The sequence below is a fragment of the Durio zibethinus genome, chromosome 18 (assembly GCF_047325235.1).
Source record: "Durio zibethinus cultivar Kanyao isolate XHJ-2024 chromosome 18, ASM4732523v1, whole genome shotgun sequence".
Classification (NCBI taxonomy): Eukaryota; Viridiplantae; Streptophyta; class Magnoliopsida; order Malvales; family Malvaceae; genus Durio; species Durio zibethinus.
Window position 1 is genome coordinate 6,487,816 of NC_143179.1, and position 143,679 is coordinate 6,631,494.

Sequence of the window (143,679 nt, forward strand, 5' to 3'; positions counted from 1 at the left end):
AATTATAACGAAAAATTGAAGCTTTTGGTAGGCAAAAAGTAAATCAAATTTTAGTAACATGGCCTAACGAATAAATTAGCCACAAAGTTTTTCAAAAACTAAAAGCAATTAAGAACTACCATTAGTCAATTAAATATCGAAAGAGACTGAAAGTTTTTAATTAAAAGAACCAGAAAAAAGAAGACAAATAAAATATTTTTATTTACTTAAACAACCAGTTATCGAAAAGAAACTTATCATCATTTTGAATATAATATGATGATAAATATAAAATATTATAAAAATATAAAAAATATATTTTACAATTTTAATAAATAAAAATATATTTTATATTTAATATGTGACATAAATTATATATATTTAAATAAAATAAATAAATATAAATTCACAAATTATTATAACAAATTCGAATGACAGGCGGATAAATTAATATTTTTGTCGGGTTTGGTGTTTGAGGCAGCTGGCATGTGTTTTTTTTGTTAGTGGGAGGAAGCTTTTAGTTAAGGTTATCTTAAAATCTGGAGGCTTCTAATTGCGCTGTCACATGTTTTACCACGTGATGGCAGCCTCGTTATTATTAGAGTTCAGGAAGGACAGAATCGGAGGTAAGAAACATTTGTGGTTAGAGCCGTTAACGAGGCTTTGAATGCATTACGAAACTGGGGAAACTTTTTAAGGTGGTCCTGTCCCCCATGCACGTTGAATGAAAGCAGGGCTTTAGCCCTCTAGGATGGTGCCTCTTATTTCAATTTACAGCCTGTAAATAAATTTCAACTCTTTTTGGTGCATGAAATATTACTTTATCTTTTTCTGTTTTATGCAGTAAAAAATTTAAAATATTATTTTGGGACATGTAAAATATTAAAAAGTTAATGCTGCTTTCTTGAACTTTGGAGCACTGTAGTAAAATTAAAAGTGAAAAAAGAAAGGCAACTCAATAGAAATCTTTCTAGGCCTTTGTTATTTAGAATAGAGAAAATGTATAAATTTATCATTATATTTATATTAAAGGTTCAAATTTATCATTAATATTTTAATTGATATAATTTTTTATCATATTTTTAATTTCAAAGAAAATTTATCATCATAATTTTAATTTTAGAGTAAATTTAGAATTACACTTCAAATTTTAAAATAATTGAAAATATTCAGTAAAAAATTATGTTAAAAATCATTTTACAATTCAAAATATAGTTTTGAAAATGCTATGGTAGGAGAAAAACAACCATGAAGCTAAAATCTGAAGATGTTTTTATTTTATTTATTTCCTCCTTTCATCATAGTATTTTTTTATTAAATATAATGCTATATAATTCAAAATTTTTCTTTTTATTTTTTTATTTCATCCTGATATTTTCTATTGCATATAATATCATATCATACTTTTCAATTGGTCTTGATATTTTTCCTCTCATATTTTTTTCAAATTTTTTTGAATTATAAAAGAATTTCTAACAAAATTTTTTTACCAAATATTCTTTAATTGCTCCAAAATTTGAAGTATGGTGATAATTTGCTCTAAGGTTATATTTGATATATAAGATTATGATATGATAAGATAAGATAATATTATGAATTGAATTGGATTAAATAATGTTATCTTATTTTATATTTAATATATGCAACGATTAGAATATGATAATTTATTTATTTGTCAAAATTATCCTTTCTCAAATTTTATACAATTTAAATTATTAATATAATTTTTAAGGGTATAATTAGATATGTAAGTTTAATCTTATGTATTAAAAATAATCTTCTTCACTTGAAAATAATTGAATAATCCTATGCCAAGAAGATATTAATCTTCCTTACAATCTCTATTTTTTTTTTAGATATAAATCAAACATGATATAAGATAATTATCATCCTATCCTATTAATAATCATGTACATCAAACATTACCTAAAATTAAAAATATAGTAATAAAATTGTTACAATTTTATAATTAATAATAAATTTAAACCACTTATATAAATAGTGATAAATTTGTACCATATCTCTTTAAAATACCATGAACCGATTTCTTATGGAAGTTTGTTCTTAAATATAATCTTAATTTTCAAATAAATGCAAAAGGATGTAATTTTATTTCGTTTACTATAAAGTATTGTGATGTTAGCTATTAGCATTATAATTTAGAATTTTCAACTTGAAAGTCTTTAGATACTAATTTTGAAGAAATACAGATGAGGTTTATATATTTAAATAAAAAAAAATACTAATCTTACACTCCATGCAAGCATTGGTTGAAATTAATTATGGATGAAGAGCTAGTCATACTATACCAATACATAGAGCTTACAAACCTGTCACGAACTCTGAAAAACTCTTTTGAATTGCCTAAACCTAACTTGATTTGATAAAATAAATACTTAAATATCTTTAGTTTGAATAAAAAATAATTCAATTAAAAAACTTGAACGATTAATTATAAATAATTTAAATTGATTTGATTTTAAAATTATTTTGTTCAAATTTAAAATGATTTAATATTAAATAATTCAAATATCAAATTTAAAATAATTTAAATTCAAAACTCGTTTCAAATCCAATTTGAATGGTTTCCATTGTCATCTCAATAAACGTAACTAAATCAATCGTGAGTAGTTATGCAAAGCAAATTTTTGCTGTGGCTCTTGATTATTGGCCCATCACCTTATCAAATCTTGTCTCAGTTTGCTTTTCCGAAGGCATTGATTTAAGCGTAGAAGGTTTGTGCCGGTTGTGATAACGAACCATACGTGAAAGTCGCCATTTTACAGATTTGTGAGAGAAAGCTCTTTTGAAAAAAGGTCCCTTGTGGGGTTAAGTCACAGTTAAGTACCGCATGGCGTCATTACTGCATAATTTGAACATGAAGTTTCACTTGAGACAATATCGTACTTTAACTGCAAAGTAGAACAAATTCTAGTAATAGTAAATGATCATTTAGTTTCTTAATATGATAGTTTATGTATTTGTATTTATTTTATATTAAATATATATAAAATATAAAAATTATCATATCATAATTTATATTAATATAAAATTTATAAAATATAATTTTTTAATTTTTGTCAAATTTAAACTTTATTACTTTTATTTTTTCTTATATTATTAATGTGTCATACGAATTTATTATATCTAACATTATTGGATTTAATTTTTTTCATGTAGGGTTGCTTTTGATCTGTTGCTTAATTAATTGTTAGATATTGCTCTGTTAGTGGTACCTAACAATAACACTTTATTTACTTACTAATTACTAATTTCGACTGGCATTCAATGACGTTTGGTAGACCTATATCTAAATCAAAAAGGGTACATGCATGCACTAGTACTGGTCCGGTTGCAGCCAGACCTCAACCTGGTAATGTTTTGCTGACAAGCTTTGAAAAGGTTCACGGAATTGTCCACATGTTCAGATAGAAATTAACCAGAAAACATTCACTGAGGAACTTCACTCTATATTTATATATATTCATCAGCAGCCAAAAACAAAATTTCGGAGTAGTATATTACTGATGGAGTCAAAAAAGGCCCACCGTTGGCAATGGCAGGGCCAAGAAGGCTACTGTGGGCATTGTCTGTTTTTAAGAAACGACCTCTTTCAGCCTCAAGGTTTTGTTATGGAGTGTGTGCTTAGTTTGTGCCAAAAAGAAGAGCAGAAGAAAACAATATATATATATATATATATATATACCAGAAAATCCGCAGATTACTTGGCAAAAAGAAGAAGATGGTTTTTACAACTCAGCGTCACAGTTTTGTATAATTTTGCGCACGTGTTTCTAACCTTGAATGGAATGGGGATAGGTTAAGGTTTTTCTACAGGTGTCATTAGTCATCAATTCGGTTACTGTCAGTTCTTTTTCTTTTTTTTTTAAATGGTTTCTTTCTCAAACGAAAACAAAAGGAAAATTCCTTTTTTTTTTCCTCATAATTTTTCTGAAGTAAATTATGACTCATTTCATCTAACTTTCTGCTGACTGTTGTTCTTTAGATATAGTTTTGGACCTTGAAAACTTTGTTTGCTTTGTCCTGTACTCCCTTTCTTTGAAATTCACAAGGTGATAATGTGAGATTTGGAAAAGAGTATTTTTGATCTCAAGTTAAGGTTACGATTAGTAAATGAAGTTCAAATCTTAACACGATTAATCTTCTTTTTTTTTTAAATCTTAAATTACAATTTTTTAATTAAAAAAAATTATAACCATTTTACTGCATGTGAGAATTTCGGAACACAGAAATATACATTTTCAGGAATGAAATGAGATAACGATAATCCTATAACCATGTTCGACGTTAGTACTTAGTTGATAATCTAATTGAAACAACACACCTAAGCCTTTAATAATGCATCGAATAGTTAAGATTATAATAATGCAAGTCATATATAACTTTTCTCATTCTTTTCTGTTTCTATTTACACAGTTGTAGATTGGTTGGCGGCACGTCTCGGTCTTACCAGTAAATGAATGAGACAGAAATCAGTTTTCGATACCCAACTTCATTTTCGATCAGGAATAAATTAATGCTGACAATTGAAGGTTTTTTTCTCTTCTAAAATATACGGCTCATTAACTGCTATATATCATAAAAGACTAGGAATTATTCTTTTACTTTTGGTTTTGGAGAATAACTGATTTAGCTATAGCTTAAGTCACAACCATGAAAAGGATGGAATCCAAGTCAGAAAGACTATGGATTGAAAATTTTCTTTTTCATATTTGAGTCCACGTATATATCGGTTCGGTTTAATTTTATAATTGCTAATTTTTGTTATTTAATCTTCCGTTTGATTGTTGTAATTAATTTTAGTTGTATACCTAATCTCATTAATTATAAAAAAATCAAGGTGTTTTCATTAACATTTTTAAGATATAGATATGCTTTGCTTTGGATTTTCAAAAGTCAAAATATTCTCTGTTGATCTATTTGTAATTATTGCGAAAGTTTTATGTATAAAAGCATGACCTATGATTTCATATATATATATATATATATATAATATACTAAACTATTTTGATATTCTTGGACATGAATTATATAATGTATATTGTAGACATCATTTTATGTATTTATTTATTTATTTTTCTTTTTTTGGTAACTTTTCTGCGCGATTGCCAGCGGCTCTGACAATCGCTTGCAAGCCGTCCTGGCTTTGGCAGCCACCGATAGCCGTTCTGACAGCTGATGGCTACCATAATCGTAAGCAATTAAAATCTTAAATTTTTTGAGATTTTGATCTTCATTTTGCTCTATAAATAGAGCTGCAAAAACATCAACGAAAAAAAGGCCCAAAAGCTTTGCTAAAAAAATAAAAAACAGATCAAAAGATACTTACTGTCAGATTAAAAAAAAAAGGTTTCCTGTGGAAAAAAAAGAAGAACCAAAATACAAGCAAACCAACAGTCCCTGGAACGAGAACCACAGCGCCAATCTGCAGAAAACAAAAAAAAAAACCACAGAAACAAGAAAAGCTAGTTTGACTGAAACCTTTCAGGCCAGATCCCTGCTGTTTGGAGCTCTTTTTTTGTAAAATTAGGCTCGGATCTGGACTCAGAAGGCTGAAAACATTTATTTTGGAGATTTTAAATTTTTTCGATGACCGACAGACGGTGATCAACAACTACCGATGGCGGTCGACGCGACGGAGCAATCGTCGGATTCTAGGTTTTAGAGAGAGAAGGGGAGCAGTCTAAGAGAAAAATAGAGAAAGAAGAAGAAGATTGAAAAAAAGTTGATTTGGCCTTTAAATGGCCTTCAAAATGACGCCATTTAGGAAGATAGCAAAACGACGTGGTTTCGACCCTAGAGGATCCGCGCGTCGACTTGCAATCTGACCTAGGATTCGTGTACCTGACTCGACGACCCGTTCTCCTTTTTGCCTCTCAATTGATCCAGTTAAGCAAGCCCAGACCGGACCAAACCGGCATCAAACCGCTGAACCCGAATCAATTGAATCAGATCGAATCGAACCGCCAAACTAGCCCAGACCGCGTTGACCGAACCGTTGACAAGTCTGATTTAAGTAAAAAAATTTTTTTTTAATATTATTATTTTTTGTTATTTTAAATTTTATTATTAATATTTATGCATATAAAAATGTTTAAATTTACCAAAATAAATTTTTATTGTTTTATAATAATAATTAATAAAAATAAATAATAAAATTTATAATAAAAGTTTTTGATAAGTATAATTAAATAAAAATAATACAAAATTAATAAAAAAATAAGAAAAAAATTTTTTTATCTGACTATGAAATTTAAAGGTACTCCAAGTAGTGATATCTACAAAATCTCTAGGTGAAATTTTTTTTTTTAAAATACTATCATTGTATTGGAGTATTTATAAAAAATTTTCTTTTCTTTAATAAAATAATATAAATTAATTAATAAATTAAGAATAAGTAATAAAAAATAAAAAAGAAAAAAGAAAAAGTTATCCAATGATGGGTTTCTAAAAGTATTTCGAGTAAAGATGCTTTAAGAATTCCCTAGGTGAGAAGATATTTTTTAAATATTATCAGTGTATTAAAATATTTATAAAAAATCTTCAATATAATAAAAATTCCTCTTTTCTTCATTTTTTTAAACAAAAAATTAATAAAAATTTTTAAAGAGTAAAATAAAATATGTGCATCAATATGTTAGCATTTGCATTGCATGCATGACATAATTTTTATGAAAAGTAAATTCGAACCTCCGAAGATGAGATTCTAAGGTATTCTGAGAAGCGATGCCTAATAAATCTCTAGGTGAGAAAGAGTTATTCTAATGTTACCAACATACTTGAACATTTTACGAATTATTTCAATAAAGGGTTTCTAATTTATTTGTTCTCGAATAAAATTCAAGCACTATAAAAACCAATTCCTAATAAATGAAAAAATCAAGAAAATTATTTTTTAAACATCGAAAATAAGACTATTTTTTTTATCAAAATCAAAGGATAACATGTAGTTAATTGGTACTATTTTAAATAGGTGTTGTGGGGGTACTAATCCTTCCTCACACGTAATTGACTCTTAAACCCAAACTGTTGCGTAGACCCTAAAATTATCCTTTTAATAAATTTTAATAAATTTTAAGATTTCATTAAAAAGGATATGTTTTAATAGGTGGCCAATCGCACCTAGCCAAAAAAGATTGGTGAAGACTCCGTTATTTTTTATTTTATTTTCAAATTCGTCGGACGAACACAAAACCGTTACGACAGCTTCGCGACTCCACTAGGGATGCCACTTGTTTTCGAGAGTCAAGCTAAAATTAACTATATGTTATCCTTAAATTTTGATTTAAACAGTCTAATCGATTTCTTAGATTTTTATTTTTAAATTTCAATAAAAAAAAGGTAAAAAACAAAACAAATCGAAAATGAAAAATTCACATACATTTCACACATTTCTTTTACTATGTCTTCTATGCTTTAGTTTTCTTATATATATTACTCTTGATAAATTAAGAAACATATACACACACAATGATACGATGCATCTCATGCATGAGCTCTATACCTGGGCTCCATCTCTTATAGAGAAAATAAAGTACCTATGTCATCATGAGGTGATAACCTCCGTAATGGCAAGCGAAATACTTTCACTCGAATTGAACCCTTTTCGTTCGTAGCCTGTAATGGGTGAAAATTGAGGTGCCTTACTAGTCCAATGTGAACGACAGTAAGGAACAATTTGAGAACCTTTAGACATATGTCAACCTAAACCCAGCATGTAATAAATAGTGAGAAGCCAACCTTAGGTAGAGTTTCGCCCACTTTTTTTAGAGATTACCAAAATATGTAGGAATAAAAGTTGTGTGTAATACAAAACAAAACTAAACTAAAAAATCTCAAAACTAAAGTTTTTTTTTTTCTAAACCACATCGTTACACTAACTCTATTTTATTTTATTTTTCTCTTTTATATAAATCATATCATATAGTTTCGCATCGAGATATTTGCTTTAGGATAGCTTTCTCTTAAGGAGTCTTCATGGATCTCATAGAACTATAGATTTATTCATCCTCAGTCAGTATCCTATATGAACAGTATAATAAAGAATATGATTAGTCAAAAGAAGCCTAACAAAAGAGTAGAGATTGCTTGCCTATAGGTTATGTGTCTGAGTTACTTAAAAATGTACATTTAGACCTCACATAAAATGATTTAGAAGACTTAGCCATTATCTGGGGTCAGTTAAACGAATAAAAAAAAGAAAACTTTTGTAAAAAGTATGGATAGATTGCATCTCTCATTTTAGTAGTGATTGATGAACAGTTGGTCAGGGTAACTATACAGTTTTAGGATCCATCCTATAGATGCTTCACTTTTAATTAAGAGAATTTGGTGTCAACTATTGAGGAGTATTCAGTTTTACTTGGGATAGAACTACAGTGTCTGGATAAAGTGTTTACCCAAAAAATAAAATCAAGTTATCATAAAAAGTAGGCCAAGCTTATGGGGGTAAAAGTAAAAACCATAGATTCTTTCACGAAGCCTAAAGGTGAACATCTCGGTATCCATTGAGACTTTCTTCAATATTTTATTCAAGGGCATTTGAATGATGATCAAGGCTTAACTGTGTTTGCTCTAGCATTGTATGACATGGTAATCTTTTCGAAGACTTTGGGTTACATTGAGATAACTATGGTAGACTTTTTTGAGCAAATTGAAACTCAAGCAATTAATCTCGCACCAGTTGTCCTAGCCGAAACCATCAGGTCATTGAATTTCTATCGATGAAATAGAAAATGACAGTTCATAAGGTGTGCATCTCTATTATATGTGTGGGCTAAAAAATCATTTCAAGTGTGAAAATAGTGCATTTTTAAAATTGTATATTCGAAATAAGGCACCAATCGAAGAGTTTTACAAAAACCAAAGGCCGACATTGAAGACCAATGGAGAATGGGTTTTATTCTTACGAAGGCTTATTGGGGATAAAATTGAATGGATGGCACCTTGGATGCCTCAGGTGCCCTTGTTGTATTATGGAGGAAATGAGCCATGGACACCTTTGTTAGGGCTATAGGGCATTGTAAGTTATGCTCCGTTAATGGTGCTTAGGCAATTTGGTGCAAAGCAATTTATTTTTGTCACTCATAGCCTGGCCTAAGTAGAATTCATTTACAGGAAGTCGAGTCCACTAAGAACCTCAAAGCAGTTGATCCAAGTATGGAAAAAATATGAAAAATGAGATTGGAGCCTCTCATTAATAAAGTCACCCTCAATTATCAAATTTGAAAAACAAAGCGACCTAGAGATATAATACTTTCTCTTGATGATAGCTCACATCGATCAGTTAAGCTTTTAGAAAAAGTGTAATTATCAGAAATTAAACTTGTGAAGAAAGAATTAGAAGCTAAAAAAGAAAAAATAACAAAAGAAAATTTAAAACTTTACGAGAAGGTGAGACAATTAAAATATGAAGCAGAGATACAATGGAGTAGATTGAAAAAAATTATAAAAGAATGGGATGTGGCCAATAATGATTTGAAAGATCTGCACCAGGAAAATAAAAGGTTATGAGTCCAATTCAAGATTGAAAAGGTCACTAAGTCTTACCTTAGTCGACAACGCGAAGTGGATGAGTTTTGAAAAAAAATGAATAATTGAAGGGTAAAGCTCAAGAAAAGCAAAAGGAGCCCACTAGAATCTCTCAAGAATGTCAGAATTGGAAAGGATTGTATAATACGACTTCAACAAGGTTGGTGGAATGTCAGAAAGAAAAGGAAAGACTAAAGGCCATAATCATGAAAAAGAGAAGAAAGCACTTAGAAGTACTGAATGAGAAAGAATCACTTCACCAGATGATCCAAGGGTTAGAGCTACAACTGCAAGACCACAAGAATTATATTTTAGCAATAATCGATGAGTGGCAAAGAAAGAAAAAAGATTGAATCTTCACATATGATTCAGAAAGAAATGCTCCCATGATATGAAAAGTAAAAAGTTTATGAAGGTAATAGTACATAGAACACATAACCAATCAAGTTTATAAGATAGTAAAAAAGGCATAGAAGATGGTTGAAATGGTAAAAGCGTTAAGATAAAAAGTCAATCCCATAAGAAAATATGGACAGCACCTAGTAAACTTTCTAGATGAGGCGAAAGACCATTATGAGCAAATCAAACGCTTCTATGGATATAATTCTAGGATGATAAATCTCATATTATCAAAGTTATATGAAATCAATGAAAATTTTTAGTGTTGAAATTTGTCTAAGAGCAAATATCTCTCACTTGCATTTATACATCATCTGCACCATTTTTATTCTCTTTCAAAAAATAAAATTTTTGATATATGGTATTCTGATTTTTTTAATTTTAAAAAATTTTTGATATATGGTATTCTGATTTTTTTAATTTTTAAAAAGGTTCAAGAATAGCTCATCCTTCAAAAATTTTGACTCAATCCATTCACCATTCATACAACATCAGGACTCAGATAAGAATTATGAAACAAAAACAGGCCAGTCGATTTGAGAGAATTGAAAAAGTTTAAGAAGAACTAAGAGGAGATCTCAGTACAATAATAGATATGCTCAGAAAACTTGATAAGAAAAAAACAGTGAAAGAAAATCTTAGCCTCCAAGAACAATTGCTAGATATAGCAGATCCTATATACCTTTCAGGATTCGAGCTACAGATAACCCAACCTTTTCAAGGAATCAGAGTATAAATTTTTACTCCTGGTGGATATTTCAATCTTTATCCAGGAATGATATCCACACCTACTCTAGGACAATTTCAAAATTTTGTTAATCCTGTTATGATAAAAAAATCACCCGAGCCAATCTTGGTTCCTGATTTGGATAATCTCAAATAAAGAGAAAAGCTAAGGATAAAGATACCTAAAAAAATAGAAGATACTAGTGCTCAGGAAAAAATGAAGTTATTGGAAGAAAGGCTTAAGGCCATAGAAAAAATGAATTTTTATGGCTCCACAGATGCAATTGAGCTTTGTTTGGTATTTGACGTGGTCATTTCGTTTAATAAGGTCCTTGAATTTAAAAAATATGATGGCACGAAATGCCCAATGACTCACATCATCATGTATTATCGTAAGATGACAGCACATACTCGTGATGAAAAGTTATTAATACATATATTTTAGGATAGTCTTAAGAGATCTACAGTAAGATGATATGTTCAACTAGACATGACTCGTATTCATTCTTGGTAAAAGCTCACAATATCAACATGTCAAAGATCTAGCTTTAGATAATCTATCTTTAGAAAGTATGGAAAAAAAAGTAATTGAGAGCTTAAAAAAATATGCACAAAGATGAAGAGATATGGTCGCACAAGTACAATCTCCCCTCATTGAGAAAAAATAACTGTCTTGTTTGTAAACACCCTGAAAGAATCATACTATAAGAGATTGATAGGTAATGCAACAAAGAACTTTACAGATATGGTAATATCATGAGAGATTATCGAAAATGCTATAAAGAATGGCAAGCTCGATGTAGGAGAGACAAGTGGAGCAAAGAAAGGTGAAGTTTCCAAAAAAAAAAAGATAACAAAGCTCAAGCGATAAACTATGCGAGGCAACAGTTTAGAGGTTTTATGCCCTACCCTACACCAGTCTACCAAACCTATTACCCTCTCATAAACAATGTTATATCCATCCTTTATCCATATCAACCATATCAGCCACTACAAACACTAGCTTATCCACCTTATTTTTAGCCATTTTTTAGACACCTACTTACAATCGTTCTGCTACACCCACAAGACCAGAATAGAGACCTAGTCCTAATAGTGGTCCGAGAGCTTTAAGAACTACCCAAGAAAAAATCACTTTTGACCTTATTCCTATGATAATACTAATTTGTACCTTTAACTTATCGAAAAACATTTACTAGCCCCTGTTATTGTTGAACCTTTGAAACCTTTATTTTCTAAATGGTATGACCCTAATGCACATTGTGATTATCATTATGGAAACCCAAGCCATTCTACTGAGAATTGTACTATTTTAAAGCATAAAGTGTAAGGATTAATCAATGAAGGGGTATTAAATTTTGAGACCAACCAACGAGGAACTCCAAATGTTAATGAAAACCCTCTACTGAACCATATTAGACCATCAATAAATGCTTTAATTGATTGACAAGCAAGCTATGTGAAGAAAGGGATAGAGAAAGTCAAAACTTTGATGGCTAAGGTGTTTGAAGCCTTAGTTAAAGCGTATATATTAAAACCAATAGAGCTTCAAGATCACTCAAAAATGGTTAATTCAATTGAAAAGTGCAACTACCATAAAGGTACTTTGGGACACTCTATCGAGAATTATGACCAATTTCATCAAGAAGTACAGAAGATGATGGATATGGATCAGATATAGTTTTTTTTTTAAAAAAAAATTGATGAAAGTTAAAGTGTCTACCATTGATTCAAAAAATAAGTTTATACGTAGATCAATAACTATTTATTATGATGAGCAGCCAAAACTGAAGCTAAAAAAGCCTATCTTTCGATTAGTAGTGATAATTAAAGTTTCTGATCTATTTTTATATCAGAATGATAAAGCAGTACCTAAAAGTATTATTATGATATCGTAGTCAACCTAAATACTATGAACATAATGGACGTAAGAGGTATGACTCGAAATGGGAGGTGTTATACCCCAGAGGCTCTAGAAAAAGCTAGAAAGGAGAAAGCAAATGAAAGAAAAAAAAGTCAGAGTAATCTTATTATAGCCCCAGAAAAAGAATGTCAAAAGCTAGTCTTTGAGCATGAAGCTTATAAATTCTTAAAGCTAATAAAACATAGTGAGTATAGCATGGTAGAATAGCTGAACAAGATGTCAGCTAGGATTTCGCTATTGTCATTATTGCTTAGCTCAGAGTCGCATTGTAATGCTTTGTTGAAGGTGCTAAATCAAGCATATGTGTCTCAGAATGCTTCTGTTGAATATGTGGAACAACTTGTTGGCAATTTGATAATTTCAAACTATATTTCTTTTAGTGATGAAGAAATTTCTCTCGAATGTCATGGAAGTACCAGGGCTCTCTACATTACTGTCAAATATAAAAGTCATATAATGGCTAAGTTTTTATTGCTAATGGCTCATCCATCAATGTTATGCCTGTGATTACTCTAGTGAAACTTTTTGTTGATGGATCTTATATGAAGCCTAGTTATATGATAGTGAGAGCCTTTGATGGAACTCGAAGAGAGGTGCTGAGAGACATAAAATTATAATTACAGATTGGCTCATGCACTTTTAACATGAAATTTCAAGCATGGACATCTCTCCTTCATACAACTGCTTATTGGGTAGGCCATGGATCCATATGACAGGTGCTGTTTCATCTTTATTACATCAAAAAGTTAAATTCATTATTGAAAGAAAGCTAACATGTGTGACAAGAGAAGAAGATTTATTGGTAACTTAATCGATAAATACTCCTTATGCTAATCAGTAGATGAAGCATTAGAATGCTCTTATAAATTTTTCAAGATTGTCAATGCAACATATATGACTGAAAGATCTAAATTGTATTTGTCATACTTATCTACGACAACTAAAATGATTGTTAAATAGCTTACCAAGATGGGATGGTGACATAAAGCCAGACTTGGAAAGAATTTGTAAGAAATCACTAAGTCATCAATCGTATATGAAAAGAGAGACAGATTCAACTTGGGATATAAGCCAACAAAAGGGGACAAAATGAAAATGATAAACGAAAAAAAAGATAAGAAGATAGCTAATCTTAGGGGATATGAGTTGGAGTCAGAACCTATGGCCATTTCATACCTCTACAATTTTTTTCGTTCGGGAGAATATATTTACCCAGATTTGCCTAAAGCCCTAAGTGCATGATTCATGGAAGAATTTTTAAAGTTAGCCATTCAAATGGTGGATGATGGAGAAAAGAAAAGTCGAAATGAAGAGCTGTTCGTGTACCCTTATCTTTCAGATTTTGAGCTAGATAATTGAAAAGTTATAGAGCTGTCTGTTATCTTTAAAACTTTGAAAAAGTAATGTACTATGGAACTTGAAATCCTTAATTATTTTTTATGAGCATTAAGAGATCTTTTGTGACGTGTTTATGTTTGTCATTTTAATAAAATGCTTGAAAAATGCGTCTACATTTCTCTTATTCACATTCATTTTTATTCATTCGAATCATTTTTCTTTTTGCCTTAATCATTTTCTTGCCATTTCATTTTTTTGTGCTAATGTTATCTTCATTTTACCCTTTGCAGGGTCTCAAATAATGAACACGAGGATAATCATGAAACAATCTCGGATTCAATTTTGAAAACTTAATTCATGTTGACAAACTTGATAATAAAAAAGATTCGGATAATTACACACTACCTCTTGATTTGTTAAAATTAATAGAACATAAAGATAAGTCAATTGAACCCCACCAGAAAATTATCAAATTAGTGAATTTAGCGGTTGATAAAAATAAAAGAGAGGTCAAAGTTGATACATCCCTTTTACCAGCTGAAAGGCAGAAATTAGAAGAGTTACTCTGAGAATATGTGAATATGTTTACGTGATCTTACTAAGGTATGTCAGGACTCAGCACTAATATTGTATAACATAAGTTACCTTTGAAACTATAATGTAAGCCAGTATAGCAAAGTTAAGATGCATGAAACCGGAGATGCTACTGAAAATTAAGAAGAAAGTGAAAAAATAATTTAATGCAAGATTTTTAGAGGTGACAAAATATACTGAATGGGTAGCCAACATAGTGTCAGTTCTAAAAAAAGATAGAAAGTGAAAATGTGTGTCGACTATCGAGATCTAAATAGGGTAAGTCCTAAGGATAAATTTTTTCTGCCCCATATCGATACTCTAGTGGATAATACTACTAGGCACTCCATATTTTTCTTTATGGATGGCTACTCAGGCTATAATCAGATCAAGATAGCTCAGGATGATATGGAGAAAACCATATTTGTGACTATGTAAGGGACATTCTGTTACAAAGCCATGCCTTTTGGGTTGAAAAATACTAGTGCCACTTATCAAAGAGCAATGGTAACTTTCTTTCATAACATGATGCACAAAGCAATAGAAGTGTATGTGGATGATATGATCATAAAATCTCATGAAAGAGAGGATCATGTAGTCAATCTTAAAAAGTTATTTGATAGGTTGAGAGGATTTCAGTTGAAATTGAATTTTACCAAATAAGCTAAATCAAAAAAATTATTAGGCTTTATGGTCAGTAAAAAAAGAATCGAAGTTGATCTATATAAGATACAAGCTATTCAGAATTTATCCCCTCTCTGTACCCTGAAAGAGATGCGAGGCTTTATGGGAAGATTGAATTATATCGCTTGCTTCATCTCTTAACTCACTTACAAGTGCGATCTCATTTTCAAGCTTCTTAGAAAACATGATCCAAAAAAATGGAATGACAAATGTCAAAAAGCTTTTGACAAAATCAAAGAATATTTATCGAATTCGCCCATGTTGGTGCCGCCCGTTCTAGGGAAACCTTTGATTTTATACTTAATAGTGCATGAAAATTCAATGGGATGTGTGTTGGGGTAAAAAAAAAGAATAAGTAATCTACTACTTAAGCAAAAAATTCACTGATTATGAGTCCAAGTATTCACCATTAGAGAAGATGTGTTGTGCATTGGCCTGGACAGCTCGGAGGCTCCGACAATATATGTTTTATCATACCACTTGGCTCATAACAAAGTTGGATCCTATTAAGTATATCTTCAAGAAGCATTCATTGACAGAGAGAATAGCATGGTGGCAAGTTATGCTTTTAGAGTATGCTATTGTTTATGTGACTCAAAAGGCTATTAAAGGGAGTGCAATAGTCAAATTCATTGCTGATCATGCAGTCGAAGATTATGAGCCAATAAAATTAGATTTTTTTGATGAAGATGTGATGGCCATTGAAGAAAATAAACTTGTTATAAAGTCTTGGAGAATGTATTTTGATGGAGCTGTTAACACTTTAGGCCATGGTATTGGGGTAAATTTCATAGCCAAGTTAAATTTCAATTGCACAAAAATATGGCCGAATATGAGGCTTATGTTATGGGTCTGTAAGCAACAATTAAAAAAAAGATTAAAGTGTTATATGTGTTTGAAGATTCGACTTTAGTCATTTATCAGTTACGAGGTGAATGAGAGATGAAAGATTTCAAGTTGATCCGATATCATAAATACATCTTTGAGTTAGTCAAGCAATTTAAAGAAATTTAATTTGAGCATCTGTTCGGAGAGGAAAACCAAATTACTGATGCACTGGCTACTCTAGCTGCAATGATAAAAATATATCCAAATACTGAGATCCAACCCATCAAGTTAGGTGTGAAAGATGGACCAGCACATTACTCAGGTGTCGAAGAAGAAGTTAATGGGAGATCATGGTATCATGATATTATGTAATATATTATAAGTCAGCAATACCCGGAGCATGTGATAAAAAAATGATAAAAGGACTATCAGAAGGTTAGCTATGAGTTTTTTCTTGGATGAAGATGTCCTCTATAAAAAAAATCGAGATCAAGTACTCTTAAGATGTGTAAATGTAGCTGAAGCAAAGAGAATTATTGAAAAAGTACATGATGAAGTCTGTAAGATACATGCAAATGGTCATATGATGGCTAGATAAATCATGAGAGTTGGCTATTATTGGTTGACAATAGAGGGTGATTGTATTAATTATGCTAGGAGATGCCATAAGTGTCAGATTTATGCTGACAAGATTCATGCTCTACAATCACCCCAAAAGCTTCGAATGGATATAGATTCATCTTTGTAATGATTGATTACTTCACCATATGGGTAGAAGCCACATCGTATGCTAATATGACTCGATCTGTACTATGTAAATTCTTAAAAAGGGAGATAATATACATATATGGGCTTTCAGAGACAATTATTTTTTATAATGCCAAAAATTTAAATAGTAAAATGATGAATGAAGTATGCATTCAGTTTAAGATCTGTCATCATAATTCTGCACCATATCGTCCGAAAATGAATGACGCTGTGGAGGCTACGAAGAAGAATATCAAAAAAATCTTAGAGAAAATGACTGATACTTACAAAGATTGGCATGAAAAATTACCTTTTACTTTGCATGCTTATAGAACATCAGTCTGAACATCTACTGGGGCCATCCCATTCTTTTTGGTATATGGAATGGAAGCTGTGTTACTGGTCGAAGTAAAAATTTTCTCATTAAGAGTCCTGATGGAGTTAGAGTTAGAAGAAGCAGAATGAGTTCGAAATCACTACAAACAATTGAACTTTATTGAAGAGAAAAGACTTACAGCACTTTGTCATGGTCAATTATATCAAAAGAGGATGATGAGAGCACATGATAAGAAAATCCACCCTCGTTGCTTTAAAGAAAGAGACTTAGTGTTGAAAAGGATCCTTCCAAATCAACATGACAATAAAAAAAAATGGACACCAAATTGGTAGGGCCCGTACATGGTGAAAATGGCTTTTTCTGGTAAGGCATTGATTTTAGCAAAAATAGAACGAAGTAATTTACCTACTCCGATAAATTCATATGCTGTAAAAAAAGATTTTTCTTGAAAAAAAACATTGAAAAAAATAAATGAAAAAATGATGGCTTATTTAAGCTGAAAGCCTGAAAAGACAGCTTAGATGTGAATGGGAAGCATCATCGAGAGATGACCTTGCAAAAAGGGCAAGTGTAGTTTGATGAGTTCTAAAGAATCAAGAAAGTCATCTGATTTAGTTTTAGAAAAAGAATCTGAGAATATTTTGTTCATGATTATCTTGTGATCATTACTTGGGTACTTTTATTTCAACTTGAACACTTTTGTTTCCATACACTTATTATCAGTCTAATGAAATATGCCAGTTTTCTTTTGAAAATAATGCCTATCCATTCTATTACCTCATTTGATATCTTTGTTCACTTTACAAATGAATGAGAGAAATGTGTGATTGTATTTTGTTTGTCTTGCACTTAAAATGATGAAAAAACAAACACGAAAGATCTCAGTTGACAAAGGCAAATGAAAAAAGATGAGAAAAATATTGATGTTACAGACTTTTGAAGAAAAAATATTTTTGGAGAATGATACAATGGACAGCTGTTAAGAATGGATTGGTTATAAAGCAATTGTTGAGAAGTTTGATAAAAAAAAGAGGGGGCAAAAAGCAAGAGATGTCAAAAACCTTTTTACTATAATAAATAATTCGATTGCATTACATGCATTGCATTTAGAGCACTCACTACATGCATCCATGACCAGTTATAATAAAGACTGAAACTTTTCATTTCTTAATGAAAAATAAAATTTTGATATTCGGATGAAGACAATGATCTAATAAGAGATGTCAAAAGAGAGAAATTTGCTTGTTTAAATATGAAAAATCAGTTTCAAGAAAAGATGAAATTTTTAAAGTTGTTGAGTATCTGCTAAGATGAGCATTTTTAAAAAGTTTAAAGTTGTTGAGCCTCTGCTTAGAGGAGTTTTTTTTCAAGATGAATTTTAAAGTTATTAAGCCTATGCTTAGAAGAACCTTTGTTAAGGTGAATTTTAAAGTTGTTAAGCCTCTACTTATAGAAGCTTTTTCGAAGATTTTAAAGTTATTCAACCAGATTAGAAAAGCTTTTTAAATTTTTAATTTTTTTTAAAAAAAGAGGTTTTATGTTTAATTTTTCTTCTTTTCGAATAAAATGGTGGTCTGTTTGTCCTTGTCTTATTTTCGATTCTCAAGAATAGGCAAAGAGGGGTAGCTATAGTACCATTTTATGTATTTATTTATTTATTTTTCTTTTTTTTTATATATTTTCTTCTTCCTTTTTTTTTCTTTTTCTAGCAACTTTTCTGCCAGCTGCTGGCAGTCTTTTTGTCTGTCTACCAGTGGTTCTAATAGCCACTTGCAAGCCACCCCAGCTCTGACAGCCACCGACAACCATTTTGACAGCCAATGGCTGCCCTAATTGTAGGCAATTAAAATATCAGATTTTTTAGGATTTTGATCTTTTTTTTACTCTATAAATAGAGCTATAAAAACACAAACGAAAAAAAGCCCAGAAGCTCTGCAAAAAAATCAAAAATAGATCAAAAGACACTCACTACCAGATTAAAAAAAAAAGGTTTCCTATGAAAAAGAAGAAAAACCAAAATACCAGCAAACAAACAGTCCCTAGAACGGGAACCACAATGTCAGTCTACAAAAAACAAAAAAAAAATCATAGAAACAAGAGAAGCCAGTTTGGCCAAAACCTTTCAGGCCAAATCCCCGCTATTCGGAGCTCTTTTTAGTAAAACTAGGCTTGGATCGAGACTCAAGAGGCTGAGAATAATCATTTAAGAGATTTTGGATATTTTCAACATTCGATAGACAGCGACTGACGAGCACCGACGATGGTCGACGTAACGAAGCAGTCGTCGGATTCTGGGTTTTAGAGAGAGAGAGGGGGAGCTGTCTGAGAGGAAGAGAGAAAAAAAAAAGAAGACTGAAAAAAAAGCTGATTTGGCATTTAAATAGGCCTTCAAAATGATGTCATTTAAAAAGATAGTAAAACGACGTCATTTCTACCCCAGAGGATTCGCGCGTTAACCTGCAACCCGACCCGACGACCCGTTCTCCCTTTTGCCTCTCGATCGGTCCAGTTGAGCCGATCTAGATATGACCAAACTGACATCCAACCGCTGAACCCGAACTAACCGGATCAGACGGGATCGAACCGCCAAACCGACCCAAATTGCATTGATTGAACCGTTGATCGATTCGATTCAGGTAAAAAAAAATTTTTTTTAATTTTTTTTTAATATTATTTTTTTGTTATTTTAAATTTTATTATTAATATTTATACATATAAAAATGTTTAAATTTACCAAAATAAATTTTTATTATTTTATAATAATAATTAATAAAAATAAATAATAAAATTTATAATAAAAGTTTTTGATAAGTATAATTAAATAAAAATAATACAAAATTAATAAAAAATAAGAAAAAAAAATTATATCCGATGATGAGATTCAAAGTACTTCGAGTAGTAATACTTACGAAATCTCAGGTTAAAAGATTTTTTTTTTAAATACTACTATTGTATTTGTGTATTTATAAAAAGTTTTTAATACAATAAAATTTTTTTTTTTGAATAAAATAATAAAAATTAATTAATAAATTAAGAATAAGTAATAAAAAGTGAAAAAAAAAAAGAAAATTTATCTAATGATGAGATTCTAAAAGTATTTTGAGTATAGATGCTTTAAGAACTCTCAAGATGAAAATATATTTTTTAAATATTACCAGTGTATTGAAATATTTATAGAAAATCTTCAATATAATAAAAATTCTTCTTTTCTTCATTTTTTTAAACAAAAAATTAATAAAATTTTCTAAAGAGTAAAATAAAATGTGTGCATCAATATGTTAGCATTTGCATTGCATGCATAACATAATTTTTATGAAAAATAAATTTGAACCTCCGAAAATGAGATTTTAAGGTATTTCGAGAAGCGATGTCTAAGAAATCTCTATGTGAGAAAGAGTTCTTCTAATGTTGCCAATGTACTGAAACATTTTAAGTATTATTTCGATAAAATGGGTTCTAATTTATTTTTTCTCGAATAAAATTCAAGCACTATAAAAACCAATTCCCAATAAATGAAAAAATCAAGAAAATTATTTTTCAAACACCGAAAATAAGACTATTTTTTTATCAAAATAAAAAAATAACACGTAGTTAATTGGTACCATTTTAAACGGGCGTAGTGGGGGTGCTAATCTTTTCCCACACGTAATCGACCCCTAAACTCAGACTGTTGCGTAGACCCTAAAATTATTATTTTAATAAATTTTAAGATTTCATTAAAAGGATATGTTTTAATAGATGATCAATTGCATCTAGTCAAAAAAGATTGGTGATAACTTTGTTATTTTTTATTTCATTTTCAAATTCGTCGAGCGGAGACAAAACCGTTATGACATATATACATATATACTCATGTAAAAATGAATAAGATTTGAATGGATCAAATCAAATGATTACGAGACACAACCTTTAAATCAAAGATAAAGATTAAATTCAAGCAAAATTTTAAAATATCCTTTATGGTATTATATTATAAAAAATATATATTATATATGGATTATTTGGAGGTTCACTTATGTCATAAGATTCGCAGCATATAAATAACCAACAACCGAATTATCAAAAAGGATTTGATGCTTAAAAAATTACCACACCACCATTTGCAAATGCCAACAACTTCCCATTCTCAAAATCAAAGCATAAGATACTCCTTATTCATTTTTGCATATTTTTAAATTAACCAAAGGAGGTGAATAAGTTAGTCCAAACGTTGTTGGTGCAACAAACCTCTGGTGTTCACCCTTCTGCTATTAATAATATTCCCCTATATATTGGCTAATAATTACAATTCTAAAATTCCTTTCATCCATAGAATCTGATGCCACTAATTTATACGCAAGTTTGTTAAAGCGAATATATTGATGACTATAAGCTAGCATAAGTGAGATCAGAACTTGAACCATGCATTAAATTAAAATTAAAAAGAGTTTAAGCTTAAATTATAATTCAGTTGGTTTATATAATCATTTTTAAAAAATAACATATGATAAGTTTAGGATTTAAATTTCAATATCTATAATCTCACAATCATGGTGGATGTAAATGGATTGGTGGGGTGTTCATTGATAAAAAAAAAACAAGAAAATCCTTGGACATCTTTAAAATTGAAAAATTAAAAATTTCAAGAAAAATCTCCTTGGACATCTTCAAAATTTTCTTTTGGATACTTTTTTCATTGATAAAATTAATAAATTTATCAATAATATTTTATATATATTATAAGTGGATACCTCCAAAAAAATTTTTGGATCCGCCATTGCCTGTAGCCTCCTTTGTATAAAAAAAAATTAAAAAGAGATTATCATGTGTTATTTGCAAAATGATTAATGTTATAAATGACATCTAAACTATAATAAAATGTTTAATGTGATATTTGAATTTTAAAAACTTTTAATGTAATACTTGAACTATAAATATATTAACTAATGAAGTATTTTGATGGTTATTTATCTACATGTCATTGTTTAAAGTCAGCTACATTAGAAGTGCGTATCATATTAGTTAAAAATTCATGATTCAAGTATCATATTAAAATTTTTTAAAATTCAAATATCATTTTTAAATTTTGTAAATTCAAATACCATATTAAAAATTTTATTATAATTTAAAAGTAATTCATAACATTAATCTTTTGTAAAAATATGTCTGCATGTACAACATGAATTGGTGAAATATATAATATATAGTTTTTATACTCTTACATCTTAATTTTATGTGTTTACAATGAGAGAATATTATACAATATATAGTATAAAAATTAGGTTATGATTGCATTAACTGAAACAGTTGATAGTTCCAAAATTTTGTGGTGCACAAAAATAGTGACAGATTGAAGCTCACAACTACTTTTGCCTTATCCCATTGAATCATTCATTTTCCTTTAGTTTATCCTACTAACCATGGGACATTGTCATCTGCAAAATCGGCAACAAAATATTAGTTGATGCAATATAATCTGGGTGCCAATATTTATTTGCCAACTGCAGATGGGCTGTTCTTTTCAAATTTTTTGTTTTTATGATACTTTAAAGGTGCATTTGAAAGCCGGAAAGGTTTCCACTATGCTGGAATGCTAAAATAATATTGGATTCCATATGAGTCTACATCTCCATTGTAGTGTGTTCATGAACATCTTAAAAATTTTTTAAAAAAAAATTCTGAATAATCTTAAAATTTCTTATAAACATTCCAAAATTTGCAAAATAAAAAATCTTAAAATTTTTTTTCTCTAAATACTTTTAAATATTTTTCATATACATTCTTTTATCAACGATAAATTTATCAATAATTTTTTATTTATATTATAAATAAACACTAAAATTTTTTTTGAATATACTGCCCTTCTAATGTCAAATTGCACTGCTGTTTCAAATGAAACCTAATTAGTAAGATGTAGGCCGTGGATAACCCAAAATAACTCCTACCAATCTGTTAATAAAAACATTGATGGAGAATTGGAGATTGGAGAGATAAATTTTGGAGTGTTAATACAAGCTCACAAATATTCAAAGATAGCAAAATGATAAAATCTCCAGCAATTTAAATATTCGTAAAATTATTATTTTTGAGTAACATTTTTGTAAATAGTGGTCGAACAGAAAAAAAGTTGGATAAAATAGTATTACTTGTAAAAATAAAATAGATTGAGGCTATTCCCATATATAGATACATTAATTTTTTTTTTCCTTTATTGTAGTAAAAGACAATATTGACACTCAAATATCATTATCATGTGTTCTTGAGAAAGTCTTATTAATTGATTCATACATACATATCTTTTTTGATTGAGACCACATGTGAAGATAATATTTATACATACCTATTATCATAATTTGATAAAGTAATATTTCCATTTATTCATAAGAAAAAGGAACAAATTAATCTTATAATCACTTAAAATCAAATGAAGAACCTATATTTATATATATATATATATATATATAAAGGGTCTTCAAGACTAAAAGAATACATTTGCCATTTGCTGCATTCACTTCAATGTCATGTCCACACGACATGATAACAATATATATGCAAATAGTGTTTGAAAAATGACTTGATTTTACATTTGAACGAAATAAGCTTGATATCTTATGGGAAAGGTTCTTAGTATACCATGGGTCACAGCTTTCTTAATTTAATTCTTTCTTTAAAAAAAAAAAGAAAGATATCTGCAAAATTTTCCTATGGTGCATTGGTTAAATTTGCTATCATATACCTAATGAATTAATTTATTGTATTGACTTTGTGGTTTTGACAATCAATACTAAATAGTCAATGTGGTACAAGGGGAGGTTTACTTGGTGGTTTGTAACTTGGCCCTCTGGTTTGCTTAAGAGGTCAAGATGTATTTTTTTGGTTAAAATAATAAAAAAATTCATAATTTTTATGATTTTATTTAAACAAAATTTTATATTTTTATTACGTCCAAATAACTTTTTTATTTCTAGTTTGCATTCAAATGAAATTTTTAACATTTAATTTATATTTAAATAAATCATTAATTTTTAACTTAATCAATCTTTCATTTGAAATAATGATTTATTTAAATATAAATTAAAAGATAAAAATTTATTTATTTTTTAAGTTTTTAATTTACTTTTAAATCTTCTTCTCTACTACTTATTGAAAAATAAAATTATGCATATAAACTCTCTTAAACCCACGACCTCTAACAATATGCCAATTGATTCAAAAATCAATGGACAAGATGAAGGTTTATTCAGATAAAATAATAACTGCTTATTTTAAAAAAGTTTTTTTTAATATTTTAACTTTTTTTTTCCTTTTTAGTTCCTTTTGGTTCAAGGGTGGTTTGCTTTTCTTGGGTTTGGGCTTGCTATACGGGTCTGAATGTGTCTTTATTTTGCAGGTTATTTTAGTTGCTTTTATTTTTTATCCCTAGTTTTTTTTTTTTTTTTGAAATCTTTTAATATCTAATAATCATTTTAAATCTTAATTAATTCAAAATCAAATCAAATCAAATTTTATAAAAACATATTATTTTTTTATTTATAAGATTCGAAACCTAATTGTTTCTTGATCCCTAGTTGTTTTAGCTTTATGCTCACTTTAGCAATTTTGAGTTATATGTATCTCATTCGGCCTCTCCTTATCCTTTGGGTTTATGCTCCCATTTTTTCTATTAATAAAGTTGTCTTTTGCCTAAAAAAGTAAAAGATCAATCCACGCCTTTACACGTAGAGGTTTCTATAGGTTGGACTTCTAAATGTGTCCATCCATATCTATGCATTTAAATACATTTTATATAACAAATAGGAAAAATTACTCCAAGGGTCCTTAAATTTTCAGATAAATATTGTTTTAATCCATAAACTATAAAAAGTGATATATTGGTCCATATATTTCTATGATCATAATAAAACGATCTCAAAAAAACAGTTAATGCAGCCAGTAAATGTCAGTTGTCAACTTATTATTAAATTAAAGATAAAATTATAAAAAAAATGATAAAAAATTTTTACTTAATACTAGTAATTTTGATAATTGTATAAAAATAAAATTATTTTTTACCCTTAATTTTGTTAGTAAATATTTTTTGGTTCAGTTTTAAAATAGAAAAAAAAAGTCTGTATCTTGAAAATGAAAGTTATCTTTTTTTTTTAAATTTATTTGTTGTTTGTTTAAACATACAATTAGATTAAATATCATCATAAAATATTTCATCATGTATTTGTCATTTATTTTATAATATTTTATCATAATAAAATATTATTTCAAAAACCAGTTTTTTTAGTTATAAAACATTAGTATAAAATTTTTAATGAAATATTATAAATTTCACACTATCACTTATTAATACAAAATGACAAATTTCATTATTTAGATTGCAACTATAGATTTTTATAAACTGAGTCAAACTTAAATGATACTTTTAAAGTCTCGCTCAAGGTCCTGCTTGACTCGTCCATTAAAAACATGAATAGACCCATTTTACTATTAAAAATTTAAATATTTAAAATATGTATATATTTATATTTTGAAAATAAATTAAATAAAAATATTTTATTTATAAAATTTGATCAAATTGAATTTAGACCTTAAAATTCATGTTTAAAACTCAATTTGAATTGAATCTACCTTATAAATCTGGTTGACAGCTCAATTAATGAGTAAGTCTATTCCAACTTAACAATTCTTTTCATGAAAAAGTAAAAAATATTAATTGATTTAGAAATTAGAATTATAAAAATAACAATAAAAATATATAAAATTTAATATCCATGGAAATAAATTAAGAAAATAAATTTGATCAAACTTTTATTTTTTTATAATTATCTTTATCTCTTAGTCTTAACCTTAACTTTATAATATTATCAATCCAATGTCTTACTTTGTAATTTTTTTTTTTTACCTTTTCATTTAGTGTTTAACTAATGCTTTGCTTGGTTGAAATGATAGAAAAGATGCGAGAATATAAAATTTATTAATCTAATGATTAAATTATAAAATAAAAAAGTATTAAATTAACAAATTTTTTATCCATATTTATTTTCATCATTTTTATCGAGCAATGTCTAAATGGGTTGACTGACAAAAAGATCTATAATCAAAATAAGGGGACTATTATGTTATTGTTTTAAAGGCTATGAATCAAAATGATAGTTACCTTAAAATTTAGGGATCATGAAAGTAATTTATCCTTAAAAATATATTTTTAAAGAATATATTAATAATATTATTAAAATATTGAATAAAATAGTTTCCAAACGTCTCTCAATGTTATCCAACCAACAACCCTACATAATCTATGATTTCTTGGGCTACCATCTATCATGCAAATCAAAAGCAATCAGTTAAACAATATTTCATTTTATGGATAGCACATATTGAAGATAGACATTGACAGTCTACCAAAAAGAACTTAGAATTATTTAATCTATCGTAAATTACTCGATTCTTATTTTCAGCTATCAAATTTCAATATCTAACAATCTTAAATATTAAAAGAGTAGACACTAACAATATCAATTTTGAATGCTTGGCATGTCAAAATGGCCGATGTAATACATGATAATCATGATCTAATAACCATTGTCATAATCATAACTGTTACCTACGTTTTTTTTTTGACAAAAAATTGGATGAAAAGAGTACCAAGAAATTGGTTTTATGGATAAAGTTGACAATGATCCTGTATTCATATAAAAATGGCTTTTTTTTTAATAAAATTAATATTATGAATGATTTTTAAATTATAATAAAATATTAAATATAATATTTAAATTTTAAAAATATAAAATATTTAATATGATACTTTATTATAAATTTATTAATTAATATGATATTTATTTTTAATATAATTAATTTTAAATAATAACATATGATAAATATATAATATTTTAAATAACATAAAAATTAAAATAATATATTAAAAATTTAAAAATTTAAAAATTATATTAAATATTTTATTATAATTTAAGAATCATTTAGGCCACTTACCAACTTTTGTATATTCTAAAGTAATGTTGGATATCATTATTCGGTGTGATGAGGGGAGGATGGGGACGTCTATACTTGATTTTAAGTGATTCAGGAGCTGACCACTTTCATTACGGCCGTATTTTTGCGGACAAGCCTTTGCCACCAGGTAATTCGGCAACGTTGCATCGGAAAGGTCGTAGGCTCCTACATCATATGACTGTCAGACTAGTAGGCTTATCCTATGGGCTGTCTTATTCATGTCGAGAGGCCACCTACAGCCCCAATGACAATCATTAGCCATATCCAAAAACCTGTCACAACTTTGTGGATATCTTTTCTTGGGCCAAATTGAGAATCTTTGAAACCTGAGACCATAAAAACGATGAAATTAAATTATTATTTTTTATTTAAAATTATTGAAATTAAAAATTCAATATTTTACCATTCCATTACAATATAATTTGTCAAGTGTTTTTTTTAGTACTTTAAGAAAGGGGACAAGCACGAGAAAATAAGCCAACTAGTGTATATATGTGTGTGTTCATGTTTTTTCAATTTTATTTGTCGCGTAAACATGTTTTTCAACATGTTCTGATTCTCCACTTAGGTGATAATGTATAAATAATTGCAGTTATGGTAGAAAAAGATATAGTATTTGCAGATACATAAAGAGAAGAAGGTTTCTTACTTTAAATCTGAACTAAAGGTTACATTAATTGATAAACGATACCAATTTTAGGAGATGTTTACTTTCATGATTCCATAATTGAAATGAGCTGTCAAATGGTTCTATGCTTAAATTTATAGTTTGCATCTGAGTTTTAATTTTTTTTCACCCCCACTAAAAATTCGGTGAATAATATGAATTTTGAAATCAATATCTAAATTTTAGCACTTATCAGTTCAAGATTTCATTAATAAAAAGATTCACGTCGCAGCGAATGATGTATTTTATGACTAAATTTATGTTTAATTATAAAAATTATCACCATTTGATGAGATGAAGCTTTCTAATCAGAATCTCAAATGGAATCCAAATTAGTAAAAGGAAACTAAAAATGTAAACAAATTATTAAAGGGAAATTTATTTCAGAACTTGATATGATGAAAAACTAGTTGTTTTCTGCATTCTAATCTCTATTACACCCATTCTCTCTCGCACAAGTTGAAACCGGGCTGGCTTGATCAATTGGCTGCTGTTCTTCAGCTTGTTTATAATCTAAACAAGTGCAAAGGCCATTTATGCAACGGTATGACCCTTTACAGTATAGCTTGCACTGGAAGTCATAGGTGCAAAGAACTAGCATCGTTCTTGAAGCTTCAACTACCATCAGTTTTTGAAGGGTCATACCTGCAAACTAATTAATTATTCACACCCTTTGCAAGTAAAAGTGATGGCAACAGTTGATTTTGCTGGAAGCAAGGGAATTTTTTCATTTGAAATAATTTTGATTATTGAAATTAAAAATCAACGTTCCATTGAAATATCACATGATTATTGTCAGAAGAAGAGAAATTTGACTTAACAAGATGTGATGGCCAAGACCCAAACCAAAACAGTAAGCTTTCTCGAAACCACATCCATGTCTTGTAAACTGAGTTTGAAGCAGAGAAAATATGGTTCTGTCAATAAAGCGGTTTGAGAGGTTATGGCATTGACATATTTTAAAGTGAGGAAGAACATACTTAAAATTAATAAACTTGGAAAGATGCTTACTACTTTATTAATTATGGGTTTAAATTTAAGAAGACATTTATGAGGTACAACCAAATATGTTCTTATCCTTTATTAACTTTTAATTTGTATCCAAATATGTTTTAAACCCTTAATTTATACTTAAATTAGTCTTTTATATAAATCAAAGTTTTTTTTTTTTTTTGCAATAAAGGTTTATTTGGATATAAATAAAAGAATAATATTTTTTTTAGATATAATAAAAATATAAAAACTTAGTTAAAAAAATAAAATAATTCAAAAACTTTTTTAGTATTTTAGCCAAACATGTTTTTGCTTTATCCTTAATCTCAACCGTTTTCTTGTGTATATATAATTTTTGGATTAAAAATTCTAAAAGAAGTAAAGAAGCAAAATATTCAATGATCAATTCATAAAAAATTTGAATTTTGATTTATGTTTATTTATTAAGTTTAATAAAAAAATTATGAATAATATTTTAAGTTTCGTTAATTAAATGAACATATCATAAACTTTACAAACTCTGTACATATTCATTTCGTTTACACTAGAGGTTGAAAACAAATAAAATATTCAACGAATAGTTTGGTTTTTATTTATTTATTAAATTTAACAAACGATAATGAATAATGTTAATTTTATGATTAGTCAACTAAATGAATTGATCACAAATATAGTAAATTTTGTTCATATTCTATTTATTCACATCCTAAAATTTCTCATACTCTATTTGGATGGTATTTATTAAAAAAGAAATAATATTACAAATAGTTCCTATACTATTATGAAAAGTTTAATGTAATATTTAAACTTTAAAATTTTTATATGGTACTTGAATTATGATTTTTTTAACAAATATGATACTTTAAGAGTTGTTTGTCTGTCATGTGTCATCATTTGAAATTATTCATGTTACCAATAAGTGATATATTAATTAACATATTCATAGTTTAACTATTACATTAAAGATTATTAAAATTCAGATATGACGTTAAATATTTCAATAAAATTCAAAACCATTTGTAACATTAATCCATTAAAAAAAGAGTAGTTCAATTTTTAAACAAATTTACTTTGTGTTAGTTGAGAGTTAGGTTAAATTATACCAAAAATCTTTATACTTTGTGAAAATATAAAATTTAGTCTCTGTACTATGGACATCAATTTGTCCAGGAAAAAATATGAAATACATATAAATATAAAATACGAAATACATATAAATATAAAATACGAAATACAATAAAAAATATAAAAAATAATACAAAATATAAAACAAAATACAAAAAAAAAACAGAACAGAACAGAAAAATCGATGATGGCAGTGGTGCCTTCCCCAGCACCACTGCCACCAGACCCTACACCCCACCCTTCTGATTACTATACCCTACCCTCTACCCCTCTAATTACTCTTTCCGTTGATAAACTATCAAATAAGACAGAAACGAATAAAAGAGGCATGGGGCTCGTGCTTACACCCCATGCCGAGCCCCATGCCCTTCCCCTCAAACACACATGGTTAGAGCTCTATAAATAGAGCTCCTAACGAAGCCAAGAGAGAGAGAATGAAAAAAAGAAGAAGGAGATGCTGTAAAAATAAAAGAAAAAAAAAACACAAACAAAAATACACAGTCTTCTATATGGAGGAACCCAGGCTGAGATTTTTGCACAAAAAAAAATGGGGTCAATTTAAAAAAAAGGGTCAGAATACAAAAAAAAAAATTTTCTCATTGAAACTTTGAAAACATATCTGGGGAAGTGGGGATTCTTTTTGGTGAAAAGGACCTTAAACTCAAGAGGTCGCAAGGAACATTTTGATGTTTTTGAGAATTTTTCAACCATCGACGACGACAGCCCGTGACCGGCAAAAGGCGACGGAGATGGCGGGAGGAACGATCGGTCGGCCATCTGTGTTTGGTCAAAAAAGAAAGAGAGAAAAGAAAGGATTTTTGTCTGTGAAAAGGAGGAAATGAGTGAAAATTTTTTTTTTTTGACTTTTATATAAGCTGTTAATAGACAAAGTGACGTCGTTTCAATAAACGCCCAAAACGACGTCGTTTTAAGCACCCAGGATCCGTGCGTCAACCCGCGACCCGACCCGACGATCCGTTTTTTCATCAGCCTCTAACCGATCTGACTGGATCAGAATTGAACCAAACCGTCCAGACCGAACTGAATCGGTACTAAACCGTTCAAATCGAGTCGAACCGTCAAATCGAACCGCTCTTTTATCGGATCGTTGATCAGTCTGGTTCAGGTAAAAAAAATTTTTTTTAATTTTTCTTATTTTTTATGTATTATTTTATTAATATTTATGCATATTTAAATATTTATATTTGTTAGATTAAATGATGAAATATGTGGTTAAATTTTTTTTATAATTTTGTTAATTTTTAAAATAAACTTTAAAAAACAAAATAATATAAAAATAAATTTAATAATAATACTAAACTAATAAAAAATGTAGGAAAAAAAATTTTTATCCGACGTTGAGATTCAAAGGTATTTCGAGTAGTGATGTCTAAGAAATCTCTAGGTGAAAATATTTTTTTAAAAATATTATCAGTGTATTGGAGTTTTTATACAAAAATTTTCAATAAAAATAAAAATTTTCCTTTTTTTGGTTATAAAATAATAATAAATAAGAACTAATTAATGTATTAAAAATATAAGTGATAAAAATGAGAAGAAAAAAAATTTTATCCGATGATGGGATTCTAAAAGTATTTCGAGTAGAGATGCTTTAAGAAATCTCTAGATGAGAAGATTTTTTGTAAAATATTACCAATGTATTGAAATATTTATAAAAAATTTTCGATATAATGAAAATTTCATTTTTCTTCAAAATTTTAAATAAGAATATTAATAAAATAATTAATAAAATTTCTAACAAAGGAGAGTAAAATGTGTGCATAAACATGGTAACATTTTGCATTGCATGCATGATATTTTTTACGAAAAGTAAATTTAAACCTCTGAGGATGAGATTCTAAGGTATTCTGAGAATCGATACCTAAAAAATTTTTAGGTGAGAAAAAGTTCTTATAATATTACCAACGTACTGGAACATTTTAAGAATTATTTCAATAAAAAGGTTTTAATTTATTTTTCTTGAGAATAATTTTTTTAATAAATACAAAATCAAGGAAATTATTTTTCGAACATAAAAAATTGGATTATTTTTATCAAAATCAAAGGATAACACGTTGTTAATTGATACCGTTTTTAACGGGCGTTGTGGAGGTGCTAATCCTTCCCCACACTAACCGACTCTCGAACCCAAACCGTTTCGCAGACTGTAAAATTATCTTTTTAATAAATTTTAATTAATTTTAAATTTTTATTAAAAAGATATGTTTTAGTAGGTGGCCAATCGCACCTAGCCAAAAAAGATTGGTGACGACTTCGTTATTTTTATTTTCGTTTCCAACTTCGTTGGGCGGACACAAAACCGTTACGACAGCTTGGCGACTCCACTGGAGACCGTTTTTATTTTTTAGAGTCAGGCCAAAATTAACTACTTGTTATCATCAAATTTTGATTTAAATAGTCTTAATCAATTTCTTAAATTTTTATTTTTCATTTTTAGTAAAAAAAACAAAACAAAACAAATCAAAAATAAAAAGCAAAAAAAATTTACACACATTTCTTTTACTATGCCTCTTATGTTTTATTTTTTTGTATATATTGCTCTCAATAAATTAGGATATATTTGCACACAATGGCACGATGCATCTCATACATGAGCTCTATACCCAGACTTCATCCTTTATAGGAGGAAGTAAAATACCTATGCTCTCGTGAGATGATAACCTCCGCAATGGCAAGTGAAATACTTCCACTTAAATTGAACTCTTTTTTGTTCGTAGCCTGTAACGAGTGAGGATCAGGGTACCTTACTAGTCCAATATGGACGACAGTGAGAAATAATTTGGGAATTTTTAGACCCTGTCAATCCAAACCCAACATATAATAAGCCTAGAAAACCATCCTTATGTAGAGCCTCGTCCATCTTCTTGTAAAAAATACCTAAGAATAAAAGTTGTGTATAATACTAAAAACAAAAAAAACACTAAAAAAAAATAAAAAATTATTTTTTTTCTTAAACCACATCCTCACATTAACTCAATTTTGTTTCTTTTTCTTTTTCTTTTTGTATTAATCATATCATACAATTTTGCATCGAGATATTTGCTCTAGGATATATTTCTCCTAAAAAGTTTTCATGGATCCCATAGAACTATAGATTTGTTCATCCTCAGTCAGTGTGCCATGTGAGTCGTATAATGAAGTACATGTTTGGTTGAAAGTCATGCTCGTAAAAAAAAGAAAAAAATACTTCGAAGTACTGAATGAAAAAGAATCATTTCACCAGGTGATCCAAAGGTTAGAGATACAACTACAAGACCACAAGAGCCTTATTTCAACAATAATATATGAGTGGCATAAAAGGGAAAAAGATTGGATCTTCACATGTGATTCAGAAAGGGATGCTCACATGAGATGAAAGGCAGAAAGCTTAGGGAGGCAACAGTACATAGAGCACTTGACTAATCAAGTTTATAAGGCAGTGAAGAAAGTATGAAAGATGGTTAAAAAGGTAGAAACATTAAGAAGAGAAGTCAATCCCATAGGGAAATATGAATAGCGCCTAGTGAACTTTCTAGATGAGGCGAAAGACCATTATGAGCAAGTTAAATGCTTCTATGGATATAACTCTAGGATGGTAAATCCTATGTAATAAAAGTTGTATGAGATCAATAAAAATTTTTAATGTTGAAATTTATCCAAAAACAAATATCTCCCACTTGCATTCATGCATCATATACATCATTTTTCATAAAATAAAATTTTTAACACATAGCATAAAAACTTTGTGGTAATAAAGGTTTAAGAATAGCTCGTCCATCAAAAATTTTAATCCAACCTACTCGTCATCCATACAATACCAAGATTCAGACAAGAATCATGGAGCAAGAACAGGCTAGTCGATTTGAAAGAATTAAGAAAGCTCAAGAAAAACTAAGAAGAGATCTCAGTAAAATAATGGATATGCTCAAGAAACTTGACAAAGAAAAAATAGTAGAAGAAAATTCTAGCTTTCAAGAGCAATCGTCAGATATGGTAGATCCTATTTACCCTCCAGGGTTTGAGCCACGACCAATCCAACCTTTTCAAGAAACTAGAGTACTAATTCCTACTCCTAGTGGATATCCCAATCTTTATCCAGGTATGATATCCACACTTGTTCCAGGATAATTTTAAAATTTTGTTAATTTCGTTATGATGGAAAAATCACCTGAGCCAATATTAGTTTCTGATTTGAATGATCCCAAGGAAAGAGAAAAGTTAAGGATACAGACACCTAAAAAAGTAAAAGTACCAGTACCCGGGAGAAGATGAAGTTATTAGAAGAAAGACTTAGGGCTGTAGAGGGAATACATTTTTATGGCTCCATAGATGCGATTGACCTTTGTTTAGTTCTAGATGTGGTCATTTTACCTAAATTCAAGGTCTCTGATTTTAAAAAATATGATGACACAAAATGCCCGATGACCCATATCACCATGTATTGTCGAAAGATGACAGCACATACTCGTAATGAAAAGTTGTTAATGCACATATTTCAAGATAGTCTTATGGATTCTGTAGTTAGATGGTATGTTCAATTAGATAAAACTCGTATTCGTTCTTGGCAAGAGCTTACAAAAGCATTCCTTACATAATATCGACATGTCACGGATCTGGTTTTAGACCGTTTATCTCTCTACAAAGTATGAAAAAAAAATAACTGAAAACTTTAAAGAGTATGCACAAAGATGAAAAGACGTGGCTGTACAAGTTCAACCTCTTTTCACTGAAAAAAAATAACTGTTTTATTTATGAACACCCTGAAAGTATCGTACTATGAGAGATTGATAGGCAATGCAATCAAAAACTTTACAGATATGGTAATATCAGGTGAAATCATTGAAAATATCATAAAGAATGATAAGCTCGATGCAGGAGAGACAAGTGGAGCAAGAAAAGGTGAAGCTCTTAAAAGAAAAGAGAATGAAACTCAAACAGTAAACTATATGGGATAACAATTTAAAAGTTTCACATCTTATCCTACACCAGTCTACCAAACCCATTATCCTTTTGTAAACCATGTTACATCTATCCCTCATTCATATCAACCATACCAATCATTACCACAATCAACTTATCCACCCTATTTTCAGCCATCCTTTCAGACACGTACATACAATCATCCTACTATACCTATTAGATTAGAATGGAGATCCAATCCTAACAGTGATTTGAGAGCCCCGAGAAATACCCAAGAAAAAATTACTTTCGATCCCATTCTCATGACATACACAGATTTGTATTCTCGACTTGTTAAGAAATATCTGCTTGCTCATGTTATCATTAAACCCTTGAAACCTTCATTTCCCAAGTGGTATGAATCCAATGCACATTGTGACTATCACTATGGAAATCCAGGACATTTCACTGAGAACTGTACTGCTTTGAAGGGTAAAGTGTAAGGGTTAATCAATGAAAAAATATTAAATTTTGATACCAACCAACAAGGGACTCCAAATGTCAATGGGAACTCTTTACCAAATCATACCAGACCATCAATAAATGCTTTAATTGATGGGCAAAGAAGCCACGTAAAGGAAAATATAAATGAAGTTAAGACTTCGATGGTTAAGGTGTTTGAAGTATTGGTCAAAGCTGACATGTTGAAACTAATAGAACCTTAAAATTATTTTAAAGTAGTTAACTTAATTGAAAGCTGTAATTATCATAGAGGTATTCTGGGGTATTCTATCAAATATTATCACCAATTCTGTCAAGAGGTTCAAAAATTGATGGATGAGGGATGAATAGAGTTTTACCAAGAGAGAAAATAGTCGGTGAAAGTGTCTACCATTGATTCAAAGAATAAGTTTATACGTAGATCGGTAACTATCTATTATGATGAGAAGCCAACATCGAAGCTAAAAAAGCCCGTCTCTCTACCAGTGGTGATAATTAAAGTTCCTGGCCTTTTTTCATATCAGAATGATAAAATAGTATCTTAAAAGTATGATTATGATGTCATAGTCAACCTAGATACTGCCAACATAACGGGTGTAGGAGGCATAATTCAAAGTGAGAGGTGTTATACCCCAGAGGCTCTAAAAAAAGTTAAAAAAGAGAAAGCTAAGGTAGGAAAAGAAAATGAAAGTTAGAGTGATCTTCACGTAGCCTTAAAAAAAGAATATCAGAAGTCAGTATTTGAGAGTGAAGCATGTGAATTTTTAAAGTTAATAAATATAACGAGTATAGGTGGTAGAATAGCTTAACAAAATGCCAGCTAAAATTTTACTATTGTCATTATTGCTCAGTTCAGAGTCACATCGTAATGCTTTACTGAAGGTGCTAAATCAAGCATATGTGTTTCACAATGCTTCTGTTGAATATATGAAATAGCTTGTTGGCAATCTGACGATTTTAAACTATATCTCTTTCAGTGATGAAGAGATTTTTTCTGAAGGTAGATGAAGTACCAAGGCTCTTCACGTTACTATGAAATGTAAAGGTCATATAATGATTAAAGTTTTGATTGATAATGGCTCATCCATCAATGTTATACCTGTGACTACTCTGGTAAAACTCTCTGTTGATGGATCTTATATGAAACCTAATCATATGATAGTGAGAGCCTTTGATGAAACCAGAAGAGAGGTGCTGAGAGATATAAAAGTGCCATTACAGATTAGCCCATGCACTTTCAATGTGAAATTCTAGGTTATGGATATTTTTCCTTCATATAGTTACTTATTGGATAGACCATATATCCATATAGCAGGTGCTATTTCATCATCATTACATCAGAAAGTTAAATTCATTATTGATGAGAAATTGATATGTGTAGTAGGAAAAAAAGATTTATTGGTCACCAAACCAGTAAATACTCCTTATGTAGAAGTAACAGATGAAGCCTTAGAATGTTCATATAGATCTTTTGAGATTGCTAACGCAGCATATGTAGCTGAAAGATTTAAACTGTATTCGTCACACTTGTCTATGACAATTGAAATGGTTGTCAAACAGCTTACCATGATGGGATGGTGACTTGGAGCTGGACTTGAGAAGAACCTATAAGGAATCACGAAGCCATCGATCATACATGACAAGAAAGATAGATTTAGCTTAGGGTATAAGCCAACAAGAGGAGATAAAGTGAGAATGGTGAATGAAAAGAAAAATAAGAGGATGGCTAATCTTGGAGGATATGAGTCAGAGTTAGAGCCTATGATCATTCCATACCTCTATAATTCTTTTCATTCGAGAGGATACATTTACCCAGATCTACCTACAACCATAAGTGCATGATTCGTGAAAAATTTTTTAGAGCTGACCATTTAAATGATGGATGATAGAGAAAGAAGAGTCAAAGTGAAGAGCTGTTTGTGTAACTTTATTTTTTAGATTTTGAGCTGGATAGTTGAAAAGTTATAGAGCTGCCTGTTATCGTTAAAACTTTGAAAAAATAATATACTGTGAAGCTTTAAATCCTTAATTACTTTCTATGAGTATTAGGAGATCTTTTATGGTGTGTTTATGTTTGTCGTTTTAATAAAAGACTTAGAAGATGCATCCGTATTTTTTTATTATTTTTATCTTCATTTTACTTGTCATTTTTTTTCTTCTATCATTTCTCACCATTCCATTTTTATGTGCCAATATTCTCTTCATTTTACCCTTTATAGGGTCCCAAACAATGAACACGAAGATAATCATGGCAATAATCTCAGATTTGATTTTGAAAACTTAATTCATGTTGATACTTGATAATGAAAAAGATTTAGATAACTACACACTACCTCTTGATTTGTTAAAATTAATAAAACATGAAGATAAGCCAATTGAACCCCATAAAAAAATTACTGAATTAGTGAATTTGAGAGATGATGAAAACAAAAAAGAGGTTAAAATTGGTATATCTCTTTTACTAACTGAAAGACAGAAGCTAAAAGAGTTACTCCGAGAATATATAGATGTGTTCACATGGACTTACCAGGATATACCAGGACTCAGCACTGATATTATAGAGCACAAGTTATCTTTAAAACCAAGATGTAAGTCGATGCAGCAAAAGCTAAGGCACATGAAATCGAAGATGCTACTGAAAATTAAAAAAAAGTGAAGAAACAATTCGATGCTGGATTTTTAGAAGTGGTAAAATATCCTGAATGAGTAATCAATATAGTACCAGTTCTTAAGAAGGATGGAAAAGTGAGAATGTGTGTCGATTATCGAGATTTAAATAGAGCAAGCCCTAAGGATAACTTTTCTTTACCTCACATCGATACTCTAGTGGATCATACTACTAGACATTTCATATTTTCTTTTATGGATGATTTTTCAAGCTATAATCAGATCAAGATGGCTCGAGATGATATAGAAGAAACTACATTTATGACCATGTGAGGGATGTTCTATTACAAAGTCATACTTTTTGGGTTAAAAAATGCTAGTGCCACTTATCAAAGAGCAATGGTAACTTTTTTTCATGATATGATGCATAACAAAATAGAGATATATGCAGATGATATGATTACGAAATCTCGTGAAAGAAAAGATCATATAGTCAATCTCAAAAAGTTGTTTGACAGGTTGAGAAGATTTCAACTGAAGTTGAATCTCGCTAAATGTACATTTGGTGTCAAGTCAAGAAAATTATTAAGCTTTGTGGTCAATGAAAGAGGAATCGAAGTGGACCCAGATAAGATACAAGTAATTCAGAACTTATCTCCTCCTCGTACCCTAAAAGAAGTGCGAGGTTTCATAAGGAGACTGAATTATATTACTCGTTTCATCTCTCAACTCACCTATAAGTGCGATCTTATTTTCAAGCTTTTCAGAAAATATGATTCAGAAGAATGGAATGATGAATGCCAAGAAACTTTTGATAAGATCAAAGAATACTTGTCAAATTCACCTGTGTTGATGTCGTCAATCTAAAAAAAACCTTTGATCTTGTACTTAATAGTATATGAAAATTCAATAAGATGTGTGCTAGGGTAAAGAGATGAAACTGACAGAAAAGAACGAGCAATATACTACTTGAGTAAAAAATTCACTGATTATGAGTCTAAGTATTCACCATTAGAAAATGTATGTTGTGCATTAGCTTGGACAGCTCGAAAGCTCTGACAATATGTGCTTTATCATACCACTTGGCTCATAGCAAAGCTAGATCCTATTAAGTATATCTTTGAAAAGCCCTTATTGACATGAAGGATAGCGCGATGGCAAGTTATGCTTTCAGAATATGATATCATTTATGTGACCCAAAAAGCTATAAAAGAAAGTATCGTAGCCAAGTTTCTTGCTGATCGTGCTGTCAAAAATTATGAACCAATGAGCCTGGAGTTCCCTGATGAAGATGTGATGGCCATTGAAGAAAATGAACCTGTTGAAGAGTCTTGAAAGATGTATTTTGATTGAGCTACTAATGCTTTGGGTCATGGTATTGGGATAATTTTAATATCTCTTGATGAGGACTATTATCCCATTATAGTCAGGTAAAATTTTAATTGCACAAATAATATGACTGAGTATGAAGTCTTTGTTATGGGTCTGTAAGTAGCAATTAAAAAAAAATCAAAGTATTAGATGTGTTTGGAGATTCAGCTTTAGTCATCTATCAGTTACGAAGAGAATGAAAAATAACAGATTTCAAGTTGATGCGATACTATAAGTACATTTCTCAGTTGGTTAAACAATTTGAAGAAGTTCAATTTGAGCATTTGCCTAGAGAGAAAAACCAAATTACTGATGCACTAGCTACTTTAGCTGTAATGATTAAAATAAATGTAAATACTGAAATTCAACCTATCAAGCTGGATATGAAGAATGAACTAGCACATTTTTCAGGTGTTGAAAAAAAAATTGATGCGAAACCATGGTATCATGACATCATGTAATACATTAAAGGCCAGCAATACCTAGAACATGTAACAAAAAATGATAAGAGAACTATTAGAAAGTTGGCTATGAGTTTCTTCTTTGATGAAGACGTCCTCTATAAAAAGGGTCGAGATCAAGTACTCTTAAGGTGTGTGAATGTAGCTGAAGCGAAGAGGATTATTGAAGAAATGCATGATGGAGTTTATGGGGCACATGCAAATAGTCATATGATGGCTAGAAAAATTATGAGGGCTGAATATTTTGGTTGACAATAGAGAATGATTGTATTGATTATGCCAAAAAATATCATAAATATCAAATCTATGCTGATAAGATCCACATTCTTCCAATAGCGTTGCATATTTTAGCTCTTTCATGACCATTCTCTATGTGAGGTATGGATGTCATCGATCCCATCACTCCAAAAGCTTCAAATGGACATAGATCCATCTTTGTGATGATTGATTATTTTACAAAATGGGTAGAAGCCATATCATACGTTATTGTGACCCGATATATGGTATGTAAATTCATAAAAAAAGAGATAATATGCGATATGGGTTTTCAGAGATAATTATTTTTGATAATGCCAAAAATTTGAACAACAAGATGATGAATGAAGTTTACACTTAGTTCAAGATTCGTCACCGTAATTCGATACCATATCGTCCAAAGATGAATGAAGCAGTAGAAGCTGCAAATAAAAATATCAAAAAAATCTTGAAAAAAATGACTGATACTTATAAAGATTAGCATGATAAGTTACCATTTGCTTTGCATACTTATAGAACATCAATCCGAACATCTACTGGAGCCATTTCGTTCTCTTTGGTATATGGAATGGAAGCTATGCTACCGATCGAAGTGAAAATTCCCTCGCTGAGAGTCCTGATGGAGGTAAAATTAGAGGAAACAAAATAGTTTCGAAATCGCTATGAGCAGTTGAACCTCATTAAAGAGAAAAGACTTATAGCACTTTATCATGGTCAATTATATCAAAAGAGAATGATGAGAGCACATGACAAGAAAATCCATCCCTGTTGCTTTAGGGAATGAGATTTAGTGCTGAAAAAGATCCTTTCAAATCAACATGATAATCGAAGAAAATGGACACCAAATTGAGAGGGCCCGTATGTGGTGAAAAAGGTCTTTTTTGATGGGGCATTGATTTTGACAGAAATGGATGGAAGTGATTTACCTGCTCCGATAAATTCAGATGCTGTGAAAAAATATTTTGCTTAAAAAAAAAAAGAAAAAAAAAGTAAAAAAATAAAAAAATAATGACTCATCTAAGCTGAAAACCTGAAAAAAAAGTGGCTTGGATGCGAAGAAAAAGCATCATTCTACAATTCAGAGGTAAGTGTAGTTTGATGAACTCTGAAAGATCAAAAAAGTCATTTAATTTAGTTTTAGAAAAAGAATCTGAGAATATTTTGTTCATGATTATCTTATGATCATCATTTGGACACCTTTATTTTAACTCAAATACTTTGCCATGCACTTGTTACCAGTCTAATATAATATGCTATCTTTTTTTTAGAAATGACACCTATCCATTCTTTTATTCTCATTTTTGTCCGTCATATGAATAAAAGAAATGTGTGATTGCATTTTATTGGTCTTGGATTTAAAATGATGAAAAAAAAAAAAAACATGAAAGATCTTAGCATTACTTTTTAAAAGTTGACAAAGGCAAATGAAAAAGGATGAAAAAAGTATGACAAGACATTGATGTTGCAGACTTTTAAAGAAGAAAAATATTATGGTCAGATATTAAGAACAGATTGGTCGTATAAGAATTCTGATAAAAGAAGCCAAAAGTGAGAGATTTCGAAAACCTTTTTACTACAATGAATAATTTTTTATTGCATTACATGCACTGCATTTAGAGCACTCAGTATATGCATCTATGAGCAGTTTTAATAAAGACAGAGACTTTTCATTTTTTGATCAAACAAAAGATTTCAAAAGAGAAAAATTTACTTGTTAAAAGAAAAGAACTCAGTTTTGAGAAAAGATGAGATTTTAAAGTTGTTGAACCTCTGCTGAGAGGAGCCCTTTTTAAGATAAATTTTAAAGTCATTGAGCCTCTGCTGAGAGGAGCCTTTTTCAAGACTTTAAAGTTGTTGAGCCTCTATTGAGAGGAGCTTTTCTAAATGAGATTTTAAAGTCGTTGAGCCTCTACTGAGAGGAGTTTTTCTAAATGAGATTTTAATTAAAGTTGTTGAGCCTCTGCTGAGATGACCTTTTTTAAATGAGATTTTAAAGTTGTTGAGCCTCTGTTGAAAGGAGCTTTTCCAAATGAGATTTTAAAGTTGTTGAGCCTCTGCTGAGATGAACTTTTCCAAATGAGATTTTTAAAGTTGTTGAGTCTCTGCTGAGAGGAGCTTTTTTTAAAATTTTAAAGTTGTTGAACCTCTACTGAGAGGAGCTTTTTGAAATGAGATTTTCAAAGTTGTTGAGCTTCTGCTGAGAGGAATCTTTTTTAGATTTTAAATTCCCAAAAGTTGTTGAGCCTCTGTTAAGAGGAACTTTTTAAGATGAAATTTTTAAAGTTGTTGTGCCTCTGCTGAGAGGAGTCTTTTTCAGATTTTAAATTTTCAAAAGTTGTCGAGCCTCAAGTGAGAGGAGCATTTTCGATTAAGAAAAAAAAATCGTTTGGATTTCGGACAAAATTGTTATCTTTGTCTTTGCCCTATGTGTTAAGAGGGACAGCTGTGGACATCAATTTGTCCAAAAAAAATATAAAATACATATAAATATAAAATACAAAATACATATAAATATAAAATACAAAATACAATAAAAAAATACCAAAAATAATATAAAATACAAAAAAAAATAAAACAGAAAAATCGAGGATGGTAGTGGTGCCTTCCCCAGTACCACTACCATCAGACCCTACACCTCACCATTCTGATCACTATACCTTATCCTCCATTCTTTTAATTACTCATTTTGTTGATAAACTATCAAATAAGACAGAAATGAATAAAATAGGCATGGGGCTCGTACTTACACCCCATGCCAAGTCTCATGCCTTGTTTCCTAAACACGCATGGCTAGAGCTCTATAAATAAAGCTCCTAGTGAAGCCAAGAAAGAGAGAATGAAAAGAAGGAAGGAGACGCTGCAAAAACAAAAGAAAAAAAAACACAAACAAAAATACACAATTCTCCCGTAGGGAGGAACCCAGCGTCGAGCTTCCTGTATGAAAAAAAAATGAGGTCAGTTTAAAAAAAAAAAGGGTTAGAATACAAAAAAAAAATTTTTTCATCGAAACTTTGAAAGCAAATCTGGAGAAGTAAAGATTCTTTTTGATGAAAAGGACCTCAGATCTGAACTCAAGAGGTCGAAAGGAACATTTTGATGTTTTTAAGAATTTTTTAACCACTGACGACGGCAGCCCGTGATCGATAAAAAATGGTAGAGACGGTGGAGGAACGGTCGACTGGCCATCTGTGTTTGGCTGAAAAAAAAAGAAAGAAAAGAAAGGATTTTTGTATGAGAAACGGAGGAAATGAGTGAAATTTTTTTTTTTTTTACTTTTATATAAGCTGTTAATAGCCAAAACGATGTTTTTTAATAAACGCCCAAAACAACGTCATTTTAAGCACCCAAGATCCGTGCGTCAACCCGTGACCTGATTCGGGACCCGTGCGTCCGACCCGATGACCCGTTTTTTCATCAACCTCTGATCGGTCTGATTGGACAGAATCGAACTAAACCGCCCAGATCGAATCGAATCGGTACTGAACAGCCCAGACCGAATCGAACCGCTCGTTGATCAAACTGTTGACCGATCCGATTCAGGTAAAAAAAATTTTTTAAAATTTTTTTTTGAATTTTTATATATTATTTTATTAATATTTATGCATATTTAAATATTTATATTTGTTAGATTAAATGATGAAATATGTGGTTAAATTTTTTTTATAATTTTGTTAATTTTTAAAATAAACTTTAAAAACAAAATAATATAAAAATAAATTTAATAATAATACTAAACTAATAAAAAATGTAGGAAAAGAAAAATTTTATCCGACGATGAGATTCAAAGGTATTTCGAGTAGTGATGTCTAAGAAATCTCTTGGTGAAAAGATTTTTTTTAAATATTACCAATGTATTGGAGTATTTATAAAAAAAATTTTCAATAAAAATAAAAATTTTCCTTTTTTGGTTATAAAAATATAATAAATAAGAACTAATTAATGTATTAAAAATATAAATGATAAAAATGAGAAGAAAAAAAATTTTATCCGATGATGAGATTCTAAAAGTATTCCGAGTAAAGATGCTTTAAGAAATCTCTAGGTGAGAAGATTTTTTGTAAAATATTACTAGTGTATTGAAATATTTATAAAAAATCTTCGATATAATGAAAATTTTATTTTTCTTCAAAATTTTAAATAAAAATATTAATAAAATAATTAATAAAATTTCTAACAAAGGAGAGTAAAATGTGTGCATAAATATGGTAACATTTTACATTGCATGCATGACATTTTTTATGAAAAGTAAATTTGAACCTCCGAGGATGAGATTCTAAGGTATTCCGAGAAGCGATATCTAAAAAATCTCTAGGTAAGAAAAAGTTCTTCTACTGTTACCAACGTACTGAAACATTTTAAGAATTATTTCAATAAAAAAGTTTTAATTTATTTTTCTTGAGAACAATTTTTTTTAATAAATAAAAAATCAGGAAAATTATTTTTCGAACAACAAAAATTGGACTATTTTTATCAAAATCAAAGGATAACACGTTGTTAATTGGTACCGTTTTTAACGAGCACTGTGGGGGTGCTAATCCTTCTCCACACGTAATTGACTCCCGAACCCAGACCGTTTCACAGACCGTAAAATTATCTTTTTAATAAATTTTAATTAATTTTAAAATTTTATTAAAATGATATATTTTAGTAGGTGACCAATCGCATCTAGCCAAAAAAGATTGGTAACGACTCTATTATTTTTATTTTTGTTTTTAAATTCGTCGGACAAACACAAAATCGTTACGACATGTACTCTAATATATACAAATTTAATTGTTATATTATTTTAATTTGATAAATTTAGCATAATCACTAACTTCATCAATCTTTTACTTTTAAAAATACTGATGTAGTCGTTGACTTGATGATATGGGCATTGACTTTATTGATATACCATTGACTATATTAATGTGACAATGATTTATTGACGTGATAATTAAGATTGATAAAATCAATTATTAAATTATGTAAATAATCTCTATATTCATACGAAATTTGAAATTTAGTTACTTGAATGAAATTTGAAATTTAATCTTTTTACTTATATGAAATTTAAAATTTAATCTCTTTAATGCAAAAAATATTTTGAATTAAAAAAATTTTTCTAATCTTTTAAAAATATTAAAATTTAAAATTGCTACAATATTCTGTCATAATATTTCATCACAATATTAAAAAATCTATCACAATTTTTATATATTGTCATTAAATTTATTACAATGAAAAAAATCTTGCAGAAATCTATTAAACATCTATCATAATTTTTTTAATATATGATACAAATCTGTCACCATCTAATTTTAATAAAATTATTATTTTTATTAATTTATTAAATAAATTAGAATTCTAATTCTAATATATAAGGGTAAAATTATCTATCAAACAATGTTTCTATTTATTTAAATTAAATCCTATTTAAATGAAATTTTATAGTCAAATTTAGGTTTAAGATTCTACTACATTAAAGTAATTTACTAAATTTAATGTGTATTGGTTTTAGAATTAACCTTATTATTTAATTTGACATAATTATTTAGATAAATTTTTTTTTTTTGTGAAAACTTAAAAAGTTTGAAAATTTTAATTATAATACACAATATTGATATTTCGATTTATCAAATAAATCACTTCCTCATTTCATCTTGTTAGGATTTAAAATTTGTCCTTCAAACAAATAGGAGTTTATCATACTTAAGAATTTAAGTTTGAATCTCCTATTTTGTTTGATTGGATACAATGATCATTTCATTTATGGTATATTTTAGATTCAGTACAAATATAACTGTATTCAATAGTTTGGTTTATTATAAATTTTGTTATATAATATATTTAAATTAATTAAAACAATAATAAAATTGATATATTATTTAAAATATTAATATTATAATTAATTAATGTAAATGATAATAATATTATTAATATGATATTATTAATAATTAATTATATATAATAAAAATAATATATTTCTAAAAATATTTTTTATATTGGATGGATTAAAATATTTTAAAAGTTAATATATTTAAAAAACAAAAAAGTTTTTAAAAATTTAAAATATTTTTAAATTAGAAGGACTAAATTTTAAATTTTATAAAGTAGAAAGTCTAAATTTTAATTTTTTTACGAGTACAATGATTAAAATTTAAAATTTATATAAATACTGAGATCATTTATATAATTTAATAATTGATTTCATTCATCCAATCATGTTAACAGGTTAACCTCGTGTTAAAAGTTTTAATAATAAAAAATTAATAGAGTTACTGATTGAATTAAAATATTAAAAATAAATAAATTTATATCAATTAATGTAGGAACTAAAATCTAAATTTTCGTAAAATATAAAAGTCACCGAAGAGTTAAATAATGTACTTAATTAATTGTCCAACATTGACTAATAGCTGTAGGTTTTAGTTTTGAAGAAGAGAATTATGCTTTGAGAAAAAGTTAGCACGAAGTGCAAATTATTATGTTAATAAGTTCGTCATATTCCTCTCTGAAAAAACAAACAATGAACCTTCCACCACCATACTCGGTAGCACAAAGAACAAAGCCTTCAAATTTCTAGCATATATTCCACAAAATCATAGCATATATATAACTTTTTTTTATTTTTTTTTATTTTTCTTATTCTCTTTTTTTTATTATTATTTTTTTCATGATCCTTTTCCTTTGGTTGAATTATTCTTTTAAAACATTTATACTATCCAAATTACTAATATTTTTATCCAAAATCCATTTAAATTTCAATTCTATCAGGCATTTATAAATATTTGTCAACATTAATTAAAATTCCATTTTAAAAAATATTTGTTCATTTAATACATTATACTCGCAAGTTTAACAAATAGATGATAGATTGATTCTTTTTACATTTATTTTTCTTCAAAAAATTAAACATACTATAATATTTTGTAACCAATGACAAAAAATGCTACCTACAATAAGTCGATAACATTAATGATAATAAAAAATCTAAAATTTAGTGTATTTATAAAGTAAAATTTTAATTTTAAAAAAAGTAGAAAAAATGAGGTTATCTGCAACGTAAAAAATTATACAAAAAATTTGTGATAAACAAGCTATTCACTCAAAGAAAAAAAAAAAAAAAAAAAGGAAAAAACGGTGAGAATCAGAGGAGGGTATCATTAGAGTAAGGCCCGTTTGGATTTCGGAAAGAAAGGGGGAAATGTACAAGAAAACAAGCTGAAAAACGTCAAAATAAGTAATTTGATTTTTCTTCTCGCTTTGTACTTTCCAAAATCTTAAGTTGAACGAAGTCTTCTGGCCTTTTTTTTTTTTTTCTCTTTCACCAAGCAGTTGATGGTCAAGTGGCAAAAACCAAATAAATACTGTAAGTTTTTTTTTTTTTTTTAGTGAAAAAGAACTAAAAAAGAAAAAAGAAAGAATGTATAAACGTAATTTTTTTTTTCAATCTTGGAGCAGATTGATTACCTTTTCTTCTGTAATATAAAAAAGTTTTTGGTTTTTTTATTTTTAAGTTCTTAATTCCCTGTTGCTTTTAAGTTAAAAATTCTAGTACATGTGAGCTGTTGCCTGTTGTTTGGATGCTGAGGAAACTGGGAAAAGAGAAAGATGAGTATTTGAATCAATACGTGCAAAAAGTTTTGAACTTGAGCTCATTCTTGAGTTAAAGTTTTGTTTTCTTGAGTCCCAGGGAAATTGGAAACGTGTTTGGTTCCTGGGAAAAATGAAGAAAGAGAACCCAAAAAACATGCATTCCTCTTTTTTTTTTTTTTTTAACAATAGTTAAAATTCTCTAGTCTTTGTAGCAGTTTCGTCCAAGCTAAGGATCAAACTATTATTTTACATTTTAGTTACTGAGAATTTCGAGGAAAGGTAGAAAAAGATGTGTAATTTGTCTTTTTTATTTAATATTTTTTGCTGTGAATAGAAATTCTTGTTTGGGAGCATAAGTTCTCTTCTTATAGAAGTATATATGCAACAGAACCGAGGACTGACTTTTGTTGGTTTCCTGATGATATCAGAAGAATCCATTTGACAGATGATAAGATCGGGGGAAAAATAAGAAAAATTGATCAAAAGCTTTCACTTATGTTGCTTCTCTTGTCCTACTTAAAAAACCAAGGAAAAAAAACCTTTAACAAATGGAGCAGCCACCTGTGATCCTCCATGAAAAAAATGATCATGTTCTTGATGTTCCAAATGATGGTCAATATGGGAATAATGTTGTATCAAGGAATTCTCAAGAACCTGTGATTCAGCCTACTGCTCCTGGTGGATCAAGTCATGGGAGTTCTATATCATCTTTTTGCTTTTGGATTTACGTTAGACTAGTTTTCAATATAAGTCAGATTGTTGCATCAATAGCTGTTCTAATAGTTTCAAGGAATGAGAAGTCGCGAGCTCCATTGTCCACTTGGATTGCTGGTTATGCAGCGGGGTGTGCTGCTAGTATTCCCTTCCTTTTCCAGCATTGTTTTCTTCCGTATCCCAAGTAAGCGTTTACCTTTTCTCAATGCTAAATCCTTAATACTTGATGCGCATAATTACTCTGTATATTCTTTAAGATGGTTTCTCAGTGTTCTGTTCTTGGTGTGGAATTATTTGCCTGAATTATTTATGCTTCATTTACTTTGCCATGGTTTGGGGGGGGGGGGGGGGGGGGGAAGGAAGGATGGCTACTCCATTCTCCCAATATTCCATGCTGAATTGACATAATAACTACCTTAGAAGAATGGAAATTGAGAGGTTTGAAAATTTTTCCCTGTCCTAAAAGAAGTTATCAAGTCTGACCAAATTGTTTAACTTGTCCTTGCTATCAGAGACTCAGGTATCTTCATACTGGAAGGTTCTTCAACTAACAGTAGTTGGCTTCATGTTGCATGATCTCCTATGCATGTCTTAGTTTCTGAACTTTTTGACTTCAATTTGAAGTTTGATTCTTGTTCTTGAAACCAGTCATGTTTTCCTGCAGAAACTGCAGGACTGGTATTCGTGTGTGTTAGAGTATTTTGTATCAGAAATTTTGCATTTGGCTGCAGAGGAAGAAAATATTGATTCACTTCTAGATTTATATGAAATATTTTCATCTTTTATGTTTTACATTGTATATTTTCAATGACAGAAGTGCTCTTTTCTGCATGTGTAATAGTTTATTTGGATAATTTTCATAGCTACTATTACTGTAACTAAAAATACAATAAACATTAAAAAATCCTTTTATTGCTGTGTTTATTTTTAAAAAAGATTTGGACATGTAGTTCAGAAGTAAATTGAAGCCTCAGACAGTTTGCATATATTAGAGTCCATTTACTAGTTCTTTTCTCGCTGGTCCTAACGTTGACTTTTCGCTTTTCTGAGCTTTTTGTGCATGCCTTTCATCAATAATATGTGCAACTGCTGATGCATTTTTCATGATAACTTGGCAGGCTTAGCAGATTATTGGAGTGCTTTAAATGGATGCTAAAAGCATACTTTTTAATCTGGTTTCTTCTTGGCAATTTTTGGCTATTTAGATACTCTTCTTCTGGGGCACCAAATTTGCATAGGTATAAACACTGGTCATATATGTATTATGCTATGTTCTGGCCATTCTCTGTCTGGAAACCAACCAGTTTCTTTGTCTTCGTTTTAGGTTATGTGTAATGTTTCTTGTCTTTAGCTATCTTGAGTTTACTATGCCCTTCATCCTGTGTGCTGTTTTAGCATGCTGCTGTGGGAACCTAGGTCTAATTAAAGGAGCCACTTCAGAATGCATCAATTCTCTGCCAACCTACACTTTCAAGTTACAGAAAGATGGTAGTGGCAGCATAAGGAAAATCAATTCAGACGTTAAAGGAGGGGTTGATGCAGCAGGAGCAGAAAAGGACACTGCTATTTCAGGGGATGATGCAGTAAGTTCTGGAATGCCTCAGTCATGCAACTAATGCTTCGTTTAATGCTTAAGGAAGTATTATTATTACATTGTTTCGCTTTCAATTGAAACAGTCTTTCAGCTTAGGTTATATGGCCGTTATACAGGTTTGTTGCATTTGTTTGGCAAGTTATGCCGATAATGATGTGCTGAAGGAGCTCCCTTGCTCTCATTTCTTCCATACCACCTGTATAGATAAATGGCTAAAGATGAACGCGCTCTGTCCGCTTTGCAAATGCACAATTTTGTCGAAGCAATGAGGGATTGCGTTTATCTTAGTAGTCACCCTTCTAAGTGCATTCCTCTCCCAGTCACCTTCTGCTACTTACACAGGTCAGCAATTGTAGAAGACTAGCAAAATGGGAAAGACAAAAAAAAAAAAAAAAATCTAAACTGCAAAGATTGTACACACCGATGACAATATCTATCATATACTTAAATACAGTCCTGTTGATATCATCCGCTTTATCTTTTTCATTCACTTTTAATAAACATAAGAGTTAAACTTCCAGCCAGCTGCTTCTTACTTTTGTGAAGCTGAATCCAATGATGTTCTTATAATAAGCTCAACTTTGTATTTTTGTTTTTTCTTTTTAGTAATTAAACTCCATTAACATTTATTAGTCTGTCTTTTCCCTTGTATCCATCCTAAGAATAACCTGGTTTATGTAAATTTAATATACAAATTATTTTCTCCAGCATGCAATTACCGACAAAACATAGTATCTCCTTGTCTTTCATCTTTTGATGTTTTTTGGTTGTAGTTGGTGTGTAGTATGGAAAATAGTCCAATTATTTCCGGGGCTGATTGTGTACTGTTGCAGATGAAGAACCTTTGAATTAAATGAGGATGTCATTGGGAATGGCAAAACTCAATAAATTTGAATTGAATCTTTCATTGGAATATGGGATATAACATTTCTCAAGGCATTCCATAAATAAAACGATACCTTTCCATTACAATCAATTTCAGTTTCTTTATCGTCTGCTGATATTATTACAGATAAAAGCTTAGAAAAAACAAGTGCAAAGACAACTCTATGTAGACCTAAGGAATCCCAGTCCAAAAACAAAAGAAAAAACCAAAAAATAAAAAAAAGAGGGAGGGGGAATTACTCTCCAATTGCCTAAAAGCAGAAAACAAAAAACACGCACAAAATTAAGAGTAGATATTAATCATTTTAGGCAAAGATCGATGGGGTTAAACAGAAAGATAGTGGTATTTTGCATTGTGGTGGCGACATTGGCCTTGGCATCAATGGCAACAATGGAGGATGATGAGAAGGAATGTGCAGAGCAGCTTGCAAATCTTGCGGTTGCATTCCCTTTGTGAGTGGAACTGCAAAGAAGCCAATACCAGAGTGTTGCCAAGATACACAGAAAGTGAAGGGCAGCAAGCGTAAGTGCTTGTGCATTATCATCAAAGAGAGCACTGACCCTTCCTTGGGCCTTTCTGTCAATACCACTTCGGCTCTTCAAATGCCATCTGCTTGCAACATTGATGCTAAAGTGACTGATTGCCCTACTATGTCCAGTAATACAAAGGGAAAAAAAATGAGAACATTGTTTAATTGAATTTTAAGTTTCCATTATTCTAAAACGTACCTTAGATTGATTATGTTAGTCGTCTATGGCTTGAACCATTTATGATTAATTGATATAACAAATAAAGTTAATTGTTGTTTTTGATGATATTTGTAGCTATTCTGAACCTCCCACCAGATTCACTAGATGCAAAGATCTTTAGAGAAGCTGATCAAGGTTCCACCACTACTTCAACAAGAAGTTCCCCACCAACTTCTGGATCAACTTCATCTGGGCCCCTATCTTCTTCATCAGCTGGGACAAGGTCAAACTCGGTATCATAGGCAAAACCAAGCAGCAACAATAGAGCCGAAGTGAAGGTATTTCTGGGAGGAAATTGCCTAGTGTTGATGGGTTCAATTGCATGGATTTTCATATGACACAACACCAGCTAGCTAATTACTATAACAATGTCTTATTTGTTGTGGAACAAATTTAAGGGGTTATGCAGGGAAGTAAACGTCGCTTGGTACTGGCTAGTATGTTTTCTTTCTAATTTCATAGTAACAAAAATACTTCCAGAATATCTTCCTTTCCATGAAATGAGGTCAATTTGTGCAGCTAAATTATTAAGCAATCCCATGGTGAAAATTTGACTTGTTACATTAATTATATGAAAAGCAATAAGATTCATATAGACTAAAGGTTATCAAGTCATGAAATTAATTTTATGAGGCAAAACAATTGGTGACATTCGAAGATCAACGGAGCACAAACAGGAAAATCAGCACATATAATACAACTTCAACATTAAAAATTGCTTTAATGATCTCACAGACCGATTTTTCAATTTACAATCATCAGGATTTTTCTTTACAAGGGAAAATGAATACTTTCCTCTCTTCAACAAATATATTCTTTTCACTGGGAAAATTGCAACCACCACCTTGGCTATCTTATCTAACCTTGGTGAGAGAGTGGGTAAAAGAAGGGGGATGAACAAAAATTAACTATAAACTGAGCTGTACAAATGTGTCATGTATAATTCTTCACTGAGTACTCGTTCATGGCTGTGAAAATAGCTTTTTAATCCTTGCACTATGAAAGCTGATCCTTACTTCCATTTGAATCAGACACCGTTGAAGGAGGTATTCTTGCTGCCGGTGCAGTTGTGGCGGAGCTGTGAGGGCATAGGTGAGTCTAGATGGGGAATTCTCAATTAGACCAGCAACTCAGGCAGCAGCAGATTGGGCATTGAAGGAAGGAAAAGATCGTGTTTCTGATCTTTATAAGCACTCCAAACCTGCAAAATGCACACCATAACCACTAGAGATGGGATGCATAGTATGAATGCATAATTGCGAAAATGAATGCATCAAATTCAGGTTGGAGGAACAATATGAAAAACACATTGAAACTGTCAATAAAATGTTAGTATTAGAGGTTCATAAAAACATGAATCTATAGAAAGCGTGTCTGAGGACTTACATTAGATGCGTTCAATATATCACGCACTTTAATACAATGAGCCCCTTCTGTGGCAAATGCATGCAAAACCTGTATTAACAAATTTAAAACATAATTTCAGATAACTCAAATTATTATAAAGAAAGGAATAAAAAATGGCTGCAAGAGATAAGGAAATGAAATCTCATGCAGTGATACTTTAATAAGATTACTCCTTGAAATTTTACCTAGAATTATACACTTTAAACAACTAATCACAAAAAGACATAGAACTAGACAAATAACAATGATGGTGTACTAGACTCCCGTCAAAGGTGAAAGTTCCCAGAGAATGATTGCAATCTAACCTCAATTGCAAGCACCCTGCCAATAGATGTTTCCGATTCATTCCATTTCATCTGAGAGCAAAGTCCAATCCTTCCCCCAGCTCTCCGATCAAGAAGTCCCAGCAGTACTTCAACCAGACCAACCCTGCATTATTTACAGATTTTGTTTCCACATCAGAAACTATAGAACAGAGTTCAAATAAAAAACCCAATATGAAACTCTTACATCAGAGAAAATCTATTAGGCATCGGGTACATAATATTAATAGATGAACCAAATATAGAACTCATCATCAAAGCTTCTCAGTAAAATGCCATAATTCTTGGAAAATATTTCTTTACTAAGAAAGAAAGAGAGAGATTATGCATCTTTATATGCATGTCACTTTTGCATTTATTCATATTAGTTAATGCCTACAAAAATTATTTACTTAAGTCCTTGGGCAACAAGTGCATCCCTAGCTCGATTTCCGGCACCCACAACATGTTTTAGTGTTTCTAGAGCTAGAATGCTTCCACCTTGCCATCCTATAGCTTTCATTAGAAGTGGAACAACCTGTAATAATATTTTCTTGGGTAAATAAGAGGATAAAATATTCAAGGGCAGAGCTTTAAATTGACCAAAAGTATCTACACAAGCTAAACAACCCAACCTTCTTAACCTTTAAAAGATTTTCAAAGAAGATTAAAAAAACAGAAAAAGCCATAGCACTGTGCGAAATGAAGAATGCATGAAAGGAGTTGAGTGGCAAGAAAAACAGCAGGAACATAACAGATAAGGCAGTTGCTAGAACACATACCTGCGGTGTTCCGACACTGGTTGCTGCCATGGCTTCAGCACATATTGTACTGGCAGCAAGTTGATGCAGAACCCGCAAGCAACTAAGGCGCACAAGTTCTTGTGGAGTTTGTGCTAGCTGCTCATCAGAATCATATGTTCTCTCTGCCATATTATTGCCGTCTTTCATCTCCCCTGATGACATTCTTTCTCGCCTTCCCTCATAAGCCACAGCAGCAACAAGTTTGGGCACATACCCAAGATAACTGACATGATCTGCAAGTGCAGGGTGCACTCGCAATAATGAAACCAAAGCAGCAGAAAGAAGTAAAGGAAGCTCAGGGTCAATAGATCGTGACTCATAATGTGTGGCAGCAATAGATAACAAGTACTGATCCAGTAGCCCTTCCAGGAATCTCTTGGGATTTCTAAGAGGAAATTTCGGATCTTTTAGGAATAGATTGACATAGATTCCACCAACCTGCATGATTTTGAACTTATTAGTTCCCCAGAGAACAACAAATAGAAAATTTAAATAAAGAATATAACAAGTAATACCTGAGGCTCATCTCTCATTTCCTGCTGTGCAGAAGCTGGCTCAGGTAAATCCCAGTCAATGACACGGCCTTTCATCTGTTCACAGTACAGGTCTGATACCATAGCATCAATTTGTGCAGACAAAGAAGCAGCCATGGCTGGTGTCCATACAAGTTCTGGTGTTTCTGTATTCTGTTCAAGGGCAGAAACAACAGCTTCACCAGGCCCATCCCTTATGACAGATACTAGACCATCTGGAAAAAACCTTGCTAATGTTATAGCAACTCTAGGTCCATGCATTGGCTGCGCAACAAGCTTACCCAATAAAGAGGCTACTGCTGCTCTTTGCTGCAAGGGAACTTCTTCTGCAAATAGCCATTTCTAAGATCAATAAGATCATCTTCTAAATAAAAAAGGAATGAAAAACCAGAAACACACGATTACCATGTAAAGGCAAGAAAAGTTCAAGAATGTACACAACACCACCATGCTTGGCAACTGCCCAGGCAAGCTCAGGTGTGCTTGCCAAAGCATAGAGAACATGAAGTGCCCCTTCTCGGCAAGCGGGGGCAGAGTGGAGCATTTGCAACAAAAGAAGACTAGATCCATCTGCAACCATGGCCTCCAAGCAAGGAGCATATTTAGTCGGGAGAGATAGAACATTCAGGCAAAGTTGAGGAATGTTGCTTTCCGATTCAACAGGCACAGAAAAGCATTTAAAAAGTGGCAATAACTTCTCTTTAATGGAAAATATGGATGCCAAATTTGGATATGTTTTAAGCGAGATCTGCAAAAGGAGAAAAACTTGCATATTCAATTCTTTATGACCTAGTATGCACAAGAAAGTAAATTACCTGAAGTGAGGTAAATCCAAATTGAAGGTTTTTAATCAGCACATTTTCTTCCTTATCTTTCAATTTTTTATCAGATACAGCCAGAGACTCATCAGGAACTTGCTCCTCATTTACTGATTCACCAGTTGAGTCACTTAGATGCTCATCAGACTTAAGGGATGAGTTGCTGATATTTAGTTTTTCCTGAACATCAGAATCCACATAGCACTGATTGTGCACTAGAGAAGCTATAAAATCAATTAAAGCCATACAGAATGCTTCTGGTTCACTGATCTCAAAGTCTGGTTGATCATTATAAACCCTCAAAAAAACATTGCCAACAAAAAGTTCCTTTGACAGTGCTTCATAGGCAAAGATATGAGAATCTTTCAGGTCGTATGAACCATCTGAGCCCTGGCTAGCACGTTGCTGATCCACAAATTTCAGCAGCTCCGCTCGATTTGAAGAGTTCCAGATGATCTATGATAAAGAATAATTGAAACTTAAAACAATATCAATGTAACTAAAACAAGAAAACAAAAAAGCACATTGTTTACCTCTGTTGACTCCAAGTCTGTGTTCAACTTGGACAGCAGGTCTTTTGGTACTTGGTCTCTCAACATACTGGCAAGTTTTGGAGTTAGCAAAGCTCTGAGTGCATTGACAACAGGTGCGTTATAAGGTGTTGAGCTCTCGTCACTGCACAACCCCCTAAGCCTAGATAGAGCCTGGGATGCTCGTATGGCATGCATGTTTTTTGCAATTTGAACACTAGCACCAACTCCATGGGACTCTGCAGTATCAGATTCTTCAGCAGTTGAGTCGTACTGAAGCAACAATGGCAAAAGGTACCTAAACAAACCATATTAACAAACGAAAACAAGTTAATCAAGTAATAAAGGATTATAGACTTAAATACATACGATTTCCAAAAAACTTATCCAGATATCAATCTAAAACCTGTTAACAAACAAGTAGAAACATAAAGAATAACAGCTTCAGCAGCAAGAAAGCAAAACTGATAATGGTACAAACAGTTACCTGAAACTCAGTCTCTTGTGTTGGATCCATAATGTCATTTTCATGCATGGCTAGTAGAAAATGTAAGGAACAGTTTTTACATGAACCAGAAAAAAGAAAACAAAATCCTTATAATTTTATAATAGAAAAACATAGCAAATTAATGACACTAAACAGACTTGAATAAACCACCCATTTATTAAATGTTCATCTGTGAAAAACAAAGAGCCAACTATTTAGTCTCTAATTGAAGAGGATGTTCCTTGGTAATTTATGAGTACTTGACTTCGAGTGATAGGAAGATAATAGTCCCAAAAGGCGGATATATGTATGTATATTTATATAAACAATGGGAAGTAGTTATGTCAATTTTACCCATATCCGACGGGGAACCCAAGTTTTTATGTGAATGGTGACAGTTATGGGTATCAAATTTCGGGAATGGGATGGGGATAGGTATGATTTTGAAATAACCATCAGGTACAGGGACATGTAATATAGAATCCACCTAGTACTCATACCCGATATAAATATAAAATATATATTTGTTATGTTATGTTAATCAATATATATAAGTTTTTACTTATTTTAAATTGTTGTTTAAACTTGTTTTAATGTGTCTATTGTTTATAAGTTTTATTTATTTTAATAAAAAGTGGCTATTTTAATATTTATTTTTAATATTTTTAAAAAACCAAGGTTACAAGCATTTCCCGTACCAGTTTAATCCCCAAGGGGATGATGATGGATATAAATTTTTACCCAATAACAGGTGCAGGTATGGGGATGGGAAATGCTCCATACGCCCTATACCCACCCCATTGACATCCCTAATGGGGATACTGAATGCAGTTTGACAAAAGATGCAAAGAAAAAATTGTGAATAGTGTAACTATGAAAGAGACTAAGAAGAGATTAAGTATTACTAGACTAAAATATAGCAACAGATATATTATTTAATAATGTTGCCAACATGCATGCAACTCATGGTACAAACATGGCTTAAATACAGAAAGATGAGACAATTTACCATAGCACTCCAGCCTTTATCAAAGCAGCTTGCAAATCAGAAGACATGGAAACATGAGCAATAGTCTGGAGGGCAGTATCAACAGCTGCAGGCAAAAGCTCAAGTTCACCGCAGTGCACTATGTCCTCAACAAGTCCAGAAAGCTCAAGCATCTCAATCCTGGCAGTCTCAAACTGACTCAGAACAGAAAAGGTTTGCATTACATTTGTAACAATGATAGCAGACAGTTCATTTGCAGGAGTAGTTGGTTGAACTACATACATGCAATGAGAGAGAAGTGTTGCAAGAAGTTGTATCCCACCATCTCTACCAAGTTCTTCACCATTCAATGAGGAAGATACACACCTAAAATTAAAAAAAAAAAAAAAAAAAAAAAAACAACAATGACGAAATGAAATCTCCAAGTCAAGTTTAACTAGGAAAACCAAAGTTACTAAAGTATATATTGGTAAGAGGGGGATTTACATAAGCCAAACAAGTTCTGAAGCTGCAACAAGAAGAGGTGCTCTATCTGAGGAAAGAAAATTGTTGTCTTCCTTGTCAACAGTTACTGCATTGAATAACATGGGATATCCAGCATATTTAAATGGTTCCAACACATCTCCATATCGTCTATACAAGATGCATTGTCCTTTCAATAAAAGCAACAGCCTCCAAGGCTGAGGGCCTTGTAAACCTTGCATTGTAGCCTATATAAAGAGAACAATTAGGTAAATTGTTTAGCAAATTAAAAGAATATGATTAATTAAGGATAAATAATAAATTATTCAAAACATCTACATTCATTAATTTTATTTCAAGCAAGTTAGAATGCACTAAGCTCAGGAGCAAACATCAATCTGGAGTTGTTCATAAGCCTTTTGCACAGCAAGAAATTTCTCCCTACCTTCAGGATTTTTGTCAGGATGGTATTTCATCGCAAGTTTCCTATATTGTCGCTTAAGCTTTTCTTCATCAATGTTCTCAATTTGCTTGGATATACTAGATATCCCTCCAGTCACCTCGCGAGAATACCTCTGATCAGTATCATAACAGGGTACATCGTCCAAGGTAATCTCTAATATTTTGCAAGCTTCTTCCTCAGAAAGATCCATTGGTTTCCGAGTCAACTCTTCTCGCCACATTACTAGCAAGGACTGTAGAAACTCTACGTGCTCAACAATTGGCCAATTTGGAAAACGGATCTCATCACATAGATTTCGAAGATAATAATGGTGACACCACATTTCATCTCTGAGCTCCGGATAAGTCACTGGTGGCATAGGGGCATACTTGTATAAAGAATGACAGTGCTGTGACAATTTCTGGGGGAAATCACCAAGATGCTACAAAACCTTTGGAAAGGAATAAACAATGTATCAGATGCAGCTTTACCAACTAGAATTAGTAACTAGAATAACTAGAATTGCAACCTTTATCCTTTATAATTGGCCTCAAGGGATATTATTCTTCTAGCTATAGTTTGGCTAAGTAGTTTCCACTCATCTATTTACTTTTTTCTGAACACAATTAGGTTTGTGCATTCAGAAAACAATAAATTGCAAAGGAAAAATGAGGGAACAACTTCTTTGGAAAAAAGAAAAGGAGAAAAAAAAGGATATCTGTCTCACACGCAGAAACGGACAGTTGCAGAAAGAATTTGAGGAAAAGAGAAAAAAAGTATTGCCATTATATTATTTCTTCTAGTCTTTTACATGCTTCAATTTCTAATCTTATATTACAGAAATTAGCTTATCTATTTTTCTTCAGAAGCCTAATCATCTATTTGTTAATAAATGATAAATTTGCCAATGTAATTTCTTTAATATCATAAACCACTGATGAGAGAATTGATTGAATAAGAAATCAAGCTACTTTATATTACATCAGTATTTATGAGACTACAAATAAATTTCATATGGGCCTCCAAAGGAAAATCCTAGTTCTGCCCTTGCCAATATCCTTTCTGCATGTGCAAGTGCAAAGCAAAGACCTTAACATAATACACTATAGCAGAGTAAAAATATGATTCACCTGACGAATCAGATTTTCTGCTCGCATTTTATGTGTCCAGGTGATCTCTGGGGTATCAGAGTCAGAAACCATTGCTGCAGCAAATGCAAGAGGGCCACTACGCTGCAGCATGTACAGCAAAGATTCAGGGCGAAGCCCACCCAATGCGCTACGTTTAGCAAGGGGTAATGAAGATGAAACTGCAGCTTCTTCGCCACCATGAAAAGCTTGATGTACATGAGTTACCGAGAAGAGTTGTGCAATCAAAAGCAGGTAGGATCCAGGGTATGCCAGGGCAATATAAAATGCACCTGTGCTGTATAGACGCATCATGGCCCTGGGATTTCTGGTAACAATAGCCTTCATCAATGCAGCAGCAGCCTCTACAATACTTGGCTCTCCAGAAAGCATAGCCTTTTAAGGAAAATAAAGAAATAGATGCAACTGCATGAGTAAAACACATAAGAGATAGATTATACTATTTATCAACACAAGCATATCTTACAAATCTTTCCTGAAAAACTAAACAGTTATTGTACAACTTCCTATTTGCAATATCAGGAAGGCATGACTAAATTATCAATCAAAATAATACCTGTGCAATATGTGGAAGGTAACGAGGGCTTGACAAAATCCGTTTTACCCTTGGAGTTGGGGTAACTATCTCGCCAGCATCATCCAAGTCTGAATGTGCAGAAACCATGCTATGTAACACAGACAATGCAGCCTCTCCTAACTGTGAACAGAATTATAAATAAGAAGCATCAAGAAAAAGGTACAGGGTAAGAAGAAAGTATAAAGAGATGTCTATTATTATAGAGTAATAGCCAAAGCAACCTCTGTGCATCAACCAATTTGTGCTTAATTACAATATCTGTATCTCAAATATGTACGATCATGCATCTTCAATGTTCCCAAACATTAAATTGGGCTCAAAGAAACATCACTTAAGAAACTAAAATGCAAGCAATAGATCAGTAATGCCCATTTAACAGTTCCTTATGTGAGACTAATACAACTTTCAAAAGCTAAGTTCCATAAAGTAGAGATGAAGAAATCAAACATGATTGAAAATATTGAATTACACACAGTATCTCCAAAAAAAAGGAATAAAAAACTCAACAGATTATCACTCATATAAAGAAATTCGAATGAGCAGAAATTGAATAATAAGTGTCCAACCAATTAATAAACCAAAGTTATCACTGTTGAAGTAACACTGCAAACCACTTTCAAGATCCAAAAGCACTTCTGCAAGCAGTATAACGCAAATCAGCATGAGGCTGACATTACCTGAGATGGTGTAAGGACAGGAACCCACACAGATAGTGCCCAATGAAGCTCACGAATATCTCGTAATCTCTTCCAGTCCAGCATCCCCGAAGCCCAGTACCTTGTTGTCCAATCAATAGCTTTTTTTGACCAAAGCCTTCTGATAGCATCCTTCTCTAAAGGTCCAACCTGTTCACCATCTTCGTTGGTATACATCCATTCCTTACGTGGCTCCATAAAAGCAGTAGCAGCTATCAAATTTGATTGTAAAGGGATAGTGGTCCTCTCTGAAGCTTCATGAACCACTGTTAGTAAATCAACAGCTAGCACACACCCTCCCACCAAAACACAAGATTCCACATTTGCTAAAACCTTCATCAAAACCTGCACATACACACAGAGTTACTATTACTTTCAAAATGATCATGACTAGAAATCAAAATCAATTTTAAGCTACAGATCAAGCTGACTCTATCTCTTGGCTCCATTGTAAATCTTACACAGAAACTCCTACAGTCTAAAATATTTAATGCACCTAAAATATTTAAGTAAAGGTACCTTCAAAAGAAGTAGACGGTGTCTCAAAGCTCTATCATCTGTCCTGTCCAAGAGGACGGTAATATGTGCAGTCCCTTCAAAAGGGCCTATTGTATTGCAATGTTTTCATACAAAATTGCCATTGCCCTTGCACAAAGCTCCCTAACTGAAGAGCCTCCACCTCCTCCAAAGCCATCTATTCTTCCCATATCACACCAATCATCAGATGAACCCATTTCATCCGAAACAGCACCATCTACAGTAAGGCCTATGTCAGCATCACATAAAAACTGGTGATAGAGTGCTCTGAGAAAGCAACAGGATCACGAAGTGGAAAATCCTGTGCCCTGCCACTACCACCACTCTCAAGCAACAAGCGCAGATAATATTGACCAACACAAACCTCCTTGGACAAACTAGGATAACCAACATAGAACTCAGAATAGTTCCAAGAGATCCTTGGAACACTATCTTGGCCACTCATACTCTCTACTATAGCACCTCCAGGAACAATATCTTCAGTGCACTCCTTCTCGACATCCAATTTATGAACCTCAGCTTGCAAAGCTTCCCTCAACTCTTGCCTAGTACGCTCATTCCAGATCAAATCCGCACGGTTATGATCAAGGCCAAAAGCATGCCAGAATTCAGGCCAATTACAAAGTAGGCGACTAGAACCAACAGGTTTGTTCTCTGCAACAACCTGAGCAGGTGCTGGAATACCTGTGTTATGTGACCCAACTAAATTGCCATCAGAATCAACTGAATTTGAAGCATTTGTTTCTGATGTTCCATGCACATTTTCTGATGCCGTATCAGTAGAAGCCACCATAGTAGAATGGACATTTTGTGAAATTCCCGTGGAATATGCATCACTGGTCACACTTTCCACAGTGTGAGCAGCAGAAGATTGGTTTGAAACTTGACTGGAATTAGGGTTAGGGTCTACAGTAGAATTTTGATGGTTATCTGCCACTCTATGAAAACCAGTATTCTATCTGCCTCACTGCATCACCTGCCTCAAAACTATAAACAGAAGGAAAGGATTGCTCTTGTGATGTAATCCCATGCCCTGTACGACCTCTCCTCTTCTGAAGTAAACGCATATGCCTTTTACTGATCGACGATCCTTCTTGAATAGAATCTTCAGGTACTCCATCAGAACGTGTGTGTAAATAAGCAACAAGTCCTGGAGGCAAAACTCTAGACAATAAGTCTAGAGCTGGTTGGTAGGAATCTGCCCATAAAGCAACAAGCTGACAACTAACCTCCTGCCGCTCACCAGCAGGAAGGAAAAATGCATGTAATAAATGCCTCAACAAAGCACCATCACGTAAAGCAGCATCCCTCATTGACTCGGCAGCAATTGCATCTTCTTCGGCGATAGAACGCATTATCACAGCAACTGTTTCCCTAACACTCTCTGCAGGATGGCCAAACAAAGCAAGTAAACGGTGCCGCAAACCAGCTACTTGGCGCAACAGCTCAACAAAAACTGTGTGTTGGGTAGTTTCACCATGTGGATCACATATCATAGCCTCCAGAACTTCAACAATAGCCATGGACAATAACGGTGATACAGACAGGTTTCAATCTGTTGACAAGGATAATGACATAACCTTGCCGAGAGAACAATACAGACTTAGTATGCATAATTGTGGCATGTTGCTCGCCTTTAGAATCTGTTAGCAGATTTGTATCCCCAGGACCACCTCCAATGAGGGCGGCAACAAGCCATGTGGCTTCAGCAGCTACACCCTCAGATCCATTTCTAAGTAAGCCCATTATTCTTCCAACAGCAGCAGGGAAAGACATAACATGAGAAGCAGCACTTTTGGAAGCTAACAATCTACATAAACATGCAACAAAGCCCATCACAGTTGCCGCTGCTTTAGGTGAAGGAGTTGGCAAGGGAGGGGACTCCGGAGGAAGATTTGGTGTTGCTGGAAGCATTGTTATCAAGGCCATCAAAGTCACCTCGGGTACTTCAATATTAGGAGGTACTCCACTACATGAATTGCATGCATTGAACTTCATTATTCTACACCATAGCTTAGCTCTTGAACCAGGAATAGAACCACCTTCAGCAACAGCATCTTTGGCAGCAGCAGCTAAGTGTTTCAAATGCATGGATGCACTTTCCACATCAGCAAGAGGGTGTTGTTGCCCAAATTGCAAAGTAACTCTCCCGCAAGGTGGATCAATGCGATGACCAGGCATTGTCAGCCTTGGCAATACAGGTACTGGGCACCAACCCTGGAAAAGCAGATAGTCAAACCAAACCACATTAACTATTTAATTTATCTAGCACAAATAGAACATACAGGTACAGACAAAAGTACCAAATATGATGATGTAGAGAAAAGAAACCATGTTCATATGCTAGATAGAACACATAAACTTACTTCTGTTTGCAACACATCACAAATTGCTGCCAGTAAGCTATCTCGCGAGGTGCTTGCATAGACCCGTAAGCCGTGGAATAAACGTTAGTTGCATAACGTAACACATATTAAGCTTTCAAAATAAAGAACTAATTCTCACATGGATAGGGCATCCATCATTGTATTCAATTGCAAACATCTGGGGCTCCTCTGCAAATCGAACAAGCGAGCTCACTGTAGATAAAGGACGAACAATGACAGCCTGCACATATCTAAGGAAAATTCTTAGCATTTGATTAATTCGACTTCAAAAATTCCTTAAAAAAGATTAAGCATGTAATATTAGCTATCTGCATTATGCAACATGTAACACTTCCCTCTATATGTTGAACTAACACTATCACACTTTTATTGGTTATGATATGAAATATAAGTAATAAACTGTCAATGCACTCTACCTCATTCAAAGATGTATCCTTTAATGCTTTGTAGAACCATAAATAGACCCGTGCATTTCTCAATTTTGAATCTCTTAAAAGAAGTACTTTGCCAGCAACAATTTTCCCCCATAAAGAACTTGAATGATTGTTAAAATGATTCACGGGTAGTCACCATAGTCTGCCTTTGGCTTAACAATGCAAAGATGGTCATATCTAGCATTCAGCCAGCCCCAATTCAAGAGCAATTCCTAATTATAATTCCAATCAGATCAATGGTTGAAGTCAATTAAGTGTAACCCAAATGGACTCCTGAGGCAAGTTATGCAACCACCATACAGCATTATACTAATTCTAATTTTTTATCAATGGATGAAGGTAGTTAGCTTACTTCATAGTTATCTAGCCGCCTTTCAACAAGGGAGGCTTTTGTGAGGATCAGCTAATGAGAGACAGCATCCCCGTGCTCTCCAAGTCCTCCTTTTGGGCCAACACTGAAACTCAATCCTGGAACAATTAAAGTTCCATGAGCAGCAGAACGCAATCTAGTTACAGACCAACCTCCACAAGGGGTTTCTTCTACTCCAACTGCCTCTTTGGCTGTGTTTTACATATGTTTTCCATATTAATGAAAGAAACACCAGAAGAATTATATCCAAGAAAGTGAAGAGGCAAAAAAGAGGATGAAGAGGAAGTTAAGGACAGAAAACAGAAGGAAGTTCTTTTTAGAAAATTACCTCTTTGCTTTATATACTCTGTTGCAGTGAGAAACTGTGAATTGTCTACAGTAAGTGACACTCCAACCATGGATTTTGCAGTTTTAGTCTACACAAATATATTTAATAATTACTTATCAACATAAAATATAAAGTAAAAGAATAATATGACCTAGAGGGATACTTCACTATCCAAGATGGAGCAACTTCATTAGATTGGAAGAATTTCAAGATAAATGGAAACATGAATTTTTGGACAAATGGATTTGGATTCAGTTTCTTACACAAATAGCGAAGGATGGAAGTAAATATTATCTAAAAACTAATTAAAACTCAATACACCGATGTATTTGAGAGGATATAAGTAGATGAGCTTGACATTTCCCAAACTATTAAGGTATTTCAAATCCACAATTTAATAGAGATCTAGCAAATCCCTTATTTGAAAATAATCAAGAAAGTCATGTTTTCATGAGTTCTATCACAAAAATTAGTCCTTATTCAGAATCCGAATCCCTTCTTTCAAATTTAAGTTCCCATATGCAACCAAGTAGAAAAAAATTTTTGAAAGTAAATTAAAGACATTATCAATACCAGACTAGAAATGATAGCAGAATTTGTGGTCCCTGAAGCAGCTTGAAAGGCTTTAGATTTCCTTCCATATAAAGGGCAAAGAATGAAACCACTGTGATCAACATTTTTCTTCCCATAAGCTTCTGCAAGTAGAAAAATGGCTGGCGAAGACATATCTCTAAAATCTAAGCACCAGCGAGGATCTCCAGATTCTAAGTCTATAAGTTCAACCCCAACATACGTGACCTTCAATTTCTGAACAGACAATCAGTTGTTAAAAGCTTGAACGGGCAAATTCAATACATAAATTCAAAGTAACCAGTAGTAAATAGAGACAATAAACAGTTATAAACTACCTCTGCTATTTAGATATGCAATTGATCTAGAAGCAGTTAATTTCAAGCAAATTCTCAGAAACAATCTGATCTCAATTACCAAAATCTAAATAGTCAAATCTTAAATCTTATTATCTCCAATTATCAAAATCTCATCACTAAAAATGTCACTAACTCAAGTCTCAATAATTCCTAATACTCCAACCCATGAAATAACCACAAAATACTAAATATAACCCAAAAAAGAGCCCTAAAAACTAGAAATCATAATAAAAACTTAAGAAGATTTCATCAAACAAAATCCTAACTAATTCTCATTCTTTAATCAGCTTCTTTATATCTTTGCATCATTCTCCCTTCATCAGAGAAAATTTGTTATCTGAGTTCTACAATGCCGAAATAGAAGTTAATAGGACTTCAATTACATTTGAATAAACAGCAGTTGAAGAATAATCCAAAGCCAATAGCCAAATTCAGTCAACTTAGAAGCTAATTTCATTAGAATTCAAAATTTAGCACTTTACAAAGTCAATCAACAAATGCAAGAGCAAAACCAAATCCAGCAAAAACTTACAAAAGGGCCCCACTCGGCACGACGTCTCAGTAGATGCAACACCGGGAACTATAGTTCCCAACTGATTCCACCTAATCCTGTGCAATTCCGTTAAAATACTCGCCCGATACCTCGACGAAAACTTAATCGCCTTAAATTTCCCTTTTCCATCGGTCCTCACGTACATATTAAACTCGGTAGAATTCTCATCCCTACCGATAATCGGCGTGGTGGCTTCGAAATCTGTCGAGACATCGTACGAATTAGTTACTGACAACGTCGAGGGATCGAGCGTGACGATCGCAACGTTAGAAATGCAAAGGATTCACTTGTAACGGCCGCGCCACAAGTGCTTGATGACGAAGTAACGGGCAAGGTACTCGGGTTCTTCTTGGGGAGGAGATATGGTTGACGGTTGGTGGTGGTCCATGGAGGAAGTGGGTCGGGGATCGGGTGGGTTCGGAGGCAAGGGGCGGGTTGTTATAGAGTCGAGGTAGTGGAGAGTGTGGAGAGGAGGAGCATTGTTAGGGCGGAGGAAGTACCAGAGTCTCACACGTGTGACGGGGGTGTACGGTGCGACTGTAACTGATTGGCCCCCAGTTTCTAACCCCTATCTACGAAATCTGCCATTCTGGCCAGTTTCTTCATTCCTTTTCCCATCAATTTTAAATGCCTACAAAAAGAATAACCCCATATTCGCATCAGAAAAACGAGATCGGATTCTCAGTGTCTCCGATTTGAGCTTCAAAAATTTTCTTGATTAAGAAATGTTAATGACAAATTATTAAGGATTAATCGAAAGGATAATCAAAAGAGAGAAAGGGAATAGAATAGAAGAGAAGAGAGAGAATGGACAACTCGGAGAAGAAACGAGGGAGTCGCTTGCTTCGTTGTTGTGAGCAACCTTCATCACTGTCAAAACAAGTCTATTGCGGTTGGCGACAACGTTACGGTTTGGTGATTCACGGCCGGGCTCTTTTTTTTTTTTTTTTTTTCGCATATAATAATAAGAACGTAAAAACTGTGGCTACATGTGTTAAGTCTGTAAAATTGTGTATTCTTTGCCATAAAACCCTTCTTTCAATGGAGGGTTTTTCAGTTTGGGACGAGCATTGACTGAAAATGTAAGGCTAAGTTCCTAGTCTAGTGGTTTTACATCAAGGGCTTTCACCTATGACCTCCAAACATGAGCTGCCATAGCATCAAAGGTTGAGCTAGAGAATTTAGTTGCGCTTTGAACTGACGGCTAACCTAGTAACACTTTTGAACAGGCTTGGCTTTCCATAGACTCATTGTTAAACTTGAACCTTCATCAACGACAATTCTCATAAATTCAGGATGTGGATATTTTACCACTAGTGGATCTCGAGGCTGGAAAAAATTCCCTGTCCCAACGGGGCTCAGGATTTGTTACCAATGTACCTGTTTTTGCTGTGGCAGCCATGCACCAAAAAACTGCATAGCATCAAGGCCACCACAGATGCAATGGCAAAGTCTCAGGCCAAGGCTAAAGCCACCAAACCCAAAAGGGGTTACCTGAGATATAACTAATGGCATGTCAAGAATTTTGTATGGCCCTTCATTGAGGAACCTATAGATTAATGGCGCCCACGCTGGGTTTGGAACTGCAAGTTCTCTTAATTCGGCTAAAACCATAACAGAGTGTGCCTCTACCGCAAGTGCACCCTGTTCTCGTCCAAAAAAAACTTCTATTTTCCCATTTTGGGTCTCTCAGGGCCTACCAGATAAAGGATAGTAAGGAAACAATACTCCGGCTAGTGCATCGCACAATGTTTTTATGACTGGATCTCTATTAGAACTCGAGTCTTTTGATCTATTAAAATACACGGTGTGAAAGCACGTGCCCCGACCATATCATCAAGGTTTGACAAGTAAAAGCTGCTGCTAGGGACAATCGGAACAGGATGCACAACAGGCATCATTCTATCAATGGTTACAAGGATGTGCAGGTGAGAGAAATGAAGCTCTTGAACCCAAGAAGCCATGAGAAAGGTCATGCCAAGAAATTGCGCTTGTGGAAGATTGATTTTATTGTTATTGACCCAAAAGATGCTTCCATTACATTAGGAGATTTTCAAGGGACCTCAGCTTGTGTCATGCTGGCCTATATTTATTTGTTACCAACTGTAAAAACATTCTCTTTTATGGGATAATTTATATTCAACCATGAATTTAAGATCAGGAAAGATTAGATTCATGAAGAAGGCATGAAAATGAAAGTCTATGATAACAACCCCTGCCATTGTGCAAAAAACCTATATGCAGACGAAAAAAAATGCAACTTGGAAAGGAGACATTCGAGTAGAGAAAGGCTATTGGTTGGAGGAAACCCACCATAATTTGGAGCAACATTCCAACCCTCAACTCCAGAACAATCCTTTACTCCTCCAATCTTCACACTCCATTACCACCATTGTATTTCATTTTCTTTCATTTTTTCAACCAATATCATTCTATACACACCTATCATCACCGTCTATATCTATCAGGACTTGCTCATGAACTGCAAATCTAGCACAAATGTGATTTGATCATAAGAGGAATCCTAGAGACTACTGTTGTAAAAAGTATCCCATATCTTCAAGTATGGGATATAATACACCAAACAGCTGCAGTATTTATGACAGAACTTGCCTTTCAAGCATACCAAGCTCTTCAGTCAGAATATTAATACAAGTTCCTAGTAAATTGCTAAAGAAAACTATCTGCGACAAGGTGTACCCTATAAAATATTACTACTAATTTGAATTTCCACCAACATCCAGGAGAAAGAAGAAACACCAAGACTAAATGTACTGAATTTTTTTTTCTCAGAAAGTCGAAATAGCAAAAACCATTTACTGATGTTTATTTTCCATTAACAAAACGAACTGGAGTGGGGTACAGATTCATATGTAACAAGTTAAAATGAAAAGCAAAATCCAAATCTCTTGACATTTTACCGCACAGGCTGCTGATTGTAGTGATTCTTCTCCTTTTTCTTTGCAGCAGCAGCAAGCCTTGCACTCCTTGCAGCAACCTCATTGGCAGCAGCTCGTGCAGCAGCATCCATCTCTTTACTTGATTTTTTCTTCTTTGTAGAAACTACTTTTTTCAGCCGCTCTTTCACATCAACAGCAGATGTCTCTTCTGGCTTCTTAGTTTCACCAGTTTCTTCAGCGTTCTTTCCGGTACCAATGCCTTCAGACTGGCCCTGTGATGATTCTTTCACCTCCTTTGATGATTTATCCTTCTTTTTCTTCTTTTTGACACTTTTGCTCTCTGTAGGAGCATTCACTTTCTTTTCCGTTTCTGCAAAGCTCTCTGTATTTTCCCCCTGTCCAATGCCTGCAATCAGGGGAAAAAATATCATTTTGAGGAAGAAAAACTGCTAAGTAATCAATCAAGAAAGCAAGAATCAGTGGAATAGTTTACACCAAATAAACAATGCAATAGTAAAACGAACCACCACTTGAAGTAAAGTCTCAGTTCCAAGCTGTAAGGGGCATGGCATGGACGTCCAACTTCAGCCTTTAGAAGGATATAATTTCAATCCATTAAATTCTCAGATAAATATTCAAGAGCATAATAGCGATGAGTTGCTATCTCTGTCTTGTATTACAGCTAATAGGTGATATCATTGGAAAAATGTGGAAAGCAAACCACTTTAGAACAAGAGACATACAAACATTACAGGTAAACAGAGTTCCAGTTCACCGGAAGAAGCTTAACTAGATACACAACAGACAAATGAAGAAACATAATGACTTTAAAAGAGAGAACTTCCAGAATTCTTTATTTTTAAAGTGGGAAAGCATTCAATCTCTGAAAGGTAATTAAACACTTCCAATTTTCATAAGTGGCTACATGTTTTATTTTACCTATTTCAGCATTAAAACTATGTCCCCTTGCAAAGAAATCAGACTAAACATTCATTTGAGAACGAGGAGAGAGTAGGAGGCACATGTGCAATAAGCTAAATTACCATGGGAGTCATTGGGGCTACTCTTATCCTGTTTGGTGTATCCTAACTCAGCAAGAATAGCATCGAGTTCCTCAAGCCCCTTCTTCTTCAGTTCCTTCTTTGAAAGCTGTTTTTCTGTCTCTTTAGTGACAATAGAGGCTTCAGGAGACTTGTTAACAACTGGCTGCACTTCTACCTGGGCCTCAACTTCATTTTCATGTTCTTCTTCAACAACATCATCAACTTCATCAAGACCTTCTTCCTCACTTTCACTTTCCTGGAATGGAAAATAAAAAAAAGATAACAACTACCTGATAAAAACCAAGTAATAATGGCATTCAGAAGACATTTAGGCATTAAAACCCAGGTCTATGATACCCTTATCACATATTTAGAGTTTTTTTTACCTCAAATGGGAATATAGTTTACAAAATACTTGAGACAACATTCACAACATCAAGTTAAAGACCGGAAGGGAAACCGGCACACTCCCCCTGCCCCATTCCATCCTCTCTTTTCTATAAACTATAGTTTGATGTTACTCAGTGACATTCGTCATTGAGATTCTAACCACTGCTCTGCCGTTTTGCCAACTGGCATCATTTAATCACTACTGACTTGATGAAGACAGTCTAGAATGCAACCAACAAAAAGTTTCTCCCTCTACACATGCTGAATTAGTACTAATGTATTGAATCTAACAAGCTAAATGACAACATTTCATACACCTGTACGTAACAGCAAAAGAACAAACTAATCTCAAATGTTCAATGTAGCAACAATCAAATTACTTGATATATCTGACCATAATCAAAAAGACCAAAAATGAGTAAATACATGTGCAAACAAAATTAATTGGTACCCAACCTGCAAAAACAGGACATTAAACATTTGTTCAATTTAAGAATCAATTTTAGTTTTGTATAACTGATCAGAATTAGACGAATGACCGAAAATCTATATCCAAAGTTAAATGTGAACTCAACCAAATACACACACACACGCACACACAGAGATACATATAAAAGAGTCAAAAACCACCAAAATGGTGATTGAGTATGTATGTACACCAGGTAGAGTGGAACCTCAAACACATGACATCATACACACGTTAGCTTCGAGAAATCGAGTTTAATTTCATGAAACTAAAAAAAAAACCAGAAGAATAATGAAAGCAAGAGAACCATTCACCAGCATCCTATGGATCTGGAGGCAAAAAAATCTAAAACTTGCCAACTACAGCATGTATATTATCAACATCATTAATTCATTAAACATATAAAGCAAGAGATATAAACAATTCCTTTTAAAAGAGAATATCCTTCTTTGGCAAAAAAGAAAGGAAGAAACTGATTGCTTTTGACAAAAAAAAACCAAAAAAGCATAGCAGGAACGAATATGGATCCTCCATACAGATTTCATCATGATGTTCATAAATCCACAAGCATTCTTGCATACACATTACAAGATTCATTTCCTAGTATATAGCACAACAAAGATAAACCAACTAAAAGAAATTTTGGTCAAAAGCACATATAATTAAAACATTTTTCCAGCACAAACAAATTCCCTTAAAAGGAAGCATAATCATCATCCATCATACTCTAACTTTAAAAATCGACATTTAATACAATAAGAAATTTTATATCTTATGGAAAAAAAAACGGTCCATATTCATGAACAAATAATCCACTTCATCACCAAAATTCATACTTCACGATGATCTTTATAAAACAAAATACCACCAAAACTTTATATGTGACATTATGGTCATACATTACATCATATCCATTATCATCAACATCAGCAACACAATACCAAATATTATGATTATTTGGATAATCCAAATACCAAAAAAATATATCAAAAACAAAAATTCACCATCAGCTAATCATAAAAACAATATATTCAAACTAAAAACGAAGTCCTGACCTCTAAAGCAGGTTCAGGGTCTTTATGAGTGCCCCAAGCAGAGCCAGGAGGAGCCATGGTGGCATAATAATCATCATCATCTTCTTCATCAACGTCAGCCCAAGACTTCACCTTGAGAGGTGATGGGGCCCAGAACACCTCTTTCTTCTCTGCTTCCTTCTCTCCTCCCTTCTTCCCTTTGTTCTTAGAAGAAGAACCCTTATGTTCCTTTTCACTTCCCTTCTTTTTCTTCTTCTTCAAACTCCCAAGCGCCGCAAAAACATTGGTGCTGTTAATCACCAACGAATCCTCCCTCCTGCTATTCCCCCCTCCCACCATTCTTCCCCTTATCCAATCCCGGAATACAATATCCCCACTCCCGTCACCAAACACACCCAAAAAAATTTTTGGCACCTCTGAATTCTAAATACAACAGTAGGTTATCAAAGAAACGATTTTTAAATAATGAAAAATTCTGGGGTTGTAAAAAAAATCGTTTTTGATTCAAAAAAAACGGAAAATTTGAAATTTTTATTGAAATATAGTGAAATAAACGAGAAACTGAACAAAAGGTTAGATTTGCTGTTTTTTGGGTTTCCCAGATGATCTGAGAAATGCTTGAACGGATTATGATGAACCGAAACTCTACGTTTTGCTTATGGAAATGGAGAAAACGAGTACAAAGAAGAAGAAAAAGGCAAGTTTAAGGAGGCAAGGTCTTCTTCAAATGTAGGCTAAGTGTTTTCAACTTTCTAATACAAATAGAAAGAAAGAAATACCAAAAATGAAGAAAGGAAACCCTTCTTTCTGCTATTCTTCTCTTTGGATTTTTTTTTTGTTATAAAAACGTGCCATGTGAAGTGAGAACTTAGTGTAATTGGGTGAATATGAACCGTCAGATCGATGATGATTGTGATTGAGATAAAGTGGGGCCCAAATCCCATGTATCTTTTGGCTTTTTCTTCTAAAAAGAAAAATAATTGTTACGTGTGAAGCAGATGGTTTATCGCATCTTTGCTTTCTTTTGCTCCATTTGGATCACGGTAAGATTAAATACGAAAAATTTAAAAATAATAATAAAACTATTATAATTATAATTTAAAAAATTTTAATAAAAAATTTATATTAAATATATTTTATTAAAATTAATATTTAAATTTAATTAATAATACGATAAATTCAATCGACTCACATTAAATATGTGATTGAATCCAATAAAACACTTAGTGATATTAAAATAAAAACTACCTCTTAATAATAATGAAAATTTGAAAGTATTTTTTAAATTTTAAAATTTATAATATGATAATATAAATGATTTAATTAATATGTTTTTTTTTAGTATAAATAATTTTAAATGATAATATGTGATATATAAATAAATTTTTAAATATTATGTTAATTAATAAATTTATAATTTAAATATTATATTAAAAAATTTTAAATTTATATATCACATTAAATATTTTACTATAATTTAAAAATTAATCATAATATTATGTTTTTCTCTTAAAAAATTAGATAATTATTTGTCTCTCTAATCTAAATATGGCTATAATTGATCTATTCTTTTGTTTTAAAACAAAGGGTTTTGGCTTTGATAAAAAAAAATAAAAAAATAATAAAACAAACTTTATTTAAAGAAAAATTTTTTGGATGATATTTTGATGATAAATTAATTAACATCAACAAATTAGAGAGCTTCTGTTTTGTTTACAAAGTAGTGGCATCTAAGAGTTACAAAGAATTATAAAGTTTACATTTGGAAGCAACGGGCGCCAATCCAATTGTCAGAAGGTGTAAAAACCAAAGCATGAAGGGTATAAATCAAACTTAACGTCTTTCATTTGAATAAAAACATTAAAATACAAGTTTTTTAACTTTTGTTGGAGTCAATGAAGAACAGATTTTATTTGGTAGAAAGAATAAAAGATAAATAAAATAAAAATAAAAAATTTATTAATTTAATAATTAAAATTTTAAAATTATATTTTTTTTCATATTTTTATCAAATAAAATTTTTTAATAAAGATAATAACAAGTCAGATAAGGTGAATTTTTGTTGTCTTAAAATTCAATATAATTTTATAAATTTAATACTCAAATCTGACATTAAAATATTATTTTTATATTTAAATTTGATTTAATTTGTATATATTTAAATTTATAATCAATCAACTTGACCTAAATTAATAAAGTATTAATTTTTTAATATAAAATATTTTTAATATAAAATATTATTTAATATTATTTTTAATATAAAATATTTTTTAAAATAAAATATAAAATTAAATAACTTTTGATCTTGATTTTTTTTAAATTATTTGACTCAAATTTTGATTTTATATACTACCGACCTTAATTAAGGAGAAAGAGAGTATGACTTTTGTCGGTAGTCATTTTCTTTTTATCATGCCTCTTTTATGCTTATTATAAAACATCCGTTAGATGTAGTTGATTTAGAAAAAAAATAAAAAAACTTGTTGCACCTTTTTTTAATTAAAATTTCCCCTTTCTTATCTAGGTGTTATGGGAAATGCATTTTTTGTACTTCAAAAATATTACTACTGCCACTATCTTTAATTTTTTTTTAGGAAAAAGTTTAAAAGAAAAAAAGCAAAGGATTATAATATGGTGCAAACTGACACTATTTTGAAATAGAAATCCACTTTCTCAAAAAATGAAATATTAAGCTAAACTAAAGCAAGATACTTAGGGTTGTTTCATTTAATCAATTCAATTAATTTTAAATAAAGTTATCTTATATTGAAGTAATTGAGTTAGTTTATTTTATTTTCATTAACCAATTTAAATTTTTTAATTTCAAAAGTTAATCAATCGAATTTAATTCAATCAATTTAATTAATTTTTTGATTAATTAAATAATAAATTATATTTAAATTATATTATATTTTAAATTCTTAATATTTCATATTTAATACAAATAAATAAATTATCTAACAAAATATTCAAATATCAAAATATTAAGTTAAAAATTTTAATAATTTATAAAATAAAATGATTTATTTAATGTTTTTTTAGTTTTATATAAATCTTTGTTATATTTCAATTAATTCGATTATCAAATTAAATTAAATGAAAACTAAAGTAGTATTTAGTTTTAGAAAATAAAGTTATTTTTTATTTTTATTTTATTGAAAAATAAAAAACATAAGTAAAATATGTTTGGTAATTGGAAATAAAAACACATTTTTAAAAAATGAAAATAAAAATGAATTAAAATATAAAAACAAAAAATATTTTTAATTATGAAAATAAGAAATATACATTACTTTTTTTAATATATATTTTATAAGTTATCATAATTGAATACTTTTCAATGTCATTAATTAATAAATCTATATTATATATAATTAGATAACATTAATAATATTAGTATTAAATACTTTATTTACTTTCTTATTTTTATTTTTTAAAAAATAATTTTTATTTTCATTTGCTAAAAATATTTTTTATAAAACAAAAACTAGAAAATAAAAACTATTTTCTAAAAAATAAAAATAAAGAAAATATTTTCTAAAACCAAGCAGAATCTAAATTTTCTCTAAATCATTTTTATAATTAATCAAAATTAATTAAATAACCAATTGATTAACCAACGAATTAACGTCAATTAATTCAGTTTTAAATTAATTATGAACATATCTAAAAAATAATAGCCACCAATCACGTCCCCGTTAAAATATTAAATTTTTAGTTTACGTGATACTGACAATTTCAAGTAAAAAAGCAAAATGCCCAGTTTGCGGACTTGAGGCTAAGTTTCGGTGTGGGAATAGGGGTAAGGCTCGAAACATAGGCAAAGGTCGAGGGTTTCGGTCAAATTCTGCTGCTGGTTGGGACGCAAAACGCATTTGAAAAGGTTAAACCTTTCAAATCCTTTAGCTCTATTCGAGATAAAATCCAGAGAAGGTTTTAAAACAACTAAAAATGAATTCTGATACGCCAAAACGATGCTTTCTGTATTAGTTAGGAGCAAAAAAAGGTAGACCAATAATCATGGTGAAGAAAGATGCGAGGAATTGTCAAAAGTGGTTCCCACATGCTGAATGACAAAGTGGTTCCTCTTCAATTTCTCAACCTTGTCTACCAATGGCTCATCCCCGCTTGAAACCGCTCGGTCTAACCAATCATTGACCCGTTTCAACTGTGATAAAACTGCTGCAATGGAGCCACAGTCCAAAAGTAATGCTTTGCTACCACCAGAAGCACACTCTCCGAGCACCTGGAAACCGGCATCCAGGGACTCCTCAATCAAGCGGAGAAACCACATTTGCATCTCAGACTTCAAGTTCATTGCAAAATGTACTGTCTCTTTCATTCCTTGACCTCTAGTCCACATTGCAGCAGTAGGTTCCAGCTCTGGCTTTGAGTTGGTTTTTGGGTGACGCATGATGAGATTGCCCTTTTGACAAACTTCTCTTCACAGCTGATGGAGACTCATTGTTCTGGGGGGTTAGAAGTGAGACTATCTCAAGATCAGCAGCCAGTGCAGCTTCAACCCATAGAGAAGAGGATTTTGAGTGCTTCGTGGAGGCATTTCCAGTATCGGAATTGTGGCTAGCAGCAAATGTCTCAGCAATCCCAGTATACTTCACAACATCATCATAAATCGATAAAAATCGGTCTATGGTAGGCAAAGGATTCCCAGCCTTGGATTTGGGAAGAGAGTTCTGAAAACATGCTCGAAAATATAGGGGCATAAAAGTAGGCAGAGTTTTGCTGACAAAATATGATGCTTTGTCTAATTTGTGCATAGAGAATTTATTTCCTCAAACTAAATGCATAAATAAATAATACCAAATAAATTAAGGTGATAATTCCGACCATTCGATACAGAAGAAACTTAAAAGACTATTGCATCAAGATACTGTTACGTATTTATTTAACATTGCAACACCTAATATGATAGGCAGGAGTTGCATGCATATATGCACATGAGAATGGATCCAAACCTTAAATTCCAGACAAGAGACTCGGTAGCAATGGCCTCCTTCAATGCCTCTGCTGCAGCTTTAGATGCAAGAACTCTCTTTTGCATAGCCTCCTGCATTCAGAAAAGGTTTTCAAAATCCAAATTCAGTCTTTAAAAATATAGCAACATTTTAGGTGTACATATCTCTTGGCTCAATGTCAGCTACATTCCAAATCAATATTTCAGGCAACAGAATATTCTGTTTTCATAACATTTCTGTAATAACTTGGAATAATCCATTTAGATTTGTTTATCATTAAAGTATGTTCAGGATATCATCATTCCTCCACACCCTATTGATCCCTATTGATCAAAGGCATAAGCAGGAACTTTAGCATTAAAAAGATCCCAGGATTATGTTCTCAATCCAAATCAAACAAACAAATGCAGAATCCATGACTAGAGTCTGTTGTTTATGGACAAAATTCTAGTGTTACAGTGTTTTATCTAATATTTGCCCAAAGCTCCTAGCTAAGAGCATAATGTCAGCATTGAAACCTCAATGGACATCACTTTTACATCTAAACTTGGGGTAATAACAGTCTAATTAAAATGAAAACTAACAAACACTCATAAATGGTGATTCTAGTTCTTCTACATGATCATAGAAAGAACAATACGGTTTCAATAGCATTGAGACATTCTAATAACCAATAACATGAGTTGACAAATTATATACAAAGACTGGGTGGTTGATCTTATCTACCCAATATTAAATACGAAACCATATGACCAACCACTATAGCATGCATATTTCTACTCTACCAAAGCAATTGGTTGGAATCGGTATAGCAATCTAGCAGAAGCATTAAGCACTCACACGTTGCCCTTAGACCTATATCATTCATATACAGAAAAGATAATGATGAGAGTTTTTTTTTTTTCTCAGCTTGATCCATTTTCATTTTCCTTTTCTTTTTCTTTTTCTTTTTCTTTCGTTGGAGATATGTAGCAACAAAATAGAATATTGATTCATGACAAATGTATCACATCACCTTTTTCAATTTAGACTAGAAGATGATATCAGATACGCAGCACCTTAGATAGGAAATTCTAATCAAACAAAAGCACTACCTTAAATGGGAAGCAAACAGAAAAGGCAAAAGCACAACGCATAAATTTATATGTTTGAAAGTCAAAAGACGGATTTGATTAGCTTCTTTATAATTCCTGAAACCGCCCCATACCTTTCCAAGTTTTGCAAGGTCAGCAGAAAGGGTATCCCATGAAACACTGCCATCAGTCCATTTCTTTTCATGAATGGAGATTCCCAAAGCCCCACCATCACATGTTAGTTTCTCTGGGGCCGAACCATCTTCAGGTGGACTAGCTTTTGTTTTCTCATTGCTTGAAGAATTTTCATCATTGGATTTCTGACCATGTACATCACTTAAACGTCTTGAAATGGCCGCCTAGAAAAAATATTATTTCCAAAAGTCATTAATTATGCAACTTAGAGGTAAATATAACTCAAATTCTAAAGGATAATCTATTAAAAGAAATTCATATTCTCATTCTTGATTCCTTGAAAGCATAGTTGATTCTTTTTTCACTTTCTTCAAATAGCAATCTTAAAAGGTTTATTGAAAAAAGTTTTAACATTTCACTCTTTCTAAAAAACCCACCGTGGGATATTTTCAGGTGAACAATTAGTAGTTGAAATGAGAATAAAAGGTTCTGCCTAATGCATTTATAATATTATATATCAACTTCAAATAAGCCTTACTTTTGGTTTTTTTGGGATTTTAGTGATTAATTAATCCAGCTAGAAAATCAAGAAAGTTAATTTAGTTACCTGAGTCCGCAAAATTGCTGGCAGATCCGGTTTAGTCTTAACAGAAGCTTTCTCTTTCTGTTCCCCTGAACCTTTCTCTGGCTGCTCATCCCAGTTCCCCCTACTACTCATCGCCGATCCCACCGGAGCTTCGGACACCTTCGAAATCCCAGCAACAATCGTTGCCATTTTCTTCTTCGAATCCCCTACAGCCGGTGAAACCTTCAACCCTCTGGACAACCTCCTCCCCGGTGAAAGCGAAGCTCTTCGAGCACTTGGCGATGCCTGCTTCCTTCCGATAGGCGAAGGTTGCCTATACCTCAAGGGTACTATGATCGCCGGCTCTCTCGCTACTTTCCTATTCTCTTCCTTCGCTGCCATCAAGCTCGGTACCGGAGATGCAGATCTCTTCCCTTTCCCCGCCAGAGATGGGTCCCTTTCCACAACCACCGCATTGGCTTTCTTAATAGCTGAAACGGAACGTTTGGCGGTTACCGGCGACGAAAATCGTTGCGGAGGCTTTTCCGAAGTCTTGGATTCGGAATCCGAACTTTCATCAACTTTAACATTATCTCTTGGCGCGAGAGGTTGCCTTGTTTTCGGCTTTTCAAATTTCGACTCCTTTCTTTCACTTGGAGTTTGCTGTTGCTCCAATTTAATGTTAGCCAAGTAAACCGCAATCGGATCCACGGAGGATTCGGATACGGGTTGTATAACGAAATCCCTTTTGGAAGACGAAATGCGGGCAATGAGAGGATCAGGGGAGCCAACGAAAGGGTGGCGACCCGCGATTGGGCGAATGCCTGATACACGTGGCACGGGGGAGCCAAAATGGAAGCGATCAACGTAGACGAACTGGCCGAGCTGGAGTCGGTTGGAGAGGATTAATTCGTTGTCGTGCTCGGAGAGGGAGACGCATGTGGAGTTGAGGGAATCCGATAGTGGAATATAGAAACCGTGGTTGGGCCAGAGGTCGGAGCCGGCCAGAGCTGGGACGATACCAATTACTTGGAGAAGAGCGGAGCGGTGATCGCCGGTGACACGCGTGGGGGAGTTCATGGATTGGAGGAGCTTTAGGAGGATTCCTGGAGTAAGCGAAGCCATAGTGAGGGGGCGTGAGAGAGAGAGAGAGTGAGGTGGGGGGATGGCAGGCCGTAGGGGGAAGGGGAGAGTAAAGAAGAGGGAAACGTAAAGGAGGATTCAACCGTTAAAAGATTCAAATTCAAAAGACCGCTTATATTTTTCTATAGTTTGAACAACTCAGTGGGACAGAATCTCGTGAGAAAGCTGCACCCCTACCGTTACGCTATCTGGGGAAAACTAGGGTTACTGATGGTAGATTAGAGTTAGAGTTCAAATACCTATCATAGACTACCACGTGGCTTCTTCGCGTGAAAAGGAGTATTGCTTGAGACGAGGGAAATTGTAACATTTATTTATTTTTCTATATTTCCTTAAATATATTTATGCCACAAAAAATAAGAAAAACATGAGGAATAAAACCAATACAAAGAATATCTTGATTATCAGCCAACGGTTGGATGAAATACTGTTCAGGTATCGCACCAACTGGCTCTGTGCCCCCTCCACATTCGCCACTGACTCGTCCGTGTTTTCGTCTATCCTGCCAACCAAAGCAGTATATACTCTGATAAGCTCAAATCCATCTCTGCAACAACAGTTATCATTGCCAAACAAACAAGCACAACTACGGCTTCTATGTTTTCGAGGAATTTTTAAGTGCGGCATCTCATTCTTTGAAGCTCTGAAGAAAACATAACAATCTACAGTTTAATCTAATATTGGTTTGCTTAGAGCTCAGGATCCAGTAACAGCAACAAGGAAATCCGAGCATATGTATGTAACAATCATCTACAGTTTAAATGCCTATTCAATTTCAAGCATATTCTTTCTTTTGGTGATTAGGAAAATTAAAAAACAATTGAGATGATGGATAAACCTGATTGGTGAGAAACCATGGTTGCCAGTTGTGTGAAGATATTGCTTAGTTCATGAATTGTTGACTCCACATTATGAAGAGCTTCGGCTCAACTCCGCATGTAACTGTCTTGCAGGGGAACCAACTGCTGTTGGTGCTGCTGTGGCTGTAATAAAGACTGAGACTTCCCATCTGCCTGATTGCTGTGAAGGAAAAAAAAAAGAAATAAGATGGTAGGAAACTGTTCTTTTCTGCCCTTGTTCTCATAGCCATCGATGTCAATTGGAAGCACTTAATTCTTATTCCGTGAGAATTTACTGACACAATTTGAAACGTAACTAAATAATTAATCATGACTAAATGGAAATTTATATTTCTAGAGATGTCAAGACACTTGCTATCAGAAAGCTAAAGACACATGATTGTACTGACAATACACTAATCCTAGCAACCAGAGAGATGGCATCACCATCTCCAAAACAGAGAACAATTTTTTAGTTTGCTCTTTCTTCCTTTGTACGCTTCAAACAGGTAACAAACATGGTAAAATCTTACATGCACTTAACATGAAAGAGCTAAAAGAAGCTATAATCATTTAAGTTTTTCCATGGAAGCATATAAAGTAGTTCGACATAAATCAAGTCGCTAAACATGTTTCTGTTCCCCTCTGCATGCAATACCAATAACAAGATAATGTTCATAGCATTAGCATCTCCCACGCCTCCCAAAAAATAGAAAAAGGAAAACAAGAAGGTAGGATTTAAACTTTGGAAATAACTGGGATGACGATACGGAACCATTAGCCCAAGGGGGAGGATTTGTTGATGAGGAAGTTGCTGATCTAGTAGCCAGCGGTCGCTGGCGAATAAAAGGATTTTTAGAATCTTTTGAAGCAGTTGAAGAAAACAATTACCTTATGAACCTTCATATTCTGCATGAATAGAGGAACACCACTATTTAGACACGGCAATGACAAAAAGAAAATGTTACCACATTCCAGAACAATATTGTTGTTCCGCAACATTTAAACTACCTCTGTTCGCACTGTGAGGACTTCTTTAAACTCTTTAGTGGCACTCATTAGTCGATTCTTTAGGTTATCCACAACAGTGGTTGAATGGGTTGTGGTGTCACCAGAAATATTTCCACTTTCATTTTGTGAGTTGCATAGCAGTTGGAGGTCCACTACAGCAGAATTAAGTGCAGTAATGTCTTGCTTTATTACAGATGTTATTCTTGAATATCAGCAGTTGGATCATCAAACACTGATGTTCTCTTTGCCACTGGTGAGACACAAAAATAATACTTAAAATAAATAATATTGTTAAACATAATCAACAAATTTCATCAACATGATGATTAGCCCTGTCTGAAGTATCAATTTTAAAAGCAGTGAATTACTATGGTTGGTGTTTTAGAATAAAGCAACAAGGCAGTAATTAGATGATAATATTCAGCACATAAAACAAATGGAATGAGACATGCCAGTGAGAACCAACAAAAGTAATTTAAGGAAATAAAATATAAGAAAATGGCAATCAACAAGATACAACAATAGTAATTGGTGTAAGTACAACTACATCAAATGTAAAGTTATAGTCATTGGAAAGGAAATGATCAATGTAACCTGTTGCTTGTATTCTTAAGCTAATTGGTGCAAAGTTATGATTACCAAGATCAATTTGATATTTTGGACATCTTGGGATTTCTTTTATTGCATGCAATAAACATTTAGCTTCAATATGGGTGTGATTTGTACGATTAGCAAAAAATGAGACAAATAATACCTGCTTAATTATTATGTTAAATTTGCAAATATCAAGAAACAACAATTCTATCAGCCATTCTCTAATAAAAACCAATTGAAACCCAAACACTCAGCTTGAAATCAATTCTCCTTATTAGCCAGCTTTATCAAACAATCTCACAATGTAGAAATAGAAACCTGCAGTAACAACATATCGCAGCCTGCATTCAACTGAATTTTAAGCCAACCCACACACAATACGACCCTACAGTAGAGCCCAACTCATGGCAATGATAGACAAACACCTAGCCCTGAGTGTTGCAATCATAACCACATAGTCAGACCATAACTGTCAAATACACAAGATGCTTCACCACCATTTTCACGACTCCATCTGCATCCTCTGTATTGCAATCATCTTACACTAAAGCAACCAATAAAACCACACTGCAAACCAACATAAGCTATTGCCCCATATCATAATGCATCAAGTAACAACCAGAGGACTACTATTTTCATTCCAGACAAACCTCATAACACCTCCTAAAACCTTTGTATTAGAGAAAAATGGAAACAAAGCAAAAAACAAATTCACAAATACAAATTCAATCAAAATCCGTTACTTCCACATTAAGAACGCAAATAAGCTAATTTTTCCCAGGTAAAAATGCATAACAATTAATCACATAGAAGAAAATAAATAAATAAATAAATACAAAATTCTATAAATTCTATCAACGCACGTTTTGCGAGCTTGGCTAGCTTCTGAGATGGCTGGTGGATACCGAACCCAATCTTCGAGGCCCTTTTGTTAAACTCCGATTGAACTGCCACCGCAGATCGTCGATCCTCGAGCTTCGCTCTAACGCTACTGTTGCTATTACTCAATGCCGCATTAGTAACCGATGAGACTGATTTTTTTACCCTTTCCGCTACGTTCAAAAGTCCTGAGTCCGGTCCCGACACGACGATTGCGCAGGTTTCACAGGAATTTTTTTTTTGTACAACTGTAGTTAAAAGACAATTAATTTTCCTAAAAATGAAAAAATCGACGAACTTCACCCCATTTTTGTGATAATTCCATTTTTGGTGGGAAGGAAAATTTTGTGAAAATCTGGGAATGAATTGGGAAAATTCTGAAACTGTAAGTTAAAAAAATTGGACAAAGTGTAAATTCGAAAACGGTGACGTTTATAAAGAAATAAGCAAAATGGGGAGAGATCGAGCTTCGCTAGAATTGCAGAGAACGGAAAAGAAGCAAGAAACTACCCAGAATATCTACCTATCGTTCGTTCGGGTTTGGTTTAAATACGTTCTGTACTCATACGCCGTCGTATCAAAACTGACTTCAAAATGACAAAAACGCAACCTTACTAGTCGTTTTTAACTTTTCATCCTGAGATAGATTTTTTTTTTCTTTAGCCGGTATCCAGCTAGCAGATTAAAACTTAAAATGTGCCAGTATTCTTCTTTTTTTTCTTCTTATTTTGGCCAATATTATAGGTTATTTTTATCACATTAATTGTAGTTTGGACTTCATAAATTAAGGTGTGATAATTCAAAAAAAATTTAACATGATTATTTTAGAATTTTTTTTCAAAATCATGATAATTTTAGATGACGTATCATATATTTAAAATTTTAAATAATTGTAAATATATTATTGTTATTAGTAATATATTTATGCCAATAAATTTTAAATTTTGACATACAATACATTATAAACCTATAATCATTATGTTTCAATCGAGTTATTTTATTTCACCTCTTAAAAAAAAAAAAAAACCTTAAATCAAAATACTTAATAATATCTATAGCAATACATTTACATAAAAACTTCTACTCCAAACACATTCAATAAAGCAATAAAATAATTTAATTTATGGATAACACCGTTATAATAAAAGTCATAATGCAAGAGGAATCATTATAAGGCATAAAAACAGAGATTATAAGCATCTATATTATAAAATCGATTTAAGATAAAATAAAAAAGATATATGTAGAGTTTTAAATTTTAATTACACTTTTTATAAAAAAAATTATAATCACATTATAAAGATAAATATTATAATTATTAAAATTTAAATTCTAAATTTATATCATATTAATGTTTATTAATAATTTAAATCAATTAAATTAAATTCAAAATTCAATTATAATCACATTTCAACAAATGCGTGGTACAAGTCCTTATCCTATTTGGACTGTACTAACAAATAACAGTCAAGTAGTAAGTGTATTTTAAGTAAATATAAATGTCCTTGCACTGCTGATTTGTATATCATATTGATCTTCAAAACCTTTTTCTTCCTCGTTCCAAGTGGTTTTTCCTTCTTTCAAAACCGAAAATCATTGCTATATTATAAAATAAAAAATTTACTTATATTAATGTAAAAATTTTTAATTTTAATTTTTTAATTATTAATTTCAATTAATATAAAAATAAAATTAAGCAAAAATTTTTTTTTGACTTATCTCTCTTATTATTTAAATTTATTGAAATTAATAATTAAAAAATATAAAATTAAAATATTTTACCTTAGTATAAGGTGATCCCTCCTTTTATAATATATATTGTTGATTATTTACCTTTTATTACATTGGTAATGGTTGATGGTAAACCTTCAATTTGTGTTTCGCTTAACAATTTGACATCGTTGTCAACTGTCAAGAACTCCGATTCCAAAGTATGAGTGGCTCAAGGATTGGTTATCATTGCTTGCGTACAGGGTCAAGAACTCCAACTCCAATGCATGAGTCACTCAAGGATTTGATTCCGTTGACCGCAGGATCAACAACCCCAACTCCAGCCTACATATCCTGGAAGGAAGCGTTGTTTAAGAATGGCGTTGCAGTTTACTGGGACGAAGTGCCATTACATGAGAACAGTACGAGGATTATGGGTTCTTCGATTTGCTTGAGGGGCTGCTGCTTGTTGTAGGAACCATGAAACTGAAGTTTGATAAGGCTTTTGGAACTCTTTGTTTTTAGTAGTTTATTTTATACTGTAATATTGTACTGAGAAGTGAGAATTAATATTGTATGGAAATTATTTTTTTTATACTAATATCCTTCATAGCAGCAATGAATATAGTAAAACAAGTCCTCCAATAATTCTCAGTAAAACATCCAAAAGACACCATGAAGCAGCATGAAAGAATTACCAAAAGCTATCATGACTGGAAACTGGCAACCTTCCTCAGATGGATCCTTATCAGTGACTATAGCCAAACCAGAGAAATTACAGTCCCAAAGGTGCTGGTTATTTACTTGATAGCACATATTGAAAGCATGAGAAGCATTTCCTTCAGCAGTTAAGTGATTGCAGGAGGTACCATAACCCAAAGCAGTACAATCTGATAGACTGCAAGCATAGCTAATACTTTCAGGCAACTGAACTTCCACATCAGTTGCTTGAGGGTTGAGAACACACCAACTTTTGAGTTGGTATTTCACATCCTTCACTGGAGTTAGCCCTATATCAACTTCCAAACGTCCAATTCATATTTTGGCTTTCCATCGACCTTGAAAATTCCCCAATGTCTCTCAAAGCCACCAGGTTCAATGCTTTTAGCATTTTCATCGATGAGGCTGAATAGATAAACTTCAATCTCACCTTCCCGAGCTGGGGTTCCTATTCCACTCAAAGAATGCTTTATCAATCCTTGGTTAAGCCTCTTTGCATTTTGGATATTGGCGTTTTTGTCACCATCAGTTGGCCAGCCAACTTCTCCAACGATGACCTCTATGTCAGGGAATCGTGCTTTACTCAAAGCATAAATGAGAGTATCAAGGTTTGCATCAAATGCATTTCTATAAACATTATTACCATCTCTAAGAGGCTTGCTTGCTTCATCAAAGAATGCAAACTCCACAGGGAAATACTCATTGCCATAAAGGCTAAGGAAGGGATAGATATTGACAGTGAAAGGTGCATCGTGTAAATACAGAAACTGGATTATGTCAATGGCAAGTTCCTTGACCTCAGGCTGAAAGTCGCCAGCAGATGGAGCTGGATTGGATGCTGGGGAGTTATAGATGTCAGCATTGAAGGGAACTGTGGCCTTGTACTGACACTTAACCCCAGATTTCTCAAGGGCTTTCTGGATATGTTTGAGAGCTGGTAATACGTACTGTAGATAGGTGCCATTGTATGTTTGGAGGAAAGGTTCATTTCCCACAGCAACATACCTGCCAAACCAATTTTCAAAGTAAATTCATGTCACAAAACCAACCATTTTTTTGTTGTTGTTCCGTACAACATATAGACATTAAACTACATGACTTTACTGAGCTAAAATGTTACCAAAGGTCAAGAGGTCCTGGCAAATACAAGTAGATATTCTTCACGCCACCCTTTTAACTCTGCAAATAAAATGAGACTTCGACGGTATGAGTCACCTCCAGCTCACTTGCATGGGGAGAGGATGCCTTTTGACTGGATGAGGTTTGCAAATCCGTGTGACCTTTTAGAAGTGGAGTGTGTAGCTGTCACATGCTTGGCAGGACCTCAGACAAATTGCCATATCGATATTGACAGTAAAAGAAGCGGCCACTGACGTAAAAATCCACTTCAAGGAAGGGTAGCTAGGGCTCCATATGCCCAACAAAAAAGACTCAACATTCCTTAACCAAATCAAGGAATCAGCCCCATCCTAGACTCAGAGAATAAAAGCCTCAGGAAAATGACCTTACAAAAGATGGTGGTTAAAATTCTTGAAGACAATAACCACCAGTTTCACGTTAATAAACCAGATGGAACCATACTGTCCAAGAAACCAGAGAAATTACGGGCGGAAAAACTAATAGTATCAATGGCAAAGAAAAGAACTAACAATGAAAAACACAAATGAGGAACCGACTCTAGAATTGTCCATTGAAGATAAACAAGAGAAACTTGTGAGTGAAAATCAATGAATAAAACAATTCAAGAAGAACAGTGCATGCATGAAGAAATGCAAGGCAAAAATATCATAAACTTGGAGAAACTGTGTTCCTCAACTTGATATTGACTCCCCCTTCAAAGCAATAACCCCTGACGTTATTATAAACCCAAGAAGCAGCCGCTCCTGGATCCTCACTCATCTCTTTCAGCATGTTATTAGGAATTCCCACCATCACTTCAATATCTGTCCCAGTAAGAGCTGTCATAATCCCCTCATTGTACTCGAAAGGCTTCAACTTATCAAACCCATTATCTCTCAGCATTTTCACCACCTTGTTTGGAGGGAGTTGGTGGGTAGCCAGGGTTCCCCAGTTCACTCCAACACTATTTCCATTTGGAAGGAATTCCCACCATCACTTCAATATCTGTCCCAGTAAGAGCTGTCATAATCCCCTCATTGTATTCGAAAACCTTCGACTTATCAAACCCATTATCTCTCAGCATTTTCACCACCTTATTTGGAGGGAGTTGGTAGGTAGCCAGGGTTCCCCGGATCACTCCAACACTATTTCCATTTGGAACCAGAATCGTTAAGACAAGAAAAAACAATACCAAGATATATTGGCAATCTAGTATTCTTTTTGTTGACATTTTGTTTTCTTTTAATGAGGGGATCTTTCTTGGATTCAGGAAAGAAGCAAGAATCATGCTGATGGGGAGCAAAAGTAATGATTGGGTTTTGTTTTGGGAGGTCAAGTTCATTGGAAGCAAGAGAGTGGAAAAGGAAAGGGGAATATTTATGTTGCTTAGTCCTGATTTTATAGGCCTTGGAACTTGGCAAACGAGTGTGACACTCTCTTTCTCTCTCACTTCCTCTCATTGGCTTTTGAGAAGCTTCATGGCGAAGTTGAGAGGATTTTTAATGGTTTGGCTTTAGTGCACAAAAGGCATAAATAAAAAAAAAGGAAGATTCGCTCCTTAATTCAGTTCCTAAAACAGGAAACAATATGCATTTCACATAAAATAAAAATTTTTAAAATTTTGTTATAATTCACAAATATTTTAGTATTTTTAATTTAAAATTTTAAAATAAAAAATAAAAATGTAAATTCATTATTTGAATATAACACTTTAATGTACTTAACACTGTCTCATGTTTAAAAACTAAAACTTTTCCTTTTTTTTTTTTTTTTGCAGCATTCTTAAGCGTTAATCTTAAACTTCATTCAATTGCAACAATAAAAAACAATATATCTTCACATAATATTTTTTAATATTTGCGACCCTGAATCCAAATTACATCATTTGATCAGTTGGAGCATTAGATAAATGCAATCTAAAGAGTTTTTGCAGGTTTTGTATCAAAGAATTATGATAATATATAACATTTTAAAAGGTTATTTTAGACTGGTTAGTAGCAAGTTTTGTAGTGACTTGGTAGTTAAGGCAGAGTGAAAAAAACAATACAAAGTAGGAAGCCATGGCATTAGCTTTACAGCTTGAATTGAAATCAGATTTAATGTTTTTTGGAATCTATAAACTATATATAAAAGCTGATTATCCATTGAATCAATTAATATATTGTTGAAGCTGACATTTGAAAGTTATGGATTTGAAAGAGTTTAAGTATATAATATATTCTTTAGTTAGGTATGTAGTTAGATAAAAAAATTTAAAGGTAATTTAAAAACTAAAAAAAAAAAAAATTTTATATAACAAGTATCCCTAAAAGTTTCAGAAATTGATAATTGTATTCTATAATAAAATGATCATATTAACCTTTAGTTAAAGGATTTGAAAAACAAATATGATGGCAGCAAAAGTTAGGCCTAGGGGTTGACCCATTATAAGTAACTTAATCTAATTAAAAAAATAAATAATTTATTTTTATTATTTTTTAGAAACATTTTAAATTCATTAGAAATATTTTTTTAATTTTTATTTATATATATTTATTTTATATTTACTTCAAATAGCAAAATAGAACTAATGTCATCAATTCCATTATATTAAAGTTATCCTTATTGAATCTAAAATTTTTATTTAAAATTTTGACCCTCAATTTTTAAACAAGTAATACTTGCCATAAGTAATGATTTGAGGTTTGAGGGTTAATTAAGATATAAAATTATATGATAATAGTTGAATTTGACTTTGTCATTATTTTTATGCTTTTTAGTTATTTTTTTTCTTACATTAGAAATTAAAAAAGGAAAGAGTTTTATGAAAAAATAATTATTATGTGATCATATTTACTGCAAAATTTATAATAACTAATATTAATAATATTAAAACGTATAAAAAATAAATATTATTTAAATAAACAATTAACATTTAATTTGATTTAATTTAAATTATTTTTAAGTATTAATTTAAAAAATTAAATATTAAAAAAATCCTCAACTGTTTGATTCCTAAATTAATGTTTGTTGTTGAAACATCTAGAGTTAATAAATCTATTTCCTAAACTAATTATTCCTAAACTAAGATTAGGAATTAAAAAAAAATCCTCGACAAATGTTTGTCAAAATATGAAAAATATCATAAGGATTTGAAAATGTTTGATGTTTTTGACCTGCAATTCATCATATTCTAGAAAAAAAAAAAAAAAAAAAAAGAAGAGAGAATAAATGATAATTTTAAAATTAAATAACAATTATTCAAATAATGAAATTTTTAAAAATTACAAATGATTTTTTAAAAAAAAATTTTTACATGAATTTTTTTAAAAAAATTTGACTCAATTGAAAGAAAAATGTAAATAAAATTTCAATAATAATAATAATAATAATAATAATAATAATAATAATTGATATTTATTTTCAAGTCAAGGCATTTGTATTATGTAATTTATAAATAATTATTTTTTATATTTAATTTTTTACTTAATAAAATATAGTTATATTAATATCAATATAAATAAAATTTCTCGACGAAGCAAGGGGCGTCAACTTGTAACTTATAAAGAGAATCCTCCAAATGTCAACTTTCCAGTTTCCAACCAAATCCCATCTTTGCCTTGTTAATTTTTGCGCCAATTTTATCAAAGGCCAAGCCCCTGAACACGTGGGGGATTCAAAGATCGGCGGGGCAAAGGCCTTTATTATTATTATTATTATTATTATTTTCTGCGTCTTTCCTCTTAGTCTGAAGTGTGGGGTTTTCCAATTTTTGGCTGTAAAATATGGGGCAACCTTTAGCCTTTAAGCCTTTACACGAGGGATTTAGCCGAGGACACGCTGGAGTACCACAATGACAAGAGTATGGGATATGCCTAAAAAGGGCCTGCTAACTTCACCATGCCAAAAGCCTTGGGTGGAAAATTGCCACTTGAGACACTTGGGTCTCCTGGATTTAACATTGGCTGCAACATATTTACACAAACAGTTTTTTTTTTTTTTTCTTTTGAATTATATCGAGGTCCTTAAGGTAAAAATTGGACAGTGAAAGCTTCTAGGAAGAGCAGCTTGTTAACAACTAAAGCACTTGTTGGTTACAGCGGTGTAAAACTCATGGCAAGATGATTTTAGGATGAAAACCAGTGGCCTCTTTTTTTACCCCAACTCTGGACTTGAGGGAGCAACGCTCTTCAAAAACTACAATTGCAAATTTGTAATGGTTGGGGCAGGGGACAGAGAGAGAGAAAGAGATCAACGAAGAACGAGTTCTTAACAATTAATATTCGACTGTGAAATTTGTAGCACTATCGTTTTTCATAAAAGATAAAGCTTCATACATGATTTCTGCAGGTGGGATAGATTAAAACGGGTGTCTTACAGTTACAGCAAAAGGTGAATATACATGCATGCCAATAGTGAAAGCAATAGAAAAGTGGATACTTCTTGAGATCAATGCTACGTTAGCAGCACTCCCTCTCCCATGTTCTTTTCTGTTTCAGCTATGTGTGTTAGAATACCACTCCAACTTCGAAGAAGGGTCATAACTCATAACTCACCAGTAGAATGACCGGTACTGCCAGTGATGTCTTCAATAAAGCATGCTTCTGGCAGCCTAAAGCTTAAGCAAAACATTGCCTGCACCGTATATTTAAAAATAGAGGCCATGATTTCAATCCATGCAAATTCCTCCTCCACCCTTGACAACAAAGTGGGGTTGGGACAATGGGGATAAAAATATATAAAACAGATAAAAAACTTTGTTGGTTATACCTTGTTAGGAGCAACATCCCTAACCCTATGAAATACTGGGTCTTCTATTTTGGCATTTAAGGCAGACTCTGCCTCCTGTAAAAGATTTGCAAAATCAAATATAGTAACAGAATAAATAAAATAACAAGAAATTAACCAATGAATTCTTGCATCCTATGGACCTTGTAAACTGAACTAGATTAAAGGTTGGTTTATGTAAACATTAAGATTGTGGTGGGAAAGATCATTGTCATGGACTGACACAAGCAACTTCAAGTCGCAGGCATACAAATAAAGAAGAATGAAATGACTGAAAACTTTTCAATCCAAGAACTTAACAGATAACCTATGGAGTTGTTTAAACAAGTTATGGAAGAAATACAAATCATAGCGCAGCTGACTTACTGATATTATCAATTCTTTAGTTTCATTTGCTCGTATGAAGCAATAGCAATGAACCAATGGGAGAGGCCCCTTCCAGCATTTCCTTGAGATAATACCCCTAAATGCATCTAGGGAGGAAAAAAAAAAATCAAACTTCTTTAATTAAATCTTCAAGCAGAGGAGCATCACCAATTAATCTTCAGCAAAATGGTAGCAAATATGAAATGGACAAGTAATACACATGCAATAAATCTTGTTCTCCCTTGCATAAAAGAAGATAGGAAAAAGCATCACAATTGGAGCAAAAAGTCGTATGTGTGCAATCTGGTGGTCACCCTGTCTCTTTAGCTTAGGACTATTGATACTGGAGTGTCAGTACATCATACAACTAGGGCTGAAACTAAGGCATATTTATCCAAAAATAAGATGGGCCTATCTTTGGTCCAAATCCACTAAATAAATACATAAATAAGGTGGGCTGGAATAAGGAGATTGCATTCACACTAGCTGAAATATAAGAGCATGAATATAGATGGGATTGTGGTCAGGTTCATTATCATGTAATTTGTAAGAGTAAATGGGCAGATTATGTTCACATGCAAATCTCATGATTTTAGGCACCATTCTAGCAATGCAATCTAAAAGTTTCCATGCTTGAAGGGATGTTCCTACCCTATATATTTTCTATTATTCTTTGGTAGAAGGCATAATAGAGTTTTTTTTATCCCTAAGCAATCTTTTAGATTGTTCTTCAAGTTTTGTATCTCTTAGGTGGATTTCCTAGAATGGTGAACTTCTATTGTTCTGTATTCTTTATTAGAATTCTTAGAGTGGTGTTTTTGTATCCCTTCGTTTCTAGTTTTCGTGGTGAACTTTTATTCCTTTTAATCCAATAATCATATTCTGTCATTATTCAAATTCTCGTAGGTTATTTTCTTTGTGAGTTTTTCTATTTGCAGTTAGTCTCCACATCTCAAACATCAATTCTCAGCATCAAATTGGTATCAAAGCTCTGGCAGGTCGTCGTCGTCAAGCACCAACAAAAGAGGTTGAAGCCAACACCGACATTGTAGCAACTACCAATATTGACCTAAGGGATGCTCTCATAGAGGAGATGCAGCAACAGATCTTTCAACTACAACATCAGCTGCATATACAAGAAGAGAGAGAAGAGATAAGGAGCCAACGAAGGAGAAACCAATCCATTCCATGGAAACAACAGCAATTCTGATGATAGCACCCTATCTCACCCACGACAAGTTAGAGACTATCTACGCAGAAATCAACTTCAACCTAACATATTCAATCCAAAGATAGAAATTCCTAAGTTCGAGGGGAAGATGCAACCTGAAAAATTCTTAGATTAGCTATACACGATGGAACGCATATTTGAATACCATGATGTCCCTAAACATCACAAGGTGAAACTAGCGGCCATCAACTCATAAAACATGTATCCTTTTGATGGGAAAATCTGAAGAAGCAAAGGGAAAGAGAAGATAAGAGAAAAATTATAACTTGGGAGAAGATGAAAAGAGAGTTGAAGAGAAAGTATCTCCCAAACAACTTTCGGCAATATGTCTTCTTTAGGCTCCATAACTTGAAGCAAAAAGATCTCTCAGTGGAGGAATATACGGCTAAGTTTGACCACCTCAAGTTAAAATGCGAGTTGGTGGAACAAGAGGAGCAGACCATTGCTCGATATCTTGGAGGATTGAAGATTTAGATAGCTAATGTGATGCAGCTACAACCCTATTGGACTTTCAATAATGTATGCAAACTCGCCCTTAAGGTGAAGAGACAACAAAAGGAGGCCCGTGGTAGCAACTTAAGATTTGAGTCTCGAAAAGGCAAGCCTCGGTCTAGTGCGCAGACCAGAAGGTGTTTTAAATGTCAAGGGCTTGGACACATTGCCTAGAATGCTCAAACAGGAAGATTGTGACTCTAGTAGAGGAAAACTTGGAGGAAAATGAAGAAGAGCTAGCTGAAGAGGATCAAAACCTTGAAAAGGAGGAAGAGGTAACCTCTGGCAATTGTGGAGCATTCTTAGTCATACAATGCAGCTTGAGTACCACACCTGCTAAGAAAGAAGATTGGCTGCGAAAAAACGTGTTTCACACTCGGTGTACTACCCATGGGAAGGTATGCGATGTTATAATTGATAGTGAAAGTTTTAAAAACGTCATTTCTACATTTATGGTGCAGAAATTAGGCCTCAAGGCAGTGGATCACTCCCAACCATATAAGCTATCATGGCTATAGAAAGAGAATGAAATCAAGGTTAGCAAGAGGTACTTGGTTCCTTTTTCCGTAAGAAAGCAATACAAGGATGAAGTGTGACGTGATGTAGCTCCCATGGATGCTTGCCATTTATTGCTTAGAAGACCTTGGCATTATGATAGGATGGTTATTTATGATGGTTACCGCAACACTTACACATTTGTGAAGCATGGATGCAAAATCATCCTAGGTCCTACCAAGCCCATGGTGATGTCAAAACCAACCAAAGGGGAAGAAAGCAGCTTGTTTACCAAGGCCAATTACAGAAAGGAAATTAAGATGGGCGGTAATATGTATGCACTGGTGTTGATTGAGAAGAATAAAGATAGTGAAAAGCCCCTTGCAGTGATACAACCATTATTGGCAGAATTTCAAGATGTTGTTCAAGAAGATTTATTAGCTGGTTTACCACTAATGAGGGACATTCAACATTGCATAGACCTTAACCCATGAGCTGTTCTACCCAACAAGGCGAAAATTTTCTTGAAGAGTTATGAGGGAAAGAAACTAAAACAATGGGAACTTGTTTTACTATAAGTGAAGTTTGCCTACAACCATTCACCAAGTCAAACCATTGGCCGCACCACTTTTGAAATTGTGCTTGGTAAGAATTTAATATGTCCTTTGGTTTTAATTCAACTTTATACTAACCAACATTTTGATGGAGATGTAGAAAAAAGAGCCAAGAGTATCAAAATATTTCATGAACAGGTTCAAAATAGAATTTTGCAGTAAAATGAAAAATATAAAAAGGCAATAATTATGCATCGAAGACGTGAAGTTTAAAGAAAGTGATTTGGTGTGGATTAACTTGCAGAAAGAGAGATTTCCCCTAGGGAAGTTTGGCAAATTACAACTTAAGGCAGATGGTCCAATTTAGAGTTCTCCAATGCATTGGGGAGAATGCCTACAAGATAGAACTTCTCGACACTTATGGAGTATCTTCCACCTACAATGTTGTTGATTTCTCACCCTATCATGGCGAGAATACTATTTCAGACTTGAGGACAAGTCTTTTCCAACCAGAGGAGATTGACACTAGAGTGTCTGCACATCATACAACAAGAGCTGAGACTAAGGCAAACTTATCCAAAAATAAGATGGGCCTATCCTTGGTCCAAATCCACTAAATAAATACATAAATAAGGTGGGCTGGAATAGGGAGATTGCATTCACACTAGCTGAAAAATAAGAGCATGAATATGGATGGGATTGTGGTCAAGTTCATTATCATGTAATCTGCAGGAGTAAATGAGCAGATTATGTTCACATGCAAATCCCATTATTTTAGGCACCATTCTAGCAATACAATCTAAAAATTTCCATTCTTGGAGGGATGTTCCTACCCTATATATTTTCGATTATTCTTTGGTAAAAGGCATAATAGCATTTTCTTTATCCTTAAGCAATCTTTTAGATTGTTCTTCAAGTTTTGTATCTCTTAGGTGGATTTCCTAGAGTGGTGAACTTCTATTGTTTTGTATCCTTGATTAGAATTCTTAAGATGATGTTTCTGTATCCCTTAGTTTCTAGTCTTGGTGAACTTTTATCCCTTATAATCCAATAATCATATTCTGCCATTATTCATATTCTTGCGAGTTGTTTTCTTTGTGAGTTTTTCTATTTGCAGTTAATCTCTACATCTCAAACATCAATTCCCAGCATCAACTATTTCCCCCTCACCTCCACCCAGAGTGAGGAAAAAAGATGCATTTGCAATAAATAAACAAGATTAACCAGTAATCCGATGGATGTAGAACTTAGTTCTAAGCAGTGATAGATTTTCATAGTTCATAGTACTGAAATCAACATTCAAGCAAAACTAAGCATTAATGATATAAAAACATATATGGGCCAGTTTACCAGCTAAAAATCTTTTGGCATTCTAAATATTTGACATTAAGTAGAGTACATAATTTGGGAAACAATCCTAAAAGGAGAAAATGAAAGAATCCAAACAAAAAAAAGGAATGAAAGATGAAATTGAGGTAACATTAGAATCAACACAAATGTCCACCAGATCAGCCAAAAGAAAAGTTATACTATAGGGAATAATGGACCAGTAGTCCACAGAAAAAGTGAAAACACACATAAAGACACAATCACACATATATTGACACAAAAATATCAGATTAGAAAGAATATGTACCTAAAAATTGTAAAGCAGAAGCAGGAAGATTCATTATCACATGATCAACATGCTCCCAGGCCTTAGCTTTGGGCATAACAGAGCCTTTCATCCTCTTATGTGTATTTCCCTTTTTCTTATGACCACTGTAGTCATTTCCATTCTCTGCAATGTCAGTGCAAATATTCTCACTCTTTTAATTCAAAGAAGCAAGAGCAAAATGACTACATCTGCAGCCAATATAGCATCGCAAGCTGGTGGATGTAAATAAAAAAATGCAAAATTTATTATCACTGCATGTTCTTCAGCTATAACCTAATGCCTGAAGCACATTCTTGCATACCTTCTGTGAAACAATCTGGAGGTCTTTTACTTGCAACTATAGATCCATCTACAGTCGTAGAAAAATTTTCAATGCCCTCCGGATCATTTTTTACATCATTACCTGCTGCTACTTTCTCCACAACTGAAATAGAACAGAAAATACTGATAAACTTATACCCAACTTAAAGGAAGATGATGCATAAAAGAGTAACAGACAATACTGCCAAGCTTTGTGCCTTCTGCCTTTGCATCATCAATGGTCTTGATGCTGCAAGTGTCACATGCTTTGACCATGGAATCATCTGATTCTAAATTCTTTTCACAAACTGGTACTGCCATCAATTCTGAAACAAATTTCCGAGCATCCAAATTGTATGCAAAAACACAACCATCAACCTTATTGATTTTTGCATTGATCTTCAAATAGTGAACGCTGTCTGGGTTTAAATCATTTGCATACAATAAGCATCCTTTCTGTGCCGCTGGAATTGCAAATGGTCCAATACCAGCAAACATGTCACAAATTATCTCCCCAGGCTGGAATAGAGATACAAGCCTTATGTGTTCATGTTCCAGTCTTGAATTCCAATAGACCAAGCTGTAATCTAGTTTGAATGTTGCCCCATATTGCTTCACTTCTGTAACCATATCACTTTCTCCTGCCAAAATTTCAAATTTTGGTACTCGAAACTCATTTGTAATCGTTCCAACTTTATTAACAACTGTTTTAATTCTTGGATAATTTTTCTGCCAAGAGATTAAATCTGGAGCAATCAGTACCACATGGACAATTATAAGCAAAGTAGTAATAACAGTCATAATAAACAGTAACTCCACGTTAAAGAACTACAGAATACAGATACTAAGCAGCAAGTGTTACAATTCCTGATTAACAAAAGAACAGGTAAACAGATCCCAATAGTATACTAATATCAAATTCAAGAATCTCTGCAAACAGAGGGTTTGAATCACTAGCAAGCGAAACTTATATATTAAGTGACATAAAATATTAGTTTTACTAAATAGAAAGCAAAGCATATGGCTAGCATGAAATGATGAAAATGGAAAAGGAAATTAAATGTAAATAACAAGTCCAACACGTTAAAGAAACACCTTATTTATGGGCGATGGCAGTGAAAAATGATGAAGTGTTGAGGACAGAGACAAATGAAAACTCACATCGTAAATGACTTTTGCAATCACATCTTTGAAAGGAAGCAATTCGTCGTGAATATTTAGATGGGCAACATGACCTGCAGAGTTCAGATGAAATGTTAGCAGCAAAGGGTATTGAGAGCAACAAGGAAATACAGGGTGAGAAAAAGTAAAACTCAAACGAAGGGTGAGTTAAATACATAACTATTGTTTCAAAAGATGAAGGTACCTCCACACCAGGAGGCAGAATCTGCTTCAATATATGGTCTACAAAATCATAAAATACCCTTTAAACACAGGATTACAACTATAGATTAATACGATTAAAGAAAAACACATAAACTGGAATTTAATCAAAGACAAGAAGGCAACTGACCAGCGGTCCAATAGGAATATCCAAGTGTCAATGAATATGGAACTACTTCAATCTCACATAACTTCTTGAGTTCATCAAGTTTTTGGCTTGGAATATCTGATAAATCTGTTCTATTTCAAAAATAAATTTCCAGTAGTGAGGAATAAATAAATAAATAAATAAAACTAGGAAATTTTGCAATGTCTCGTTTCTTGCCAGGATTTTGAACTTTCTCAGACAAAATCACATAACGGTTCTTTTCACTTGTTGGATCTTCAGTTATAGGTTTAGCACGAGGCTTGTCCAGCAAGTATCTAAACACCAAAAATTAAATAAAAAAGTAAAAAAAAATTAAAATTAAAAAAAGAAAGAAAGAACTAGCGTACCCATTGAGTAAACGAGTGGCGATTTTGCAGAGCTCGCGAGGTATTCGAAGTGCTAACAATTTCAAATTCACATCGAACTTACTTTCATCCAACATTTTCACGGGTTTCTTTTTTTCAATTTTTTAATTTTTACCTCTACTAATTTAATTTAAATAATAGTTAAAGAAAGGTTGAGAAACGTTGGTCCTGTAACTGCTGTGGGGCAGCTGAAGAGCTTATAGCGTTTTAGGGTTTATGGGATTGTGCATAAAAGTTGAAGAAGTGGTTTTAGGAGCGCGACGTCGTTCGGGTGCCTCAATGTTGGACGGGCTTGATTAGTTGGGTTAGGCTTGGTTAAGGCCTATTGGGTTTATTCCATCATTCATTTAAGGATAAAAAGGGCCTTTTGGACCATTCGAGTCCCAATCTCTTTAATTTCATTTTCCCTGAAGCCCAAATTTGACAGGCTTGAAAAATAAATGAAGGCCGATCAAATCACCGATGGATGTTTTTTAATGAAAAATTATCTAATACACTATTAAAATTCACATTAGAGGATTGGTACAATTGTTCTAGGGTATGTTTAAAAATAAATATAATAAAAATACATTGTAATATTTTTATCTCACTCATAAATTTTAAAAATTATCTTTTTCAACAAATCATTGTGTAAAATATAATATTGCTGTTGAAATTGACATTTATTATGCTTGTTATTCCATTGTTTTTATCCCTTTACTTTTGGATTAGCTGTTTTTCCGGATTAAATAACATTATTTTAAGATAATTTTAAATTATTGTAGTTTCAAATTCGATGTAACAATGAACAAAAAAAATATTTGAACTTGAAATTTTTTTAAATTTAAATTTTATTTCTTGTAAATTTAATTTAATTTTAAGTTCAATTTATCTGATTATATACATCACGCATTATTTAATCTATTTAGTTATTTTTTATATGAAATGCATGAATTTGTGATTATAATTTTTACTCGTAATTATAAGTTTATAAAAAAAAAAACCTTTAATGAAACTATATAAATTATTTGAATTTCATTAATAATTTTTCTATCTAAATCTTCTGATATTCAATAATCATTTTAAATTTTAATTAATTCAAAATCGAATTCAATCATATCTTATAAAAAGACAAGCTTTTCCTATCTCATAAAACTCGAAATAAAACTCTTTAACCATTCGATAGGCGTTGATACAAGTACTTTCTTTACATTAAACACATTAATGTTTTAGTTAAAATGATTTATAACTATCAAATATCCTCTTAAATTAAATAACTCTAATAGTGAAACTAAATATGGCTATTCTCACTCCCAAAAAAAAAAAAAAAGGGCTCTTCTTACCCAATCAAGTTGATTAATAAAAGAATTATTAACACTTTGCTCCTTTGATTGTGGCATACAAATGATTGCCCTGAATCCTTGATCCAATCCCATCCTAACCCTATGTCTAATCCTGTTTTCCAGAAAGAGACAACAAGAAAATATCGCCAGTGCTTTAATATCTTGACCTTTCTCAAATACCTCAGCTCTTCTTCGCAACAGAATCTTGAGACCCAGATTTGTCTTCCAAGTTCCAACCGACGCCTGGAAACAGATCTTGTCTTGGAACTCAATCTGAAATAGAATGATCATTCCAACACAAAAGCATGGATATACAACGTCCGAGGATGTAAAACCGAGTTTTCTGTTGCTTTCCCATCAACAAACAACGCTCTCCGAAACTAGGTCTCCTGTGATTCTGAAACCTGCAACAAGGTTTTGATTTGGAGCTTGAAAGGAAGTAAGGAGTAGCAGACATGGCGGAAGCAGACTGTCTGAGAGGATTTTGGTTCTTGCTAGTTCTGCTTTTGAGCACGAATGCAAAAGACTGCTATAAATGTTTGACGATTGTGGACCCCCTTTTCAGTATATATTGACATCGCTGCCGCTACTGCAACTTTGGTGTTTTGCCCTTCCTCAACCAAAATATATAAATATATATCTGCATTCACATTTTATTTTTTATCTTTAATTAGAAGAAGCCCAGAAAATATATAACCATAGGAAAAACACAAACCACTTTTTGGGGCAAACAAATTTCACTTTTCACTTGGCCAAAAAAATAAAAAGCAAACAAATTTCATGAAAATAGGGTAAAATGGTAATTTAGAAAAGAGGAGCATTTATTCTGGTCAAAAGACTGGTCGTGATGCATCAGGCAAAAGAGCAAAACCCAAAGGCAGAACGCAAACCAAGGAGAAGCCGTGTTACCATATACAGCCCCCACCACCTTCAATTCTCGTCTATCCCCCACGTGGTACCGTTGTCGTCATTTTGCACACGTTTTTCCTTTCTTTTACCCTGGCCTCTGGGCCCCTCACGGCCAAAAGTGAAATGGTCTAAACTTTTAGGATACACACCGGCAGATAAATTTAAATATTAATTTTAATAAAATTTATTTAATAAAAAAAAATTTATAATTTTTTTTAAAAAATAATTATAATAATTATTTTTTTTTTAATTTTATCAAAATCAAAACCATTGTTCACTTAAATCAATACTAAAAGTTCATGATAAAACTTAAATTTGTAATTTTGGTTAAAATATTAAAATAAACTATATTATTTTATTTAAATAAATTTTTATATTTTATCACATTTAAATACATTTTAAACTTTCATTTACATTAAATTAAATTTTTAATTAATATTTAAATAAATTTTAATTTAAAACAAAAGTTTATTTAAATATAATAAAAATGTAAAAATTTATTTAGAAAACAATTCAAAGATTTTTTAATATTTTAGTCTGTAATTTTCTTGTTTTGTTAGTTATTTAATGCTATATTTTGCACTAGCCTTATCCGGAACTCATCTCGTTAAAAGACAACGGTTAGTCATATTTCCGGCTGCTGCCGTTTTGGTTTGAATTTATGTCACAGCAGGCGGATTACGTAAAGAATCATCCAATTCGGGACCCACCTTATCTTCCTAGCTTCCAAGGTATCGGAGTGAATTTTCTAATTTAAGAAGTGTTTCTTTCGTCTCTTTCGCTTGGGTGCAAGCATTCCACTTCATGTAGACCCCACAAAAGTGCGTGCGACTAGTCCAAAGATGTGTGCCCAATCGACTTTCAAAAGGGAAAATCCTATTTATACCACAATTTTTATTTTATACATATTTATTTTTTTAACACGCTTCCCATTAATTTTTAAATTTATATAAGATCGAAAATACGATAATAGTAATTTTTTTTATTTTTTTCACTCTTTTAAAGGTTATAAAAAAATCCTAACAGGGACATAATCATCATATTCAAAGACACACAGTAAAAATAATTTTTTTATTAATTTTAAAATTTATTATCTTTTAATTATAGTTTTTTTCATTATATTAATTTATAAATACTTTTAACAATATTTTCTTTTTTGTAACTTTTTTATAAAATTTCACTTTTTCAAATTCATTTTCAAAAAAAATTATGACGTTTCGAAAATTTATTTTTAAGTATTATAATTTTTTGAAAATAATAAATATTTGAAAACTTATAAAAGAATATTTAAATAATTTTATTTATAAAAAATATTTTTTTAAAAAAAGTGAAAGTGTATAGAGCAAAATCAGAGATGCATTTAAAACTACCCTTCAAAAGCTCAGCAAGTTTTTCTTTGCACAACAGAAATCAATATTATTATTATTATTATTGTTATTATTATTAGATATGTTAAAATTAAATATGATAATTTTAAATATAATATCATGATAAATATAAAAAAGTATAAGAATAATAGATTTAAATTACAACAAAAATTATATATAAATTTAAAAAATATATATTATGTTTCAAATATAAACATAAATTATAAAATAGTAATTTATATATATTTAATACAAAATAAATAAAATATTGAATACCCAAATTATTAAATTTAATTAAACTGAGCCGAAATTTCACTATCTAAATCCAAGCCAAACACACACTTAATATCAATGACCTTGGATTAACATAATTACAACCATACCGGAGTTTTGCCTGCAAGATTCCTTCATTAGAATATCATTTCCCCATATTATACAAATCATCATAGAAGATTGATTGACCAAAAAAGAAAAATCAACACAAATTGCACTGAGAAGCTATAAAATTGTTTCCTTTATATGAAACGAAGATGAAACTTACAAAGAGATTTAATGGATTATTATATTATTTGGTGTACCTTGCAATTAAAGTTGGTAGAAGAGAATATTCAGACTCTTATGTTTTCTTGTAGTAATATTATCAAGGAGCATCTCAGAATACAAAAGTAAGACAGCCGTTTGGTGGTATCAGCAGAAACCATTGCACAATAAAGCTTCAGTAAATGCTATGACCCCTACACATTAATAATACTACTAGTAATTTTCTATTTTGGTTCCATGAAATGGTTTCGACGACTGATAAAGTTTCAATATTCTAATCAGAATCATGGTTATATGGCACGGAACGCAAACAATCCCATAAGTTAAAGCTGACATCTAGCGGTAAGTTTCTTCCAAGCATAAGTGCAAGTCTACTAGCTAGATTGTGGTTCAAGCAACAATTGAATTTTGCTTCAACTAATCAAGTAATACTTGTATTATTTTGCATCTCTGTAGGATTATAGAGAACATACCTCTTTATGAATATGAAACTCCTCAGGAAAATTGAGCTTTTCAACCCTACAATTTCAAAAGAAAATGAGATTACCAACATCAAGCTGATTTTCCTAACCAAATGCTATTAACACATTCTACACAGCAGGGAATGACTTATCAAGGCATAACTGCAGAACTGAATATAGAGAAACTTGTCATTTAGATCCATCAATAATCTCATAGTTTGTAAAAGATGGCCAAGACACCATCATAGTTCATTATTCTACCATTAAAATTTATCTCATACAAGGTAAGTCAATAATCATGGGATTAAACATTGCTGAAGATTAACATACCAATCAGGTTGCATAAATAATGCAAATGTTGATCGATCAACACCAGAAGCCTCCTTTCCTTTTGGTGCCTAACAGAAGCAATGGATAAAAAATATTATAATGAAAGGAAGGATAACCAGAAACTGAACAGGATTTTTCCCCCAAGAGAGAGAGTAGAAAATACCCGAATACAGTGAGGTGTTAAACAAAGATAACCTTCAGAAAGAATTTCAGCGGTCTCCCCAATTTGGTATGCTATTTAATCTTCTCCAAAGATAGCCTAATGCATAAAAAATCCAAGTTAATAGAATACATATATGTTCTTCTGAAGCAATCGTAGGTAATACAAGGTCAACTTTTTATGGCCGTTGGTGGAAACAATTGGTTAAAACCACACTATTGCTTCTGCAGCATAAAATAAGGAAATTTCTAGTTTTATCCCATAATATTTGCCCTTCTCCATCTATTTTAATTCCTGTACTATCTCATGCAAGCCTTTTCCAATTTCTCAAGTTACAACTACGGAATATTTTTTAAGATTTACAGAAATATAGAAAAGTTAGGGAATGTACAAGTAATCAATTTCTAGCATGCTTAAATTTTTCAATCCATTCTATGGTCCATCCATGACCAAACTTTGTTCATTTAATAAAAAAATTTCAGAAAGTTCCTTTTTTTTTTTTTGGTAGTGATGAGCAATTTTTTGGTACTCTCTAATACATAATATCTCATTTACTTCTACCTTGGATGCTAATGGAACTGACATCAAAATAGTGTATGGATGGCACATTAAGTCCTTAACAAGCTCATTCTTGCCAGAAATCCTTTTTTTTTTAAAATATATTCCCCATTGCTTGAAGGAAATTTCAATATTTTAACTCCAAAATATCATCCCACTTAAGGAGACCGACACATCAGGTAATACAATATGATGCCTAAAATCTTTCAATAAATGAGAAGCTAGTACTCCTAGACAAAGAATTAAGATGAAGAATGCTTTGGAAACAAACAAGTCATCATAAATATGCATGATCCTCTCTTGCATTTATTGATAAGTAGAATACTGAGACCAAGAAAGTATACTTTGGCAATTTGACCAGTCCGTGTTCTTATATAAAGGCCAGCAGTACTATCAGGACAACATATTTCTACACCAATCCTCCTAAACATGCCACATGTCAGACCTACATATTAAATTGAAGCAGAAATCAGGGGCAAATATAAAATTGACAACTATGATATTAATCTTTTTGCAAGGCTACTGAAAGAAGTGGACAAAAAATAATGTCTAACCTCAAAAGAGTTAACTACATTGCTTAAAATGCTAAACAACTTCTGTTTAATAAGCTATAGAGTTTCTCTTTAATCCCCTTATTGTGTCATCCTTTTAACTTAAAGCAAGATGTGCTTTACATCAGAAACATCCTTGTTTCTAGCCCATGAAAGGTCGTCGATACTTTTTGAAGTTTAAAATATGGTATTTGACTGTATATTTGAACTAACATTATACCACCATAGTGATTTAACTTGTCTTGATGTCTGAAATAGGCTTATCTACATTTTTCAGTAAATGAAGTGGATCCATTTCATTGCACCTTGTAGGGTGGATTCATCTTGACATGCATGCCTTGAAAGCAACGCTAAATGATTCCGGTTTTCCTGTTTTCTGCTATGCCACCTAATTATCCAAATTTGGATAACAAGTTTTTTTTTTTTTTCATTATAAATATTACTTCCTAAATTATTAGTAAAAAAGCTAGACAGAACAATATCGACAAAATGGGTTAATTAAGTCAAACAGGCATAAATAGATTAGCAAGGACTTCATTAATCAATTCTTTCAATTGATATAAAGTGGGGTGTTAAGAATGAGGTAGCCAATAAGCTCAAGCGAGAAAATTAATAAGATGAGACATCACCTGTTAGTAAGCCATAATCGCTATGTCATCCACACCAAGATGACACGGTGTCACCATTTTCTTCATGATTACTGCAAGTATGTCATATTTTACTCAATACATTCTAGAGAGAGCATTAACCATTCAATTGTGAAAAATAAATGTAACCAGATATCTACTAGGGAAGAAAACCTCAGTTGAGAAGGAAAGTAATAAAGCAAACGGCCTTTATGACAACGAGAGCGAAGAAGCATTTGTTCAAGGCCTTCCTCCTAGTGTATTTTCATCCCCCTAGATACTGCTCATGTAATCATAAAGTGAAAGAGTAACCCATTACGGAAATCTGTTAATGAATAATTTGTCCACTCTATAGATTTAATTTGAAGGGATGATTTAACAAAAAGACCTTGTTTCTGTTCAAGATAAATGTTTGTAATAGAATCAAGAAACGACAGTAGCAATTTATTTAACAGGATTAGGCTCGATACAGTTCATGCATCGTGGTTTAGGGTCAACACTAAAAGTATAAAATTCAAAATATTGAAATAGGGTCATCCCTGGATTTTCAAAGGTCTAATCTCAACTATAAAAGACTGATGATCTGTCAATGAAGCTGGTATGTATATTTAGGTCTAGAAATGCAACTATTCATTTTCAAATTCTGTACTTTAAAGCTGGAATTCTAGGGGAATTTACCATATTGATCACAGTGATGTGCCACCGCCAACCCAACATCAAAGATCAGCTTTCCCAGAGCTTTGAAAGCTGGAGGAGTAGAGGTCAATAATCAGCATTCAGAAAATCCTATGTCAGACGAAATATAAATAGAACTTGAAGACAAAATAAATAACAACATTGATATTACTTCTATAGAGCAATCCATAACTTACCAAAAGATCAAAACATGCTTACATTCCATTATTTTTCTAAAAAATGTGAACATATCCACTTCAAGTTCTGGCAAAGCAACCTGAGGCCATATATTTGCTCCACAATTTGATGGATACCTACAAGGCAGAGGATGGGTGACCAAATCTACATCTAAGCACAATCACGTATGGCATAGTCTATATATATGGGTCTACAGAGATAAAAAGGAACAATGGGAGCCAGTCTCTGTGCCAACCAAAGACAATGCTACATAAGGAAAAAGCAAATATGGCACTCATTAATGTTCCTTTCCTCTTTTACCTCTCAATCAAGTATGCATCCATTGTAGGCACATCAATTAGTGGATTTGCATAGAACGAACCTTTCAGCAGATCTGCTAAGCATTAAAGAGAAACAAATTGAAATCATTGAATGGGGAAAAAATTAAAGCACCCAAGAAGAAAAAGCAACACAATTCAAGCATAAAATAAACCCAATATCAAAATCAACTATATAGGAAGAAGCAGACATTTTCAAGGGACTTCCACCACTTCATGTACAGAAGAAACACACAGGATCTAAAACCCTGCAACAAGTATAGACCACTTAAGTCTCTTAAGTTTTGTTTGAGATCTGACATCAAACAAATTGAAAGAGTCTTTCTCCTCTGAATGTAACTTAGAATTGATCATATCTTTAGCAAAATTTCACTCAATCCCTTCCTTAATCCATTTTGTGCAGTATTTCTCAAAACAAGCGTCTTTTATTTCTGCCTGTAACTTAGGAGCATGATTTTACAATTATGTGAAGCAGAAAGAAGATAGTTCCCATAAATGTTGGCACTTGAGGAAGAACAAGAAAAGAAGGCCATACTTTCCTGCAAACAAAGAGGCCATTTGCACAAGGTTGATGTTTATAAGCAGTTTAACATGTTTTAGCGTGTTGAGTTCAACTAAAGTGTAAGTATTGCGGTCCTAAAGATGAGCCATGAATCTCACATCGGCTGTGCACAAGAGTTGGTCATGGAATATAAGGGTTCACACCACCATTTCCTTGTAGGGTGCATTTTGTGAGACAAAACCGTGAGGCCAAGGAGGGCCGAAGCAAACAATACCTCACAAGGGTGTGACCGTGACAGTTAGGCTGATTTGGGACGTCAGATGAGTCTATGTCCAAGTCCTGGAGCCATACGAGCCTGAAGATTGAGTCTCGGCCCGTGACATAAGCACCTACTTTATATTAGCTATTTGGTTACGATTATATACAAATATAAAGAAAGGTGTAAACTGCATGCTAATGATTTGCGTTTAATCATGTCAAGTTGTAAGATTCAAAGTGTGTAAACATTTACCAGGTTTCCCAGACTCAAGCTGCTCTTTCCCATGACTCCATCCAAAACTGTACCTATAGATAAAGAGTGGTTAAAAGGAACATGGCGTAAAGGCAACTCTGCAATGTAATCCAAGCATGATACCATGATAATATCTTTTAAGAATAATAGTCATATGCATTTTTAACAAACAGAAGAATAGCATTAACATCCTAATTAAATTCCCGAAGGAACAATAAGAACATTTCTATTAGAAAAAATTCAGCAAAAATATTACCTACTCTGAGGATCCTCAAGTTCCTTCTTCACCTCTTCAGGCAGGCCAGCTAATCTGTTAAAAGGGAAGGAAATTTATAGAATATTTTTTCAATTTTCTTCAATCATGAGTCCTGAGAAAATTTCTTTTTGAAGCTCAAATTATACCTAGGTGAAAGGCGTAGAAGATTTTGACGCAATGAAGGAAATTCTGGAACCTGTAATAATGATTAAAAATACAAAGATAAGAAAAAAAAAGAAAAAGAAAATCAAAACATGTTAAAGAAACTAATTGCCTACGAAAATCAATCAAGCATCGTGTCATCAGCAAACAAATTTCTGCATAAGAAAAAAAAAAAAACCGTAAGGGTCAAAAAAACTCTCAAGCAAAAATTCAATAATCATTTAAATTTTTGATATTTTATTACAATCAATCAAATCCTAAGTCTTCTATTTCAAATTGAATCCTCAAACATTTATTTTCATCCAATTGAACCCTTATACATTTATTTTCAACCAATTAAGCACAGTTAACCATTTTTACTCTAACAAAGATTCGATTGATGAAAATATGTGTATGAGAGTTTAACCTTTTGCAAAAAATAATAATAATAATAAAGTTCATACATCTGTAATTGATAGAATTCCAAGTCCATTCGGTCCAACTCCTTCTTTAATTTTCATCGACAGATCAGCATCCTTGTCCTGTTTCAATCCATTTCGATAAACGAGAAAGAAAATAATACTAAAAAAATCTGACATGTGCAGATAAGTATACACAAAATACAACAATTTAGTTTAAAATAACACGTCATCAACTCTAAGAAACTGCAAGAAAATGAAATGAAGCTAACAATTCAGAACACATGATTACGGTCAATTCTGTTTGAAATTCCATTCAAACGAGTCAACTCAGCGAAGTCCCGCGTAGGCGAAGCAAAAAGCTGGCTAGAACTTACCTTGAGTTGGGAAAAAGATATGGTGACGGTTTGCAGAGTTGGGAGAGAGGTTTGGGAAGAGCAAGACATGCTCTGACACGTAATCATGCGGGAAAGATTCTGATTGGGCGGTGACAGAGAGGGAGGAGAAGCCGCGGTAACGTTGATGAACCGGGTATGAAATCGGGAAGACTCGTGAATAAGCGATTTATGGAGAAGGGAACTCTTTTGAAGCTGAAGCTGAAGATAAAGCTAAAGCAAAAGAAAATGCGAGTCACGAAAGAGAGTAAAGACGACTGCTTAATGTTTCCTCCAAAAGGAAAAGAAATATATGCTTTGAATGCCGTTTCCATCGGAGAATTGACGATTGGGCCTAAAGCGCTAAATGCCGCAATCTAGAACAGTTGCTCTTGATTTTGAAAAATGACCAAAGGTCGCGTTTGGAACAAGAAAAAAAAAGCACGAGGTATGAAAATTTCCTCATTTAAATACAGAAGGATATTCAATGTTTTTAATCACTAGTTTATAAATTTCTTTTTTTGCCATGTTTTCTTTCATCTCTTCTAAATACATCTTAAAAAATGAAAAAAAAAAAATTTAATACCTTCTTGTTATATTAAAAGATTGATACTTGATTATGTTTCTAAATTAATATTAAAAAAATAACTCAAAGAAAAACACCAATCCTTAAAAGTTAACATTTAAATTTGAAAATCAGGATTTTAAAGCTCAAAATTGTTAAAATAAAAAAAAATATTATCTCAAATTATATAATTTAATAACCCGTAAAAATATTGATATATAAATTTCACAAGTCATTTATTTTCTCTTTAATTACTTTAAGAAAAATAAGTATATATATATGAAAAGTGATTCACTTATATTAATATAAAAAATATATATCTTTTTAATAGTTAAATCTTATAAAATCTTTTGTTGTAATTAGAATAATTTTAAAAAAAAGTGGATTTTTCTTATATATTTTTCTGGAAACTCCCTACATATTTATATATAAAAATTTTGTGTTAAAATTTAAATTTAAAATATATTAGATATTAACTTTTAATTAAAATTATATATATCAATTAAATTAAATATAAAGTTAAGAAAAGTAACCTACCTTCAAAGATTCAAACCTTAAATTAATTTATTTTTTATAACATTAAAATAGTCAACCGAGCAATTTTCATTTAGCGACCAAAAGAACCAAACGCATCCTTTAAGAAAGATGTTAAAAACTAAAAGTGACGTTGTTCGGCAACCTTTACCATTTTCCACTTTCTCACCATCCCAACCGGGGCGGGTTTATCTCTTGCCCGCTTGCTTCGCTGTTCGCGGTGAAATGGCCTGGAATGCTTACCACCTCTCTCACAAAATCCGACTCTCGATCTCATCTTTCCGCACCGCCAATTCCCTTCACGCTTTTCCCAACAGTTCAACAACCGCATTTCCGCTCCGTTGCTCTGCTTTCTATCCAATCAAATCCTCCAATTCCCGTTCTCTATCAGCTTCAACTACAGCTGCTGCCGTTACTACCCCAACGACTTTCTCTTGGGAAGACGTCGATCGAGCCTCTCAACCCGAGTTTAACCCCCACGATTCTGCCGATCTCCGAGGCTTCTTCGATAAAATCAAAGCATGCAATCGTGGCTCCGTAAGCATCTCTTCCTCTTCCATTTTCTTCTTTTCAAAAGAATTTTAACTTCCAGTTTGTTTTTGAATCTATAAAAAACTTTTCCCGGCAACCAAACAGAGCAATCCTTTTATCATGGTCATTTAATTGTTCGTAATTACAGGAATTGCAATCTCAGTTCCTGCCCTTTGTTATCGAAGACCAAATTGTTGGTTACATACATAGAAGGTAAAGTTTTTCGTTATTTTATAGTAATTATTACACTAAACAATATCTTAATCATGTTTAGGCATTTTTTTGGTATAAAGGAAGCCAAGCGCGGAAGGGATTACTGATGTTAGTATTTGAAACTTATGAAGAGTGGTTGATGAACCAACTGAGCTAAGCTCTGGGTTTTATTTAAGCATTTTAAATGTATATAAATGTGAATTAAAGAGAATATGTTGGGCTAATTAGAATTTTGTTTTAAATTATGTGCAGTTTTGCTGAAAACTTAAGGAGTTTTCAGAATGTGTTTGTAGTATCTAAAGATAATTGTGATGGAGGTCAAGTAACGTTACATCGAATGTTAAAATCAGCAGAGGATAGAACTAGAGCTGTAGGAGAAGTGATCAAATGCTTGGCTGAAAAAGAATTGATCCCAGGTATAAGGAATGAGGTACTACTTGAAATTGACTGTAAGGACTAAGAAATTGGGTCTCGTTTTTATGTGTGTTTTTAGTTTTCACATGCTGGAATAAATTCCCCTTTTCTTTTTAGGAGCACCCAATATATATTTCTAATTCAATTGATTGAAGCTCCTTGGAGTTAACTTTTGTTAAGTAGAGATTTTCTTCAAATGTGTTAAACAGTTGTACCCTGTGACTTTATTGTTTGGTGCACCGGTCTTTTTCTCCCTCGAACGTGCTGCTGCACCTTATTTTGGAATAAAGGTGTGTTTTATGACTGTGAGCTGTGGCACAGAATTACTTTCATTTTTTTCCCTGTAGAATTTGCATATTGGGATGCTATCAGCTATCTTCCATCCCTGAAACTTTGCACAATATTAGAAGCTGAAATGTTTCTTTTGTTAAATCATAGGCTTATGGCGTTCACATGAATGGCTATGTTGAAAAAGATGGGCAAAAATTTCTATGGATAGGGAAGAGAAGTCCAGTGAAGCCTACTTTTCCTGGAATGCTTGATCACCTAGTTGCTGGAGGACTGGTTTGTGAAACCCTACTTCTTTACTGTGTCATACTAGAAGAGTTAACATCCGTGAGTTATGTGTGAAGTACAAACTAAATTCATAATGATGAAAATTTTCATTTTGCAAATGGATTATCCCTGTCTGCTTATGCTTATGAACCTCACTCTCCATTTTGAAAAGACGTATTCCTGGAATAAGTGGAGGGTAAATCTGTCTGTATGTTTGCCTAATGAAAGTCAAGAAGATGGTTCTATGGAGTTTTCAATAGTTAGGAAAAGCAGGGAAGCTTTTTTTATGTCACTTGTTTTTTGATTTCATAATACAATTAAGACAATTTGGTAACTTCTTTGGTGGTGAAAAGCTGAAACAAAACACAAACCTCCATACAGCTTATCATGAAAATCATGGTGAAAAGTGGGAAATTAAAACTACTTCAGAATAAAATTACAGGCTATTTTCATTTTCAACCTTTTATGCTAGTTCCTATTACCCTTATTTAGCCAAATTTCTTTGTTGATGATTGTAGTCTCATGGAATTGCATGTGGGGAGAATCTTATGAAGGAATGTGAAGAGGAAGCTGGAATACCAAGATCCTTATCCAGTAGGTAAAATTTTCCAGCCATTTTGACTCTTTATTTCATGTGTTGTTATATCTTGCATGTCCTATATTGGCTTGGAAGTTGATCCTTGATAGGACATTGTTGGTGGCTTGATTAGGGTTGGCAACGGGTCGGGACAGGGTGGGCTTTTGCTCGCCCCGACCCAACCCAATTTTTACAATCATAAAACCCGTTGACGTACCCGACCCGAATTTTTTTAAATATTTTAATGCACGAAACCCAATATTGCATAAACCATATCCGATCCGAAATTAATAAAATATATATTTTAAAATATAAAATATTATTTTTTAAATATAATTATATAATTGTATAAATTAAAATTAAAAAACAATTTTTAATATAGTATCGGGTCAGGTCGGGTTTGCCTAAAACCCGACCCGACCTCAAATTTTTTCTTAGTAATATCCGATTCGACCTGAAACCCGATTTTCAAAAAAAAAAAAAAAAATCGACCTCATGAGGTTGGGTCGAAATTTGCCGGGCTCAGGTTGGGCTGCCAACCCTAGGCTTGATGCAGTTGGTTTTGATAGGCATATCTATTCTCTCCCCCTCTTCCCCTGTTTAATTTTACAGTTCTCATTATTGAAGGGCTCTGAACTGTTTGTGTTCCTCATACAGAGCTATACCGGTTGGTGCTGTTTCCTATTCAGATATTGACGGGCATAGATTCAAGCGGGATGTCCTATTTTGTTATGATTTAAAACTCCCTGAAGGTTTTATACCAAATAATCAAGGCATGCACATGGAAGCATGACTCTACTTTCTGTGAACATTCATTGGACAAAGTTCAAATTTTGTTAATATGTCAACTGATTCGTAGGTTTTTATCAGATTGATAATACTTCGAGATAACTTATCACCTTTGATGTTTTTGATAATCATCTCAACCTTTCATGACTTGACATGTGGCAGATGGAGAGGTAGAAAGCTTCAAGTTGATTCCTGTGAGACATGTTGCTAATGTCATAAAAAGGACACATTTTTTCAAGTCAAATTGCAACATTGTCATAATTGATTTCCTTTTTCGACATGGGTATTATCTTCTCCTCCGTTACATTACAATTTATGTGCACTCTGGTGCAAAGGACAATTTGCCTTGCTTCCTGTTTGTTTCAACTCTAAGACAGGGTGATTTTGTTTCTAATCATTGCAGGTATATAACTCCTGAATATTTTGGATATTTGGATCTTCTACAAAGTTTGAAGAGCGGAGATTGCTCCTAAATATATTTTCCTGTAAAAGACATCAAAAGCCAAAGCCATCTTATATATGTACATATTTTTTGGTATCTGAGACTCTGATGGAACTAAAAGTCCCAACATTTTTACCAGCTTTTCGCAGTCATTTTATATTTAGGTTACAAAAGAATGCTGCATTCATTCCGTTACAGAAGAAAGTAGACCGTCATTCCAGGAAATTTTTAGTGTCTTTCTTTTTCTTTTCTCGCACCTCAAACACCGAACGCACAACATTTTCACGGTGTCTTAAACTGCTTGTAACATACAAAGGATTTGATCATAGTATTGGCTGTCAAAAGCAAACATTCTAGGAATCATGATTGTGCTTTAGGATCATAATATTTTTAAAGCCATAAGTGTTGTCCAAGTATATAACAGTATCAGAATGCAACATGCTTTCATGCCAAATCATCTTTATTTATTTCTTCCGCTCCAAATTTGTATTTCCACGAGTATGATCCATTCATCCTCCCAGCAAAACACAGAGAGACAAGCTGATATGTGGAGTGCGAAACTTACACTTTCAACTCTTCAATTCCTGGACCTAATGGTTCAAAAAGTGCCTCCACTTCCCTTTGGTTAACTTCGTCCAAGCTTGGAGGGTTCCACTTTGGATTCTGCAAAGACATAAAAGAGTCAAAACTATTAACAAAATAAAGATGCGTGCCAGTGGTAAGGAAACTTAACATGATCTTTAAAGTCCTGAACGCAAATAAGAATAAAACCCAGAACCAGAAGCATAGAGGAACATGGACATCCAGACACAGACAAGTGTACACGTTACAAATGCATGGACAAACTTTCTAAAGAAATAAATTCAACTTATTTGGATATCATCCAGATTTTAAAGAGTGGAAGAATAAAAGGGAAGAGAAAAGCTAAAGATATGTTAACATATTTTTTAGTAATATTAAAATATAATCCTAGCAAGGGGAAGATCTTCTATCATGTGGAGAAGAGGAGCAGAAGCATGAAGAGCTAACCTGATCCTTGTCAACCAGGACTGCCCGAACACCTTCAGCAAAATCATTTCGCAGAGAAGACCGTAAGGCAATGTGATATTCAGTTTTCATAACACCGTTTAGCTGGACATGATAAATGCAACAAAAATTCAGTTTTCAAAACTCATGCTACTGGAGCGGCAATTTTCCTAGAAAATGAAACAAGACAAAGAAATTTATCAGGTGGAGGAAGGCAGTTGAAAAAATGCATCTCCAAACTCACCGTTGTAAATTCATTGCCATGTTTACCATATCCAGATGCAACTCTCGAGAAATAGTTTCGTGTTAAGCAAAGAGAAAAGGGAGCACCCTTTCCAAGACCCTGCAGAGCATCATTTGCCCATTCTACAACTGCAGAAAGAAATTATGTAAATATATCTAAATCGATGGCTTCAGTATCATCCACCAACATCCACAAGAAAAAAATTTTTGAGGGAGCACAATAATGATGCACATGCAGTTAATTTTAATGTTTTGATTCACCAGTTTTAATTAAGCTCACCTGAAGCTTCTGTACTCTGCTGATGTTTTTTAAGCTCTTCAATTATCTCCTTAACTGACTTATCCGCACAGAAGCATGAAGTTATCTGAGGCAAAAACAACTTCAAGTAAGCTTCAGACTCCGGGTTACTGCTATATTTTGCCAACAGTGCTGTAACATCCTTGTGAGGATCCTCAGAACTGTGTGGATAATAAACATATCATTTACGATTTTACAGGAAGAAGACCATGAATATTTGTACAATTTGCAGAAGAGAAGAAAACAAATCAAAAACATTTTATTAAGAAAATGGGAGGAAACTGCATTGCAAGCTGCAAGATGAAATACAATAAAAACCAAGTACATTGAAGAGTTGAAGTTCATATTTGCAGATAGGACCTCCCACCATGGAGACATCAAGCAACAGTCGTCCTAAAACTAAAATTTTAAAGGCATAGATTTCACACTTTTCACAAAGCTGATTTGATTTGGAATGTCAAGTCATGATTACTTTTCCCCCCATTTTAGATGGGAGCATATCACCTACAATTATTACACTACAATTATCCAATCACAGTTCAAATTATGTGGGCTCCATAAAATTTTATATGAGCCCACACTTATAAGTGGTGGATCCCTACAGAACTCTTTATTGTGATTGGGCACTTGCAGGATTGTAGTAAAGAGAATTGTAGGTGAAACACTCACTTTTAGAGCCATTTGTAAGTTGTCACAATTTAATTTAACAGTGAGCAACTGGAAAGAGAAGTATAAGATCCTAAAAATGATTTCCACTCAAAAGTGAAAGTTCTCAATCTAGAAAGAAGATTAGAGATATACAAGGTACTGGCTAGAAGGGCCTCCTTCAGTGAAACTAAATTCCCAGATGGCACATAGTGTGTTCCAAGACCCACATATAGTGCATCTGAAGGTGTTGATATCCTTTTTCCAGTCAATCCAAGATAAGCACCTGCAGAACTCAAAATTGTAAACAACAAAAGTAGAGCAAAGCAACATAGAGTGAGCTGAAAAGAGCAATAGACCTGAATTGATATTTGTGCAAAAGTGCACTGCACGTGTGTATAATTGAATGAGTTTAGCTATAAGGATTCAGCATCTCCAAAAAAATTTTAAAGCACTTATAAGATTAGAACTAACCCTACTACCGTCCCACTTCAATCCTGGTGCTTCTGGTTTAACCCATAGCATCCTATTAACATAGCTTTTTAAACCATTTTTTTTTTCAACTCTTTGAGCTTAGATATAGAGTAAAAGAACCATACCAACAGAACCCCCTCCTGGTGTTTGGGCTGCTATGTATGAGAACCCAACATCAGGAAACAAACCAATTCCATTTTCTGGCATAGCAAGGACAGTCCTCTGACCCAGATTTATGCAAGAGCAAAACATGAGAGAACAAAATATGTAAAGCTTTTATAGTTCAAAATGTAAGACCAAATATTTCTCTACACAGCAAGGAAATTAGTTTGTACCTCAGTTACCACTCTGTAGCGACCATGGCCAGATAGGCCAATTCCAAAGCCCATTGTTATGCCATCCATGAATGATATATAAGGCTTCCTGTACTCCGAAATTTTGCATATTAGAGAATACTCAGCAGTGAAGACCTGGAAAAAAGAAACATAATAAGGCTATTAACTTCAGAGGACAGCGCAACATGTAAGGCACCAACTGATGGGACAATAATGAGATGAAGCACAGCATAACCAGATGACACCCTTGTAAGGAATGGCATCTAATCCAACAAACACATCATGCACATATGAGGAAATCACCCAAACTATAATCTAGTGATGGCAATGCAGAAAAATAGTTTGCAGACTGCAGAACTACCATGATAACATCTTATCATGTCAACTACATCTTGGACATGTAACAATAAATCATTCACAATTTTCACACATTTACAAGATAAAAGATTTCAAATATATATTAAAAGTTAAAACTGCAAAGCACCTACAGCTGAATAGATAAAATTTAAACATGCTCCTATTGCTATGAGCAAAAGCTAATTTCATTTGGAAAACAAACAAAGCAACTATAGAGGAAAATTTATGATATACATTATGCAAGTCATAATTACATGTAAGCATCAAAGATTTTCTTTCCTCTCCCTCTTTCTCAAAAAGAAAATAGAATAACATCAAGTACAATTATTTGATCCAAACCATCCCCACCGTTTGTGCCCACAAGGGATTTATATGGAGTCCACATAGCCCCACACTTATGCATGGTTGAGGTTTCAGAATTGCATAAAATTAGTTGTAGGAGATATGAACAGATAACATGGGTGGCGGGGTTTCAAATTGAGAATCATAAAGTAATAATGGTTCCATTTTCTTTTCTTTTCCATCATAATGAAATGGATAGCGCTTTACTGACACTGATATGAACAATCATAAATGGTTTTTGGAAGCTTGATTATGTCATGCCATGGTGATGGTGTCATGCCATGGTGATGGTTGTATTCCATGTTTGGACAAACATGATAGACATCTTCTGTTGACTTTATTTTAGCAAATTGCAAAAGTTTATGATTATAATGGTATATAATTTAACCTCAATCATATCCGAGAGTGTGTTTTTGTATGTAATCTGCTTCACATCACCACCTGCATATAAGCTAAGATCTAAGTTATCAAATATGGAAGCATTGAGGAGTTTAATTTAAAGAAACACCACATTGAACCCAATCATAAAAGAATAAGAAAAAATAGAACTACAAGGATATCCACCTTACCCCGCCCAAAAGAAAAAAAAATGGAAAGGGAAGGCAAACAACTTATAGCTTGCAACAGTGGACATGACAAGAACTACCAAAAATATTAAGCAAACTTGCAGGAAACACTTGTCGCACAAGGCATGCATTTACAAATGGAAGGAAAAGGAAACCTTTGGCACAAGAGGTGTGTTTCTGTCCTTTTGGATTTCAGCAACAACACCTTTAATATCCATTCCTGCATTACCCATCAACGGTTAGCCCCAAAAACTCCCCTAACACTAGCAACGTGAAAATAGCCTACAAGGATATAAATACACATTTTTCATTACAAACAGCATCTATATATGCTATTTGAAAGTATATTTTCCCTGCCAAGAAGAAGCCTTAATTTTTCTTCAAGTACCTGCACAAAAGGCACGCGGTGAACTGCCCTCGATCAGAACACATTTGACCTTAGGATCCAATTCCCATTCTTCAAGAATTTGCTTGTACTTGATATCCATATCTGCATTTATCAAAATATACACAAGTCTCATTGACAAAACTCATCTCCGAAGAAGATGGCAACATGGAACAAAATTATACTAGCACATTTATCCATTAATTCCTAACAAGTACTCAATTTCGTGCAAACATTCAATTCTTAACGTTTTTTTTGGCAGTTTTATCCCTTCATTAAAATTTATCTTTACATTATCAAGGGTAATATTTGTAATTTAAAAATCGAGCTAGAACATATCATTCAATTCCAATCCGCTTTCATTCCAATCAAAGAATCTTTTTTTAACTCATACAATAACTTATTAATTGAAATAATAATAATAATAATAATAATAAAGAAGGACAAATTTAAAAGGAAATGAAGGAGAAATAACGAAAGGACCTAAATTCATGGCGTTTAGGGCTTTGGGACGATCGAGAGTGATGACCGCGACGCCGTTTGGATAAACATTTCCCTTAACAAACTCTTCAGCGCCAGCCATGGTAGAGAAGTTTTGATCACGATTAGAGAGTGAAAAGCTTCCGAACGAAGACTTCGAGGCGTCGCTGTAATTAGAGAACAGGCGGAATCGAGGAGCGAGACTTGGAAAGCGAGCAGCGGTGATAACCGCCGGTGTAATGGGCTTGTTCGGGAACAAGAATAGTGGAAACTTTAACGAAGATCTAGTCGCGAGTTTAGACAATGAGAAGCAATTCATGCTTTCCTAGTTTTTATTTATTTTGATGAGTGCGACTGTTTTCACTCCCAAGTAAAAGCGACATTATTTCGGGAGATCTTTTTCCCGTTCCGTCCGGTTCGCCTCTAAGCCCTCCTGGAACAATTCGACAATATTAAGCCCATTGGGCAGATTATTTTGAGCCATGATTGTTCGTCCAAGTTAATACGTTCTCCAAGCCTTTTCTTTTGGGCTGTGTAGAAGATATAGGTTGGAACTGGGTCAATGGAGCGGGCCGGTTCTGGTTTAGTTGTTCAGATTGAAACCGTATTATTTAAGTTTGGGTTGAGCCAATTCTTTTCTTTTCAATTAGGTTCAGGATTATGATTGTCTAGCTATGAGGCTTCATTTTAATATTTTAAAAAAAATGTCCTTAATGTATGATTTTCTTATTTTCTTAAATTTCTTTCAATTATACGTTGGTTTGTTAGTGTCTTCAAAGTTCATTTTTGATATTTTTTAACTCTCCAAATTAAATTAAAAAGTTATCACATGTCTTACTCTTTTTATATTTATTTTTTATATTTTATAAATATTTTTTTTCAGATTTTTGAATTATTTATTAAGCAGAGATTCACTTCAATAGCGTAAAATTTTTTAATTTTACATAATTTTTTAATTATTGATTTTAATAAATCTAAAAGATAAGATTAATCTTTTTTTTTTTTACTTGTACCTCTCATTCACTATTATTATTGAAATCAATGATAAAAAAAAAAAAAAAAAGAAAACTAAAAAAAAATTACACCGATATAAATTATACTCTTCTCTCATATTAAAATTTAAAAACTAGAACGACATGACATATTTCATATTTTTATTGGTTGAACTATTTTAAAGCACTACATATAATATTCTACACGTGCCAACCACATATGATATATCCCCTTTGGCCCATACTAAAGTCATAAATACACAACAGTACATATCCAAATGGCCATATATTTATTTCTGACCGTATCTTCCTTTTCTGATCAAATCTCAAAGCCTAAAACTCCACCAAGCACACCAAGGAACTCAAGATGCGCAGTCAACTGAGGGAAATGGCCATCACGCTTGACAATTTCCACGGTTGATTCCCCTTCGATCTTCTTCTGCATGTAGTAGGCAACTGACTGTGGCACGAAAATGTCATTGGTGGTGTGAATAATGGTGCAGGGAGTGGTAACCTTCTCAAGAATATCCCTTTCATCGGAGAGAAACACTGTTTTGGCTAAGGGAAGGGCGAATTCAGGTTTCATCGCCTTCAAGCACTTTGCTAACTTTTCAACGGTGATGGGATCCTTATCGTCCACAGCAAGAGTAGCAAAACTTGATGCCCAATTCTCATAGTCGGATTCTATGTTTGAGAGGATGTTGTCAATAGCTGCAGCCTCAAGTCCACCTTCATAATCATCTATATTAATGTACCTGTGTTAAGTAGAAACAGGAGAAAAATTAATAAAAAAAAAAAAACTATACACATAGGATTTCATACATGCAAGTTTATATTCAATTGATAAGTGAATATATTTTTTACATTATTAATTAACCCACGTATTATAGTACAATTTTTAAATTAAATAATAAAATGAATTGTAAATATTAAAATTTAAGTTTTAAAGTTATGAAATGTTTACTTTATCGATGATTGCATAAATTAAATAAAAATATTGAATTTTAATACAGTACAATTTAAAAAAATTTAGCCATGAAGTAACTAACCTATCATAAAGGAATATCCAAGTTTGTGTTTGGCTTGTTATATGAAAATGTCAAATAAAAAGTAAGTAAAAAGGAAGATAAGTTAATTTAATCGAATCCAAAGCCTTTGCATGTCCTTGTACTTGTCTGCTGAGCACTAGTCATTGTATTATTGGGGACAGAAATAGTTCGAGATACTGAAATACGTAGTACTATGTCTTGAGTTGCATCCTCCACACAAATTTTGAAGCAGAAAAGTACACGACAAAATATAGAATCTATCCTCAAAGATTAGGATCAAAATTTAAAATTATATAGTATCTATCAAAATATTATATATAATTTATATTTATAAATGATGAAGTTTTATATAAGATTTTATTATAATTAAATAATTATAAGATTGTAATAAAAATTCACAAGATCTCGTGTACCCATCCTTTGTTCATATAAATATATATATATATATTTATACAAAGACAGATTTCGACATTTAATTTTGAAAAAACCAAGCAATAATATATAAAATATTTTATTTTATTTTTCAAAAGAAATATTTTATCATATTTACTAATATATATGAAAATAATATACTAATAAAAAATATGAGTTACTAACATTATAAAACAAAAATATTATTGTGATAATATTTTATTTTTAACAATAATAAAATTGGAATTACTAAATATACTTTCTATTATGATTTATAAAAATTTTTTTGATCTTTTTGGAAATTAAAAATTGAAATAAAAAATATGTACAAATAAATCAATTATTAAATATTTTATCAAAACAAAAAAACCTAAATGTATTTTTTTAAGAATATAATAAAATTTTGAGATTAAAAGTTATGGTGTTCTGCTATTTTTTTTTGTAAAGTAAATCAAATATAATTTTTTATTGAAAAAAATTATGAGATCTAAAGTAAAAATAAAAGTAAAAAGTGATACAGAGAGGAAAAGTTGAAATAAGCTAAAAAGAAAAAGGATCTTAGGACTTAATCCATATGATTTACTTAACTTTTAGGATATCATGTTAGAGTTCAATTCTTAAAATTTACAATTTCTCTTTCCCTAAATCCCCTATACTTCGGTCTCGTGTACCCCAAAAAAAAGAAAGGAAAGAGAAGATAAATTAGATATTTGATTGGTAATAGAGTTTCATCTAAAAAACTAGAAAATTTAATAACTTTTTTTAAATTCACGTGATTGTAATTTAAAATTTATAAGAAGCCTCAACCTCTTATATAATTTTAAGAATTTATAAATAATAATGATTGAATATAATAAATGAACAAATATTAATATGATTTGAACAACTATTAAATTACAAAGCAAAAGATTAAATAATAAAACCAAAAAAAAAAGTTAACAAATTTAATTTATAGTTAATCTAAATGGATTTAATATATATATATAAATATATTAAAAATTTTGGGGCCAATTCTTATTACGCATCGTCTCTGCATATATGTATATATATGCATATATATATATATATATATATATATGAGTAGGATCTACTTACATTATTGTAAATATTACACATTTTTTTATTTTTAAATCAAAATGATTAAATGTAAGTGTTATAAATTTAATTTTGATTTAAAAATAAAAAAATTATGTAATACGTATGTTAAAGTAAATAAATTCCTACTATATATATTTAAGATTTCGCACATCTAACCACAGCTTTATCATTGACTTATACCGTATAAAAGATAAATCTTGTCAGTTAGTAATTAAAGTCGTGTATTAGTTGCATGGCAAGGAAGAAAATGGCGAAAGATGATTAAAAGTAAACATATGAAAAGGAAGAATGGAATAATGGAAAGAGGAAAAAGAAGAGAAATATATGGAAGAATATTGATGTTGCAAAATATTGAAACACGTCTTCTTGGCCAAAAAGAAAGCGTGGGGCTTTGCTTAATAGAAGAACCTGATCAAGTGTATGCTTCAAACTGTATATTGTTTATAAAGAAAAGCTGTGATTATGCAGAATAAATCAGCAGGTGGCAGGTAAATAAAAGATATAAGAGAAGCAGAAAGAAAAGAAAATTTTCTAAGAATAAAAACCATTTTTTTATTTGAAAAAAGAAAGGAAAGGAAAGAAATACCTAGGAGAAGCTGCAACAAGTATAAGCCTGTTAAAAAGATCGGGTCTTTTAATGGAAGCAATGCATCCGATCATACCAGACATGGAGTGGCCGACAAAGACTGAGGATTTCAAGTCTAGCTCGTCCATAAGAGCTATTAAGTCATTCGCAAAGGCATCATAGGAAGAGTATTTCAAAGGATCAAAGAGGTTAGGATCTTTTACAGCTCCTGAAAAGGTCCAGTCAAAAACGACAACCTGGTAATGCTGTGTCAAGTAAGGAAGGATTTTGTCCCAGACAGACTGGTCTACTCCAAAACCATGTGCAAGAACCATGGTCTCATTGCCAGACCCAATTATTCTTGCATTCATGGCTGCTTGAAGACTCGTCACCATGTTTGGCAGAAATTAAGCAGCAGGATATAGAATGACGGAGAGTGTTGGGCAGAGAGATCAGAGAGAGCTGAAGCTGATTTTTGGTGTTGTCTGCTGTTGCTCTAGGCTGGGTTATATAGGACATAGAGATATAATGTCAAAGAAAAAAAAAAAAAAAAAAGAGAGAGAAACCATTGAAAATATGGTTATTACATTTATTTGTTTTAGATTTTTCACAAGCTTTTCTCAAGTAAAAACAAAAGAGAAAAAGGATCTTTTTTTTTTCAAGAGTACATTTTGAGATTATCAAAAACTAAATTTTAATTATTAAAATTACAAAACAACCAACATTTTATCAATAATTTACTTTAGCTTCACAATGGATAAATAATAAAGTTTTTTTTGGGTAAAGTTGATGAATTTTTTTTTAAAAATAATTTAATAAAAAATTTAAATTAATAAATTGATAAAATTTAATATAAAAATTAATAATAATAAATAAAATTATTTAAAAAATTATTTACTATTTAAATTCGTTCGATATTAATTTAATTATAAAAATTTTATTAATATTTTTATTAAAAATATTTATATAAAATATATATCAAAATTTATTAAAAAATTTTAAAATTTACACATTTAATTTATATAACAAAATTTTTTCCTTTATTAATTATTTTTAATAAAAAATTTTCACAAATTCCACCTGGATACCTATTATCCAAATCCTACCCGCTTCACAATTGGGTTGGGGAGGGAAAGGTGCAGGACCACAAAGAAAAGGATGCGTGGGACACGACACGCGCGGTAGAAATAAGGTCAGACACAAAAGACACGTGGGGTAGAAATGAGGTCAGACACAAAAGAAACCGTTTGTCTTGTAGTGAAGAGTGTTTATTGTTTTGATTGGATATAGAGGAGATGGAGGATAAGTCCAACTCTCACCCGCCTCATCAAAATATTCACTTGAGTTCTCTTTGCGTTTACCCACCCACCATTCCCTCTTTCTTTAATGGGTTAAATACAAAAATATTTCTTGTATTATATATTTGCTCTGAATTTAATATTTAAAAAATAAAATTTTAAAAAAAAATTTAAATTTTTATTTCATCATACATTTTAATATTTTAGATTAATAATAAAATATTAATACCTAATAAATCATGATACGTCTCAAAAAATTCAATTATTGTTATATTATCATTATCACGTAAATAATTAAAGAAATTTTTAAAAAATTTTAAAAAATTTAAAATTTATAAAAAATTAAAAATTTTTAAATTAATAAAAATAATCAAAATATTTTTTTGAAATATTTTTTTTAATTTTTTTGAAATTTTGTTTAAATTGATGTAATAATTATAATATCACAATTATTAGATTTTTTTACGTGTAATATTAATATTACGTCAACAACTTGATGAATGACGTTTGAAGAAACAAACAATAATGAAACGAAAATTCAAAGATCTAATTACAATTTTATTTCTTTATATATCCATCTAACAGAAAGTACAAAATACATAAGCTTTTTTGTATTTAACCCTTCTTTAATTTCTTTACTATACTTGGCCACCTATCTAATTCCATTACATTCAAACCAGTAATTTGACCCACTTCAAAGACTTCACAAATAATGAATTTATTGCCCAAATCTATTGGCTGAGTTCGGCTTTAGCAATGATTTTAAACCCAAAAAAAAAAACTTTGCCGTGCCAGAAACCAGAGAATAGTGGACTCAGCTATCATGTTATAGGTCCCCTGAGAATGAAGAAAATGACAAACCAACTAATATGTGGATATCAACGGAATCAGCGGTTATGAAATAAACCCAATTTTGTTGAAAATAGTGTCGACCAACTTGATATATTTTTTTTATCAAATATTATTTAAAAAAAAATTTGAATTCAACTGGATAAATAAAGAAATACATGTACACCAACGGGGCCATAGTCTGACCTTTGCTAGAATATATGTGAATTATAATTCGAATTGATTAGCCAGATAGAAGAAAAGTCTTTTGGGGTTGTTTTCTTGCATACCCATCAGAAAACTACATATTACTGTAATTTATTGAAAAAGATAAGCAATACTTTGGAGAAGATAGCAATGGCTACATCATGGTGATGCAAGCCAAAAAAGGTAGAAGTTGTTGGATTATGGATTGGAACTTTAGGTGCATAAGTAGTCATTCATGAGCCTCAGTTAGTTCATTTGACTCAACAGGCTCGTTTGGGGCATAAGGCTTGTTTGTTTCTATACTGGCTACTCCATCGTCAAGTTTAGTACTAATTATGAAATGGTGTTTCTGAGTTCTTTTGTTTCGTGAAAATTAATTTTTAATTTTTTTTTATATTTTTAAATATTTATTTAATAAAAAATTAATTGATAAATAACAAATAATTTATTGATTAATAAAAAATAAGTCACTTTTTTATAATTACTTTATGAATTTAAAAAAAATTTTAATAAATTATTTGAGTAAAATTATTTATTTACTTATAAATAATATTATAATATATTAATAAATGTTATATTATATATAAATAAAATAATATTATATTAATTAATATTGTAATATATTAATAAATAATATACTATTAATATAATATATTAATAAACATTATTAAGAAATAATATTATAATAAATTAATAAATAATATAAAAATAATAAATAGTTTTATTTTAAATATTTTAATATTAAATATTATTATTAAAATATAATTATTTTTGAAAATTAATAATTTTAATAATAAATAATTTCAATATACTTTAATAATAAATAATTTTAATAGTTGTATTAATATTATTGAAAAAAAATTTTTAAAAAATCAAATAACGAAAAATATTTTTTATTAATTCATTTAAATAACAAAATTTTTTTAATTCAAAAAATTATTTTTTAAAAATTCATTTTTTTACTAAACAAACAAATTTTTTAATTGAAAATCAAACTTGCTGGGACCCCACTGATGTTGATCTCTTAGTTATCTAATTGTTGGCATTAGGTTAGTAGTTTGACGATCTCTTGCCTTGTAATAGCATCCCCATATCAGTCTGTAGAAATGTAACAAAAATCATAGTCATTCATTGCAAAAGAAACATTGAGTAAGTCAAGTCACGTGGCTAAATCCATCTGGCCACGTTATTGACCTGTACGCCGAATTTCTTCAGGTACGGGTGTCACGTGGCTAAATCCGTCTGGCCACGTTATTGACTTGTAGGCCAAATTTCTTCAGGTACGGGTATCTTCCGGAATGTCACCATACTGAAGCTTTTGCTCCCCAGTCCACTCATCCTGTTTCAAACAAAGAAAAAGAAGACCGAAGAGAAGGAAAAAAGGATGAAACTAAATTTAAAAAAAAAATGGAGGAGAGAAGGCCCAGCACAAAGACATGGTGACAGCTGAGTTCCACCATGCAGGAGGACTTGTCAAGGACATTTTTTCTTCCTAGAAAGTAACAATTTGTTTGCTATAATCCTTAGTCAAATGGTCTAGAATACCATTTAGATTGCTAAATTTATGATGCATTTCTGCCTATCTATATGAAACCTGTATGTGTCTTGTATATGTGCTTTTATTTAACTCAAACTCACCCAGTTGTTGCTCTTATTGTTTCTGAAAAAATGATAAACATAAAGAATGGGCAATATTATCATCGTTACCGACCATTTTTATAGCAGGCGTTTTTGTAATGTATTTATTCTTCAACCAGAAAGATTTATATAAAATCAATTCATTATTCGAAAAAAAAAAAAGAAAAACGACTTACCAAACTTCGGGTAGAGCGGTCATTTCGTCCTACTGTTGCAGGATGCAGAAGGAATTCTTCCTCTGAATCGGGTACCCTAACCCTTATGGCCTTGATGGATTTGTCATTTGTGAAGGTAATTGCTGTTCATACTAGAACCAGAGGATAAAAAAAATTTGACATTTCTTTCAATGGCACCTCAAACTTTGCTCATAAAAGAGTCTTAGGGCTTGGTAGAAAAGAAAAAATTCGTGAAAATATAAAAATTTATAAGCAGCGAACGACCAAATTAAAGTTTAGATGACTTAAAATAAAATCCAGAAAACATCTAAAGCAATAATCCTACTCTTAAACCACCAATATTAGGCAAAAAATGGGTGTGGATTGGTGGAAAGGTTTTCTTTGGGCGACATGACTTGATCATCTGCCTGCTCCTAGCATCTTAGGAGATATATAAATATATATATATATATTACTGAAAAAGGATGGTAAAATGGAATAGGGGAAAATCTTTATATAAATATTTATTGAACTAATTATTTCACTTTAATTCAGAGACCAAATTAAGCATGCCCTACTTGCATACATCCAAGCTTTTAGGAGAAAATGGGTTATATTCTGACTTTGCAACACAAAAGGAGTGGGCAAACTGCGGATTTCACAGCCACAGAACTTGGGATATGGATGTTTTGGGTGGTTGCCAAAAGACGAATTGCAAAAAGACCCATAAGACATGTAAACACAGACACAATTATTGGTGTCGAACTGAACTGCTAAGGATAAAACCTGAAATCAGTAAGAGAGAGAAAGAGAATGGTTAAAGATAATAATTAAAAATAATTTCAACGTTTGTATAATAGAAAGAAGAATATGAGAAAATTAGAAGAAAATAAAATAGTAAATTGATATCTGAATAATTTTATTTACATTTGTAAAAAGAAGAAATATCGACAATTTAAATTGCGTAAGATTAATTCTGATTACCTAAGGTTAGTATAAGGTTTGAGATGATTAAATAAATCGAGTTAATCTAGATATTAATCATTTATTTTGAAAATAATAAATTAATATTTAAGAGATTTATTAAGTAAATTGATGAGATAATCAAATTGACATGATCATATAAAATTAAATTGACATAACATTTTAATTTAATTTAAAAATTAAAAATATTTTAGATTATTTACCGACAATCTCTTATTAAAAAAAAATCCTATCGTATCTTTTAAACTTAAAAATGCCATTAACAAAAATAATTACTTTTCTACCTACCATTAAGCACACAACAATATCATGCTTCCGGCCCAATGTTCCCGGCTTAAAAAAAAAAAAAAATCTATCGGGCTTGAAAAGAAGAACAGTGCACATGTTTTTATTGTTCTAATAAAGCAGCAAGAGAAAGTTTCTGCCTTCATGGATTTTGGTTTGGATAAGGTAGGTAGTATCACCCTCAATAGAGGCAGCTTTTGGATAAGTTTCAGTTCTCCCAATGATCAAAATCTAATCTTTCAAGACCAAGCTACACCGTTTCAAGTGTGTACAAGATTTCAAAATTTTCCCACCTTTTTTTTCGTTTTTTTTTTTCCTTTCTTTAATGCATTTGTGAAAAAACCCATCTTCATTTTTGTTCATTTGAATGAACTAGCAAATAGTAATTTGCGAACAGATTAATACCAGTAAAAGAGTAAGATGTAAAATTCTCAACTCTCGTTCATGGGTGGAAAAGGAAAACTGAAGAACAAAAAAGGAACCAAAAATAATTCGAGATTAATTCATATACCCTTCTTTGAATTAAAGAAGGCAATAACAAAAGCATCCATACATAAACCTTCTCCATGATTAAAAGTCGACTGCTTCAAATTTAGATTAGGAAACTGAAAAAAAATAAGCCTTCCAAAAAGATGAAACCTCACGTCCAAAGGGCAAGGTCCCCCTTCAATTAAAATGGGAATTGTGTCACGCAAATCTTTTAGCAGGACAATCTAGTACGCAATACAAAGAATCACCTTTAGAAAGTGAATAGGAAAAAATGCCTGTACAAAGTTGGTGAATCAATCAGGGTTAAGTTTATAACAATAAAAAGAATAATCATGAAGCAAATAGCAATCCTGTTGTTTAGAATGCCCTGCACAAATTTAGTGCCACAGCTTACTACAGAATCCATTACGTGGCCTCTTGCTAGATATGATGCCTGATAATGAGTCAACCAACTGGCCTGCCAAGCTACTCGGATCACCGATTAGAGTTTGAATGAATGTGTTGACCATCCTACGTTCCTGCTCCGTTGACCTCAAGCTAAACCATGTTAGTAATTTCAATCTGAATTCCTGGTTAATATGACCCTCACATTCTAGCCATCTGATTATCTTCACACAGGACTCGAAATTCTCATCTAAGGAACCTGAATCATTGGAGATTCGAAATGGTGACCCATTTATAAGAGTGCTATCACAGTCATGTGTATCTTCATTTGAGTTTACTGCCCTTTTCCTGCACAACTCCGTATGGGAATCAACAGCAGGCACTTCCCCTGTTGGCCCATTGGTCCAGGTCTGGGAATCACCACTACCATGTGATCTGGCTAATCCATTATTTTCTGTTTCATGCGAAGCAGCGTCATCATCTGCCTCCATAGCCTGTTCTAAAGTGCAACCATTATCTTCATCCCTTGTGAACTCAAATGGAGGAGTTAGTTCTTCATTTAGATCAGGCACTGAGACAACATTTAAGTCAAACCCACGTGAAATAGATGGCACATGATCCTCTACTCGAGTTTCAGGCTTAATAATTTCGCTAGCTCCACAGCATTTTTCTATATCAGCGCTGCAAAACCCTTCAAAGCAGCCTTGCTCTTGAACCCAAGCAAGACGCAGCATCGTTCCGAGGTCTCGAACCTTGAATCCAGAAGAATCAACGGCTGTGAGCTCCTTATTTGAACCTAAAGAACTTCCTTCAATGAGTTTATTATCTTTCTTCTGACTTATGAAAGCTGCTGAATTAGGTTTCTTGTGAATTATCTCTACACTCTTGGTGAAACATTTAGCCTCAGAATGGCCCCAGTCACCAGCTTCAGTATAAGAAACAATACGAAAGTTGTACTCTGTACAAGGCTGCAGATTCGATATCAAAATCCTTCTCTGAGTTCTTGGAAAGACACATATAGGTTCTTTTGTATGCGACTCGTCTTGACTCTTGAAATACCAGAGCTTGTAACCCTTAATATCATCAGATGATGCAGCAGACGGTTCAATTAGAATAATTACAACAGATGACGACGTCACTTCTTCAAATAGAAACCGGCAAAAAGCAGGATGTGAATCTGCCCAAAAGCAAAAGGAAAAAGTTGCTCATATAACTAACTTCAAAATAACCAATAGGAGGAATAGAAGAAGAAATTGAGGGTTCTAACCTTGGCACTTTGTATCAGTATTAGACATGGTCGCCAGCCATTCATCTGCTTTTTCAATAGCAAGAGAGCATAGTTTCTGTATATCACCAGCGACAGAAAGCCAGTTGACAATTCCCCGTGCCATTTTGGCAGAAACTCTATTCATAGGGCCCACTTCTGTTTCTAGCTTGGCCTTTGCATCTTTCACAAACTCATGCAGTTCTTTAAAGCGAGAAGTCTCATCTAGGAGTCTGTAACTCAAGTATATTCTATAACAAAGTACATCCAGGCGGCAAGCACCCTTAGCTATACTTAGCTGCCTCTTCCAATATCTGCCAGGAGCAGGCAAATCACACCAATCCGGTCAGCCAAAGCTGAAAAATTATACCAGAAAGATAGAAATAACAATAGTTATTAAATTCTCTAAAACCTGATTCATCACATTGTGATCATTTTCCAACATCAAATTTGTTACGAGTAGCAATAAGTATGTTGATGGAAATGTCTCTTTCATGCTAAAAAAAACAAGGAAAATGATTTCGCCATCTTCCTAACCAAAATTTGACACAATGATAAACATGGACGCTCTGAAGACAAATAAAGCACATAAATTTTGCGATCAATTAAGATTTCTACCAGACCGAACTTGAAACATGACTTGTAACAACTTCTAGGCAAATAAAAATGCAGTTCGTAAGGTTAGGGAGAGGACAGAATTTGGAATTGGCAAGTTGAATGAGCCATAAGCTGCAAGCCAATTACTTACCCTAGTATACTTGAAACTTTACCACAAGAAGCACAACAATAACTACCATCTAGCTGCATCAATTGGCCAAGATCAACAACCCCCACCTTCTCACGTTGAAGAGCACACTCAATATGGCATGACAACCCACAATAATCCCCCTCGCCAGATTCAGAGGTGCATACCAACCAAAGACTCGGGTCCTTGTTGTCATCAAATAAGTGACAGATACAACATGAGCATCTTTTGCAAAATGTATCATTTATGGACAGGACAGCTCTGCAAGCAGAATTTTTACATATCCATGAGTTAGAAAATCCAAGATCCGAAGGCTGCTCAGAAGCTGGGAGCAACCTCATCGGGTTCTCCCCTTTTCTGCTTTGCTTCCTAGAGGACAGCTGACTGTTGGCAATGGATGAGACCTTTCTAGACTCCGACTTCTTTATTGTCTTGTTACCGGACTTTAAAGCTTCAGTCATTTTGCCCTTTGATGAAACTGAATTTTTCTTCACCTTAGCAAATGAGGTTCGAAGAAGCTCCTTTCTTGGACCAGATTTCAGGAACTCCTGCAGGAGTTCTGGACTTCCTAAAGCATCATCTGAATGGCCATTTTCTCTGGGGTGCTTTGCACACAGGAAGAAAGACTTTGTAAGCCAGAAACTGCAGAGGAAAGAAGCATTAGGAACTACAACATAAAGCTTTATAATTGAAAGAATGAGAAACAACAATACAAACATCACGACATAAAGCTAGAGTGACATAACTATCTTATTACTCTGCTTCGACAAACAGTCTCCTCTAAGAACAAGGATTCAGTGTGCAACATATAGAGAAATAAAAGCAGGCAGTTACAGAAAATAACACAGAGCGAATATGAAGGTCATACCTTTAGCAAGTTATTTATCTTTTAAATCCATAACTTCAATCCAGAAACCCGGAAATCTTAGCTCTCCCCTCTGTCAAAATTAATCAGTTTTGACCCTCAGCATACCAGTAAATTCCCAATAAAAATAAATAAATAAAGCTTTCCTCCTTTCTGCATGTGGAAGGAAAATTCAATTTTATTTGAATTTTATTCTTCCATTTTCTGTTTCTGCAATGCAGTTTAACAAAAAAAAAACGACAATAACTGGCGATTTGAAAATTAAAAAAGATTTAAACTTTTTCATCACATTTGCAAGCTCCATTCAACAACTGGAAAACAAAAATTGATTGCTTTACATCATGAACATTTAGTACAAAAATGAGAAAATAATACAAAAAAATGAAGAAAAGCTTTTATCAAAAAACAAAATAACAAGAATGCCTGTGAATTTAACAGCGAATAAGCTCAAGAAGAAAAAAAAACACATTAAAATAAAAAGCAATAATAATTCAAAAACAATGAAAACCAAATGTAGGATAAAAAAAAGTGTAACTTTAAAGCGGTTAACAGTACGAAAAAAAGGAACGTAATTGTACAGAAGCAAAAGGAAGTTAGAAGAGAAGAGCCAAAACTAAAACGAGAATGGATCTGAACAAATAAAAAATAATAACTTTCAAAAAAGAAAACAACTAAAAGGAAAAACAAATACAAGAGAAAATCATTACCTTCGCATAATGGGGAGGAACCTAGGGTTTCAACGAAGCCAAAACCGTTTTTTTTTTCCTTTGAATCCATAGAGCGATAGAAAATCTATTCGTTGTTAGTTGGATTTTGAGGAGAGAGAAGAGAAAGTTGTACCACCTGCAAACGCTTGGGAGCTTAGAGGTTCAGTGGAGACTCACGCGCGAGTGAAAGCGCGTTTGTTTCTTGAAGAGCAGGACAGTGTTATGTTTTGCCTGAGCAGAAAAAGTACGTGAAGCACTGTCTGTTTTTCTGATTGATGCGTGATTGAAGAGCGACTGTGGTAGCGAGTGATAGGTTGTTTTATCCGTAGGTTATTTTTATTTTATTTATTATTTTACGAATTTAGGGTTTTTGACAAAAAAAATTAGTTGTCAAATTAATTGTTCGACGTTTAGGACCGTTGGATCAAGGCCACTTTTCTGGCCTTTTTTTGGGTTAAACAAAGAGGCTCTTTTCTCTTATTGGGGAATCTATTTTGTTTTTAAACTGTTGACAAAAGAGTAAATACGAACGATTTCTTATTAAAATGGATTTTTTTAATTTTTTATTATTTTTAATTTTAATATTTATTTAATTCAATTAAGAAAGATATCATCCATGAAAATTAATTCAGTATTTTTGACGTGTAATCTCATCAATTGCAATTTTTTTCTCCATCTTTGTATTATTATTTTTAATAATCATGAAGAAAAATAAAAATAATTATAAATTTTAATTATTAATTAATTAATTAATTAATATTAATTGTAATGAATCATAATATTTAAAGTGACTTTTAATTGTTACACTTATTATAGTTTGATTTTATTTTTTTTCTCCATTAAACTTCAAGGTAATTCTTGGACGAAACGCTAGGGCAGGTGAAGAAATTGTCGCCTTTTGTTGACCATTATATCTACACATGAAATATTACTACCGCTTCTCATCCACTTAACACGTTTTTCTTTTATCCAAAATGCCTTAGCTGGCTTGAGAACAGAAAAGAGGCTGACAGATGTAGAATTTAAATAATATATTTATTAAATATTATTTTTAAAAATGATTATATAAACTAATTAAATTAAACACAAATTCCTTTCTTTTTTTCCTTTAATTTGTGATGATAATGACTGGGGATTTTTTTATTTTTTGTTTGTGATGGGCAAGTTCTTTGAATCCATGTGCTTGGAAAATTAGGTTAACTTTCAAAGTATGCGTCAAAAGAATCTGTTGGTTTTAGGGTTTTGAAAACAATGACAGTTTTTTTTTTTTTTTTGGTCTAAATTGAGAGAAAAGTCCAGTTCTAAGAAGCAAATCAATTTTATAATATTATTTTAAATCAAATTTTAGGTTGGGTTGAATTTTTTTAAGATTAGGATTTGATAAGAGTTACGTTTTAGGTATATCTACCGTGATCCGATATGATATATATAATATTTTTTATTATTTACTTAATTTTATATTTTTATATATTATATTAATAAAATTATTATTTAATATTTTAATTTGAAATATTAATTTAATAAAAATAATATATTTATATATAATTAAAAATATAATTTATATTAAAAATAATATTTTATAAATACTACAATAAATTATTAAATTAATTTTGAATAAAATTAAATTCGATGTGATACATTGAATATAATATAAAAATATTGATGTTTTAATGTTGAAATCGAATTTTAATTTTATAAAATCAACTCGAAATCAGAGCAGAAAAACTTGTTCCTTTCAGATCTTATCCATTACCATACGTAATTTATGAGCTGTGGTACTTGGTTGGCGTTGGCAAAAAAAACGCTGCAGCTGTTAGTTGGCAAAGGAAAGCTGCAGCTGTTAGTTGGCAAAGGACTGGACCTGGGAAGTCTTTATCAGTATTCATTGTATCACAGCATGCAAAAGCTAAAGTAGAAGACATAACTGCTGTAGTACTGTCTGTCCTACGAACCAAACGAAAAAAAAAATTGTTAGATGTGACCGTGCAGCTAACATACTAGTATTTGATAGCTAGCCATAACATAAAGGGGTGAAAAAGCTCTCTGGATTCCTGGGAAGTGTATCTACTGGCAAATTTTTTGTTTTTTCTTATTGGCTTTTTCTACCGACCAATCCAAAAAACTGATGGATTGTTTAGTGAAGTTGCGGATCCTAACAGAATATTAGGGGTGATAGTAATTTGGACGGCATTGAATACAATTTGATTTTTTAAAAAATATTATATAATATTATAAAATTTTAAAATTTAATTTTAATTTTTTATTCAAATCAAATTAAATTAAATTAAATTTTATTAATTTGATTCGATTTATTAATTTTTAATTTTTATATATTATTTTAATATATTTAAATAAAAATATTTATAAAATTATTATTTTATTTTATAAAAATTTAAAATATATATTAAAAATATATATTTCAATTTAATTTAATTTTTTATATTATGATCTAAATTTAATATATATATTTAATATTCAAATTTAATTCCAACCAAATAAAAATTGATTTAAATTGAAGCAAATAGTATATACTCAAATCGAATTTTGATTGTTTTTTTTTTATTTTTTTCACCCCTGAAAATATGATAATCTCTCATTTTCACTCTATGGTTATTGAAAAATCATTATTTCATCTGTCTTATTTTTTTTTATTTTCTTAAAGATATTTTAAAATTATATCTTACTTTTTACAATATAAAAAATTTTTATTTTTTATATTTTAAAATTATATTTAATTTTTTTTTATTTTTTGATATTAAAAATTATAAAACTTTAAATTTATAAAAAAAAATTAAAATTTAATATTAAATATATTAAAATAATTTTTTTTTAATTTTATAGAAATCGAAACATAATAAATATTTTAAAATAAGGAGAAATTTTATTAAGATCCATTTAGCAGTTAGCCCATGCTTTAAATTATGACTGGATAATATATTCATAAAATATTTATCTTCCGTTGAATTTATGAATACTTTTCAGTACTACCTACATTCACATTTTCACTAGAAAATTATAAAACATCATATAAAAAAATAGTTTTTTGTAATGCTGGTGACTGTAGGGTTCAAAAGAGTCGGTGATACATGGCTAAAGTATTAACAACCAAATCACAGACTGCAGCTGCAGTTTGTTTGCTGAGTCTTCCAATGTGGAAGACCCAAAAAAGCCAATGGTTACGGGTGCAACAATCTCAGCTGCCGTATCCTGATTCACATAGAAGTTTCTAGATAGAGGGTTACAAAATAAAGAAGCTTCCCCTTCCCCCTGGTAGTGGCGGTTTCAACACTGGAAAAGATATCTAAAACAAGTAAAGAGAAGTGCATATGTGCCTGAATGTTGTTTGTCAGTTTTATTTTTATTATTGAGTTGAAAAATGAAACACAAAACAAAATATGGTTTGTAACTTTCTGTTACTGCAGCCTGTTACCACATGAAAATGCAACAAAAATGAACTTGTTAGTTGTGCTGTTGGAAACTTGAGGGTTCCAGCCAACTTTGCTCGCAGAATTGGTTTCAAATGACCATATTTATGCACATTGACACCATGCACAGGAAGGAAAAGTAAGTTTACTCACAAGAAAAAATAACAGGCTTGGAGAAAGGGAGAATTTTTGCATGATTAGTTTTAAAAAACATCCAAGAGAGCTTAGATGATGGAGACCTGATACAAAGAGAAGATAACACTAGTGCAAAAATCCTTCATACATATACATAAATACATTACATCTTACAATTAAACAGGACACACGATAATTTAATCCTTGTCAGGATGCCCTGCAAAGAAAATGAAAACTAGCATGTTAGGACTGCATGATAAAACAGACAATCAATTAAAACTTGTAGATTTGTACTTCACACCAAATGGGAAGATAAATAATTATCGCACTATCAGCCCCAATCTATCATTCCAGTTAAAATCTGCTCAATAATATCTTTTGGATATTGATGCATGATAATATGAAGAATGGTTTCTTCCCATGGTTCAAATATAAATTTCCTGCAGTGTGCATGTCATGGTAAAATCTTATTGTATATTACTAGATTAGAGATGAAACAATGTGAGATGTGCAGATTAATTTATCCTCCTTGTTCACAATTATCAAACTTTCAACACAGGTATCATTGAAGACAAAGCCTAAATCAAGCGGGAAACCAAAATAAAGTCAGTCAATAACAAGATATCTTCTGAAAGCGTGACATTTGAAATTTGAATCTGCCAAAATAGGACAGCAAAAGTGAAGGTATATAACCCAATTTATGGCTAGTAGGATAGAACTCCTGTCTTCATTACCATCCAGAGAAGAGGACTAGAGGAGATAAAGTAGGTAAAGTTTGTCCTCTCCATAGCCTTCATAACAGATCAAACTTAAGCATCCATTTCAAACTTTATCTCTCTTCAAAGTCTCCAAGTAGGACCAAATGTCAAATTCAATTATGGTTGGATATTCATGATCATGGAAATTCAATGAGAAAGTGGCATTGCAATAAGAGACAAACTCAAGTAATCGACAAAGCCAGAACAACATAATCCAGATTGGGAATTAAAAACAATTAAATAATCATCACACCACCAAAAAGAACACAACTCTAGATCTGTAAGTATTACTATATTATACAAATGGACACTAGATTAAAGAAAAGGCTTCATCAAACTAATGTGAAGACAAAGAATGTTACATACTGACAATAACATAGATTCAAATCAAAGACCACTATAGAAAAAAAAGCGCCACTTATCCTACTACCAAAATTAAAATTTAAAGAGCCATTGATCTTCAATACCCATTAAGGTTATAAGTTCATATATACAGCTCCATAGAACAAAATTAAAACTTTAAGTGTTGAATTCAACCTCAGGCAAGCCTCAAACTAGACAATCCAAAGTAATGATTCGAGGTCAATTATAGCTACTCCATTAAAATTGCAGAAATTTCAAACCCATTCTAAAAGTTTACAATCTTTGATCCCTCAACTAAGATAAAATATATAAAAAAATTCGCCAGATGTCGCTTTCAAGTGAATTATCAACGAAAAGAAAATAGTACTAAGAAAAGAACGAAAAGCAAACCAATTAGCACCAAAATCTTCACTTACAGGCTTATCCAATAGAACAAGTAAATTAAATCGAGAGAAACGAAACTTGGAAGATTTTCAAAGCTTAAAAGTCAAACCTTTTTATTTACTTGTCTTTGACTCTTAAGAAGACGAATGCTGGCCTTCACAGAAAGGGCTTTCATCGAAATTCTTAGCCGCGTATTTAGCCGTAACCATCCCAACTTCAAAGACCAAATTATCCCCACTGGAATGGATCCCCGTTATGGACCACCACTTGAACAAAGCCCGGACTCGGATCCCGTCCAGCTCCGCTATCTTTCCCTGGTCAATTTTTCCCATTATCCGCTTTGAGTACGTGGCCAGGTAGTTATCAGGCGGTAGCGTGATCTTGCACGTGCCACCGAGATCTACGGAGAAGTCGCCGGATGTCTGGTTTAGAGTGTAATTTTGGACCGAGGCTGGAAGGAGACCGATTGGGAAACCGTAGCTTAGAAGCTCGGTGTGGGCCTGGGTGAGGGGCGGTTTCGGGTTCGGGTTTTTAGGGGCTCCGGTTTGGGAGGAGAAGGGTAGAATACAGAGAAGGAGAAACGAGAAGAAAGGGAGAGATTTCTTCATTATCTTTTTTTTTTATTCGAACGAGGGTTGGTTCAGAGGAAGAACGAAGCGGGGAAGACAGCGGACAACGGTTGGGTTTGGCCGTCGTGCTGACGAGGTTAAGTCGAGAGAAGAATCTGAATCTTCGCAAGAATGATTCATCCGCCAAAACAAAATTGAGAGGAAACGGTACCGTATTGGGCTTACTACACATGAAACACGAAAAGACAGGCCTTTTCGCCGTCGTTTTTCCGCGGCGAACTGGGAATTGAGCCAAAAAGGGCCATAGACGTTAAATATAGCCCATATCATGTAGTCCAACTTCATGCTTGAGGCCCATGACTCTAGTGATAAATTTAAAATTTTAATTAGCTATAAAAAATTCTCTCACACATAGTCCACCAATGGAATTAGAGATTTTCTAAATCTGTTAAGGTACATTTAAAATAATTGATAAATTAAAAGATAGGAGGCTAAAAAATTTGAAAAAAGAGACATATTAAATTCAAGAGAGAAGAGGAAACTAAATATAATATCTTATAAGATTAGTTACAATTTTATAAGAGGGTTAAAATTTTTTGGGAGATCGTGGCCTTTATTTGCACCCCTCGACTATGCCCTCGTGTGTTACATGCATTAAAGTCTTATATGCAATATTTATTTTTCATTCCAAGGATTTAAGTGAAAAATACTAAAATCTTTATGGGTTATAAACTTATAATAGAATTTTAAGATATGCATATTAGATGAATGTATGAAATATGTATATAAATAAATGTATATAGCTTTGGCCAAAAAAAGTGTAACACAGCCTTTCCTTTTCTTAAAAACCTTTCAAATTGGAGGATTTATAGACAACAAATGTACTATATTACCGTAAGAAACACGAATGTGATGTAAGTGAAAAAAATGGGTGGCACTGAATACTCATCTTGGTGGCACTGAATACTCATCCTGATTCCTTAATCCTGACACATACCATATATATATATATATGTATATATACTCTTAAATAGAATTGAACTATGTCAGATAAAATCTCGCCACTCACCAGAGGCCGCCTGCCAGAAGGCTCTCCAATTTCACTATTGTGTGAAGGCCAGTTCAGTCCTTTGCCTCTCTGAGGTTCCAACTTCCAAGGCAACTGGCTCTCCCTATTTGTTACCCATAATATTTGGTTGTAAATATTGAATCCATTTTTCTTCCTTTTCTATGTCATCAAATTATGGCAATCTTGAGTTTGATTTAGTTTGTTTGCTGCAGAGAGCACAGCGTTTTCTCTATCTCCCCGGAACCTGCAGTTGAGGGTACAAGGCACAAACAGAACCTTCCTGCATGCTTTGGCATTTACATTATATGTTCATCTTTAGGCTGTAAACAAGGCTCCATCTTTTTTATAGTTTGACATAGTGGGAATAATGGCTGGGCTGAGATGGTGTGAATTGTGAATACCTGTATCTAAGCCTAAAACATGGGTCATTGCTGGGAATTGTTGAGGCATATGCAAATGTTTGCCTGTATCGTTTAAGATGAAGAAGAAACATGCACATAATATCTGTTTGTATATATGTATATCATTAATTAAAATGACCATTTCCCTTCTTCAGCATCAACAATTAAATTACCAAATGAAACTCAAAGTGTTAAAACTTGAACTGATGAAAATGATAGAAAAGTTCACTGTAGTAGTGTGATAATATCTTGGAAAATGAAAGTATTGCCTTCAATTTTTTTTCCTTTCTTTTCCTTGACTAGCTAGATTGAAATGTTTGGTTCTATTCAAAGCCACATATTTTGTATGCACAACTAATATAAGTTGGATTGAATCTGCCCCAAATGGGTCCAGTTCGATGTTTGTACTGTTCAAACTCTAAAACCACATGCCATGTCCTGCTAAGATCAGGACAAAATCGCATTGCAAAACAGTATTTTTAGGTGTCAAATTATCAATCACCATTGCACGGGCCCATCTTTTATGCAAAATAAAAGAAAATTAAAATATAGTAATAATTGTACAATTGCACAAACAGAACCTGGATGAGCTTACAAACAGTCTTTTAAGTAGCTGTAGTGCAGTTTTATATATAAATATATATATATATATACGTATATATGTATATATAAATAATTTGGAGAAGAGATCATATTTGAATTAAAGGAATGGCCTAGATTTCTTCCACTCTCCTCTACACAGGTGACAGGCCAACAAGAATTTTGACATGTCTATAAAATATATGGTATTATAAACCTTTATAAAAATAGGACAGAAGTAGTTTTTTTTTTTTTTTTGCTTCTTCTCCATTTTCTAGGTCTTTGGAAGGTGCATGTGGCAGCGTAGGAAAGCAAAAAGATGTTCAGATTGTTCATCCATCAACAAGGAGAAGTCCAAAGCTCTGCATTTTTGACCTTTGAGACACTCTCCAGCACTTCAAGGGGGATTATATCACCAATAACAACCACCCTCTTGCTTGCCAGGTCTACTTTGTATGAGGTCACTCCTGTTTTTTCATGAATTACATTACAGTAATAAAACAAAGACAGAAACCAAAAGGAACTTTCTAGCTCAAATATAGAAATCAAACAGCAATTCATTGCAGCACAAGCAATGCAATTACATGGCATTTTAATGTGGCTCTGTAGGGATGAGCTGTGATGACTGATGACCCTTATGCATTTTGGCCAATATATTGCTTTATTTTTTAGTCTGTTAGGTTACTAAAGTCTGAAATTGTTAAACCAACTAATAAAACACAATTTAAAAAGGAATAGTTGGGGGAAGATAGAGAAAAGATTTAAAAGGTCAATGAAAGGCTATAATGCTTTTGAATAATTTGTTTTTGGTTAGTTTGCTACTTTGTTTAGGTTCTTTCAAGATCATTTAATAATTAATTGAAAAATGGAATTTACACATTCTTGCATTAAAAGAATGTAATAGTTCATCAATTCTGATGAACCATATTGCAGGTTTTTGTTTGAGTTAGAAGAATGAATCTTTTGAAGAAGAAAATGGGGTGGAATCAGAAGGGAAAGGAAAATATATTGCTTACCTTCCAGCTTGCAAATGTGTTTCTCTACTTTTCTTGCACAGCCATGGCAGTGCATGAAAACCCTTAGTACCACCATCTGCAAAGGTCAAATCAGTAGAAAAAGTTTCTCAAATTCCCTCCATATTGAAAATCCTCTAATACATAAAACAATAAAGATATAAAAGAACATTCATTACCTTAGGCTTAAGTTGAAAGGCCAATGTCTGATTGCCAGAAACGACATCTTTCAATCTCAGCAACTGGGTTTTTTCAGATGTTATCAACGGCTTTTTCTCTAATTCATCATCCTCCAAGGTGTTCATGCAGAAACAAGAGCAAGAGCCTGAAGGCAGATATAAACAATCGAGCATCTTGCCAAAACTGAGTTTTCCCATTGCTCCCAGATCTTCTAACACACCAAAGACAAATACAATCTATATGACCCTCACTCACATAGGAAACTGAAACATGCCTACATAACCAAATGTCTATCTTATAGGAAGAAAATCAGTCAAAGCAATATATGTAGGGAGACAGAGAAGGAAGCTAAAGGTCAAATTTTCTTGGGAAAAACAAAAGCTAGACAGAACCTAACGAGGCTATTGAAGACGAAAAGAACCTCCAAGGCCAACTCTTGTTTGAGTTTCCACTAGTGAACAATATTTTCAAAAGGGCACTAGGCAAAGGCAACCCCCAAAACAAAAAGGTACTCTCATGATATCTTTAATCACCGTGGCAAACAGCATTTGTCATGTGGTGAGCTAGTTAAAAAGACAGCAAGCACCCACCTGAAAAATTATGCATTATATAAAGACTGAGAGGGCGGGATCAATAAGGAAGTTTCATGTGAGATTTGAGCAGTTGGTTGAAAGTGATTTATTTCAATTATTTCATGTGAACTAGTATTCTTTTTTGTTCATGAAAGAAACTTTAAAAACACACTGAAAAAAGCAAGCGAAGAAGGGCTATAATTTCATACCATGACATAAAAAAGTGGTGGAGAAAGCAATCAAACAGGGGTCATAGTCACCAGTGCAAGAAATTGCTGAGGAAAATCTGAACCTGGCATGTCATGTGATGGTAGCTGAGAAATAATAAGAAGAAATATTTATGGCCAAACATTTGATAGATGATCTTGGTGCATGACCTTAAGCATGCATTTTTAAGAGATCAAAACAACATTTTTTTTTTATTTCAAATTACATCACTGCCTTATTATCTCTCATTTTTTAATATAGATTAAAGGTATGTTAGCCGTTCGGAATGATTAATTAACCAAAACATGAAGCTTGATTTGATTAAACTAGTTTAATTTCTCTAAATATTCAAGTTCAAGACATATGATGTTAGAAACTATTCTTGGTGGTCTTACGGCTTCTTTAACAGTAGGATGAATGAGACTTTCATCACATGGTGAGGTCGTTTTAGGATTGAATCCCGATAGCTTTAATCTTTGGGAGGGAGGTGTGATGGGACGGAATAATAATTCAAAAAACAGTGAGTGAGAGTTGAAGTTGTTGGCAACCTTGTCTTGATCTTCGTTCTTTCAATATTAATATAGAGAAGAAGGTGACAGGCGGCATTGAATTATTGGTGACCCTGAGCTCACCAGAGATTAGGAATTATTGGATGATTTAATAAAGTATAGTACTTAAAACAAAATTTTATTTTCTGTAAGATTAATGGGACTATTTCTCTGATAGGTTGGTCCATGTGACGATGGTTCCTTTTAGTGGAAATGGATGAATTTTTTTAAAATAATAAAAAGAAAGTGAATGATGAGGTCATGTTAGGCACGTGTTACTCACATGACCTTTGGGCATGCAACAAACCAGAGCTGGATTTGCCAATTTTTTCATGTTAAGGCATTGAAGAAATGTGGGTGACAGACAACCAGCAAATTCGTGAGCCAAATGATCTGTTTTGGTCGATAAAGAGCCCCTAAGACCAGGCAAGCACCGCCTCTTTTGTCTATTCAGCCAAATATTCTATTTTGAATAATCAATATTATAAATTTAAATATTTATCTATATAGTGTAAAATATTAATAATTTATATGATAAAAAAATAAAATAATTATATATATAATTTTTATTAAAATTTTAATTCATATTATTTTCATATTGAAATCTTAATTTCTAAACCAAAATAACTGTCTAGATTTGCCTTTAAACAAAAGGGTTAATAAGGAAAAAAAATTAAGTTTAGCTCGAATCCAATAAAAAGGAGGAAAAATAATCTTAATTTATAAACTTTCTTCATGTTAACGAGGGAAACTTAGAACAAGACCGAACTTTTTAAGCGACTCTGCTCTGCGTATGTGGAAGCAACATATGGATTTCCCACTAGATAAAGAAACGCAGTTCTATTTGACTAAACTTAAAGTAGTAGTATTAAATTATTCGGAGTTTAGTTACTTTAGTATTGTACCAGATCATAGAGATAAGCAATTTGTATAGTAATATTAAAACTATTAACAATGAAGCGAAGGGAACA

At 32.3% G+C, this 143,679-nt stretch overlaps 10 protein-coding genes and 7 pseudogenes across 30 annotated transcripts in view; 3 read left to right on the forward strand and 14 right to left on the reverse strand.

Moving 5' to 3' along the window:
- Positions 1-47,046: 47,046 nt before the first annotated feature.
- LOC111300333 (E3 ubiquitin-protein ligase At4g11680-like) lies at positions 47,047-50,537 on the forward strand. 4 transcript variants are annotated; one of them, XM_089747119.1, is made up of 5 exons: positions 47,047-47,169; positions 47,954-48,423; positions 49,358-49,477; positions 49,564-49,822; positions 49,950-50,537. In XM_089747119.1, exons 2-5 carry the CDS (start codon positions 48,074-48,076, stop codon positions 50,100-50,102), a joined length of 882 nt encoding a protein of 293 aa, XP_089603245.1. In that variant the 5' UTR covers positions 47,047-47,169; positions 47,954-48,073; the 3' UTR covers positions 50,103-50,537. The 4 variants fall into 4 exon arrangements, with proteins under 4 accessions (XP_089603245.1, XP_089603244.1, XP_089603243.1 ...); XM_089747118.1 differs by having other exon boundaries at positions 47,091-47,298; positions 47,914-48,423; XM_089747117.1 differs by having other exon boundaries at positions 47,091-47,298.
- Positions 50,538-51,129: 592 nt separating this feature from the next.
- LOC111300334 (non-specific lipid transfer protein GPI-anchored 14 pseudogene) lies at positions 51,130-51,710 on the forward strand (annotated as a pseudogene).
- A 450-nt stretch (positions 51,711-52,160) lies between these two features.
- Positions 52,161-66,586, reverse strand: LOC111299075 (dnaJ homolog subfamily C GRV2-like). Its single transcript, XM_089747120.1, is given in 29 exon segments — positions 52,161-52,515; positions 52,518-52,624; positions 52,627-52,669; positions 52,855-52,923; positions 53,181-53,304; positions 53,591-53,715; positions 53,960-54,418; positions 54,496-54,839; positions 54,919-55,261; positions 55,329-55,787; positions 55,865-56,159; positions 57,358-57,702; positions 57,823-58,046; positions 58,191-58,691; positions 59,371-59,763; positions 59,945-60,085; positions 60,643-61,005; positions 61,180-61,283; positions 61,286-61,468; positions 61,471-62,152; positions 62,154-62,742; positions 62,744-63,414; positions 63,564-63,628; positions 63,705-63,804; positions 64,371-64,579; positions 64,717-64,804; positions 65,290-65,523; positions 66,178-66,226; positions 66,228-66,586. Coding segments are annotated over 29 exon segments (7,719 nt in total). The 3' UTR covers positions 52,161-52,464.
- Positions 66,587-67,192: 606 nt separating this feature from the next.
- Positions 67,193-68,732, reverse strand: LOC111299073 (alcohol acyl transferase 1 allele RGb-like; annotated as a pseudogene).
- Positions 68,733-69,001: 269 nt separating this feature from the next.
- Positions 69,002-72,859, reverse strand: LOC111299074 (uncharacterized). The gene is made up of 3 exons (XM_022894016.2): positions 72,053-72,859; positions 70,142-70,397; positions 69,002-69,504 (listed from the first exon to the last, which is right to left on the reverse strand). The coding sequence occupies exons 1-3, from the start codon at positions 72,368-72,370 to the stop codon at positions 69,116-69,118; spliced, it is 963 nt and encodes a 320-aa protein (XP_022749751.2). The 5' UTR covers positions 72,371-72,859; the 3' UTR covers positions 69,002-69,115.
- Positions 72,860-75,698: 2,839 nt separating this feature from the next.
- On the reverse strand, positions 75,699-80,240 carry LOC111299076 (protein CORTICAL MICROTUBULE DISORDERING 3-like; annotated as a pseudogene). The gene is made up of 4 exons (XR_016329675.1): positions 78,823-80,240; positions 78,215-78,439; positions 77,008-77,099; positions 75,699-76,736 (listed from the first exon to the last, which is right to left on the reverse strand). The product of XR_016329675.1 is annotated as a protein CORTICAL MICROTUBULE DISORDERING 3-like (transcript).
- Positions 80,206-83,571, reverse strand: LOC149513644 (syntaxin-32-like; annotated as a pseudogene). Its single transcript, XR_016330126.1, has 6 exons — positions 83,545-83,571; positions 83,231-83,494; positions 81,774-82,023; positions 81,507-81,671; positions 80,752-80,943; positions 80,206-80,428 (listed from the first exon to the last, which is right to left on the reverse strand). The product of XR_016330126.1 is annotated as a syntaxin-32-like (transcript).
- Positions 83,572-85,481: 1,910 nt separating this feature from the next.
- On the reverse strand, positions 85,482-88,083 carry LOC111299078 (glucan endo-1,3-beta-glucosidase 5 pseudogene; annotated as a pseudogene).
- A 2,942-nt stretch (positions 88,084-91,025) lies between these two features.
- LOC111299077 (S-adenosyl-L-methionine-dependent methyltransferases superfamily protein) lies at positions 91,026-98,768 on the reverse strand. 3 transcript variants are annotated; one of them, XM_022894019.2, is made up of 11 exons: positions 98,536-98,768; positions 98,366-98,463; positions 98,171-98,275; positions 97,999-98,061; positions 97,819-97,892; positions 96,861-97,386; positions 96,659-96,781; positions 96,337-96,480; positions 91,929-92,035; positions 91,545-91,619; positions 91,026-91,409 (listed from the first exon to the last, which is right to left on the reverse strand). In XM_022894019.2, exons 1-11 carry the CDS (start codon positions 98,628-98,630, stop codon positions 91,320-91,322), a joined length of 1,500 nt encoding a protein of 499 aa, XP_022749754.2. In that variant the 5' UTR covers positions 98,631-98,768; the 3' UTR covers positions 91,026-91,319. The 3 variants fall into 3 exon arrangements, with proteins under 3 accessions (XP_022749754.2, XP_089603247.1, XP_022749755.2); XM_089747121.1 differs by lacking the exon at positions 98,366-98,463 and having other exon boundaries at positions 98,171-98,280; XM_022894020.2 differs by lacking the exon at positions 98,366-98,463 and having other exon boundaries at positions 98,536-98,751.
- An 885-nt stretch (positions 98,769-99,653) lies between these two features.
- LOC149513645 (small polypeptide DEVIL 10 pseudogene) lies at positions 99,654-103,214 on the reverse strand (annotated as a pseudogene). Its single transcript, XR_016329679.1, has 2 exons — positions 103,165-103,214; positions 99,654-100,515 (listed from the first exon to the last, which is right to left on the reverse strand). The product of XR_016329679.1 is annotated as a small polypeptide DEVIL 10 pseudogene (transcript).
- LOC111299079 (uncharacterized) lies at positions 102,420-109,572 on the reverse strand (annotated as a pseudogene). Its single transcript, XR_016329678.1, has 15 exons — positions 108,774-109,572; positions 108,442-108,519; positions 107,983-108,032; positions 107,837-107,890; positions 107,581-107,633; positions 106,551-106,623; positions 106,272-106,366; positions 106,056-106,124; positions 105,552-105,657; positions 105,381-105,451; positions 104,545-104,645; positions 103,646-103,741; positions 103,483-103,550; positions 103,165-103,210; positions 102,420-102,545 (listed from the first exon to the last, which is right to left on the reverse strand). The product of XR_016329678.1 is annotated as an uncharacterized LOC111299079 (transcript).
- A 288-nt stretch (positions 109,573-109,860) lies between these two features.
- On the forward strand, positions 109,861-113,528 carry LOC111299081 (nudix hydrolase 20, chloroplastic-like). Of its 6 annotated transcripts, none has more exons than XR_002691243.2 (9): positions 109,869-110,406; positions 110,549-110,613; positions 110,866-111,043; positions 111,237-111,317; positions 111,466-111,591; positions 112,101-112,180; positions 112,817-113,018; positions 113,111-113,231; positions 113,352-113,528. XR_002691243.2 is itself a non-coding variant. In XM_022894024.2 (9 exons), the coding sequence occupies exons 1-9, from the start codon at positions 109,981-109,983 to the stop codon at positions 113,419-113,421; spliced, it is 1,263 nt and encodes a 420-aa protein (XP_022749759.1). In that variant the 5' UTR covers positions 109,871-109,980; the 3' UTR covers positions 113,422-113,528. The 6 variants fall into 6 exon arrangements, 2 of the variants coding, with proteins under 2 accessions (XP_022749762.1, XP_022749759.1); XM_022894024.2 differs by having other exon boundaries at positions 109,871-110,406; positions 112,817-112,932; XR_016329677.1 differs by lacking the exon at positions 113,352-113,528 and having other exon boundaries at positions 109,861-110,406; positions 112,101-112,176; positions 113,111-113,228.
- A 160-nt stretch (positions 113,529-113,688) lies between these two features.
- On the reverse strand, positions 113,689-118,984 carry LOC111299080 (3-hydroxyisobutyryl-CoA hydrolase-like protein 3, mitochondrial). 4 transcript variants are annotated; one of them, XM_089747122.1, is made up of 11 exons: positions 118,545-118,846; positions 118,065-118,166; positions 117,832-117,896; positions 117,499-117,551; positions 116,412-116,546; positions 116,202-116,298; positions 115,759-115,888; positions 114,940-115,118; positions 114,661-114,788; positions 114,420-114,521; positions 113,689-114,053 (listed from the first exon to the last, which is right to left on the reverse strand). In XM_089747122.1, the coding sequence occupies exons 4-11, from the start codon at positions 117,505-117,507 to the stop codon at positions 113,952-113,954; spliced, it is 882 nt and encodes a 293-aa protein (XP_089603248.1). In that variant the 5' UTR covers positions 117,508-117,551; positions 117,832-117,896; positions 118,065-118,166; positions 118,545-118,846; the 3' UTR covers positions 113,689-113,951. The 4 variants fall into 4 exon arrangements, with proteins under 4 accessions (XP_089603248.1, XP_089603249.1, XP_022749756.1 ...); XM_089747123.1 differs by having other exon boundaries at positions 117,786-117,896; XM_022894021.2 differs by lacking the exon at positions 117,499-117,551 and having other exon boundaries at positions 118,545-118,984.
- Positions 118,985-119,604: 620 nt separating this feature from the next.
- LOC149513646 (strigolactone esterase D14-like) lies at positions 119,605-123,160 on the reverse strand. The gene is made up of 2 exons (XM_089747124.1): positions 122,678-123,160; positions 119,605-120,288 (listed from the first exon to the last, which is right to left on the reverse strand). The coding sequence occupies exons 1-2, from the start codon at positions 123,049-123,051 to the stop codon at positions 119,853-119,855; spliced, it is 810 nt and encodes a 269-aa protein (XP_089603250.1). The 5' UTR covers positions 123,052-123,160; the 3' UTR covers positions 119,605-119,852.
- A 5,368-nt stretch (positions 123,161-128,528) lies between these two features.
- On the reverse strand, positions 128,529-132,797 carry LOC111299082 (VIN3-like protein 1). 2 transcript variants are annotated; one of them, XM_022894031.2, is made up of 5 exons: positions 132,506-132,797; positions 131,802-131,871; positions 130,937-131,575; positions 130,192-130,502; positions 128,529-130,101 (listed from the first exon to the last, which is right to left on the reverse strand). In XM_022894031.2, exons 3-5 carry the CDS (start codon positions 131,392-131,394, stop codon positions 128,918-128,920), a joined length of 1,953 nt encoding a protein of 650 aa, XP_022749766.1. In that variant the 5' UTR covers positions 131,395-131,575; positions 131,802-131,871; positions 132,506-132,797; the 3' UTR covers positions 128,529-128,917. The 2 variants fall into 2 exon arrangements, with proteins under 2 accessions (XP_022749766.1, XP_022749765.1); XM_022894030.2 differs by lacking the exon at positions 131,802-131,871.
- A 3,303-nt stretch (positions 132,798-136,100) lies between these two features.
- Positions 136,101-138,317, reverse strand: LOC111299083 (uncharacterized). 2 transcript variants are annotated; one of them, XM_022894034.2, is made up of 2 exons: positions 137,692-138,317; positions 136,101-136,282 (listed from the first exon to the last, which is right to left on the reverse strand). In XM_022894034.2, the coding sequence occupies exon 1, from the start codon at positions 138,176-138,178 to the stop codon at positions 137,705-137,707; it is 474 nt and encodes a 157-aa protein (XP_022749769.1). In that variant the 5' UTR covers positions 138,179-138,317; the 3' UTR covers positions 136,101-136,282; positions 137,692-137,704. The 2 variants fall into 2 exon arrangements, with proteins under 2 accessions (XP_022749769.1, XP_022749770.1); XM_022894035.2 differs by having other exon boundaries at positions 137,680-138,317.
- Positions 138,318-139,153: 836 nt separating this feature from the next.
- LOC111299085 (protein SODIUM POTASSIUM ROOT DEFECTIVE 2-like) overlaps positions 139,154-143,679 on the reverse strand; it is a 7,816-nt gene continuing 3,290 nt past the window's right edge. The window contains exons 2-5 of one of the 2 annotated variants that reach the window (XM_089747129.1): positions 142,163-142,245; positions 141,381-141,589; positions 141,205-141,280; positions 139,154-140,655 (exon numbers count right to left, since the gene is read on the reverse strand). In XM_089747129.1, coding sequence (XP_089603255.1) covers positions 140,528-140,655; positions 141,205-141,280; positions 141,381-141,589; positions 142,163-142,245 — 496 coding nt within the window. In that variant the 3' untranslated portion in view covers positions 139,154-140,527. The remainder of the gene's footprint in view (positions 140,656-141,204; positions 141,281-141,380; positions 141,590-142,162; positions 142,246-143,679) is intronic. The other variant, XM_022894042.2, reaches the window with a different exon arrangement.

Excerpts from the sequence above, each read along its gene's own strand:
- LOC149513646 (XM_089747124.1), bottom strand. The coding sequence starts at position 123,051 with ATGGTGACGAGTCTTCAAGCAGCCATGAATGCAAGAATAATTGGGTCT. Across the intron at positions 120,289-122,677 it reads CTTGTTGCAGCTTCTCCTAG|GTACATTAATATAGATGATT; the intron begins GTATTTCTTTCC and ends TACTTAACACAG.
- LOC111300333 (XM_089747119.1), top strand. The coding sequence starts at position 48,074 with ATGGAGCAGCCACCTGTGATCCTCCATGAAAAAAATGATCATGTTCTT. Across the intron at positions 48,424-49,357 it reads TGTTTTCTTCCGTATCCCAA|GCTTAGCAGATTATTGGAGT; the intron begins GTAAGCGTTTAC and ends ATAACTTGGCAG. Across the intron at positions 49,478-49,563 it reads GGGGCACCAAATTTGCATAG|GTTATGTGTAATGTTTCTTG; the intron begins GTATAAACACTG and ends TCTTCGTTTTAG.
- LOC111299080 (XM_022894021.2), bottom strand. The coding sequence starts at position 118,860 with ATGAATTGCTTCTCATTGTCTAAACTCGCGACTAGATCTTCGTTAAAG. Across the intron at positions 116,299-116,411 it reads GCTACAGAGTGGTAACTGAG|AGGACTGTCCTTGCTATGCC; the intron begins GTACAAACTAAT and ends AATCTGGGTCAG. Across the intron at positions 115,119-115,758 it reads GCCCTTCTAGCCAGTACCTT|TTCTGAGGATCCTCACAAGG; the intron begins GTATATCTCTAA and ends TTATCCACACAG.
- LOC111299082 (XM_022894030.2), bottom strand. Across the intron at positions 130,503-130,936 it reads AAAGTTTCAAGTATACTAGG|ATATTGGAAGAGGCAGCTAA; the intron begins GTAAGTAATTGG and ends TGCTCCTGGCAG. Across the intron at positions 130,102-130,191 it reads TACTGATACAAAGTGCCAAG|ATTCACATCCTGCTTTTTGC; the intron begins GTTAGAACCCTC and ends GCTTTTGGGCAG.
- LOC111299077 (XM_022894019.2), bottom strand. The coding sequence starts at position 98,630 with ATGTTGGATGAAAGTAAGTTCGATGTGAATTTGAAATTGTTAGCACTT. Across the intron at positions 97,387-97,818 it reads TTGCAAAAGTCATTTACGAT|AAAAATTATCCAAGAATTAA; the intron begins GTGAGTTTTCAT and ends ATCTCTTGGCAG. Across the intron at positions 91,410-91,544 it reads GGGATGTTGCTCCTAACAAG|GCAATGTTTTGCTTAAGCTT; the intron begins GTATAACCAACA and ends TATACGGTGCAG.
- LOC111299074 (XM_022894016.2), bottom strand. The coding sequence starts at position 72,370 with ATGGTGGGAGGGGGGAATAGCAGGAGGGAGGATTCGTTGGTGATTAAC. Across the intron at positions 70,398-72,052 it reads ACCCTGAACCTGCTTTAGAG|GAAAGTGAAAGTGAGGAAGA; the intron begins GTCAGGACTTCG and ends TTTCCATTCCAG. Across the intron at positions 69,505-70,141 it reads TAGCCCCAATGACTCCCATG|GCATTGGACAGGGGGAAAAT; the intron begins GTAATTTAGCTT and ends CCCTGATTGCAG.
- LOC111299083 (XM_022894034.2), bottom strand. The coding sequence starts at position 138,178 with ATGAAGAAATCTCTCCCTTTCTTCTCGTTTCTCCTTCTCTGTATTCTA.
- LOC111299081 (XM_022894024.2), top strand. The coding sequence starts at position 109,981 with ATGTTAAAAACTAAAAGTGACGTTGTTCGGCAACCTTTACCATTTTCC. Across the intron at positions 111,044-111,236 it reads TCCCAGGTATAAGGAATGAG|TTGTACCCTGTGACTTTATT; the intron begins GTACTACTTGAA and ends TGTGTTAAACAG. Across the intron at positions 112,181-112,816 it reads CCAAGATCCTTATCCAGTAG|AGCTATACCGGTTGGTGCTG; the intron begins GTAAAATTTTCC and ends TTCCTCATACAG.